The following is a 144,179-nucleotide window of genomic DNA, read 5'->3' on the forward strand; positions in this document are numbered from 1 at the left end:
ATCGAGTACTTCAGGTTCAACATATCTATAGGACCCGGCTACGAACAAATACACCCCAAAATCAATTGTAATTAGAGCCGCCAACAAGAAATAAAACCGATCTAGGTGACCCTTGTTTAGATCCTCAGGTATCCATCCAGGCATGCCATTTCTCGTAGAAATTTTAATAACTATCGTTGCAATTATAGTACTTAAATAATTTCCTAGTGCGACTGATGTGAGGCATAATGCGTTCCCAAAACATTTTAAGCCCTCCGGTGCTTGTCCATAAAAGAATTCTAGTCGAGCGACACCCATGAAAACCTCTGATCCCCCAATAAGCACGTATTGTGGTATTTGCCACGATATACTGAGGGAGCTGGGGTTTTCACACTTGTTACAATCCACTGTCGCGTATTTTAGTCTAAAAACTTCTACTAATCCTGCGGCCATCATGGCCAAAAATGCAATGATGAGTCCAATTCCCATTCTCTCTAGCTCAGTGAGACCCTTGTTTCTTAAGCGAGTCACTAGAGGATTCAAAACATGACGATAGATGAAGATGAAGGCGGCCACACTAAGGATGTTAAAAATGGATAAAGTTGATGGCGAGATGTGAAAATGTCTTATAGTTTTATTCATAGCTGCACCTTGCTCTATAAAAAGGGAGGACATTTGAGCAAAGACTACAGAGTAGAAGATAGTGCATAGCCAAATTGGAATGAGCCTCAAGATGCATTTTACTTCTTCCACTTGTGTGATAGTGCATAGCTTCTCTTGGTCTCGAACATTCTTGTCTTCCGGTGAGGTGATAACCGCGGCTCTATCCAAAAACCTGTAGCATGGCAATCATATAATAAACTTATCCATCTGTCCTTGTCAATAGTTGTCATTGTTTCAAATTAATTTCTTTCTAGGTAACGCTATCTCATTTTCATTTTTCCTATATCCATCATTCTTGGGATTCTGAAATGAAATGCAACTTATAGTCATGATCGATATGAAAACTTACGTGAATCCTTGTGTGTGAAAGATTTTACGCCAACCATTTTTTGAATACGTCTTGGTATCCAATTCATGTGAACACACTCCTTCTTGAGGAACAATACGAGCTCTTTGTTTGGACAATGCCGCAACAAACACATTAAAAAACCTTGAGAAGGGATTTCCTCTTGGTATGAAGTGCCTATAATAAGGAGTACCAAGAAGAAACAATAGAAAACCCGTACTAGCGGACCCAGTCGAGGCCCAAAACCCGAAAGTCCAGTTGCCCCCATCTTCAAAGTAGCCTAATATTGTTTTGGAGAAGAGTGATCCAAGATTAAGAGCCAACACAAAGTAACTAAAGTATGATTCTTTTGATTTCTTTTCTTGTATATCTTGTTCATCAAATTGGTCTGCCCCAAATATAGCAATATTAGGTTGGTATCCTCCCATGCCAAGGGCTACCATATATATTGACATGTAGAATAGTGCCTTGTGGAGGTTTGTGTGAGAATCACATGGAGTTTGTTCGTCGCCACACCCTTTAGGCTTCAATAAGAATAGGTGTGATAATATCGATAATAAACCCAAGCCCTGTTACAAAACACACAATAATCGGTAAGTCTCATGTAAGACAGTCTTATATACAAGCAATGTTGTTAGACATAATCAATGAATTTCTTAGACTTATACAAGCAATCTTGTTAGACATGATCCTATAGACATTAGGCAGACGAATTGTATTTCATAATAGCGCTAATTTACAATGTCATTAAATTATACGAGTACAAGCAGTCTTGTCAAGTACACTATATTGGTTATGCCAGCGATGATAGGTCGATAATTTGGTAATTGGTTTGTTCCTCTGACCTTTAGTTGTCATTACGGTCCTACAAACATTAACATTGTAAAAATGTACTGTAAGATTTTACGAACTTTATATTTCTACAACTAATTGATGAGTTTTATAATCGTCATAGCTTATTGAATAGTAAAATCGTAAGATTATAGGTGGAGAATACGAAGAAAAGTGAAGAAAATAAAGGAGAATCGGAGTTACAAGGACAAAAATGGCTTGAAAGAAGGCACAAGTTTTGTATCTTCCCCAATAAGAATCACTAAGAAATGCACCAACAAGGGAGAATAAATACATAGTTCCTGTCCATTTACTGACGTTGTTTGCTGCATCGGCGTTGGTTTGGCCTAATACTCTTGTAAGAAACAATACCAAATTCACCCCTATACCGAAGAATGCCAATGTAGCTAATCCTTGGTTCACTGTTAACACAAACAAATGTATTAGCACGATGAAGAAACGTCATGGAAAATAACACTTACGTATACTTCCTTTATTTCACCGAGTTTTGTTTACATTTTTCAAATTTTTCATTCTTCTGATAAGGGTAAAGAATTGATTAGAAAAATATATTAGGCCTATCTTATTATAAGTATGATTAGAAAAATATATTATATATTACGGGGTAATATATTTTCCTAATCATAGCTATAAGGCGATAATAAGATAGGCCTAATATATCTCTAATAAATATAATAGTGGTGACATGAATCAAGTGAATGGAAAAAATGAAGAAATTAGGAGTGAATATAGTATACCTAGTAATATAGTTCCTGGCCTCCATCTTCCAAATTGAGCACGTATTGCTTGTTTACCATGTCTATCCACACTTCCATCAAGGGTGCATTCTGTTTCTTTAACCTCGTCGCTATCGGTTGCCTCTTTCTGATTACAAATATTCTGGAAAAATATAATACAACATTTTAAAAACACATTACAAAAATATTGAAAACTATAAAGTCGTAAGTATTACCATCCAATGACTTTACTCGTCGACCTCACTAACCTACATAAAAATGTTAATTAATGTTAAGCAGATTTCTAAATTCACGGTTATTTACCTTGTTTTCGAAGTTAAAGCAAGACATTGTGGTAATATAAGTATATAACCTCGAACAATAACAAGACAACTCTGTTACGAAGAAGAAGAGATGAATAGTGGAATTGTTGGAAGTTAAAAGAGAGCAAGACATTGGTATTTATATGTAGCAATGTATGTACTACATACGTATGTAAAACAACCAAGTTGAGATAGTGTTGATGATACATAGATAATGAAATTGCCCAAGTATATATGGCTTCGATGCAAGTGCCATAAGGTAAGTGTTGATAATAAGCGAAAATGCCACAATGTTTAGCTGAAGAGTAAGTCTCTCTTGTGACGGGTCAAGTATCACCACATGGGCAGATGAGACAAAAAGCAGAATGTCTAGGAAACCACAAATTGCTTGTCTTTATTTACCCATGTGGATTTTATTTGACCCGTCATAATCTTGTGACGAATACTGACCGTCACAAATGAGAATTTGTGTTAGCCGAAACATGTAACTATATTGTGTCTCAAGTAATGTCAACAAAGTGGCACACCATACCATTTCGTCCTTTTTTGGATGAAATTACGCTATTCGAGTTTTCTGTTTATTTTATTTTCATACGTTTTGTTTAGTGTGTTTATAAGGAGTATTTTAATCAAACGTATGAAAACGATTGAATGAATAAAAGAATATCATTTTCAGATTAATTTTAGAGATGTCGCGACGTCGGTTATAGAGATAGCTCTTGTTTTTGGTCATTTAATGCAAAGTTTGTTGAGAGGATGAGGAGCTCATCACTTTGACGTTTCTACAAGCAATTCTTGACATTGACCACATGATCAACTAGCATTGTGTAGTTAAATGAGTTTATTGTATGAAATTAAATAAGGATAACCGGAACTTGATCAAATATTAAGATACACCAAGTTTGGACATGGAGGAACTATAATATACTTGCGGTTAAACATGACCAACTTATTTTATCCATGTCGATGTCGAATCTTTTCGAAACAATAATATATACACACGTAAATATAATGGAAAGCACAAGCTAAGGTCTTCGAAACAATAATAACACGTAAGTTATAATCTGTTAAATTAGGTATCACTCTCCAGTTATCTCTATGATTTTCAAAAATCGTGACAAATTCAAATTCATAAATTGGTTGCATGCAAATTTTCAGTAACACGCAGTTTGCAAGCTATGTATGTATTCAAATTGAGTGCTGTTGTGGAACGTGATTTGGCATTTGATAGGATATATTCATGTGGTAATATCAGTTTCTTCAGTACGAGTGATTGTCTACTACTCTATGGTGCAAAATTCAGATGAAAAGTAATTATATTTATTCCTAATACCCCTCACTCGAATGCCCAACCTTTCGTCAAACTTAAGCTGATGGTTGGAGGAGTTTCAAGATCGATTTTATATTCTAATACGCCCCCTACACGAATGTCCATTGGGCTTGAAGTGTGGATGCAACTACAGGCCCCACATACCATAATAGATAAAACATCTTAATTAAAACCTTAAGGTGATAGTTAGGCCTAACTATTATATTTATTCCTATTATAAATCATCTCATAAAAATAGTCAATTCCGTCATTGTTATAAATTACTCCAACGACACAAAAGCGGGTGAGAAAACATTGTTTTTAAAGTTAGTGTACTGTGTACTTACCATACTACATACGTATCAATAAGTATCATCAATTCATCTAACGTGATTTTTTTTAAATATATGTGTTCATACAACACTCATGCAACTCAAGTGAAGGTGCCAAAAAGACTTGTATAAGACGGTTTTACACAAATTTATCATAAAACGGAACTTTTTAGTAACCATTATTACCACTAATGGGGTTGTGCTTGCTTGAATAGGTTTTACAACTATATTAGAGTAAAACTGAGCTTTAGGCAAAATTATTTCGGGTAAGGCATTATCATATGATAGGTGTTCTGATACGTATAGATGTAGTCTCAAACGCTTCAACGAAATTTGGGCATGTTACTTGGGTTGGTTTGAATAATAAATGCAAATGAAATCATGTGGTATAACACGATCGAGTAATATATTACGTACCTCTCAATATGTTAATGCATGTTTTCTTACATTCTCCGTGTATGATACGAATGTAACAAAATTTGTAACATCGAAATTGATACGAATGATACGAGGTATTAACAAGAGAGAGATGTGAGCTAGAGAGATAAAGAGAGATAATGATCACAGAAAAACTCCCGACAACCCGTCCTGACCCACCACCACCTTTCCACCGGCCACCAAGAGTCCTTGTCAACATCCCAAGTTTTCCGACCACCACCATGAGACATTCTCTGAGCACCGCGCATATCAGCCATTGACCACCGATTTAGAACCCCCTACTGCCAACCGCCTTTACACCACCCTCATCCCAACCTCCGGCGACGGTCTCTTACCGATCCGCCCTTACCAACTCTATTCCCCACCCCCAATTCACAAAAACCCCCAAAAATTTCCTCCTCTTCTCCCAAATCACAAACCCCGACCTTTTCCCCAAATCAATTTGAACCCCGAATTGTTCTCCCTCCGGCAATTTTGAATTCCATAAAAACTACCTGGGAAAACACTCTAATCATTAAACTCACTGGGAAATCGATTGATTCTAATCATTTATCAACATCCCTTCGAGCCTTGTGGAAGTGCAAAAACCAGGTCAAATTGATTGGTCTTGGTAAGGGTTTCTACTCGTGCAAAATTTACAACCCCTCTGATCTTCAAATTATTAGAAGTAATGGTCCTTGGTTTGTCCTTGGTCATTACGTTCATATCCAGCCATGGTGCCCGAATTTCCAACCTTCCTTGGCGACCATTAATTCCGTTCTTACTTGGATTATTCTCCCTGAACTGCCCATCGAATACCACCGCACTGACATCCTCCAGGCTGTTGGGAATGCATTATGTGGATTTATTAAGTTCGATTCTAATGGGTTGAGCAACAACAATGCCCGGTTTGCTCGTCTGTCCGTCCAATTGGACCATTCAAAACCGCCGCCGTCTAAAGTTTGGATATGATCCTTCTGTCAAGAGGTAAGACTTGCTGAAAAACAAATGTTTTGCTTAACCTGTCAAAGCCGTTGTAATGGAGCTTGTGGGGTTTCAAGCGAATTTCCGGGAAAGAAGGGCCTCCCTCCTGCTGACTCCACTACTGCTCCCTCTGATGCCCCCTGCCCAATTGTCCTGAGTCCTCTAATAAAAGCTGGACTATGGTTCCATTTAGAGGAAAAAGCAAGTTCCCCTTTTTCTTTCCAAAAAATGTGCCAAAACCAAATTTAGCTCTTATTCCATCAAATCCTGACCCTATTAACTTTATAAAAAATGTCATCACCTCTCCTTCTGTTAAACTCAATTTACTTTTTGACTTTCAAAACCTCAACCCATTCTTGTACCAGCCTACCCCACCCCTTCCCTCTTCTTTTTTTATTACCCACATCACAATCAGTAAAGAAAGTTTTCAAAAAAATAACCCCACTTCCACCCAAAATGACAGACCACATCCTCCTTCGCTGCCTTTTTCCCTCCACATATCGCCCACCACAACTACTGTTTCACCAAGAAGACGACCAAATCTTTCCCTCACCTTTAACCGTTCTCCTTCTCCACCCCGAGGCTCCACTAAAGGCCTCCTTCCAACCCCCGCCTCTCACTCTGCCGGAGGTCCCAGTAAACCAAACTACATTCATATTCGAACCTCTCCTCGTCTCGCTTCAAGTAACCGCTCATGTCCTGCGAGCAATCCTAGCCAACCCGTATCTACCCCCTCCACAGTGCCTATCTTTAAGCCTCCTCACTACCCGGAGACCCAACCGTTTCATCGCCCCTGCTCACCTCCCAGACTTGAGCGACCTTCTGTCTCTTCCCCCTGCTCTCCTGTGCCTTCTGAAATGGCATGTAAACCACAAAAAACACCCCTTGCTTGCTCCCGTGTTGCCGGAAGCCTTGGAGTTTCTGTCGGATCCCATGCCCATTTTGCCTCGATTGAGGAAGGTCTTGTTGTTGAACTCACTGGAGAAAGACCTCCTAGTTGCAAGTTACTCCAATACGGTGAGGATTTTCAGAACATCGTCACCTCTGAAACATCTACGAATTTGGGTAAGCTGGGTTGCCCTCGATTGGGACCGTCGAGAACTGCTCCTGAGTCTGACCGGGTCAAACACCAAGGTCCACAGCGCCCCCTAGGCAGAGAACTAGACGTGGAGGAGGACGCGGAAGAATCGGAGGCTCTGACAGAGCCTGTTAACTCTGTCCCTCTCCCCCCAAACATGAACATTCTTTATTGGAATTGTCGTGGCATTGCCCGTCCATCCTTTACCACTCACCTCTCCTATCTTGTGAATTCCCACAAACCTCATATTGTCATTCTTTCTGAAACCCGGGTTAATTCACCCAACTCTTTGGCTATTGTGCGTGGTCTCAAATTTGACTCATGGGAAATCCTTGACCCTGCGAGTTTTACTGGTGGAATCATTATGCTGTGGAATGCTTTGGATGTTGACATCACTCTTGTTGACAAGGCCGAGCAGATGATTAATGTGGTGGCTCAGGTTCGATCTTCTAAACTTGTCTTTTTTTTGTCCGCTGTTAACGCCAGCCCTAAATTTAAACGTAGAGTGAACCTTGGAATGAGTTAAAAGCCCTGTCCGTCAACCTTAATCACCCTTGGGTGTGCATCGGTGATTTTAATGAAGTTACTGGACCCTTAGAAAAATTGGGAGGTCGTAACATTAAATGGAATAGAGTGAACCTGTTTAATTCAACCATGAATGATTGTAACCTTATTGACCTTGAGTTCTCTGGACCCAAATTTACGTGGACAAATAAGAGGCGTAATCACCCCATTTTTGACCGGCTTGACCGGGTTTGGATTAATCAATCGTGGCTTGACCACCACCCCAACTCCCATAATTTCCACTTCACCCGCCTTTCTTCCGATCACTGCCTGATTATCCTTAGGTCCTCTATCCCTGACTGCCACCAACCAAAAGCATTTAAATTTGAATCCTTTTGGGCCACTGACCCTAGCTTTCTCCCTATTGTCGAAAACGCCTGGTCCTCTTCCTCTGACTATGTTCCTATCAAGCTCTCTTCCCTTAGCGTGGTCCTTGGAGATTGGGCTGCTAGTGCTTTTGGTAATATCTTTAAAAGCAAGAAGTCCCTCAATACCCGCCTCCTTTGTGTCCAACGAGAACTTTGCCAGCATCCAAGCTCGGCTTTCCTTAATAACCTTAATGACTCCCTCCTCAAAGAGCTTAACCATGTTCTGGATTTGGAGCACTCCTTTTGGAGAGATCGCTCCCGCATTGATTGGCTGGTTGACGGGGATAGAAACACTTCTTTCTTCCAGAAATCTGTCACTTTGCGTCGCAGCTACAACCGGATTCTCTCCTTAGTTGATGATGTCGGCCTCATCATCTCTGGTCAGGACAACCTCTCCACCCACATCACCACTTTCTTTGCTAAAATTTACTCCTCTGATAAATCCTTTGTTTCTCGTGTGACTCTTAACCACTTTATCCCCATTACTTCCTTTTTTATTCCCTCTGAAGATGAGATCCACCTTGCCCTCATTTCTCTTGGCTCCAAGAAAGCCTCGGGCCCCAATGGGTTCCACGCTGGCTTCTTTAAGAAATGATGGCACATCATTAAGGGCGACTGATGCGTGTCATTTATATGATGTTTTACATCTCTTTTTACACGCATTTCAGAGCTCATTTGTTTAGTTTATGCTACATTTCTCCCTATTTCCGTCTACTTCCGTATTTTGTGCTTTGTTGCAGAAATGTGAAGAATCCGACGGGAAATCAAGCCAAATCCGTCCCCGAGTAAGCTGCATTGTAAATGACGTGAAGAAATTGCTTAAGGAACGAGCTTGGTGCGCGATCCAAGGCCCAAAAGACAAGTCCACGTAGAATAAAGAAGTCAAGTAGCAGCTAATCCGGTCGATCGACCATCCACATCAGTCGATCGACCACCTATCGGGTTCGAAGCTCTACATTGTTGTTGAGAGAGCGATCGATCGACCGGCTGAGTAGTCGATCGACGATTTCGATTCCAGACGGAATTAAAAGATTGAGAAACTCAAGGCCCGTGAAGTTTAGGTTTTAGGAAATAGTTGTTGCGCTTATTTGCTATATAACGTAACATAACTTTCAGTTTTTATCATCAAGTTTGATATCACATACAGTACTTTTAGTTCTAGCTTATTTCCGAGTTAGGGTTTTGGGTTATCGACTTTAACGTTGGATTTCTGCCTTTGCTCCTAATCTTTCCTCTGAAATTCTCGGTAATCATTCTGCTTTAATTCCATTTATTTGTTTCGCTTTTTCATTAGTATTAGAATTGCTAGATTTGTGCCCAAAGCCAATTATTGTTATTGTTATTTGCTATCTATTTCAAATCATGAATTCAGTACCCTATTGTCTTAGTTTATTTGTTGTTTTTACCTTCGTCATGAGTAGCTAAACCCATAGTGCTAGGATGTAGGCAATTTATGGCTAGGCGGCAATAGGTTAGACACGGATCGAACAGCGTGTCAGTCGATCGACTGACATTGTTGGTCGATCGACTGACCTTGTAAGGATATCTTCGTTTTAATTGTTTTTAATCTTGTATCTGACGAGTTGAATGCATGCGACCAGTTAGATACCTATTTTGTGACCGACCCATTAGACCGAAAGGTAAGGTAGGTTATTTGACCGTCAATTAATTCGACTAAACTGTGCTAAAGATCGAAAGATAGGTATAGTTTAGACCGTTAGTCACTTTTTAGGACGAAAGTTAGTATTAGTGACATTAGGGACCTATAGCGAGATCGAGAGATGCTATTTGTTAGGAGTGGACCGAGAGGACCTCTTATTTCCCGCCTTACCTGTGTTTGATTCGGACCGACCTAGTTTACTGCCGCCGAAAGTCAGTAATGACCCGACCATCCTAGTACCTTTCTTTTATCTGTTTAAATCATATCTTTAGTTCATTTTCTTCTTATTGTTATTAGTTATAGACCAATTCAATCAACCCCCATAATAGTTACCTCAGACTGATCATAGAACAACTAGAATTTACAACTGCCTCCTTGCGGATCGACCCTGTTACCACTAGCCTAGGTTAGTCTTAATAGGAGATTATAAATATTATCTTTGGTACTCACAGCGACGGGTATCAAATTTTGGCGCCGTTCTTCGGGAGGCAATAGTCCTAATTTTAGTTGTTTTTTATTTTTTAGTCTTTCTTAGTTTAAGGAACATCCGTTCCTTAAACTGTTCTTATATTTTGTTGTAGTTTCCTCTTATGCGCAGGTCTCAGGGTGGTCCATTACTGCCGTTTGACCCAGAGATTGAAAGATCTTTGCACGTTAAGAGGAGATTATTTCAAGAGCAACAGCTGGAAGGGCCAAGTTCTCATTCTAGCTTTTACGAGAACGAGTTGTTCGAGGAAAATCCACCTTCTTCACCCGTTTCTACATCTTCAGCCGAGACAGTTACTTCTCCAGAAATTTCAGTCATGGCCGAGGAAGCGAGTATAGCTAGTTTTTCTGAGCCGACAGCCGCCGACTTGTACAAAGGGTTCGAATTACCGGGAGAAGCCAGGAAATTCGAACCAAAGCCTGCCTACATTACTATGGTCGAGAGAAACCAGTTTGGGGGAGCTGCAAATGAAGATGCAGCTAAGCACATGGAGACTTTCATTGACTACTGCAGCGCCATTCCCCCACCAGCTGGCGTGACCCAGGATCAAATCAAGGAGACCATGTTCATCTTTTCCCTTCGTGATGCCGCAAGGGAATGGTATAGGGATTTGGACAAGACCGTTCTGGAGATCACTGATTGGAATACACTGGCATTGGCGTTCTACAAGAAGTACTTCGCTTCAAGGACGATCGCCATTAGAGCTCAAATTACGGGCTTTAAACAAGGGCCAGATGAGAATTTCCACGAGGCATGGGTCCGATTCAAGAAGTTGGTGCGGACCATACCGCATCATGGGATTGCAAAGTGGAGTTTGTGCAATCATTTCTACAATGGGTTGTACGACGATCAGAGGGCCATTTTGGATCTTTTTGCCAATGGGAGATTTGAAAATTTGGGAGCAACCAAAGGGTGGAAGATCATTGATGATCTCGCTACCCACAAGGCCGAGTATGGGAATTCGAGAGGAAACCGGAGGAGAGCTGCGAGTCTTCCTCTGTTGCCGCACTTGAGGCTCTTCTTGCAAGATTTGACAAATATGAGCTTGGAGGAGTCTCTAAGGGTGGGATATACCAAGTCAATCTTTGTGTCGACGGTCCCTTCGTGCTCGTGAAAGGTGTGGAGTTGAGGGCCATGTCTCGAAGAACCGCCCTAGTCCCTTTGAATCTGCGCCGCCTTTCAACACTATAGGCGAACAACACCTACTACGAGCCACCGCATCCGAACTTGAGTTGGAGGAGCCAGAATGTCCAAAACCCAACTCAACCTCCGCCACAAGAAGACCATATGTGCCTCCGCATCAAAAGCAACAAAGCAATACCAAAAGCCTCCTTATGTGCCGCAAAGAAGAACAAACACAAAATTCTCGAGTTTTCCGAGCTTAAGAATGTTCTTTGAAGGAGTCCCAAGCAAGAGAGGCGGGATGAAGTTACTTGAGAGCCAAATTGCTCAACTAGCTAGCCAAAGTAACACTCGAGCCCCCGGACACCTACCCACTCAACCCGAACAAAAGGAGACCCTAAATGCCATCACCTTGAGGAGCGGGTCCACCCTTGACGGTCCTGCCATGGTTGAGGATCTTTGTCGAGAAAGATGAGCGTAAACAAGCCAAGAGAAAGCTTCAACGAACAATTCAAAGAAAAAGACGTCAGGAAAATCGGTCGATCGATCGACATACCTAGTCGATCGATCGAAACACGGGTTCAGGAGCTTCGAATGTGCAACCCGCAAATCGATCGATCGAGGAGGGTGGTCGATCGACCATAATCACTGCCGATCTTTGAAGAATCTCGTCCTTTAATGCCAAATAATCTACGAGACTACTTGTTTCGGGGTACCACGATCCCGAAGATTTTGGGCGAGACCGAGTATCGATGGGTCGATCCGGCTCAGTTCGACCCAATGACGGTCAATGGGTCTCATTTGAGACGGTCTGAGGAGGGATCTAGCTTCAACAAAGAGAAGGTGACGGACTTTCAGCCTAAGTCCAAGGACGCCGGCACACGCGACTTAGAAGAGAGGGCTAAGGTGCTCCTTACGGACCCCATATCCGGAGAGACTCGTGCCGACCAAGGAACAGGTATCTTTCAGTAAGTTTGAGAAAGTTATCCGTAGTTTGAATGTGCAAGTCCCCTTCCTTGAGCTAGTTAACCAAGTACCCGCTTACACTAAATTTATGAAACAACTGTTGTCTAAAAAGCGGTCACTTGAAACGATTGCACTTTGTCGCACTCACCAAGGAGTCTTGTTCTTATCTGTCTCACACACCGCACCCCTTAAGTTAGAAGACCCGGGCAGCTTTTCCGTCCCTTGTAGCATAGGTACCTTTTCTATCGAAAAGGCTTTATGTGACTTAGGAGCTAGCATAAGTGTCATGCCCTTGAGTCTAGCTAGGAAGCTTAACCGACCAGATTTGCTATTACCGAGATGACAGTTCGGATGGTCGACCGATCTGCGGTCGAGCCCATAGGAGTCCTAGAGGACATACCCGTCCAGATAGGGAAGTTTTTCTTCCTGTCGACTTTGTTGTCCTTGACATGCCCGAGGATGACCATATTCCCATCATTTTGGGAAGGCCATTTTTGCACACTGCTGGTGCGGTCATCGATGTCGGTCTAGGTACCTTGACCTTCAAGGTGGGAAAACACTCTATTGTTTTTGCTCGGTAGGCTAAGAAAAAGGATCCCATGTGGCTGTCACTTGTAACACGGTCTCGAAAAGAGATCGTACTTTTGTACTTCCCGACATGCCTATTACTCTTTGTATTAACCCCTCCGCCCGGATTGGGAGCAAGATGGAGGAAGAATCGTTGTTTTAAATAATGCGGGAGCTGGTTTGGGAAGGGAGTACTACAAGTGCGCCCGGTGTAAAGCGGCCGATCATTCAAAGAGGAGGCCTAGGACGCTTAAGCTATGGGACTGATGAAGAAGTAGAGGATGAGCCGGCCAAGGTGAGATGGGCTGATTTGGACTCCGATGATTCTGAGGGAGTCCTTGATTGGGGAGATGACGACGCTGATCAGCTGAATCCTCCGACTGTCAATGCTGAGAAGGGTGCAACTGATAAGATGGGCACCATTGAGGCTACCTCTAGTAGCCAGAAGCCAACGAAGTGGGCCATACCATGGTCCATTTTGATCAACTACTAGTTGATCAAATTCGTTATAAACTTAAATTTTATTGCTTTCGAACTATTTTTTTTTTTAATGCTTTTGTGTGCGCGATAACTTCGCTTTTATTTTGTTTCGCTTAGGATTTTAAGTACTTTAGACTTCGTTCTGGGTTTTGCGCAATTTTGGGCGCGTACTATTGTGCATTTGCAGGTATTTAGAGCTTATTAGCTCAAATCATTGAGCAATTACGAAGAAATAAAACATCTGCAAGAAGTGTTCTCGATCGATCGTGGCATCCTTGGTCGATCGGCGAGTTGCGGGTTACAGGAACTACATGTTCACGACCAATTGGTCGATCGATCGCCTCTTTAGGTCGATCGACCATGCTTCGCCGCTATATTCGCTCACGACCTCTCCCCTGGTGTTTGGTCGATATGCGGACTTCAGGGAGTTTTTCTACTCCACTTCATTTCCGTCGCATTATCTATTTCTTCTTTTGTCTCATTTATGCACAATTTTTAAGTTCAAAATTGTTTTCTTCGGTCTTACGCGTGGTAATTTTTGTCTTTCAGGTACTCTTATCGGTAGCACATCTTGCACTCGAAACCTCCTAGCTCACATTTGGTTTGGGGAGGTTTCCTTTCTGCGCTTAAAGTCTTGTGAGTTCCCAAGTCTTTCCTTTATGTCATTATGTTTTTATTTCCCTTTTCTCACAAATTCCCATTTCTCTTTGCTTTCATTACATGATTTTGCACAATGGGGACATTGTGCGATTTGGTTTGGGGAAGGGTTTTGCGTCGCATATCATATGTTTGCATTCACGTTTACTTTTTGTTTTGCATTGTTTATTTCATTTCACATATATATACAGAAAAATCAAAAAACAAAAAAAAAAAAAAAAAAAAAAAAATTGAAAAATTTCAAAAATTTCCATAAAATGCATGTCTATTTTAGCATATAGGTCGAGTCGGAACGGTAGTATTTCAAGGATGATTTAGCTTTTGCACCTGTTTTGCCTAAGCCTTGCTTGACTTACATGTTATTGGTAGAATCGTATATGCATATCTACGAGTTTTCGTTGAATTACTTTTGAACTTGAGACTTGACTTTAATAATTGGCAAGCTACATCATATTTATGAGGTTTAGAGCCTATAACTGGTGTCATCTATGACCAGTTTATTTAGGAATGTGAGTAGTTACTCCTTATGAGACATGTTTCCTTAATTTGCATGAATATGAATTTGATCTGCTTAATACCTGTATGCATTCGGTTTGTGGTTAGTCGACACATGTGGTAGAGGTTCCCTTTTCTCATTTTACCCATAAGCTCCACATCTGCCAAAAATATCCTTTTTGTCCTATTTACTACATACTACACATAGCCTGCCTTTGTCAAGCTAGTAGCCTAGTTTTTGGGATTGTTACGCGTTTTTGGTAGCATTTGCTCATGTTTGAGATATTGTTGGGAAGATGAAAAGAAGGAAAGAAAAGAAACAAAAGAAAAAAAAAAAAAAGAAAATGGAAAAATGATTCGAAAAAAAGAGAAAAAGAAAGAAAAGTTCCTGTACTGTTCAAAGTAGTCGATCGACTGATCCTTTAGGTCGATCGACTGACGTTCGAGAAAAAGAAAAAAAAAAAGAGAAAATCAATTCGCATGATTTAATCCTTATCCTTTGGCGATATTTGCTCCCATGATCCATTTATATCTTGTGGGGAGTTTTATTGATTTGATAGTTGGAGATTGTGAGTTTTGTGCTCGTTATAGCACCGTTTCGTTCGTTATTGAGCAAGAAGTTGGATATTGTCACTTGGTTCCGTTTTGGTACTAGCTTGATCACCTGTACCCCCACTTCACCATAAAATGTTTTGCCTCTTCTTACCCATACCTCACAATTCCATATATATACCTCGGCATGTGTCAATGGTCATTTGTTGGTTGGAATGCATATGTACGGTCGTAGAGGTCATCTTCATATTTTATTTTGGCATGTTTTCATAGGTCGTAGTTAGGTGAGAGTCTTTACAAAATTAATTCTTTCTATCTTACGAATATATCACCTATGCTTATTTGAGTGATTTGAGCGACCCGTGAGAGTCCGGTTTGATAAGTCTTTACAAATCAATCGGTTCGGTTGACCTTTTAACGACTTTATAATTCGTTTGCATGATTCACATTACTGATTGATTGTTGGTTGTGCATTAAATTGGTTTAGGCCCTACGGTTTGCATTTCGCTCTGAGATTGAACTCGTTCCATTAGGTCATTAGATCGAGTCTAGTTCTTGCTTGGGGACAAGCAAGGTTTGGTTTGGGGAGATTTGATGCGTGTCATTTATATGATGTTTTACATCTCTTTTTACACGCATTTCGGAGCTCATTTGTGTAGTTTATGCTACATTTCTCCCTATTTCCGTCTACTTCCGTATTTTGTGCTTTGTTGCAGAAATGTGAAGAATCCGACGGGAAATCAAGCCAAATCCGTCCCCGAGTAAGCTGCATTGTAAATGACGTGAAGAAATTGCTTAAGGAACGAGCTTGGTGCGCGATCCAAGGCCCAAAAGACAAGTCCACGTAGAATAAAGAAGTCAAGTAGCAGCTAATCCGGTCGATCGACCATCCACATCGGTCGATCGACCACCTATCGGGTTCGAAGCTCTGTTGTTTGAGAGAGCGATCGATCGACCAGCTGAGTAGTCGATCGACGATTTCGATTCCGACGGAATTAAAAGATTGAGAAACTCAAGGCCCGTGAAGTTTAGGTTTTAGGAAATAGTTGTTGCGCTTATTTGCTATATAACGTAACATAACTTTCAGTTTTTATCATCAAGTTTGATATCACATACAAAAGACTTTTAGTTCTAGCTTATTTCCGAGTTAGGGTTTTGGGTTATCGACTTTAACGTTGGATTTTCGCCTTTGCTCCTAATCTTTCCTCACGAAATTCTCGGTAATCATTCTGCTTTAATTCCATTTATTTGTTTCGCTTTTTCATTAGTATTAGAATTGCTAGATTTGTGCCCAAAGCCAATTATTGTTATTGTTATTTGCTATCTATTTCAAATCATGAATTCAAGACCCTATTGTCTTAGTTTATTTGTTGTTTTTACCTTCGTCATGAGTAGCTAAACCCATAGTGCTAGGATGTAGGCAATTTATGGCTAGGCGGCAATAGGTTAGACACGGATCGAACCAGCGTGTCGATCGATCGATCGACATTGTTGGTCGATCGACCGACCTTGTAAGGATATCTTCGTTTTAATTGTTTTTAATCTTGTATCTTTGAGTTGAATGCATGCGACCAGTTAGATACCTATTTTGTGACCGACCCATTAGACCGAAAGGTAAGGTAGGTTATTTGACCGTCAATTAATTCGACTAAACTGTGCTAAAGATCGAAAGATAGGTATAGTTTAGACCGTTAGTCACTTTTTAGGACGAAAGTTAGTATTAGTGACATTAGGGACCTATAGCGAGATCGAGAGATGCTATTTGTTAGGAGTGGACCGAGAGGACCTCTTATTTCCCGCCTTACTCGTGTTTGATTTGACCGACCTAGTTTTCGCCGCCGAAGTCGTAATGACCCGACCATCCTAGTACCTTTCTTTTATCTGTTTAAATCATATCTTTAGTTCATTTTCTTCTTATTGTTATTAGTTATAGACCAATTCAATCAACCCCCATAATAGTTACCTCAGACTGATCATAGAACAACTAGAATTTACAACTGCCTCCTTGCGGATCGACCCTGTTACCACTAGCCTAGGTTAGTCTTAATAGGAGATTATAAATATTATCTTTGGTACTCACAGCGACGGGTATCAGCGACCTTGTCCAATTCATTCAAACCATTTTTCACACTAAGTGTATACCCGAAGCCATAAACAAGATTGCCATTACTCTCATCCCCAAAATCCCTTCCCCCCAAACCATTACCAACTTCCGACCCATCAGCTTTTGCAATACCACCTACAAAACCGTTACAAAAATCATTGTCAATCGACTGAAACCCTTGATGCACAAGATTATCTCCCCCAATCAAGGTAGCTCTATCCCTGGAAGGGGAACGGATACCAACTATATCATTGCTACTGAGATTCTTCACTCCATGCACAATTCTAAGAGCAAACAGGGTTGGTTCGCTCTCAAACTTGACCTTGAAAAGGCCTTCGACCGTCTTGAATGGGACTTCATCCGCTCTTGTGTTTATCAGGCTCAAATGGATAGAGACACGATTTCCCTTATTATGAGCTGCATCTCCTCCCCCTCCACCTAGGTCTCCTTCAATGGGACCCTTCTGCCTAGCTTTTCCCCTTCTAGAGGCATTAGACAAGGTGACCCTCTCTCTTCCTACCTCTTCATCATATGTATGGAGGCTCTTTCCACCCTCATCCACCAGTCATGCGCTGATCTGGATTGGACCCCTTTTCCCCTTGGCAAAGGGGGTGCCTCCTTCTCCCACCTTCTTTTCGCGGATGATATTATTCTCTTTGGGCGTGCCTCTGAGAACAACTTATGCGCCCTCCAAGACACTCTCCTGAGTTTCTGTTCCTCCTCGGGACAGAAAATTAAGTGTTCAAAGAGCAAACTCATTTTTTCTAAACACACCTCCGTGGATGATATTTATATGTTTGAGACTTCCCTCGGAATCAAAACCACCTCCAACCTCGGTAATTACCTTGGTTTTCCTCTTAAAGGAACCAAGCCCAAGAAATCTGACCTTAGGTTTATCCTTGATACCATTCATTCCAAGTTAGCCAACTGGAAAACCCGCTTCCTGTCCAAAGCAGGTAGACTCTGCCTTATAAAATCCACCCTTAATGCCATTCCCTCCCACATCATGCAATGCATTCGCCTTCCTGCCCTCACTCTTAAGGACATCGACAAGTGTGTTCGTACCTTCCTTTGGTCGGGCACATCCTCTCGAAAACTTTACCTTTCTAATTGGGATCTTGTGACCAAACCATTGATTCTTGGTGGCCTTGGGATCAAAGCTTCCCGCCCCCTTAATGACGCCTACTCTGCCAAACTTACCTGGAAAATTCTTGTGGATAAGTCTTCCCTTGCCTCCTTACCTTTGCGTAGGAAGTACGCTTTCCCCCGCCAAACTTCTTTCAGAACCGGCTCCCACATTTGGAAAAATGTGGGCATTGGTGCTCCTATTCTCCAAGATCATCCAATGTGCTCCATTGGAGATGGTACTTCTATATCTCTCTAGAATGATAGGTGGTCCACTCTTGGACCCTTAAGGAGTGCCATTCATGGTCCTCTCAATGTGAACTCTTATGATGCTAGACTTAGCTCAATCATTTCTAACGGGTCATGGAACTTTGATAACCTTGATTTTGCCCTTCCCTGTGACATCATAAATTGCATTTTAGAAATTCCCCTCCCCTCTCCGGGTCGCCTTGACATCCTTACTACCTCTCTTGCCCCCAAGAATAAATTCTCCATTGGCTCCACCTACTCCTCCCTTTGTAGCCTTTCTCCGTGCCCTCCCTCTTTCACGCCCGACCTGGGGTGGCTTTGGGATCTCCCCACCCTCCCAAAAATAAAGTTCTTACTTTGGCTAGCTTGGTGGGATAAACTCCCACAAAACCTCAATCTCTTTAAACGCTCCATTGCCTCATCTCCTTCTTGCTCCCTTTGCGCTAGCCCATCTCTTGAAGAATCTACCCTGCTTCTTCTCCGTGACTGTAGTTTTGCTTCGTCTGTGTGGGCTCAGTTTGTTGTTCCCCCTCCTTTTTTTCATTAGACCTTCAGACTTGGATTCATTCAAATTGTTTGTCCTCTAACCGTTCTTGGCCCACCACCTTCTCCTTCCTCTTATGGCGTCTTTGGACCAGGAGGTGTGACTCTATCTTCTCGCATCCCGCTCCCACCCCCAGCCAGGCCTTCTGTAGAATTGCTTCTGATTTGTCCGCTGCCTGGGTTGCGGCACAGTGTGCCCTTCCGACCTCGGTTTGCGCCCCCCCTTCTGCCTGTTGCTACCTATGTAGCTGGGCTCTCCCTCCGCATAGTTGGCTCAAAGTCAACATGGATGCGGCTTTCTCCCCTTCCTCCTCCTGTGCTGGCATTGGGTGTATTGTCAGGAACGATATTGGGTCTTGGGTGAAGGGTTGGTCGTCTAGATTGTTTGCTCCTAACCCCTTTGTTTGTGAGATCCTCGCCATTCGGGAGGGACTCCGGTACTATGCTCAATCTTTGGATAAGTGTATTATTGCCTCGGATTGTCTTGTTGCGGTCAATAGCATTTTGAGTAGTGCCCCACCTTGTGGTCTGTATACTAACATTATCCTTGAGTGTAGGGATCTCTTGGAAAACTCTCACCATTTGAAGCTCATGTTTGAGAAGAGGTCGGCTAATGAAGTCGCGGATGCTCTAGCCAAGTTCTCTTTAAAAGATACCACTTCTTGTAATGGATGTTTTATTTGGGACTTTGCCCCTTCTTTTGTTAGTAGTTTGTGTACTACGGACTTTGTATCGGCCATTGAGCCGCTTCCCCCCGACCAGCCCCCTTGATGTATTTCTCTTGAACTTGACTTTTATTTAATCTAAGTTCGTTCGTTCCAAAAAAAAAAAAAATTGATTACTTGCTAAATACGGAGTATTTATGAAAGAAATGTATTTGTCTAATAGTCACTCTACCCTTGCTTTATTAGCGAGTTTGATAATAATGGACTTAGACCTTGATGTTTTTTCGGCTAAAAGAAGTTGATCTGGACTGAATTAAATAAGTTGAAATAATAGTTAATTTGAGTAGAATTCAAGTAAATTGTGTTATGCTAGACTGAATAGAGTTGAGCCGAATTAAAATAAGTTACAATTAAGCTAGAAAGAACATGACTTTATTATTACTCGTATATTAATGTTGTCTGGTTAATGGTTATGGGCTTCATGATAAAATACTAGTGATTTGTGTTGATAACAAGTTTCATGCATGTCATGCTTAGCTTAAACTAGGTATGCGATGTGTCACGGTCCGAAACTTTGAGTCGGGGCGTGACGCGCACCCTTGTCTAAACACTCGACAAGAATGCAAGCGAGAGCGTCAAGTACTAGTGCATTCGTAATCGGTCTCGGGTTATGGGTGTCGGAATCCTAGTCTCGATCGACACACATGGGCTTGTTAGTGAAGTGAAGGCAAGAGTCATTCACAAGAAAGCAACAACAAGTAATAGGAAGGCAACTTGGTAGGAAGTAGATTTTTGATTGACTAGTACTCCCTAAAGAGGGAAATTTGATATTTACATCCTGGTAGCAGGAGACATTGAAATTACAAAACTAGTGTAGAATAGCGATATACCTATTTATAGAAAGAAAAACTTAACTAAGACTATCCTAAACTAGAAAGCATTTACTAAAAATATACAAGAGGAAATGAATCTACATAGCATAAATAAATCTAAGGGTTCGAAGTGTGCGGATCGTTACACGATACGAGTATGTGACGATGTAGAATACACGACTTAAATAGAGAAGAGAAGAGGAATGCATGGATGTGAGAATGGGGTCAAATGCATGCCGGACCAACGACTTTTTTGACAACAAGCAGAGAATAGCTTACATTATTCCAAATGTTACATAGTAGGCTATTCGACTAAGTAGCACCAGAAACCTGACAACCATCTCTAGTACTACCAAGCCATTCCTAAAGATTACATGAAAATTAACAACAATAAAAACAACCACAAGACAATCTAAAACTAGAGCATCGAGGGCATGTTGGTGAAGGAAGGAGGAATAGCCACAGGCCATAGAACAAGCTTCATACACATGGAAGACCTCCAAATACCGTCGATACATACGAGCCGCAGAGTGACAATAGCAAGGTGTACTTACACTCTTACGAAAAGAGTGTAGAAAGACAAAGTGGTAAGCAAGACAACAAGGTCCGCCATCGGCGGAGATAAAACTCCTACACCTTAGAGATCGAACCCTCCGATCGTAGGACCAACAGATCAAGAACTCCGACATGCAATATCCAACACGAACACGAACCCACGAGGACAGGACACCCATTCTCATAGTCGGTTGCGAAGAAACCATAACCCTAAAAAGGATAAGATACACGACACTACGAGCTACCCCACAGATTAGAGGACAGGACACCCATAATCTAAAGGAGGTTTTTATTAAAAATAACAGAGAAAAGAACAACAACATAAAAGATGAGACATAGGCCACCGAAGCCATCCAACCCAACGCCTCATCCAACCCAACTAAGACCAACCCGACCACACCTCAAACAGACACCAACTCCAACACTAACCCACTCCACTCCAGATCAAGGCGTAAGCAACACAGCAACCAGGGCAATTAAAAGAGCAACCCGCCCACACCAAAAAGACACAAACACCAACGATGGTCACCGGCTCACCCAGACGAAACCCCCACAACAACACCAAAAACACATTCAGGCAACCACACAAAGGACCATAGACCCAGGCAGAGAACTAAAACACGCAAAAGGATCAAGGACACTCCAACGAAACCCGTTTCACCAAACAACACCTCCCAGGACCACCGCCAAACAAACAACCAGACAAAGAAAAGGAGCTACACAGCCCGACACAAAAAAGAAAAGGGGACGATAGGTGGGGGGAATGGGGGGATCATCAAATCAGTCCCAAGACAAGCCCACAAAGAGCAACAGAGAAGCAGACGGACGACACATACGAATAAACAAAATAAGAGAGCCAACCCAGAGGTGGGGGGAATGGGGAGAACACCCCTGGTTTGGACATCAAAGACGACGGTGAAAGGACAAGGGGACAGAAGGGCGGGAACGACAGTGAACCAAAATCCTAACTCGATGGGTAAAACCCATCTCCAAGACTGAAAAGACCAAAGAAAAACAACTTGGGAAACAACCAAACCGGGGGTGGGGGAAGAAGCCAAGGGTCGGGGATCACACCCCGGAGATGCGAGCCGGAACGAAAGAGACGAGGAATAGGAGAACGTTGGGGAAAAGGAGAACCATCGAGAAACCACCACAAAGAACACCCACAAACACCCAAAAACAACCCCGGAGCAGGGAAACACCGAAGATCAGCCACGGAACGGAATCAGTGAGGAGAGGAGATCAAAAGAACGAAGAGATGGTCATTCGCCGGAGATGGGCCAAGGAACGACCCGATCTCAGGCGAAATGTTGGCCGTAGATGGGAGGATCGAGTGTGGACGAAGGCGGCGGCGACTCAATTAATTAGGGTTTTGATTTGGGTTTTTTTTTTTGGGAAAAGGAGAGAGAGTTTTTAGAGGATGAGCCTTAAGAATTAAGTACTTTCGGACCAACGGTTAAGACACTGATTTGTAGGTGCCATATAATCCACTATGCGTTAATCATGTACTTAGTACACTTTTCCATACAAAAGAGGGAATGAAAACAAGTTGTTTTACTACCTTTACATTGCAAAATGTAATCCTTAATGAGAGATCTAGTATTTTAGTATCACTGACGGAGTCAAGATTTACGATCATAGTGGTGAAAAATTTTAGCGGGAGCGAACAAGTAAAATGACATAAGGAAAATTTAAAATAGATTGAAAATTTTAACTAAATTTTTCGAAATTTTCCTTAACGAGCGGGGGCGAGCGTCCCTGCTAACCTTCCAAAATCCGTCAATACTCGTGTCCTTATCTAAACACCAAAGTTTAGTTTTTTTTAGCATATTTTCCTTATAAGTATGGTGAGCTATAATACACATAATCTTTTAGATTTATATATTTATGTCATTTGGTATTTCACATTCTTCGCAAATTTATCTCCAGTTTTTGTTTAAAGAATCATACGATAAAATTTCATTGATTTTTTTAAGATAAAAAGTTGCGGCTAAAAATATATTATTAGAAATTTTATAAAATTACACCATTAATCTCTTGATAAAAGAAAAACTTTCATTAAAATACTAATCTTATCTTTATTAATTCAGAAGACAATACTGAATGCAGGATGCGCCACGTCATTTGTACAACTTTGCTTTTTTTTTTGTTTTGTTTTTTTTTTTTTTTTTTGAAAATCAAGTTATGGTGGGACCCGTTGGTGTTCAAAAAAATTAGTTCTTTAAATCGTCCAACAATACAAACATGCGACAATTTCCATTTTAGAAAAAATTCTATGAAAAAATTTTATACAACTAGAATAAATGAAATTAATTGCATATAAGCGGAATGAATTAAAAATCGAAATAAATGAAATTAACTACAAATAATCGGAAAGAATTACATAATTAATAAAAAAATTACATAATTACGAGAAGAAATTACATTTAATTACGAGAAAGAATTACATATAATGAGAATAAATTACATAACTTGCATAATTTTTAAAACTAGATAGTACGAAATATTTTTTAAAAAAAATAATCATGACGGAGTATTTACTTAAAGTAAAAAAACTCGGCAACTTTTCTATCAGCCGCGCACACCGAAAATAGTAGGTGACAATGATAGGCTACCGAGTAAATTTACACTTCAACAAGCATTTAAAGCTAAATTAAATTTTTTATTTCGTTAAAAAAACCAAATAAATTTATAAATTTATTGAAATATTTAAATTTACAAATTTTAAAAAATTATAACACAAATGATTCACAATTATTTTGAAAATTATTTTTTTAAAATATAACACGATAATGACACAATTTTAAAACTTTAACATATGTTTTTTTTTTTAAATATTACTCTCAGATCTGTATAGAAAGCTGATAAGTCCAATTTATATATATTCTATCCCCATATTTTAGCTTTAATTTACATGTCATTATGCACTAATCTTAGTGATATTGAGCTAATATTTGCTTTCTAGTTCTATTTGTATGTTTTGTCATGTTTTATAGGTATAAGAGATTTTAGGAGCTTAATCCTACACATTTGCAAGTAAACTAGAAGCTTGGCTAACAAAGGAGCAAGATTGGACTAGGTGTTGGAAGTGTGTGGACTTGCATGAGCAAATGTGGTGGATTAATTTGAGAAATGCACAACACAAGTCAAGAAATGAGCCCAAGTATAAAATCAAGTGTTAAAGCCCAAGTAGAAGAAGATGGGAGAATGCCTTGGATGCTCATCTTAAGATGCTCTTTGGATGCTAATTGTGCAATTATGAAGGTGTTGATGGCCAACTTGGGATTCTCTAGGAAATTACTCTAGTAATTAAGAGAGAATATTTGGGGTTGACCCCTTGTATTTGCTCTACAAAGTTCACCCTTTATTTCCTATATAAAGAGTGTAGACTTCAACACTACACACCATCTATTCTTACACACTTTTACATATAATTCTCTCTAAATTTAGTAGTTAGTTTAGATTAGCTCTTAGTTTAGTTTAGTTTAGATTTACTTTATGTTATTTACATTTCCTATTTATATTACAAGTTATAAAACAATTTACATTTACAAGTTAATTATATTACAAGTATTGTTCTTCCATTTCTAGTCCATTTCCATTCAAGGTAATTCTATCTTTATTTTAATTATGTTATTTATCATTTCATTTAGCATTAGTTTAGTTTATATTTTCACAATGTTAGAGTAGTTGCATTTGTCTAAGGAGTAAAGGAAACCATGCATGATTAAGTAATATATAAATGTCAAAATGAGGTTAAGTTAATATTGATAAATTGTTTCTATCACATGTTTGCAACATCACGTTTAATCTTTGTTTAAAGGTCTTATTCATTGATTAAGTTTGTTCATTCATTCTAAAAGTCGAGAGGCACGGAATTGAATTAGACAAAGCATATGTAGTAGGACGACCTAGTCATGAACGAGAGTTTCTCTAGGACCCGGTCTATGGTTGACATTAATATCGTAAGGTGGGTGTTTTTAAGCCTAAACATTTATCGTAAAATCAACTTCCTAACTTGACATGAGCATTTACATAATTAGCATGTGTGACCCGACTTCCCTAGACATTTTCTTTATTATTGTTTTATCATCACATCAAACCAAACCAATCAATCAACCATTAATCTACCGAGATAAAAGTTCAATCCATATCAACTAATTAACAACTCCCGTCTCTCTGTGGTTCGACCCCTACGTACTACATTCAGTTGTTTTGCTAGGGTATAAATATTATCTTTGTATAGGTGTGCGATAGCCTATCAAATTTTGGCGTCGTTGCCGGGGAGACGGTTTTGTTTGTTTTTAATTGTTGAATTTTATCTTTTTATTTTGTCTTGAGGAACACTTGTTCCTTGAGATTCATCTCACTATTTTCTTGTAGTTTTAGTGCCTATTTTTGTAGGTGATAAAGTTATTGGCCATTCATAATGAATTACGAATTCATCGCACAACTCAAAGATGAGCCTTTTCATGACTATCTTGCCCGATTCAACCATTTTTGCGATAGTCTCCTCTCTTTTGGACATGTCCTTGATGGGGATTACATGGTTCAATTCGCGCTTAATGGCATGAATTTTAAGACCCGGGAAATAGCTCTAAACTTGAGTAATGGGAGTGTCTACTACATGGTGGGGCTAGAACTTTGGGATTTCTTTGATTTCATGGCTAGCCAAAGTCAATTGCGGGAGGTAACTCGTCAAGAAGAATTGAGGCGTGCAATGCTTCTTCAAGATCATTTGGAGCAACAAGCGTCCGAGGCTCGTATCATAAAAATGCTCGAAGACATGCTCACAGAAATGCGAGAAGGAAATGAGCGATTTATCAAAGCTTCTAATCTTCCACCTTCCCAATGTGAGTCTTTTGCAACTAATAATTTAGAACTATTGGAAGATGATGATGATGGTCCTAATTTTTCTTTTAAAATTCCCCATAACATCACTCCGATTGACCATGTAGAGACTCGTGACATTGACCTTGTAGTAGATGACACCTATGTCGTGGACGATGTTAGGCCCGTTTTTAATGAAAAGGACGAGGTTTTACCCAAAACCTTAGAACCCTTTACAAATCCTTCCATGGAGGATATAGTGGACCCATTAGAAGTAGATGGTGGACTATGTGACATAGAGGTTAATAAGATTGAAACCCCCAATTCCCCAAAGTCCTACCATTTAGAATTTTCATACCACCTAATTGAGACCGTTTATGATGATAATTTGTGCACTAACGATTATTTTTATGGTCTTAAGCATGATGCTCCTTTTCTTGCTGACGAGTGGAGTACGGTGGTTCTATTTGAAATCTCTCATGGGCAATTTGATAAGATTAATCCTTTCTTGCCTTTGATCTTTCATACTTATATCTTATCAATTGCTTACATATGCTTGTGTATTGCTCATGCACAGGTATATGATTTACTTCTAAGGGCATTGACGTGCTTTTTAGAGGACGATGGAGGATCCAGTAGAGAAAAAAATAGTTTGTTTTTATTTCACTTTTTACGCAATTTCATGTTTGATTAGAATTAGGAATAAATTTTAGACTAATTAGCTATTTTGAGTTGTGATTTGTAGGTGTTTGAAGAGGAGAAGAGGCGTTTTAAAGGATAGCATACTACCCCTGGTTGTAACCCCGTTCGGGGTCGTAACATTTCCGTATAAAAGCAAAAAAAAAAAAAAAAAAAAAAAAAAAAAAAAAAAAAAAAAATTCAAAAAGTCAACGGTCAACCCCGATCGGGGTTGACCACTCCGATCGGGGTCGTGACTTTCTTCCTTTTTGCGCGTTTTAATAAAATACGGGATATGCTAAATCTTTTCTATATGCTTCAAAAGCAGAGGTCGGTACTCCTTCTCTCTATTTTTCTTCATTTCTCAATCAAATCACCTCCGAAAACCTCTATTAGCATCATGGACAAAGTACTCACCGGAATTTTGACCCATTTTTCGATGCGATGCTAAGTGGAGGAATCCCCCAATGTTTATGCTAGCTTGGGGGAGGCTCGTTAGTCTAGTAAGTTTCTTTGTTTTGCATTCTAGTTTATTTCTCGCAACCCATTAAATATGACCTCTTGTCGTTCTTGTTTATGTGCTTTGAGCCATTTTTGTGGTTTAGTTGAGTAATTTAATTGTTGGCACATTGAGGGCAATGTTATGTTTAGCTTGGGGGGAGATTGTATTTGCACATTAGTTAGTTTGCATTTAGTTAGTATAGATTTAGTGAGAATTTTTGAAAAATTTGTGTGAATTTTTCCTTCTAATTCTTTACTTGTCTTACTTATGCCCTCTTGTTTGTCCCATTTTTGGGTTGATAACTCTTGATTCGCTACTTTTGACGGGATATAGCATGCATGGGGATGTCTTGACATAGTAGGTGGAAGATGGATTTTAGACCAAGTAAGCTTGATCTTGACTTTTGGCAAGCCACAAAATGGTAAGGTAGAGCCTTCTTTAGACCAATGCATCCATATCCGGTCTCACTTAAGTGAGTGGTAGGTCTCCTTATGGTGTGTGCTACATCAAAACGCACTAATATGGTCTTCTTTTCATCTCTTTTAAGCATTAGTTTCATTTTGCTATGCATTTTTGAAGCCCAATTCACATTGATAAATTTGCCCATTTTCTAGCCCCTTCACATGTTCTTATTCCCTAACTACATTAAAAATAGCCTACCCTTGTTAAAGCTAGTAGCTAAGTTCTTTCGGTGATGGGATGCTCAAAATTGGGATGTTCTTCAAAATTTATGTCATTGTGAATTTGTTTGCCGGATGTCATTGTTTTCCGGTTATGCTATGAAAAAAGGAAAATAGAAAAAAAGGAAAAAAAGAAAAAAAAAGAAAAAAAAAAGAAAAGAGAAAAAAAAAAAGATTTGTTTGATGAAGTTGATGTTAATAATAAGTGGTAGAAGAAGAAGAAGTTAAGATTTCTCATATGGTTAATTATATATTTTGGAGAAATTCTTAAGGTTTGTAATGTAAGAAGTCATTTGTCTTCTAATTGGGCTATTTTGGGTTGGAACGAGCATTTTCACATGGTTTTGTTGCTAGCTTAACATTAGCTCTACATATCCATAATCATTTGTCCCCCTTATGTCCCATATTACAATAAAGCCTTTTTCTTACCCTTTGGCTTCACATTTTGCTTGCATTTGATTGTTTTGGCTTATGATTTGATTGTTTACCATATTAGATTGCGGGCACATTCTCATGAGTCGAGGATAGCTTGAGTGATTATTCACAAAAATGTCCTTTACACAAAATTGAGTTATGAGTGGATCGTGAGAGTCCGAAAGTCAAAAGATCATGCAAGAGCCGAAAAGTTTACTTGAAGTCGACCACACTACGCCGTCGTGTAAATCTCAACCATGATGTTGCTTATCCTTATGCCCATGTTGTTTAGGGATTTGAATCATTTTGCTTGTTAGCTATTTTGGGATTTGCAATGTTGGGATGATTTCTTGCTTGAGGACAAGCAAGGGTTTAGCTTGGGGGAGTTTGATAAGTCCAATTTATATATATTCTATCCCCATATTTTAGCTTTAATTTACATGTCATTATGCACTAATCTTAGTGATATTGAGCTAATATTTGCTTTCTAGTTCTATTTGTATGTTTTGTCATGTTTTATAGGTATAAGAGCTTTTAGGAGCTTAATCCTACACATTTGCAAGTAAACTAGAAGCTTGGCTAACAAAGGAGCAAGATTGGACTAGGTGTTGGAAGTGTGTGGACTTGCATGAGCAAATGTGGTGGATTAATTTGAGAAATGCACAATACAAGTCAAGAAATGAGCCCAAGTATAAAATCAAGTGTTAAAGCCCAAGTAGAAGAAGATGGGAGAATGCCTTGGATGCTCATCTTAAGATGCTCTTTGGATGCTAATTGTGCAATTATGAAGGTGTTGATGGCCAACTTGGGATTCTCTAGGAAATTACTCTAGTAATTAAGAGAGAATATTTGGGGTTGACCCCTTGTATTTGCTCTACAAAGTTCACCCTTTATTTCCTATATAAAGGGTGTAGACTTCAACACTACACACCATCTATTCTTACACACTTTTACATATAATTCTCTCTAAATTTAGTAGTTAGTTTAGATTAGCTCTTAGTTTAGTTTAGTTTAGATTTACTTTATGTTATTTACATTTCCTATTTATATTACAAGTTATAAAACAATTTACATTTACAAGTTAATTATATTACAAGTATTGTTCTTCCATTTCTAGTCCATTTCCATTCAAGGTAATTCTATCTTTATTTTAATTATGTTATTTATCATTTCATTTAGCATTAGTTTAGTTTATATTTTCACAATGTTAAAGTAGTTGCATTTGTCTAAGGAGTAAAGGAAACCATGCATGATTAAGTAATATATAAATGTCAAAATGAGGTTAAGTTAATATTGATAAATTGTTTCTATCACATGTTTGCAACATCACGTTTAATCTTTGTTTAAAGGCCTTATTCATTGATTAAGTTTGTTCATTCATTCTAAAAGTCGAGAGGCACGGAATTGAATTAGACAAAGCATGTGTAGTAGGACGACCTAGTCATGAACGAGAGTTTCTCTAGGACCCGGTCTATGGTTGACACTAATATCGTAAGGTGGGTGTTTTTAAGCCTAAACATTTATCGTAAAATCAACTTCCTAACTTGACATGAGCATTTACATAATTAGCATGTGTGACCCGACTTCCCTAGACATTTTCTTTATTATTGTTTTATCATCACATCAAACCAAACCAATCAATCAACCATTAACCTACCGAGATAAAAGTTCAATCCATATCAACTAATTAACAACTCCCGTCTCTCTGTGGTTCGACCCCTACGTACTACATTCAGTTGTTTTGCTAGGGTATAAATATTATCTTTGTATAGGTGTGCGATAGCGTATCAAAAGCCGTTCATTACCGATGATTTATTTACCTGGAGCAAAAATTATGGCAACTTTACCAACCCAAATACAATAGAAATGCAAAAAAAAAAAAAAAAAATACATTCAAAAACATTAATACCCGCCCAAATACATACCCGTGCAATTTTGCACGGGTTTAAAACTAGTTTCATGATTAATACGATTTTGATTTTTCAAATCAAAATATAACGATGAGAAACATAAAAGAAAAATTTGTTAATTTAAATTTCATAAATTATCCACTAAAAAAGTAAAACTCTATATATACCGTGCATACATTGTATGGAATCTAAACTAGTTATTAACTAAATTTTTGATAATTTACTGAATTTATCCTATGACATTACTTATTCATTTGCCCTCTAAATAATCTCTAATTATAAATCTTGGCCGCGCCCCATCATTACTTTACTAGTTTACTTAGAACTAGTGTAGATCCCGTGCAAATACACGATTTTTTAGATAATAATCTACAAAGACGTTAAACATTATAACTTGGTAACATAGTTAAGGGTTATAAGAGAGAATATTTGATAGCCGTTTTAACCGAACCTAATTATATAAGTTAGACGTTTTAACTGAACCTAATTATATAAGTTAGGTCATTATTAAAATAATAATAATATTATTATTATTATATGATTATATTTATTATTAAATAAAAAAACTCAAGTAATGACTTAATTATATAATAAAATTAGAGAATTTGCAAAAGAAGATAATCAACTTGTAGTAGTGTAATACCTTTGTATCATCACAAGACAGAAAATAGAATTATGAAAAAATTTGTGTAGAATGTTTTGTCTTATATTAACATATTTTTATTAATGCAATCTCACATGTATAAAAAAATCAAAATCAAAATATCCCATTAATGTATATTAAAATTTGTAGTAGTTTCTCCTATTTATGATATAGAGAATTAATATGGTATAATATAAGGAGTGAGGACCAATCATAGAACATTTCACTTAGGCGGGAAAAAATTTAGAAAACTTTTATTCTTTTAGTAGAAGGAGGATTGCATAAGGCAATTTTTTTTCTTAAGAAGAGTATGTAAGTTAACTAAATGAAATACGAAGTTTAGTACAATTTCATTTTGTTAATTGACCTTGTTCTTTTGGATTTAATTTCAACTCATTTTAGTTTAGTTCAACTCTATTTAGTTCGGTATAGCTTTATTCAGTTAAGTTCATCTCTTCACAAATTATCTCTTTATAAACCATCAAACCTCCATTGATGAAGGTAAGGATGAAGATGGTTGTTATGGAAGATTAGTTATTGAGAGAATTCGAGAGAAGATTATAGAGAGATAAAATGCTTTGTATATTATTGATACAATATTGTGAGAAAAGTAATCTGATTACAACGAGAAGTATTGCTTATATACTAAGACCTCTAACTGATTAACAAACTAAGTTAGTGGTTAGTTATAGGTTAGTTACAAGCTTATTGACTAGTCAACTAACATTTATAGACTTATATTGTCTACATTTCTCCCTCAAGATGGACTACAAGAAGATAGTTGTAGACCAAGCTTGGCGGCAACCAGAAAATTATGTTCTCTGGTACCTAGAGGTTTAGTCATTATGTCAGCTAACTGCATCTTAGTACCAACATGCCGAGTCTTGAGAAACCCTTCCATTTGTTTGTCTCGAATGAAGTGGCAATCAACATTGATGTGCTTCGTCCTCTCGTGAAACACAGGATGTTCAGCTATGCATTGAGCAGCTCTATTATCACAGTACAAGCACTAGTAGAAAAACTCCACACGGTAGCGGTTATAAATGACCTTTTGTGGCGGTTTTTAAAGATTTAGGGTCCGTCGTTTATCGCGGCGTCGTATAAACTTTACGGCGGTTGTAGACGGTTGTTAAACCGCCGCTATAGCTCTTCTATAGTTAAAAGGAACCTACAGCTCTTGTAAAATACTTGCATTCCAAACCAACTCACTAGCTGTATAACTCATACTCCTATATTCTGCTTCAGTAGAGCTCTTACTCACGGTCTTTTGCTTCTTAGTTTTCCAGGATATGAGAGAACTGCCTAAGAAAATACAGTACCCACTCAGTGACCTGCTACTAAAAGCACAAGTTGCTCAATCTGCATCTCTGTAGGCTTGCAACTCCAATGAAGCTGATGCAGAATAGAACAGTCCTGCATTTATAGTACCTTTCAAGTACTTCACCAAGTTCTGAGCTGCAACATAGTGCTCATCTCTAGGAGCACTCGATCAAGAACTGACTCAAATGTTGTACTGCATATGAGATATCTGGTCTAGTCAAGCTAAGATATAGCATCCTCCCAATTAGCCTTTTGTACTTCTCTGGTTCAGAAAGTAATTGCCCTTTATCAGTAGACAGCTTTAGGCCCTTTTGCATATGAAAGGATACTGTCTTGGATTCCTCAAATGCCATGTTCATTTCTGGCAACTTCTAAACCCAGAAAATATCTCATTAAGCCCAAGTCCTTGATGGTAAACTTGGAATGCAACTGATCCTTCAACTGTTGTATGCATGTAATGTCTTCACCAGTCACCAACACATCATCTACATAAACTAATACAACCAGAAACTTCTTTGTAACAGTATCTGTTCTGGTAAAGAGAGAATAATCTAACTTTGATTGAATGAATCCCAAGTCCATGAGATATTTAGTCAACTCAAGGTTCCATTGCCTTGAAGCTTGCTTAAGGCCATATAATGACCTTTTTAGCCTACAGACATGCCCTTTCTTTTCAAGTGTATAACCCAAAGGGGGTTTCATATAGACTTCTTCATCCAAAAATCCATGAAGAAAAGCATTATTAATATCGAGCTGATGCAATGGCCAACCCTTAATAGCTGCTAGGGCCAATAATATCCTAACTGTTGAAAATTTTGCAACAGGAGAGAAGGTCAACTTGTAGTCCATATCTTTGACCTGATTATAACCCTTAGAAACTAGCCTAGCTTTATACCTTTCAATGGAACCATCTGGCTTATGCGTTATCTTATAAACCCATTTACTCCCTATGGCCCTTTTATTTGAAGGCAGGGTAGTTAACTCCCATGTTTGATTAGCCTCAAGTGCTTGCTACTCTTGATTCATAGCAAGAACCCACTTATCATACTTACATGCTTGATGATAATAACTTGGTTCATGTGACTCAACCACGTTGCACAAGGACATGATATAATCCTTATCAAAAGAGGTCAATTCACTTATTACATGTGCCTGAAAGGTAGTGGACCTTCTTGTCTTCTATTGAGGACAATGATAATCTGAGAGTAAAACAGAAGGAATTCTGAGTCTAGCAGACTTCCTTACAAGCTGACTTGGCTGATCAGCAACAGGGCCAGTAGCAACATCATCATCAGATGTCTGGACTGTTACAGTAGGGGTAGTAATAGTTGGCTCAGCTTCTGTGCCTATATCAGTAAGAACTTGAGCAGTTGCTGTAGGACCGCCAGGATTCTCTAAAACCTCTGATGAAGAAGAAGGAACCTCTGTATTTATAGACTGCAGAAAATCAGCGGATATAACACAATCTGCAGGTGAGGCATGCGGTGCTTTGGTCTGAACTGGAACTTGGAAAAGATAAACCCCCTTCCTTGAATATGACATCTCTGCTTGAAAAAATAGTATGTGTATCCAAGTCATACAGCTTATAACCCTTTTGATTATAAGGGTACCCAATAAACAAGCACCTTCTTGCTCTCTTTTGAAACGTATCCATTGTTGTGGGAGGCATAGAAGCAAAACACAAACTGCCAAATATCCTAAGCTCATCAAACTTAGGTTGTTCTTTGAACAAGACCTCAAATGGAGTTTTTTATTTTAAGACAGCAGAGGACATCTTATTAATTAAATAAGTAGCAGTAAGCAAACATTCACCCCAAAACTTAATAGGAACCTTAGACTGCAGTTGAAGTGCTCTGGCAGTGTCTAATAAGTGTCTATGTTTCTTTTCCACCCTTCCATTCTGTTGTGGTCTGCCAACAATGGATCTTTGATGCACAATACCCTTAACAGTAAAGTAATCTTTGCAATATGTTTGAAATAATTCTGTTCCATTGTCTGATCTAATCACTTTAATGGTTTTATCAAATTGTGTTTCAACATAAGACACAAAACCCTTGACTAAACCAGGCACCTGAGTCTTATTATGCATAAAAAAGGTCCAGGTCATGTGGACATGGGCCACCTACACGCCAAGCCAATCTGTGGTCATATAGTGGTCTTTTGAAAGCCACGCTCGGGGGCGTAAAAATGTTTTCGACCGGATCGTTTTAGACGGGCCGGTTTCGTCTCGGCAAGGGTCTCAAAACGATGCAAGAGATGTTCGGAGTCGCCATCAAGCATTTGTGGGATGCATGGAACCCGTTCGAATCCACTTTATACCTAGGTCAACCAAGGCAAAAAGCGGTGTTTGACATAGGCACTAAAGATACGGAATCGTCCCTCTTTAGCATCATATCTCTAGAATGACTCCCGTACGCCCTGGATAAGGTCGTCCACTATCCAAAGTTTCTGAGTAAGAGGTGAAGGTATGTATTGGGAATCCCTTTAATCGGACACCCAATCCCGCCCACGGTAGAGGCCTCTACTGATCGATCTTGGTTGGTTAAATGCAAAAGTTGATAAAACGGGTAAATGCATGAATGCGCATCCACGAGTTTAAACCTAACATGTGAGCTTTCTATGTCGGTTGTTTTAATCCAAGTATCAAGTATTTGATGTCGAGTTGGATTTAATGTTGATTTGCATGCAAGATGGAAATTAAACATCCATTTACCGAGTCAGGTTTATGGTGCATAACGTGATCCATTTGTGTTAGTAAGGCGTTTTGAAAATATGATATAAAATGGGCAGATTTGTCATCTGATCCGTCATGTATTCGGGTTAACCGAAGTCGGGATCGTCCTAGACAAGTGCTGGAAGGAAACAGGCCCTGCATCAGGCAGCCAGAACAGGCGCGAGCCAGTAGGCGATGCAAGTGAGTCTGCCCTGGTTTGAAAATGGGAAAATGAGTGGTCTGTTTAGGCGCGGATCAACAGACGATGGAAGACGTCTTCTGACCATTGAAAAAGTTTGTAAAATGTATTGAAAAATGGGTGTTTAAACCCGTCTTGATTTGAAATGGCCGTTTAGGCCGCTTTTGTGTTGATGTGAAGAACGAGGCTTGAATAATCGTCATTGTTTTGACAATATTCGATGTCGGGTTCGGTTTTGCAAGCTTGACATGAATAGTTTTGAAAATGATTATGAACTAATTTTTTTAAGTTCATTTGTTTGTAATTAGTCAATGTTCATCATCGTACTTGGGTTAAAATCCGACATGGTATGTAGAACCAAGGATGACTTTGTGTTGATGACTAATATATTTATTTTGAAAATGTAAAGAAATGAGAAAAGACTTTAAAATACCTTTCAAAATGTAAAGAAATGAAATAAAAAGTTTTAAAATACCTTTTATAATGTAATTAACCAAATATTATCACCGAAACACAGATTAAGTCGTCATGGTATTAGGAACCAAGGGTGAAAATGTTTTGTGGTAAAAAATTGTCATAAAAATGGTTTGAAATATTTGAAATGGTAAAAACCGATTACAAATATGAAATGAAAATAAAGGGGAAGAAGAGACCAAACACGGTTGGATTTAAGGTTGAGAGGGGCTTTAGGCGCGAGCCTGGCTGCTATACAAGCAGCCCCTGCCTCAACCGAAAATCCGGTTTTGGCTCATTTATCCCATATTTGGACCATGTTATGCATGTTTTAGCATGTTATAGTCATGAAACAAATGAAAAACATGATAGGAGAAGATGTTTACACCCTCATACTTACATGCTAGGCTTGAGACGAGAAATCGACGAAAGTGTATCAACTTGTTTGGTCGAAAAACTCGGTTTGAAAACCGTTTTAGCAAAGTAAAAGAGTGTTTTAAGTTTAGTGATGGTGTAGTGGTCGAGATAGTCGGTCAAGTGGTTTAATGCATGATGACGGTACCGAAAAATATGTAAGGCTTGTGTTTACGATCGGTAGGTCGTAAACACGTGTCGGTTTGTGACTTGAGAAGTCGAGTCTAGAACTTTAAGAGAGAGGTGAGGGGGCGGATGCTCGCGTAACCCTCAAATGGTGGCATTTGAGGGTTATTTATAGGAAAATGGGTGGTTGTGTGCGTTTTGAGCGATGTGGCCGCATGGGCTGCTCGAAGAGACGCGAGCCATTTCGCGCGTCTTCGAGGTGTCTTTGTCACTATCACGCAAGTGTAATCATGATTTGTTCTATCGTAGGATTTAGATGAACTTGATTTGTACTTGACCATTAAGGATTCCGAGAAACCTTAACATGGAAGTATTTAAAAGTTTGTTTTTTTGTGTTTGACTCGTTGTTGGAGTCGGGATTTGAATTTTCGAGTCGGTTTTTGGTCCGGTTTCGGTTTTGATTCTAATTAGTGTCATTGCGACCTCTTCGTCATGCATTAAACACTCCAGGTACTTTTGAAAAGTTTTAAAATATATTATCTTCGAAATCGTTTTAAGTTTTCCGACGTATAGTTGTACAAAACTGTCGATTAAACGCTGCGATTCCTAAGCATGTTGTAGTCCGATAATCATCAGGTGTTTGTTGGAGACTCAACAGATACTGGGTATCTACAGATCAACCTAGAGTGGTCATCCAAAATAGTTAAAAATGATCTAGCACCAGTAAGTGTTCGGATTTTGTAAAGACCCCAAACATCCATGTGTACCAATTTAAAACATTCATTAGCATATGATGTACTCTTTGGAAAAGGCAAAATATGATGTTTGGCAAGTACACAGGTATCACAAGTAAACTTTTTTATTCCTTTCAATTGTTCACTGTTTACATGTCTCATCTTATCCAAGGAAGAATGGCCTAATCTGGCATGTAGTAAACTGACATCCTGAGACTGACTCAAAGTTTTATTGCTGTTTACAGAGATTTCCTTATTGACAAAGCTACAAGTGACTACTGAACTACAAGCATTATTACTCCTGAGCTTGTACAGGTCCCCAGTTCTCCTAGCCAAAACAACGATGTCCTTACTTGTAGGGTCCTGAAATACACAATTAACATCCAAAAACAACACAAGTAAGCCAGTTGATGCTATTAACTTACCCACAGATAACAGATTTTGCTTAAAATCGGGAATGAAGAGGACATTATGTAGAACTATCTTATCAGTAATCCTGGCAGTCCTAGTTTTATGGACTATCTTGACACTACCATCAGGCAAGCCCACATAAACAAGCCTAGATAAACAGATTATATCATGAAGCAAAGACATATTAGATGTCATGTGGTCTGAGGCACCAGTATCCACAATCCAATCCATTTTAGAACTTGAATTATTAACTGCACAAGCATGTGAGGATAGATACATACCAGCAAAATTGACTGAGTACTGTAAAGTGGAATTAGAAGGCTTATTCTTCTCATTCATTTCTTGTGATACCTTAGCCATAACAGAATTGACTATCCCCTGAACAAAATCTGGTGAGACATGAGCATTAGTAGACACCTGATTATGCCCAGAGTACCCCACAGAACTCCCAGCAGCATACTCATGCATCAATGGTTGTGCAACAGAAAAAGGAGCTACATCCTGGTAATGACAATCTTGTTCAGAATAAACAGGCTCAGCATTATTGGCAGCCTTAGAAGAGCCTGTCTCCATATTAGAATTACCCTTCTTGGCATTATAGGCTTTAAACTTATAACACCTTTCCTTAATATGCCCTTTAGTATTACAAAAAGTGCAGGTCTTGTGTCTCCAACATTCATTAATAGTATGACCAGACCGCCCACATAACTCACAGTATTTCCCATCTTCAGGACCAGTAGAAGCATCATCTTTAAGACGTTTCTTGCTAACCTCATCCTTAGAAGAATAAGACTGAGTCCTTTTCTTAGCTGCATAAGCAACTGACTCCACATCAATATCAGAAGTTATATCATAAATTAACTTCTGATGTTCAATCTTTTGAAGCGTCCCCAATGCCTTGTTAATGGGTGGTAAAGGATCTAAGGTGAGAATATGAGTCTGCAACTGTTCAAACTCGGAATTCAACCCCATTAACAACTGTATTAACTTGGTCTGGGTCTCCCTACCTAACAGTCTTTTAAGCAATTGACATGTACAGTTTTTCATGGCACCACATGTACACTGAGGAATAGGATCCATAGTGTCAATGTTCTCCCACAAATTCTTGATTTTACCATAATAATCAAGAAGAGAAGAAGTATCCTGAGAGGTATTACTCAAATCCTTTTTAATAGCATATAAATCCAAGACATTCAACTGACCATAACGCTCAAGAATATTAGACCATAAAGACTAAGCAGACAAAGCATACTGTAAGTTGTTAACTAATGGCTTCGCAATAGAATTCTTAATCCAACGAGAGACGAGAATATCACATCTTACCCAAGAATTGTGCTTCTTATCAGCGGCAGGAGGACAAGAACATTATCCAGTAATAAACCCAACTTTGTTCTTTGAAAGAAGAGCATAGATGATCTCGCGCTGCCATTGAATGAAATTGGAGCCATCAAAGAGAAAAGACGACAGAATCAAGTTTGGTTGATCAGTTAGAGAAAGAAACAAAGGATCGTCCAATGGCGAATACAGTGTATCCTTAGGCATGATTAAAGAAAGTTTGATTAAAAATGGAAAAAGAAGAACATTTAGAGGATTTATTGTGTGGAAGCGTAAAATAATATGATCTTAATAAGTTGATACCATATATAAACCATCAAACCTCCATTGACGAAGGTAAGGATGAAGATGGTTGTTATTGAAGATTAGTTATTGAGAGAATTAGAGAGAAGATTATAGAGAGATAAAATACTTTGTATATTATTGATACAATATTGTGAGAAAAGTAATCTGATTACAACGAGAAGTATTGCTTATATACTAAGACCTCTAACTGACTAACAAACTAAGTTAGTGGTTAGTTATAGGTTAGTTACAAGCTTATTGACTAGTCAACTAACATTTATAGACTTATATTGTCTACACTCTTACTTTAGTTCAGTTCAACTTTATTCATTTTAATTTATTTCAACTCCATTAAATTCAGTTTAGATCTTTTCAACTGAAAGGTACATGACTTAGTGCGGGATGCAGATTAGACCTAGCAAAATCAACCCGACTCGATTGACCAAACCTGAAATTGACCCGAACGTGACCCGAAACCCGAAATGACCCGACCCAACCCGAAAATAACCCGACCCAACCTGAAAATGACCCGACCCATTCCAACCCGAAAATGACCCGTAACAAACCCGACCCAAAATGACCCGATTCGAAACCACCTAACCAAAAATGACCCGATAAACACATAACTCTAATTAACCCAATAAGACTTGAAATGGCTTTTTGTCTCTTAATCATTGACTCGAAAATGATCCGACCCGAAATAACCCGACCCGCTTGACACAAATAATCACTACAAAGAAAAGCTTCCATAGCGATTCCATAGCGACGGATTACCAAAATCCCGTCGCAATGAAACCTTTTTTTTGTAGTGAATCCAGACCAACAAATCCGAAATAGGCCTGTAACATGAAATGACCTAATCCGACCCGAACTAACCCAGAAATGGGATAAACCCGAAATGACCGACCTGATCCAAATTAATCCGAAAATGTGATAAACTCAAAATGACCTGACCCGAATTAACCAACCCAAACCCAATCAACCTGTTTACCCGGTTTAATGTGCTAACACCACCAACGACTTCTTCGGGCCATATAAGGCCACTGTCGTAACATTCATTTGGGCTTATTTTAACTACTGTTCATCAATTTATTGGGTTTACTAGTTTCTACCGTCGTTAGCATAATAGCTTGCTAGTTGGGCTTTGCGCTGAATTTCCCTACTTTATGGACCTTCTTAGTACAAAAATAGTTTATATCCCGTGCACTACAACCGGAGCGGTTGTTCGCCGTCGACACTTTATTAATCATCAGTCGACACTTTTACTAAGTCGACACTTTTACTAATTTGAACAGCTTTACTCTTGACATTAGAACCCAGTTTTATTTCTTTAGTGATTCTTATAATCAAAACGCAACCAATTAATCAACTTACAAATCTAGACAAAACTAAAAGGAAAAACAATAAATCCGAAAACGGAATTTCTAAGGGCACATGATATAAACTAATTAGAGAAATTTTGTTGAGAATATATTATGATACATTAGAGTTGAAACTCATATTTACCATAATGTGAAAATCTTTCCCTACTTAGTTTATTATCATGTGCCCTAAAAGCACATATTAGACATGGGATACAAATCTATACAAACTAAGGTGTTTGGTAAATAGTAAATTGATGAAATTTCAGCATATTCAAGAATTTTAGCATATTTGACTCAACAATCTACTAAATTACGTGTTTGGTAAATGGCATATTGAAACAGTAGATTGAGCTCCAATCTACTGTTTTACAATATGCTGCTCCCCCCCAGCATATTCACTTTAGTAGATTGTAGAAAATGAATATGTCTATAATTTATACATGTATACAACAATCTATTAACTTAAATCTGCTAATTGCCAAACACTTTTACTAAATTTGTTAATTGTAATATACTAGTCAAACATATCAATCAAATCTGTCATTTGTATTCTGCTTCTGCTAATTATAATTTGCTGAGTACCAAACAGGACCTAATTAAAAAAACAACAAATTTGACATATTCAAATCCAATTTAACAGAATTATCACAACAAACATTCAAAAATTTTCTATATCAACAACAATAGTTCATATTATAAAAACAAGCTTTTTAGAAAGAAAAGATTAGGTTTATGCATGGAACACTATATCTCAACCTAGGTCTGGACACAGGAGTTCTGCATCCAAACCTAAGCTTGAGCACGGAACTCCCATGTCCCAACCTAGATCGAGACATGAGATTTCCATGTCCAAACTTATGTTTAATTATAAATATCTTTGCTATTACAAATTTTTAATTACTTCAATTATTGCTATTAGTATACGAATTTAATTTGGTAAAATTATTGGTTAATTATATTTATCACAAATTTTTCAATTGTGAAGAACAAAATCCGTCACTTTGAAGAGACTTGAGACAAAGGGATAAATAGGAGGGCAAGTGAGAAGGATAAGTTGAAAAGAGCTGTGAAAGGTTTCTTTGAAGAGACTGTCACAAATAAAACTAAAGTTTATTTATAAAGTTTTATCGTTGTCAAAAAAAAAAAAAAAAAAAAAACTCTTTATATATTTATACTTTACGTGTACTGATTGTCGTGCCCGCGCTCTTAGGAGACTTACTTATTAGAGCATGTACAATAGGGAGGAAATAACCTCCTGTTAGCACTCTCTTTCATCTAAGAGAAAGTCCTCTCTATTATAGACAATGCATAGAACATCCTCTTAGAAGGAGGATGTTCTCCACTTCCTCTAAAATTAGAGGAAATGGAACATTGGCCCTTGGGCCAACTAGCCAATCATATTTTTTCATTTTTAATATATACATTTTATTTTTTCCTTTTAATAGACGTTAAATTATAATTAAAATGATAGAGGATAGATAAGAGGATCCTCTTTATCGTGAACAAAAATATATAAGAAGAGGATGAAGATAGTGGAAATGATTGTGAGTCATAGAGTAAATGATGTGTTAAAAAATGAGAGGACAAAAGAAAAAATAAGAGGATAATGATGTACTCTGTATAGTCCATGCAATGCTCTTTCTCTTCAAGAAAGATCTTTCTAGACAAAAGCATGAAAGTCACAAAATGGTCCAAGAAAATGAAATGTTTGCACAATATTGACCCTTGACTTACCCATAATAGTGAGGTCAAGCCACCGATGTTTCTTGATGCTTACGTTACCAATCCAATAAAAGTCCATTGCCATCCATATCAATTATCATGTATAGAAATTCAACTTACACTTTTGCACTTCCTCCTTATATATATATCCACAAGCACAAATTAAATTAATCAACTCCTTAAAATTAAACATTATTAATTAAATAATTAAATTCCAATGGATTTCATTACAATATTATACTACGTTATAATCCTTATAATTTCATACACATTAACAAAAACCCTATTACTACACAAATTACGTAACCTTCCACCAACACCGTTTCCAACCCTACCCATAATAGGCCACCTCCACCTTCTAAAATCATCCGACTCAAACCCGATCCATCGTGCCCTATCTCAAATCTCATCCCGTTACGGCCCAATAGTCTTTCTCCAACTAGGGTCCCGGCCCACCCTCTTGGTCTCCTCTGCCTCGGCGGCAGAAGACTGTCTCCACCACAATGATGTCATATTCGCCAACCGCCCTCGCTTAATCGGAAACAAAATCCTAGCGTATGAGTCCACCACCATGCTGTGGGCCCCATACGGCCCACTATGGCGGACCCACCGTAGGATCGCGTCAACCGAAATCCTCTCACCACACCGTATCAACCTCCTGGCCCATATACGGGCCGACGAGGTGGTTCAACTAGTCAAGGGCATTTTCGTCAAAGGACGTGACCAGGCCGTGGACATGAAGACGGTGCTGGTGGAATTAACCAACAACGTGATGATGCGGACAATAGCAGGGAAGAGGATACACGGGGAAGAAGAGGGGTCCGAGTTTTCGACACGGTTTAAGATGATATTGAATGAATTAGTGACGAGTGGAGGTGCTTTTACCATGGTGGATTTTTTACCGTGGTTAAAGTGGGTTGGGGTAGAAAAGATGGCGGAAAGAAAGTGGATGAAAATATTTGTGAAGCTTGATAAGTTTTTACAAGATTTGGTAGAGGAAACAAGGAAGGGATTGGAGAAGGAAGGAGGAAGTGAAGGGCAAAATCGGAATTTAATACAAGTGTTGCTTGAGTTGAAGAAGACGAATCCTGATTATGCAACTGATACTATTATCAAAGGACTTGTTGAGGTATGATTATTACCCAAATCTCCTTGATTGTATTCCTTACTTCCCTAGTCATCCCATTATTATCTTTCTAGTTTAACTTGGGTTAAATTTTGAAAACTACTTTAACGGTAAATTAGTGTTAAATTAAAATAATAAAAACTACTCCCTCATATACTATATGATCTTCTACATTGGTTTTGGACCAATATTTAGTGGAGTGGTAATATGTGGAGGAAAATAAAAGTAAGAGAGAATGTGGGGTTACATATATTAACCACATATAATAGACAAATAAGGAAAGTGGAAGATCTTTGTGAATTTTTCGTTTTAGAAAATGTGGAAGAGGTTAATAAATAGGAGGGAGTAAAACATTAGAATAAAATATTTAGATTAATAGTCAAAAGGTCTTTTGTAAATATATTTTTTGAATGAAAACAAATTAATATAACTGTAGAAAACTCGAGTCAAAGAAGTGGTGTCTTGTTCAAGTCAAACTAGGAAGATTACTATGGGATGAAGCGAGTATTGTATATTTAGAGGAGCGAGTTGAGTTCTAACCAGTCCCGACGAAAACCGGCCAGAACCAACCTATGTAGTGACGAAGCCAAAAATTGACCTCAGCGGGGGCAATTCAGGTAATAGTTTAAGGAAAATTCGAAAATATGGAAAATTTTAACTAAGAATTTTTGAAATTTCCAATAGCTAGTGAAGGCGAGCGCCCCTGCTAGCCCCCTAGATTCACCACTGAACCGACGACAAAGGGCGAGTTGCAAGCCGGGCCGGGGGTCATGGCTGGATCTGGGCATGAGGGGACCGAGGTTGCAGGTCGGCCTGACCCGTTCGAGTGGCCACAAATCACGTCCTAACAGGCCCTTGACCGACCTATGTCAAGAAGAGAGAGAAAGAGAGGAGAGGGGGGGGGGGGGGTCTTTTGCTTTTGGTGGCCTTGGGCTTGGAGATTAGGACCCTAAAACAGCCGAGGATCATGGCCGAGTCTGGGCATGACGGGACCCGAGTTGCAGGCTAGGTCAACCAGTTTAAGTGAACTCTGGTACTTGTAATATGGATGACAAATTAACAATGATAGGGTGTCATCGGGTGATATCCAATTTCGATACTATGTTCTCACACATTCTTTTGTAGAATGTGGTAGGTTAGTACCGAGATTGAATGGGTACCATCTAGTAGCGTCATCTCATAATCCATATGGATATAAGGATATGTTATCTAGCTTAGCTAATAAAGTTCCCCTTACTAAGTTGTGCTACTTAAAATTAGGGTAAAACTTGTCACAATTCTTCCTAAATAACCGATAATTGGGAGGGGGAATTTCATCTTTTGAAAATTGTCATAACAATCTCAGTTTGTTGAGTCTTAACACAATTTTGTCTTGGTGAACCTTAGATCTTATTATTGGCGGGAACGGAAACATCAGCTAGCACAATGGAATGGGCACTAGCGCTATTGATAAAGAATCCTCACGTTCATCAAAAGGCCAAAGAGGAAATCGACGCTTACGTAGGCTATGATCGATTGATCGAGGAGTCCGACTTGGCACATATTCCCTACATACACTACATAATAAACGAGACACTTCGTATGTACCCAGTTACTCCCATACTGCTACCCCACGAATCCACGGACGATTGTGTCGTGGGTGGCTACAAAATTCCAAAGGGGACAATGCTACAAGTGAACATTTGGGCCATTCATAACGACCCTAAGGTTTGGGACGAACCTTTGGTATTTAAGCCCGAAAGATTTGAGGGTGTTACAGGTGATCGAATTGGGTATAAATTCATGCCTTTTGGGTCGGGAAGACGAGCTTGTCCCGGTGAACACCTCGCCACAAGGTTAATTGGGCTGACATTGGCTTCGGTAATTCAATGTTTTGAGTTTGAAGCCCAAGAAGTTGATATGAAAGAAGGCGTTGGACTTAGCATGAGGAAGAAGAATTCTTTGAAAGCCACGTTTAGGCCTCGCAAAGAATTGGCCCATCTGCTTACTCAAATGTGAAGGCATGAGTGAATATGGATGCATTACTTTGTATTTTCGTTGTCGTTGTCGAATTTATTTTTTTACCTTTTTATTGTTTGTAAACATCAAAACTAAATAAATAATTGGATGAAGGGAGTACTTGTTAGTTGTTACTACAATAATTTACTAGTGAGTAGAATATAACTAGACGTCAGAGATGGAAGTGGGTCATACCTCGTGCCGACTCATCGGCCTCGAGGAGAAAATGGCACGGCCCAGGGAAGCCACGAATGTGGGCTTCGTGACTTCGTGTCGTGTCGTGCCGGTGAAATGAAATGGCGGCACAGGCACGACCCACAACGTGTCGTGTCGTGCCGTGCTTAAGTGTGCCTAAACAATTCTTTCACTTAAGCCTTATTTCTTTGTATTTTGGTTAGTGTGCCGTGTTTGGATTAGGCACTGTTTTTTTTTTTCTCAAACTTCGGCCCAGGCACGGCCCATAGCCTGCCTTGTCGGGCCGTGTCAATCTTGCACAATACTAAAATGGTTATGGGCCGTGCCGGAGCATGTCAGTCCAACGTCCTGTGTGCCCACTTCCATCTCTAGTTCTCTACTAGACTTTTATTAGTGTTTGTATTTTAATGAATCAATGATGGAATATGAATTTTGATGATAAAACAAAATGAAAATCTTCAAATATAGGATACCTTTTCATAAACCATTCAAATATTTTGTTAAATGAGATAAACATAAAGGAAATAAAGAGTAACAAATCGACAAGTCGAAAATCGAAGTGAGCCAACAAGCTTGAAATTTATTTTCACAATGGAACATCATTGTTACAAAGGTGGGAGGAAGGCCACTCTCTGAATACATAACTTGAATTCATTGTTTTAACCATGTCAATTGGTATAATACTTAGTTATTTACATAATTAAGGTAAGGGTAGATTGGTTGGCTTACATTCAAACTAAATAACACATTACTATTACAAAGACCTCACTTTGAGCACCAAATTGGTCTCACATTGTTAACATTATAGTTTTTGAAAAATTAATGAAAATAATCAGATTCACCCTTGTGGGGCTTTGAAGGGTTGGTACTTTTTGACGTCGACAATGAGTCCCTGAACTGAGCCAGCTGCAGCGATCAATGACACGACAAGACAAACATAGCTTAGTAGTTTGAGTGCAATCCACTTTGAGGAGTACTTGGGCACTTTGGCTTGAGCAATGTGTAGCTCGACTGGGAAAAAGACGGTTAGTGGCCAAAATGACAGGGCACCGAGTAGTCCTAGGAAATCATTGAAGAAAGGAAATATCATTGCGAATAATGCTGTTAGTATAACATATAGTGTCCTCCATACTAGTCGAAACCAATTGAAATAGTAGACTCCGCTTCCAAATGGAATCACAACTGGGTGCTCCCTGTTGATGAACTTGTTTTCTGGCCATCTTTTCTTCGACCAGGTCTCAACGAAGCTAAATACGGGCTGTGTGAAAACCTGAAATGTACAAGTATGTATATTAGCGACCTTGAAAACCTTAATATTCCTACAGAAACGACAAGATATCGAAATGCAATTGATGATATGTATGTATACCTGGTAAGCACCAACAAGATGGATAGCAATAAAGATGTTGGCCGAATCGACAAGCCAGAAAGGATCATAAAATCCAAAACCAGTGAGGAAGTTGCCGGGGGCGTCATTGCCGAAGGCAGCATAACCAAAGCAGCCACAGAGAATGTAAAAGAGGCTGGTGGTGGAGACACCAATCAGAGATGCTTTCTTCATTTGCTTGTTTGCAGCTGGTGGCGATTTGAGCGTATCCTGCAAAACCCAAGTATAGTTGTGTTAAATTATCAACTTAAGGCACAAGATCATCTCCCATGGATAATATACATTGCATAGTAGCAAGGTGGAGACTAGACATTAATCATTATTACTAAGTAACTCGATCTGGTAACATGAGATTCGTCGTTTGGATTTTTCATTGTTGTAAACTCATATCAAATCTGAATCGTCGCATCAAATTATCAATTAAAAGGTGTTTTTTTGGTGTAAATCGAGCAACATGTGTATTTTTATTGTTGACGGAATTTAACAAGGTTATAAATAAAAAATTACCAATGTAATTGTATATTAACTAGGCGACATTATTACTATAAACGCTCATCGAGTAATAGTCTCATTTCGTATGAGATAGTGTCGTATAGTTCTCAAATCAAGTTTCTATATACTCCGGAATCCGGATTACTCATTTCATGATATAAAACCGTCATATACAAAAATGAAATTGATTTGTGGTCCGACTATCACATGTTGGACAATAAACGTTTTCCAGTATTCTTACCGAGTGCTATATTTCTAGTAAGGAGAACTACTATACGGAGAGAAAAGAGAGAAAAATTAGAAAAGGACAAGCTAGAGTGTTTTTGTTCCTTGCGTGTCTATATTGAGTAGCTGGGGGCTATCAATCGAATTTGTCTTAGGCATACCACACACTTGTGTGATTCCCTAGTAAATTGATATGTGTTGGATCACAGAGTCCTACACTAGACCAATCAATTGCGAATTGAATAGCTGAATTATAAATCGTTATTTTCTGCTCTGTATCACTTCAACATATAAACTTCTACTTCCTAGAACACCGTTAGGACTAAAAACCAACGCTATTTTATCTGAGAGCCTGAAATAATTAAAATTTTAAACCCGAAAATATAATAAAACGAGATTATAACTACATAAATTCTTAATAGAGACAAACTAAGTGACTAGATTCAACATCAAAGTATTCAAAGTCAAATTGTAATTAGTCGTATTTTAACGTATGTTGGGAGATAAGACATCAAACATTAAGTAATGTTGTGTTTTGTAATGATTTGATAATTTGATTGGAAAAAAGTGCGTCATTTACGTTACACTAGCGTTGAAAACAATGGTCAAATTTTGCAATTACCTAATTGGTAATGGATGACGATAAGTCCAGTGGCGGATCTTGACCGGTTTCTCGAGGGGGGCCGAATAATTTTGAGCCAATTAGTCGCTTTCATGCATACAGAAAAATGACTCCTTGTCTTCACTTATATGGTTTTAAAGATGATGTTTTGACTATATTTTTTCCATTAATATATTATCGTTAGTTTTATTTAAAATATAGTTTTTTGGAAAAAAAAATTATAAGAAATGTAAATAGTTGTCCCCTCCATCCCAAAATAACCTTCTTGGTTTGAATTTTAGGGTCAAACTTTAAAAAAAGTAAGCTAAAATTATAAAATTAATGTAACACGACAGTAAATTATACACACGTTAAAAAAAATTCATAATATATTATTTAAACCAAAAACGTATTTCCTCCGTTTCAGTGATATGTTTACACTTCCTTTATTTTTCTCTCACAAAATAAAGGAAGTGTAAACATATCACTGGAACAGAGGGAGTAGAATATAAATAAATAAAAATCTAATAAAAGTAACATCTCGAACACAAAAAAAAAGTCAAATGAAAAGTTTATTTTGAGACAAACAGAGTAGGATTCAACTTATAATTTTCTCCCTCTCATTTTTCCATTAAACTCCATTTTCATAATATGACCTTTTTGTACAATTAGCCGTATCTCTTGTTACGGTAAAAATCAAAAGACGGACCAAAGAGTAGTAATTATATGGATTATTTTTCAATTTATGAAAGTATTTTTATAGTAATTATTGTGTAAGACGATCTCACGGTTCCTTGTATAAAAACAACTTATGTATTAACACCAATAAATGAATTGTCTTCTTGTATAAATGAACGTCTTAAATGTGAGACCGTCTAAAATTTACGGTATTTTTAATATTTATTGTGCCAAGTAATTCTAATTTGGCATGGACATTGTTTTTCGGTTGAAAACTTATGGCACAGCCCACAATCATAAGTCTTCATTCTTGGCTCAGCAATTTGCACAAAAGCTTAGGGGGGGCTAATAGTATTAATTTATTCACTTATGTTTGTTTAACTAACAAAATATGTGTGTTAAGCGCATGTGACAGGGGGGGCCTGGCCCCTGTGCACTACAATGAAGATCCGCCTCTGGATAAGTCGCATGCCACATTTGTTTTAGCACCGACTATGAACTATCCCTGTTTCGCGGCGGGAGGAACTTGTGTTTGATTGACATCTTTCCAATTTCTTTTTTCAATTATTTAAGTTTTCTTTTTTTTCAAAATAGTTACTTTTATTTTTAATATTTTCAAAAATACATGATAAAAAAGATTTAGTTTAAAGATGAAACAAAAAATATAAAGTTTATAAATAATGGCCGTGGAAATAATTACAATTAAATAAAGACTTGGGCGTAACTCAAAAGAGATTAGATAACACGGTTTTATATGTGTATTTGTGATGAAATAGAGAGGTGATAAGAATAAAAAATGGCCCACATTTATGATTACATTGTTGTGAATCTTTAATTGAGAGGTTGAGAAGAAGCATGTCAGAGCTGGTCCTATCTTAAACACAAGGGTTCATTGCAATGGAAGGGGCACATCGTTTTCATGTTCACTAATAGAATTCCACATTTTGTCCAAAACATTACTCTTATCATTTTTTCATTTCTATATTTGAAATAGTTTTTAACCGATTAAAAAATGCACATATCAAGTACCACAACTAGTTAAGTTATAAATGTGATACTTGATAATATGTGTTCAAATCATATTAACGTAAGTTTACAAATGTAGACGACGCCTAAGTTATTATAGTCATATATAACCATTTTATTACTACTCCTTAGTAAGTTTATACAGTTGGTCTCATATAGTCGACTAGTCGTATATGTAACGAAATAACTATCGTCAATTGTTATTAGTTAACGTAAATTTACCTAAGACCATGAATGTATTGTAACGTTTTTGTTTGTTGGGAGTCATAGCGTAGGTAAAAGTGAGCGGCTAACTAAGAGACCGAAAGAGAGATCGGAGATCAGAGTAAAGGCGTAACGGTCATAAAGAGCAGTTAATTAGAGCACAAATTTTAAGATCCCATGCATCCATCACATGCTTCATACGACTACACCATTTGGCACAACAAATTTAATAATTCCATATCGTATTTAATAATTAAATGTTATGGCCCCTAATTTAAGCATAACAATCCAAATTTTGTAACCAAAATATCAACTTATCATACATTTGTGGTTCTAGTATTCACATTTTCCACGCAACTTCACTAACATGGTCAACCTACCAATCTTGGAATATTACTTACCTAATTAATTAATTTATGGTCTAAATTCGACGAGTATGTATTCACTTGCGAGTACCGATCAATAACTAAGGATAAACCGTGTCTAATATCCCCTCGTTAAAATTATTGTTTGACGTGTGAAACCGACACAAATACTTATGTAAATGAGTCGTTTATATAAATTTTATGTAATTAGTTGCCATATACATTGAACATAAAACAGTCACTCGTTAGGATAAAAGATAAGTTAGGAAACTTGCCTGAATTTCGACAAGGACATTAGAATAAGCATATGCAAAGGCAATGTTGCCAATAGCCTGAAAACACCTCCACACTTTCTCCATTGATGACATATTCGCTCCTACCGGTATTCCTGTCATTGATGTCTTTGCCATACCTTCACCTATTTCAATTATTAATTCGAACCACGGTTATATAATTATAGGTACAATCTTTATCAAAATTAATCATTCAAATCGACCTAGTTATTTTGACTAACTTTTTCAAACTGGTCAACTAGACTAAACTGAACTAAATAAAGTTTACCTCTTTTTTTTTTTTGGCTTTGGACATTATTAAAATAAATAAAAACACTACATTAAGCGAAACATATAGCATGGGAAGAGGTTCGTTATGAGGTTAAGACGGGTTTTAATTTATAAAAGTAGAAAAGGATAGAACGTAAAGGAATAGTAGAATGGTCCAAAGTAAAAGAAGGTGGTAGTGAGTGGTACCAGCAACTTTGGCAACGGAGAGAGCAAAGCCAATGGAAGAGTAAGCGAAGGACATAATAGCAGCGACAATGGATAGCCAAGATAACTCGTGAAAGTCAGGGATTTGACTTAACAATATTTGTACGCATGCAAATATTATCATGAATGGTGTGTTTGATGTGTAGCACTTTGCATGGTGCCCATTCTTGTGGAAACAGTTTGATCTCTTTATTGCCCTGTTCATTTTTTGGATTGTCCAACAAAACATACATACAATCATTTTAGGCTAGACTAGAATTACGGTATAAAATCGTTTTACACAAATCTCAAATAAAAATTGAAAACAAACACCAAAAAATGTAGGTGATATTGAGTTTCAGTTCTGTGAATAGTCTGATACTAACTAAACTCAACGACTCTCTGGTGCACATTTTGTCTGTTTATCTGTACGTTACTTCGTATTAATTAGTAGTCGTTTTATTAACGTCATATGATTATGATAACGAATATTATTTTATCGTTAGTAATCATTTTAACGATACGAGTGATCGGTTATTTCCAAGTGAGAAGTATAATTTTAATACATTAAATAGTCAACTTAACTTTTAACGTTAGTAATACTCCTAGTAGAGGTGAAAATGTAGCATAAAAGAAAGGGGGGACGTACACCATGCTAATAGAGGCAGTGATGGTGTAACCAACAGAAACGCCCACCAAATTAACGTATTGCGCAAGTCCACATAGCTGCACTTTCATGCCACCTGATCAACAGTTCATCAATCGACTATTAATTCACCCTTCTTGTCATTAATGCTTACTCACGCAATTAATCCAATTAAATGAACGTTTCCGTCTCCACATTGGGCCTACTCTTTTGGAGACATATACAATTGACATGTGCTCTCATACACATCGTTGAATACCACCATCACATCATACCCGAAAAAAGAAAAAGACAGCTGCTGATTTTGTATAAGACCGTTGTATTAACACAGTTTATATAAAAATTAATTACTCGTAGTTCTTCGACCTATAATTTCTCATTTTTTCTAACGTGTATGGTGGTGCATTATTCTAATTTGATTTCAATTCTTTTACAATTTTATTGCTTATGGATTTTAAAAACAATAATGCGATTTGAATGAAGAATGAAACTAATAGAGAAAGAAAACCCTATAATTTCTCCTCTTTTTTAACCCAATTTTGTTGCTGACGGGTTTTAAAAAGCATCGATTTTACATCACACCGTTAAAAAAATAGAACACAAACTTTTGTCTAAGATAGACAAATACGGAATAAGTAAATAATTGACGACTGTCAAAAACAATAATACAAACTCTGGTCTAAGATAGACAAATAAGAAATGCATAAATAATTGACAAGAATAGATGAAATATAAAAGGGTTTTCTATCCTATGCCTATGCCCACTAGGCATAGGATAAGAAATCCAAAAGGAAAATAATTAATGATGTTTTTATGGAAAATTGCAATATCCTATCAATTTACAAGAAAAAAATCATTAATTATTTTCTATTTGAGTTTCTTATCCAATGCCTAGTGGGCATGGGATAGGACAACCGAATATAAAAACAATTTGGTTAAATAAAACACAAAAAGTATGAAAATAAATGAAGTGAAGTAATTAATTAAGATACCTAAATGAGCTCTGACGACTTCCATGTAAGTATAGTTTCTCTTGCCAGTAACAGGGTCAGGAGCCCTATAACCATCGGCAAGAAAGGTGGATGTCATATACGTTATCAATGAAAACGACACCAACACCGCCGGTCCGATTGCCCATCCTAGTTGGGCTATTGCCCATGCCAACGATAGTACTCCTGACCCTATAACCGCCGTTACTATGTGTGCACTCGCTGTCAACACCGTCCCTGTTATCAAATACCATTATTCAATACGCTCAGTCAGTGGCAGACCCAGAAAATTTTCTCGCAAAATTACTGTTTTTCCGAATGACCTATGTTGAAAATTGTCAACTTGACGTTGACAAACATTTATGAAACGTGATTCATTTTTAGTTAATCAGTTAGTCTTCTTTAAGAATATTTGACGATATTTATTTCCTTTTAGTTGATTTCGCGACATGTTAAAACATTCTAATAGCATAGGAAAAATAAGTAACGGTACAAAATTGTTTTTTTTTTTTTTGCTAGCGAGATTTGAAATCAGTTTTATAAGTGTCATCTATCATAACTTTATCCTTTAAACTAGTTGACAGCAACGATAAATTGTCGTGACTTACCAGTACGTTTGGGACGACCATCATCGTCGAGATTTTTATGAAAATCATGAGGAACATCAGTTGGAAGAGTGCCACCGTGTTCCACATACATGATGTTATTATTATGGTTGGTGGTGTTGTTTTGTGATGGTGCCATATTTTTCTCTAGTATTTTTGGGGGAGTGAAGTTGAAATGTTTTTTGAGTGAGTATGGACGGAAGTAGGGGAGGTTATATATAGTTGTGGAGAACTAAAAATTGTAAGGGAAAAATTGTGATATAGGAAAGCTTGTAAATGTTTTTTAGGGGTTGGTGGGTCCAACGGGAGACTGGTCTTATTTGTTGGTTTTAAAGTTAGGTTAGGTCAGGTCAGTTACGGATTTGCTGTAAGATCGTATCTGCAAAAATAATTAAGCGATACATTTTATGAGGTTAAAATCTTTGCATAACGTGTTTTTCGTGTCCTGAAAAATTGAAAGAAATAGGGCAAATCCTAGAATCATAAGAAATCAATATAATTATCCATAACAAAATGATAAAATAAAAGCTAAAAGAGATAAGAGTATGAGCCGCCAAGTCATGCGCGCGGAGACAAATCAAGACTATAAGTCTGTAACGGGAACATCTTAATTAGCAAAAAAGGATAAATATTTATTAAACGGATTAATGTATTTAAATAGGGGTTTTTTTAACATGTGTCCAATGAACACATGTTAAAATGCCCATTAAGGAAGGATTTATATCATGAAAAATTGAAATCCCAACTCAAGATTATCATACTTAGAGAATTAGTGATGTTTAGAAAAACAGCTAGTCTTCCTATAAACGGATATATCCGTCTGCAGTTAAAGACGGGTCAAATAACTTGAAAGTGGTGACATTTTTTGCCCCACCACCCCACTTGTTGCTTGTCCTATTAGAAATGTGGTATTGTATTTGGCCCGTCTTTAGTTATAGACGGATATGTACCGTCTATAATGAGACTTTGGGTTAAAAAAAAAATTCAAAACTTTTTTTTTTTTTTTTTTTTGACAACAATAAAGCGGTATATTCAAAACCTTTTGATTAAATGATGTTTGGAAATTGGCATTATACACAAACGTGTGAGTCAACAAACGATAAAGTTATAGTGTCATATATAGAGTATCTACTAGATTATAGAGATTGATTGCCAAAAAATGATACAGAGTAATTAATTGTAAGAAAAATAAAATAAAATAAAATAAAATTAATGTATGGATTTTGTACCTGAAACTTTTTGCAAGTTATGAAGAAAAAAAGGGACTAGAAGGCTATCTATCGCGTGTAACGAATTTTTTTTGAAGAAAAATAAATATAGAAATTGTAATAGTGTGCAAAGAAATGTTACAATGAAAAATATGTATATTGCAAGATTCCTTTTAATGTGTGTTTCTTACCACTAACACAGCTCCTTTTCTTAAGCCAACAACCCAGAATCCTTGTTAACAATAATCACAGATGATTTAGTTAATTCTGTTCTTTTATTATCTAGTTAATTGACATGAATATTTGACACACCTTTTTTTTTTAAAGCAAAATACATTATGCTCTGTCATTTTTTTGACTTACAACTTCCAAATCATACATATATTTGGCATGTTAGCTATGTTAGACATAGCACATTATGTCCCAACTCCCAACACATATAATGTAACATAAGCGTATCTACGGGGATGTAGGACGTGCGTCTTTATTTCCCATTATTTTCGGAAAATATATATACTTATTACCTTCAAAATATATTAAAAAGAATGTTATTGTGTCTTGGTGGTTAGTAACTTGGGTGGTTGCGAAATTATGATTTATATGTTATAATCGGTAATTTTTATCAACGATTTTCATATACTCTAGTATTTATAACGGAGTTGATAAAATATAATTCCCTCAACAGAAATGTTGGTTTGGATGGTTTTACACTCTCGTTGTAAATTAGTAATTAACGGAATCTAAAAGCCGCTACTAACACAAAGTTTTGTGTTGGTTGAATTTTTGCATCCCCATCTAATGTTTCTAGATACGCAACTGTAATGTAAGATTAACTTTTTCAATTTAACTTTGAGTAATTCTCCTATTTAATTAAAATTTAACCATTTTGCAGGTTTTGAACGAATGAGAGGAGGGTATGTTATTTTGAAATTTAAATAATACACATAAAAGTGAGTGTCATCTCGAAGTAATTGCCAAGGTTGTTCTATCATGAATTCATGATACTCATTGATCAAAACTTTATATCGATTATATTAAAAATTATTTAGGGTCGTTTTATCACATAAGTTGATCGATCATTTTACACATTTATTGATAATGAACGTCTGAAACCAAATTTTAGTCGTTTATGTAATTCTCCAATCCACGCCAAATGTTATATTGACTTTATCACACTTTTCAAGGCGCATATTGCAATGTGAATATCCTTAGTTACACATTATTAAAATTATAAATATTTGATTATTTTTTTAGCATCCATGATAATTAATCAAACAAAATCTGACATAAATATATTTTCTCTTATATATTACAAATAATACTAAAAATTCTCTACAATAATAAATAGTGCCAAAAAATCAATATAATCTTTGGTCTGAAAGGGAGTAGTATGTCTCTGGCCAAAGAAGATTCCAGAAATGCCAAGTATTGCAATTTATGGACTATATACATGAATCATGATCTTCAATATTTCACCTTGAAGAATCACCTTTTGAACATTTTTGCATAAGCATAACTTGATCGTTTTTGCTTGTATTTCCATTTATACCAATTGACACATACAACTCATCATAGAAAGTTCCACTATTATTTAGCTACAATCTAAGTAGTCGCCAACGATACAAACTTTTAAGCCACTTTTAAGTTAACTAAAATTCAATTGTACATCGTCCAATTTGAGTAACCAATGTGTGAGCATAGACGTTTCACGTTTGTATATTCCGGTCTAAGTTTAACGTTATGTTACACCACACATGTTTGCATAAATTTAACATGATATGAGAACGCATGGTTAAAGACTTGGGTATGATGATTAATTGAGCAGTTATATGCATTTGAGTGAAGCTTTGTTTACCTCTTATTTAGCCTAGATTGAGCTTGTTTGAATCCGGTCTGGTTTAAAGTGGGCTCACACGTAAAGAGAAGTGTGAAGAAATTCATATATAACCACATGTGAGTGTTTCATATGGATAGAAGAGAAACTTCTTAAATTTAAAAGCAAACCATCTCTCCCTCATTTAATTGTGACCTAAACACACATATACATGACTTAACAATTAAACCCAAAATCACCTCTACCAACTTGTATTTTGGGTCTTTTTCAAGAGCAATACTAATTCAACAAGTACTTCTTCTCTTTACCTTAAAATGAAATGTTCTCGTCAATCGATATTTTGCAAATGTAGGCACTTGCTATAAAATGGAATCTTGTTGTAACTATCAACTGTTCACTTTGAGTCTAAAAGGAAATGCTTACTTTTTTTTAATAGAAATAGAAATAAATAATTATTGAACTAACCCCGAAAACATGATATGCCATAAAATTATCAATTTAGGTTAAGATGGTGTAACTCTTTCAAGTACACCTGGGTTGACACGCATACGCCATAAAATTTAATTCGATCAGATTAGACCAGGTTGAAGTCTTGCAACAAAAATAATAATTCTATTATTGTATAAACGAGTCATAACTGAGTGGGCTGAGTCGATGATCTACCTAACCTTTTTAAAAATAATACATCATTTTGGGTCAATGGGTTATACTCCGTATAAATTAGTTAGTTAATGGGTAAAATACGACTTCAACTCGTTGAAAATGATCTGCTTAGATAGAGATAAATGAGTTAATTAAATAAGTCGGGTTGACTTATATGTAGAAAAATAAAATGAGTCGGGTTAGAGGTGAGAATAATTGACATGTTTAAGTAATTATGTTGGGTTTGCATTGAGATTTGAGAGGTTAATGACCCATCTACGTTAATTTAGACACAAATCCGATAAGACATGATCTGTAATACTCCACCGAACCGAATACGTTATTTGGGTGGGGTACCTCCTTGAAGAGATCCATTGATATAGGCTTAAATGACTAGTGCTTAAAGGGATTTGAAGTACTACTCATATCAACAAAGTGCACTTTCTTTTCTGGTTATCCATGCGAAAGAACTACAAAGTTAAGTGTATTTGGCTAGGAGTAGTCTTAGGATCAATGACTTCCTAGGAAGGTTCTCGGGATACGCATGAGTGAGGACAAAATGCATTGGAAAGGACCTGTATTGATATGTGGGGTCATGTACACAGCCTGACGAGGTACGGTGAGTAACCGCTCACGACCCTAGGTTTGGGCCGGGATGTTACATGATCCGTTAAGTCTAATCGCATATATGATTGTTAAGCCTAACTATTGATTATATTGTAAAGCGTGGATGCTAATACAAATACAATTATATTAATCTTGGTGTAGATGCCTCGTCGACAATATATGATGATGTCTCTCAATAACTTGAGACAAATCTCACCATCATATTATTTAGCTCACTAATTAGACTAATGGATTAGTGACACGTGTTAATTTTGTGGTGTGGAAATTAGTATACGAAATGCCACTGCTATCATACATTCATACCGATCCCCTGAGGATTTCCCAGGTGTGGATACTGGATAGAGGAGCATCATCATCTCACTTTAATTGGTAGATCAGATTTAAAGTTTAGTTATATGGTACACTCCTTTACAAATTATTGGACTAAATAAATCTCTTTAAAATTGTGGTTAGTTTGTCCTAACTCCTAACTAGTTTATATGAGTGAGTATAAAGGAATTACTTCGTATAACAAATTAAAATACATGGTATATTGGCTTATGTATCTATTAAGAATTAAGATGTTTAAAACGAAACTATACCAACTATGATAAATTTGTTCTCTTATACAGACGGGTTTATAATTATATCCATGCAACAACCATACATAATTTAATAATAATGACTTCTTTTTTTGAGTTTGGATCCTCTCCAAATGGAGGGTGGATTTCCTCTCACAAGATAAATACAATATTCATTTTACTCTCCATTGTCTTTTTTCTTTATTTTTTGGTACAAAATCCGGATCATTAGATTATCGTAGGATGAAATCTTAGACATTAAGAGAAAATGGACTTTCCATTTCTTTTAGAAAATGGAGATGATCTTTATTGCTTTATACAAATATACAATACATTAATGTACCTTATTACATTATTCCTTTCATTAACATGCGAGACTCATATATTTACAAATAATAAATAAATAAATTGTAGTAGTTCACAAGTCACACGACATCCATCCTTGACCTATGCCTATGTACATCATGGTCATCACAAACTTGTTTAACACCAACAGATTTGTTTTAAACATAAAAATATGTCAAATAAATAGATGAGACCAAAATTAAAATGCCTATGATTCCAAATATCCAAATGAGCCATATAATACCTACTCAAGAGTCAAGAGTATTTTATAGTCGATTGAGTGTTGAATATTGACAATGTATGCACAGACATATACTATATGATTGGTATAGGAAGCCACAATCATTATATGATCAAAAGACAAATGATCCCTTTGGAGATTACAGTTAGGACAAAAATTAATTACATTAAGCTAACTTTTCCAAGCATCTTCATATAATAAGCTAGTTTTTCACCTAATCCTAATGCTTCGTGACATCTTCTTGTTAGGCTTTTATGTCCTTAGGTTTTTCTATCCATGAATAGCCAAAGACATAACTCAATTGTCCTTTAGTGTGTAGTTTCTCAAGGATGCATGATTTTCCATAAAGGACAATCATTGATTTTCATAAATTGAACCTCTTTTTTAGAATCGGAAAATTAACTTAACTAAGTATTGGTGTCCGGCTTCGCCCGGACTACCTCTACTTACCATTAATTTTTTTTTTCATTAAATAAAATTATTTAAAAGTTGCATAACCCATAAATTTATCATTAATATATTTTTTATAACATATCCTAAAATTACGATAAAATAAATTTTAAGACAAATTCACTAGTCCCGCTATTAATATTTTACTCTTATTAATGAAATAATAGTAATAACATTTCACTACTTGCCCGTAATCATTGTTACTTTCATTACTCCGCCGTAATTATTGTTACTGTCACTATTGCCACATTAATATTGATAATTTCACTACTCCCGCCGTAATTATTGTTACTTTCACTATTGCCGCATTAATATTTTATTTCACTACTCCCGTTGTTGTTTCTACCCCTCTCACTAATCTTGTTGATAATATTGTTTCTTTTACTATTCAAATGAGTGATTACTATCATATAACTATATCCAATGTTACTACAATTATTTTCTTTACTGACGAAATTTATATAAATATATTACTGACGCAATTTTAAGAGGATTATATATTTATATAAATATATTACATATATGCATTAAATCAAATCGAAAAAATTATGCAATATTATATATTATGAAATCTAACTTGAACTATTTATAACCTACTTATTATGTTTTTGTATGTTAAATAATTAACATCTCTATACATCTAATAAACTATAAAATTTAATAAAATTGCATAGATTTTAAATTTAATATATAATTTTATGGTGATAATAATTAATACCATAAGTGTGCATGTTTATACTAATTAACTAGTTGGAAAGCTCGTGCGATGCACGGGGCTTCCATTAGAATTATCTGTAAAAATATATTCTTAAGTTGATAAAAAAAGTCCTACTATGTTGTCATTGATGAAAAAAAAATCGTGATTGGTATAGATGATAACCAATAAATTATTAATGCTTTTAGCATAAAAGTTTTGTCATCGATTAGTATAACATCAAGTGACATAGTTAATTAGTTATAGTATGTCGCTCGCTTTTTCATTTTTACAGACACAACCGGTTTTTAATTAAATACAAAACGCTTTTCTCTATAAACATGGTGGAGCTCACCAATATGAACCCTTAATAACGGAGACATATCTTTATGAGTTTTGCAAATTATTTTACAACTACATAAAATTGAATGATGTTACAAAAAACAGCAGTTATCATAATTATATATATTTAGTGCGTTGAGAGAGAATAATATTAAATCTCTTACAACATAATTTTACCTTGACTATTTACAATTAAGAGTATTTGCTCCTTATACACATCTCGCAATATCTCTGATTCTATTACATAGAATGCACGGGCACTTAGTAGTATTATCTGTGACAATATCAGTTAGTAGTTTATGTCATTTTTTAAAATAGTTGGGTTACCAAGTTAGTATAATAATGTCAGTTAGTAGTATATATTTTATGGCACCGCTAAAAACGTTATTTGACGTTACCATGGTTTGGTAAAGAAAACTATTAAATTTAACAAAAAGTCAAATTATGCTACAAATGGAAGCAAACAAAATCTCGGGGATTGATTTAGATGAGGACAAACTAATCATCAGTTCCTATAACAAAAAAAACAACGAAAGCATTGTGGCATTTGGTATTTAACTATATCAGTTGTATACTAACATTCAGAGATATAGTTGGATTATAGAGTTACTATTCTTATTGTCTTATCACCATCTATTTTTTTAACGAAATAGTCTTTGACTACTTATCCTTAAAAACTCCATGCAAAATATATAATACGACATCTTAATTTGGTAAATTATGAAAACTTCTTTGTAAACAATGTCCTTCTTGTGGACTTGATACATTATGTCTCTATCATCGATGTAAAATCTTAATCTCTCGGATGACGTTGCAAAAAACAGCAGGTATCATAATTATATATATTTAGTGCGTTTTCTATCAAAAAATATTTTTGGCTTAATCAATTAAATTATCACCTTTTAATTTTCAGTTACCTTTTAAGCTACATTTTTAGGTTTCAGTTAACTTTTCAGTTAGTATGACAAATGAAATTTAAGATATAATAGAATTAATTATATTTTACTCCTTTTTGAAATCCACATTTTAAAAATTAATCCCTTTTGAAATTTTATGCTAAAATTACTCCACTAAGTTGCATTTTTTCCTAAAATTGCTTCAAAATTTCAATTTATGATTTATTTTATCTGTTTTTGAACTCTCCCTCCATTTGTCAACATAGTTATACCTTTCAAAGTATAAATTGGCTATGGCACAATTGGAATAAGTTCAAAAACAGACGAAATAGGTCACTTAAATTGGAATTTTGAAGTAATTTTAGGAAAAAAAATGCAATTTGAGAGTAATTTTAGCAAAAAAAATCAAAAGGGAGTACGGTAATTTTAAAAATGTGAATTTCAAAAGGGAATAAAATCTAATTAACTCGATATAGTATATGAATAATGTTTATTATAATTAATATATCATATAATTGATAGAAAAGACTTCCGCATTAACAATTGTGTAAAAGCAATACGGAAGATCATTGCGAAAAAGATAAAATACATTTAATGTGAAATTCCTAAAAGATAATGAATCTTACTCCCAAAGTCTACACGAACTAAAATACCCGACAAAATCTCGCATAATGAAAACAAAAGCGATGCCTAAAAGTAAGGATGCCAAATGGGGGATAAGACATGACAGATGTAAGCCTTCTCATACCCTTATTTAATAGAAAAATTACATGCCCCTACTTGTCGCAAGTAAAAATTTTCAAAAACGTAACCGCTTCAACTTTGTCTATTCTATAACTTTCTCATTAATTATGATATTATTTTACCCTTATATAACACCCATGGTTAGCACGATTTAAAATTCAGTTTGAGTCCAACACTTTCTACATCCAAGACAAATGTGATATAGTTGGACACTTGTGATAGATTTTCCTTTTTGATCAAATTAATTTACTTTTTTCTTATTGTAGAGCTAACAATAATTTTTATTCTTATGTAGAAAGCTAACATTTATTTTGAGCCAATTACTTATTTATTCCGTTCCTCATGATTTTGGAGTATATATGTACCTTATGTTACAATGCCTAATTGCTAATATTTATTTTGAACCAATAGCTATAATGGAGATTATAAAATTAAAAATGGAATTAACTTAAGATCAACTAATAACAACAAGGTTAAAAATAAGTAAATATTGGCAAGAAAAAAAACATCAACAAGTAATTAATTAGATATGAGAAAGGTCGGGTGATCATGAAAAATCTAATATTTAGGTTTTATTTCAAAGAAATTAGTTACCTGGTTTTTTTTATTCATTCAATTTATAATCTATCTATATATATATATATAAAAGAGAGTTTTTTCGAGCGATTCTAGAGCGTCCACATCATCAAAAATTAATTTAGGAAAGTTTCATAAATAATGTTTTCCACATAAAAAATAAAGTGGAGAATCTTTTAATTATTATAATATCTATATTTCCTATTTTATATTCATGAGAAGTTTCTAATTTTTATATAAAAACTTTGACATTTCATTTGGCAAAAAAATGTTGTTATAAAAATTATAAAGATAATATAATTAGATTCGTGGTAAAAAATGTTTTCATTAGAGTATAGATTTCATATGATTTGCACATACGAGAATTAAAGATGGTGTACTTCTTTTAATATGTTATAGTCCCACATCGAAAAACAATGTTAGTGTGGTGATTATAATAAGTATAAATTATAAAATTGTCCCACATCGAAAGATTAACATAAGGTGGGTGATCATATAATTATAAATAGGAGTCATCATTGGAACCTATATACCAACCAAAAACCTTTTGAGTCTCTTAAGTATTGTTTTGGAGAGCTCTTAAGAGTTTATATCATTATCTTCACAGTATGATATATACATATTTTTTCTATATTATGTATTATATTCAAGTGATGTTTATAATCTTTATATAAAAACTTATACATCTCATTTGCCAAAAAAGTATTATAAAAAAAATGTACGAATATTAATAAATAGTACTCCCCCCATTCAAGACCAAATACAACATTTTCATTTACACACTTGCCAAGACACAAATTACAACGTAAATATCTTTAAGTTTACATTATAAAAAATTTAAAAATTTGATATTCTCATTGTACTTTATAAGTGAATCAAATAAGATCTCACATGACCATATTTTGTCTTACATATTACAAGGAATTGTAAAGATTTTATTTATTCATGAATAGTGTAAAAAAGGAATGTTGTATTTGATCTTGAATCGAGGGAGTATAGTTTTTGCTCATTATTATTAACCCGGGTTAGATGTCGAATTATGTGTGAAATAGATGGTGTATTTCTAAGTATGTTATTTGTCCCACATTGAAAAATATGTTGGTTTGGTGAATATATTATATATAAATCATAGAATTGTCCCACATCGAAAGTTTAGCATAAGGTGGGTAATCATATGATTATAAATCGAAGGCATCCTTAAAACCTAAATACCAACCCAAAACCTTCTGAGTCTCTTAAGCATTGTCTTGGAGAGCTCTTAAGAGTTTATATAATTATCTCCACGATATGATATATATGTTTTATATTATGTCAAAGTGATGTTTATAATTTTTGTATAAAAACTTATACATCTCATTTAGCAAAAAAGTAACATAATTTTTTTTTTTTTGAAAAATTATATAATTAGATTCGTGGTAAATAAATGCTAGCATTAGAATATAGTATCATATTATTTGCACATATTTGTTTGTCCCACATTGAAAAATAATGTAGATGTGGTAAATATACTACATATAAATAGTTGAATTGTCTCACATTAGAAGATTATCATGAGGTGAGATATCACATGATTATAAATATGAGTCATATTTGAAACTTAGGGGTATCAACCCAAAATATTTTGAATCGCTTAAAAATTATCTTAGAGAGTTCTTATAGGAGTTTGTATTAATGACAAACCTTAGTTACACCAATACCATACAAATATTAATCACGTAAATATTTATAAAAGCGATTATATGTTACTATATTAGTGACATTATAATGTTTATTTTAAGACAATCGATAGTATAATAATTTTATTTAAGATAAAATCATAATAAAAAAATAAAATGGGTGCTAAATATACATAAATTGGTTATTAATGTGTCATATAATGATAATCTCTGTACTAAAATAGAAAATTTAAGAATTATAATACAATCAAGTGATGCATAAACAGATCTTGAATCCACAAACAAATCAGTAATGGGCTTTTTTACTTTGATAAATAGTAGAATTAAATCTTTTTAACTTTCAAATATAGGTAATATTATGCCTCATTACATTTGAGTAACTATAACACATCATAATTTTTAACCATTAATAAAAATCGCACCAGAAAAGAAAATATTTTGCATTTGTTTATACATTTTATTGCTCCCTCAATTACATCTTAAAAGCCGTGTTAGGAAAAAAAATGTAATTTAAATCATATCATTTGTATATATTTTAATTGTGGCAAAAAATGGAAAAGAACGCACGAATATAAATAGATAGTATAGTATTTTCTCATTATTATTAAATCGGGTTGGATATTGAAATAAGTGCAAAAAAGATGGTGTACTTTTTCGTGTGTTATTAGCCCCACATTGAAAAATAATGCAGGTGTGGTAAATATACTACATATAAATATTTGAATTGTCTCACATCAGAAAATTATCATAAGGTGGGGTGATCTTAAAAATTAATTTAGGAAAGTATTATAAATAATATTTTTTGATGTAAAAAATAAAGTAGAGAATCTTTTAATTATTATAAAATTTATTTCCTATATTATATTCAAGTGATGTTTCTAATTTTTATATAAAAAATTTTACATTTCATTTGGCAAAAAAATATCATTAAGAAAATTATGAAAATAACATAATTTGATTCATGGTAAAATAATATCATTAGCGTATAGATTTCATATAATTTGTACATATATAAAATTGTGTACTTTTTAGTATGTTATATGTCCCACATTGAAAAACAATGGAGGATTATATAAAAATAATATAATTGTCCCACATCGAAAGATTAACATAAGATGTAGTGGTCTTATGATTATAAATATGAGGCATCCTTGGAACTTAGGTATCAACCTAACATTCTTTTGCGTCTCTTAAATAAGATGTTTTGACTTTTGATCATATCTAAATAAATGATTAGAGATAAGATATAAATATTAAGACCTTATAACCAATTTTTTTTAACTAAGTTAATTACCCCGTTGCAACGCACGGGCATCCAAACTAGTATGAAATATAGAGAACTTATTAGGTCCTTTTATATCATTTTACCAAAAAAAACAGCTACATTTCGGTTAGTTTGCCAAATATTTTTGGATTAACCAATTAAATTATCACCTCTTAATTTTCAGTTACCTTTTAATCTACATTTTTAGGTTTCAGTTAACTTTTCAGTTAGTATGACAAATGAAATTTAAGATATAGTAGAGTTAATTATATTTTACTCCCTTTTGAAATCCACATTCTAAAAATTACCCCCTTTTGATTTTTTTGCTAAAATTACTCCCTTATGTTGCATTTTTCATAAAATTGCTTCAAAACTTCAATTGAAGTGACTTATTTTGTCTGTTTTTGAACTCTCTCTCCATTTGTTTATATAGTTATATCTTTCAAAGTATAAATTGGCTAAGGAATAAAAGGGAATAAGTTCAAAAACAGACGAAATAGGTCACTTAAATTGGAGTTTTGAAATAATTTTAAGAAAAAATGCAACTTGGAAGTAATTTTAGCAAAAAAATTTAAAACGGATTAATTTTAAAAATGTAAATTTCAAAAGAGAGTAAAATCTAATTAACTCGATATAGTATATGAATAATGTTTATATTATAATTTAATCTACTTATATTAGGATGCTGACTTTATTAAAATATTAGGAAATCTACTTTTATTAGGATAATTTTATTAAATTTGTTTTGAAATCTACTCTTGTTAGGAATTCTGAAAAAGTTGGACTCTCTAATATCGCTTGAAAAGTTTCTGCTTTATATATATGTATTGATTATTTTATTTTAAGAAAATTGACCATCTTCTAGTCTTCTATAAATATTTAGGAAAATTACCATGCATCTTCTTTCTTTTAGTCTCCTTGAAATTGACCATGTTTAGGAAAATTACCAAAACTTCTATATAATTTAATTTTAACCCAAACTATATAATATTTGCATTGAGCTCCCTTAATCTGGTCCATCACACGGTATTAATGAATGATAATGGTAACCTATTTAGCAGGTTGCCAGTCCCTGAGTCTAATAAAAGAAAAATGAGTGAAAAGAAGAGATTAATATGGAATAAAACATAGGTTGGGGTAATATGAGAAGGATAGACACAGGATGGATTAATACCATGTAATAACCCTTAATTAATTTGTATAACTTTCTTTAATTACATTGAAGTCCCTTGGTTTCTGGATTTAATATATAGTATTGATTATATATTAATGTCTCGTTTTGCTAAATTATGAATCAGGTTGTGGCTTTTCTCCACTTCTGTGATCTGAAACAAAATTTGTTGGCAATCTGCAAAAGCAAAGGAGTTGAGGACCAACTACTCTGTTTCGTTTTCCGCTCTCATTCTCCTTCGATCTATTTAGGACACATCATCAATTATCGTGTTATATAAACGGTGAGTTGTCACAAACATAGGTGGGTAAATTATACAATGGGACAGAGAATTCATTATTGTTCTTAAAACCCGTATAATAACATAAAATGGCTTAATAAACTGTTTACGCTTTTATCATAACTAAGCATGATAAAACTAAGCATAATAACGGATCGAAAAATGAAAAAAAAAATACACTGATTGCAAAGGGTAATCAGCATCCACTAGTACAATATGCATTTTGCATTCATTCACCTGTCTTTCTCCACATATCAGAAAAGTCATTAGCTCATCACAAAATACCCTTTTTCTTTAAACTGCTTCTATTCTCGACTTCGCGATAATTAAAACGACATTTTTGTCTAAGATACTCAGAGAATATTAATTTTTAATTTTAGCCTCTTTTTTTTTTTTTTTTTTGAACCTAAAGTTGGCACTTATATAAGAAGGGCACGTGGCATATTTGGAACACATATTCGAATTTTACTATTGAATGAAAATATCATCTTGAAAAAGAATCACGTCAAACAAAATGTTCGGTTTCATCTGCAGAATAGCTGGTACCATTCTGTACCTCCAAATTCACACCACTTTCCGACTTCTAAAAAGTTAAAGATCATATCACTTAGAAGCTTCTAAAACAAGGTTTTCAGATACTCTGTATTTCTTTTCGACTCGTATAATCTCGTATTTCCGTTTTCAGACGATCCCAAAATTTGCTACCTTTTCGCTTAGCTACGAAATTTGATGGGATTAGGTTTGCCTATGCTTCTTGAATAGTGAATATAATTTGATTGATGCAGTTCACGACACAATAGGCAGCAAATGAAAAGGAATGGTTGGGAAGTGTGTTAGAAGTCGGAAAGGAAGAAAAAAGTTCAACACGAGACTGTAGTCGGCTTGATAGGTGGTGGTCTCACCATTAAGGTTTATTCAAAACAGACATTTTTGTATTACAACACATAACTAAGGCATGCATACATCCAACCCCCTCGCCATAGAATAGGGTATGTTGTATTTACAATATCCGCGTATATCTATTAATATTCTTTATAATTATTATTTACATCATTAGCCGATATTCTTGAATCCATTTAGGGAAAAAATAGAGAGATTGAAAATGAAAGGAAGGAAAATAGTAGCTTACTATGTACTGTCATTTGATGGAAGAAGCTTCAACCAAGCCATGTCTATTAGTCACACACTCTTCTAGACTTCTACCAGCGTCCTAGCTTTTCGACGAGGCGCTTTTCTATCTCCATTCTTTTCTTCATCATTAACGCATACTTGGTAACCACAGTTGGGTCTCCAGCTTTAGCAGAAAGCTTGGAGGTAAAGGACGTCTTTTCCAACCTGTCCTTGTATATGCACTCAAAAGGGATGAAACTCCCCTTTGCATTGCAAACCCAGCCATGAGCAGCTCTCAATGCAGCACCCGAAGACGCTGAATCTGCTCATTACAAGCAGTAAACCAATATTAAGATTACATGGTAGCAATGAATGTGAATATCGAGATTAAATCAAACACAAAATAAAAAAGGAAAAAAACGAGGACAAATAAAGAATGAAGAAAGCTATCAAAAGATCAAAATTTTCTTTGTTGATGACTGGTGTAATACTGTAACTAGTGTATAGGGAGTCATAAGAACGGTTTTTATGATGACCGGATTCAAATCAGATAACTAGTACCATTACTCAATAATTTTGTCATTGCTGACATCTGCTGATCTGCACATTGGGGGTTCTCATAACCCTTTGAAATTAGCTAATAAGGAGTATTTTTTAAACTTAATTACTTAATAATGATATCTTCCGTCCAAAAACTACAGACGTGTTTAGTTACATTTATAGAAAATTAGGATTAAGATACTCGGACGAACATGTAATCACACGACCCAAAAAGCTTGACCAAGTAATGTCCCTACCCCAACACCGGCCCAAAAATCATTTACCATGTCTATCTATGATCGCCCGAGCTCCTTGCTAAGACCAAAATGAATACTGATAACCTATGCTAGCTGCTGAATTTGTGGCTCACCTGGTCTTTCTACAGTATAGACATCACAGCCAAATATAGACGCTATGGATTCAAGAATACACTCATTGGAAGATGCTCCACCAGTTACTATCAATCGCCTGGGAGGGAATGGCATACCAAATCTTTCAACATGAGCTCGCATCGAGAGAATTTGGCCCTCAATTATAGCTCGAACCTGTAAATAAAAGAGAAACAATGAGCTCCCACATCAAAATGATTCTAGAGCTTGTTATAAGATATCATGCATACCTCAGAAGCGGCATCAAATTCATTCACTTCTTGATCAACCACACCATCAAGACTATCACCCATGAAATTTTGTAGGATATAGCGGTGGAAACCAGCTGAAGCACAAAGAAATCATGATCCAGTCACCTCGGCCAAAGAAAAATATCCTTGAACCTCCTCACTTCCAAAATGCAGATAATATGGAAATAGAAAAAGCAGACACAGAAAGAAAAAAAAAAATTAAGAGGGGTCCCAATGTCCACAGAGTGACTTAGAACAGTGATACAATTTGTCCAAGGCCTCCACGCGCTACGCAGATACCGTTAAACAAGTGTCTGTATATCGACATTGATCCAACTCTCTCAGTAAAATAGTAAATTTATCTCAAACCGGCATCTTGGTAATGAATTCTTCCAGCCAACCAGCCGGTTGGCTTGACAGGAATTAAAATGCTACTCTATCTATTTTTTCCTTACTCTCTTATTTCATTTCTCCCATTGTCAAACAAAACTATCATCTTTATCTATTTACCCCTTGGTCTTAGTCTCATATATTCTCAGATTTCTCACTTACCCAACACAAGATAGCATCACGTGTAAACTCAATATGAAGATTTAAAGTATCGAAGTGATGTCTGGCTTTGGCGTGCCACATACACGTATTCACGTCGGACACGCAACACAGCAGCTAAGTGGCGAGTCAAAGTAACATGAGCTCATTCCCTCGCTCATAATCAAATTATAGAATATCAGAAACTCACCGGGTAATGGAGGAAGACTTTCATGCTCCTTGTAGTAGAAACCTAGCTTACCATCTGCAGAAAATGAAATTAGACAATGCAGATGATAGGAATCCTACAATTTTATTAATTAAAATGACTAGTGAGTAGTGACTACTAACCATTTAGAGGAGGTGTTTGCTGCAGATACTTGTTGAATACGTCCCAAGATTTCTCAGCATATTGATTGCGTATATCTAGCACCAGATTTCTAATGCATCAATAGACTATTAGACGTATAGAAGAGATGTTCCTGGATAACCAACACAAAGTTACCTTCACGGGTCAATGATCCATTCTTGTAGCAAAGCATCACCATGTGGCCTTTTGTATCCACAGGGCTAGGGAATGCATGACCTTCCAAACTAGGTTGTGGCTTGTCGGTTATTCCAAATACCTGAACCGAGCATGTATCATTTCTGTTTAAAGGAAGATAAACGCTTTTCTATATGTTAGGGTGCAAACTCATGTCCCACATCGGTAGAATAAAGATGAAAGCTCATCTTTATAAGTGTCTACAAAATATAATAGTCCGAGGCCTTTTGGGAAGGAGCCCAATTGTAAATCCGTGAGGGCTTGGCCCAAAGCGGACAGACACATGGTGTGTCGTTTAAGGGGAGGAGGATTCTTAGAGTACAAACTCATGTCCCACATCGGTAGAATAAAGATGAAAGCATATAATAGTCCAAGGCCTTTTGGGAAGGAGCCCAATAGTAAATCCGTGAGGGCTTGGCCCAAAGCGGTATTGTACTATTATGGATTGTGGACACGAGATGCGAGAGGCCCAACACGGGATATTCACGCTTCCGCATAACACTATAATTAATCCTTTTTCATTTATTTTATTTTTCTTTTTGCTTAGCATGGTAATAACACAAAAAGCTTAAATGTTGCTGACTCACAGTATCACTAGTGCCTAGACTAATAGCAAGATCACCAGGACTGTTCAGGGTCAATCCTGCAAATTGGAAAGTATGCAAACTAGTAAGTTCTGAAACATTACAGGAGCCAGCAACATTAACCTATATTTAAGTAAAAACAACATAGAAAAATCACAACGGTAAACCTGGACATATGAGAAGTGAAATAGAAAAACCCAGTAAATTAAGAATTCGTCTCGTAAACTTAAGGCTGCTGTAATTAAATCAAATGTCACCTTACATGAAGTGGAAGCACCATGTGAACAAGGCATATCCCCTGTTCAGCCTTTTCAAAGTATGGCACTATGGCAGGCTTCCAAAGTTAATCCGAGTACGAGTTTCGGGAATGACGTACAAATGCAAAAAACGAGTGTTATCTTCAAATAAAACAGCTGTTACCACTAAAAAAGACTATTCAACCTTCTCACTAATTCAGCCAGGCAGATCAGTAAGTATGACTATGAACTCAAAACAATCTTTTGAAAAGGGAAACGACTTTTGCATGGAATATTTTGCAGGTGATCGTGGCCACATTTTGAGGCAGTATCATGGCTATGAAAGAACTCAGTATACGAATAAGCAAACCCTTGAGTATTATCTCAATCTCCTCCAATAGTCAAATATCAGTATGCTTCATTTTGATTAGCAAAGACTGGCAATCCAATTTAGCAAACCCTTGTGTGTGTGTGGATGGTGTTTTTGTACCTCTCATCCAACTAAGTACTTTCCCAGTTTGGTAACTTGAGTGGTGGTGGTGTATTGCTTTCTCCTTTTTCGTCTACACGCCTTATTTCAGTCAAATTACTGACTCGTGTTTGTACAAAATTACCATGTTAGACCGACACTTCACTTTGATCGCGTCTTGCCTATCCAACCAGACACGACATTTTGACACTTTATTTTAGAACCAAAAAATTGAAAAGTTCGCAGAAAATAACCGTATACGACGCTCCTACGCTGTGTCGTGTCTGATATGTGCAATCGGGTCAGAGTAACAGAGCTAAACAATGCTGTAATGAAAGGGTTATCAATAAGTACAGATTTTCAGATGAAAGCTTCTTATAATGGTGACTATCAAAAATTATTCACTACTTATAGAGCCATAAGGAGGTTATATGATTGATAACATCATATTTTACCCTTTTTTTAACCCATAGTTTATCTCTTATTTGAACAAAATAATAACCCGAGTTGCTATTATTTACTCATCTATAAATATTATTAAAAGGGTAAACCTTAAAAGCCACGTAGACAATGTCACCTCGCATTACTAAATGCCACATCGCATTACTAAATGGCACATTGCATTACCAAAATTCCACGGCACCAATCCTCCATGTAGTATGACGTGCTTAATTAAGAGGGTAATTCATGTTCGTATAATGAACCATTTAAAACGATACACAAATTAAAAAATACTCCCTCCCATCCAAAATAAACCTCCCTATTTCCTTTTCCGTCTATTCACAATAACCTCCCTATTTCCTTTTTTGGTAAGTGTTTGTGTGGTCCAAATTTAATTGTATGGTAGGGTAGTGTATCTGTGTGGTTCAAATTTAATTATATAGTGGGGTAGTGTGTTTCCTTAATATTTGTGCCAAAATGAAATGGGAGGTTTATTGTGAATGGGAGGGAGTATTTTCATAAAAAATAAATTAGCATAACAAACATTAAATTTTGGCCTTTTTAATTTCTAGATAAATTAAAAAATAATTAAAAATCAAAATTCATACTAAATTTTAAATTTCTACGTTTATTCTTAGAATATTTTAAGTAACAAATAAATATCACATAATTCTAATTTTACGCCGTTTATGAAATAATAAAGAATTTGTAAATATTAAGGGCAAATAATAACATACTTAACATTAAACATTGACCTTTTAATTTTTAAAACTAGAATTGGTTAAACGAAAAAAAAAATTTACATCACTCTAATTTTAAACTATTTATATGTGCAACTCCTTCTTAAATATTATTGCAATAAACTTGCTCAATTTTATTAAATTGAATACGTATGTAAATCTATAAATATGATTTATAAATAAAAGGGAAGACAAAATATCTATCATTTTTTAGTTGGTAAGATAACTCCCTAAACAATTCTCATGCAATGTGGATTTTGTAACAACAACATCAGAGCCTTAATCCCAAAATAATTTGGGGTCGGCTGACATGAATCATCCTTTAGAACCGTCAATACGTGAACGCACACCTCAAAAAGCGAATAGAAAAGGGAAAATGAAAAACAAAAGGGGGACAAAAATGTAATGGGGAGTCAAGGTAAACTTACAGGTTTAAAATTGAATTCCAGATTTTTTTTATAAAAAACTTAAAATTTAAATCGAGAGAAAAGATTAAAACGATTTTGAAAACCGAAATAGAGTTAATGATCCGCAATGTGGATTTTGTAAAAAAAGAAAAAAAAGTACACTTTATATTTCATTTCTCATTACTCTATATTTATGTCTATATTAACTTTGCTAATAATGAAAATGAATGCTCAAAAGTCATAAAACATTTATACATATTTATGTATATATTAAATTTGGTAATAATAAAAAAAACAAAAGTCATAAAACGCATATCCTCATTTGGCTATAAATGTTTGATGGAAGGCAACATTTGTGAGTCGAAATTCAAGCGAATATTTTTTTACCCCCATCGCCAAAAGAATTATATATATGTGTGTCAATAAGCTTTATATTATCATTGTATCAACATCAAAGTAAGTGTACCGAAGATGTCTAAGTCTAGTGGTTAAGACGGAGGTATCCTAGACAATAGGTCTAAGGTTCGATTCCCCCTCCCCCTATTGTAATGCGACTAAGTGCGCGCTTCGTTGACCAAAAAAAAAAAAAAAAACATCAAAGTAAGTGTACTAAGGTTTTACATTAATAATTTATTTATTTATTTCTAAGTTCCATTGGTTATGAAGTAATCTTCACATTTTTAACCTTCACATATATGTTGTTTTATTCTCATTTAGGGGCTATGAAGATTTGTAGAGTTGTGCTATTCATAGGTATATACTTATATCTTTATGATTCAATACCCTATTTCTTACATTATTTAAGAGAAAACCTAAATTAATAACGATAAGGTTAATATTACATAAATCAAATTCCATCATTTTGTTTTTTATTAATCACTCAGTGGATTTTTTAGGGATAATTCATTGGAGAAAGAAGACTATTTGAAGAAGATAAATACTAGAATTGCTTAAATAAATATTCCCTCCATTCCACTTAATACTATGTTATAAACTAACTACAAAATTGACTACATGAATGTGAATAACTAATTGTTTGGGCCAGGTGTTTCCGTTCTCAAACAATATTTATACTACCCTTACATTGTTTGTAGTTATTAATTACCTTAATTTACGGTCAATTTTAATTATTGAATCAAAAACACAAATTATCAAATTTACTAAAATTAATGGAAAAAGAATAAGAGAGAACTAACTCTGTAGAAGTATCGAAACCGAGGAAGAGAGAGCACTGAGGAAGGGGACAGTCCGCCATTAAAGAAGAACAACCGTCTTCAGCCGTCAGTCTTGTTTGTGACGGGCCATATCGTCACAATGGGTCAAATATCATCCACATAGATAAATATTTGATCTGTTAGAAGCTTGTAACTAGAGCTGGTAATCGTCACAGTCAGGTCGAGTTTGGGTCAAGTCATATTATGTTCGGCTCATCCTACCCTTTCGGGTCGAGCAGGGTTCGGGTCGGGTTTGGTCGAATCATTATCGGGTACGATTACCTTGTCGCATTACTTCAATTTTTGCCCAATTACATTTACGGACCGCCCTTCATCCTCCCCGCCGTCGACCTCCCCTTAGACCACCCACTTCCGTCGAGTTCAACACCCTCACCTCATAAAACGCACGACCAGCCGTATAAAAACCACCACCACCCTTCGGAACCCCCTCCCCCGCCCATCTGGTGTTTTAAGGGGCGAGGGAGGGGATTTCGAAGGGTGGTGGTGGTTTTTTTAGAGTGAATGCGGTGTTTGGGAGTCGGGATTGTGGTATTGGTTGAGGGCGTGAGGCGCGGTAAGGAGGATCGCCGTGAGGAAGGTCGTCGGTGCCGCTACTTATGGTGGTGTCGATGTAGGTAACGGTGGTGGGTGGTGGGTAATGGTGGTGGAGGTGGTGGATGTTGGATTTTAGGTTAATAATTACCTTTCCCTTTAATTTTCAACCAAACACCCAAGTATAATAGGGGTAATCCTATTCATTTCCCCTTCTTTCTCTTTCTTGATTCCATTCCTTTTCCCTTTCCCTTTCCTGAACCAAACACCCCCTTAGTTTTTAACTATTATTTGGTTTAGTTAGTTCATTATTAAGCCAAACGTATCAATTTAAACATTAAATCACTTTCATGTTGATCAATATTAAGCTTAATAATTATCGGGTCAATATATGATCCGGTCTGGTTCGGTAATTGATTATAAGTCGTGTCGTCGCCATCGAGTCAGGTCGGGTCGCAAAATTCTCGGGTTCTATCGGACCGGGCTTATCAGTTGTGACGTTTATATATCCGTCACAACTTACAAGGGACTGGCTAGTGAGGGAGGCCCATTGATCTTAGATTTTTTGAAAAATAAAATTTGGTTTAGTTGATCAAAGAAATTAGAAGTGCCTAGAATAATTTAACTATGTGAATTATGTATTAACCCGGATTATAAAACAAAAGGGGAAACGTATATTAAAAGAATAATCAGAGTATAAAACTCATAAAAGGGTCCAAATAGTCTCCACAAACTACCCTTAGTAGAGCGGTAAGTAAAGGTCGGATCCCAAGGGACGGGTATTGGATTAGGCTATCAAATGCAAGTAGTTATGCCTTAAAGTCACAATTTAGTTTGGGTTGAGATGGTTATCTAAACTACTTCACAAATAAATGTATACAAGTGGAAAACAAAGCAAGATATGTAAATGAGAGTGTAAACAATTGATAAAAGGCACTAGGGCGTCATGGGTTTTTAAGGGAATCATGGTGAGATCACATAAACAAGTTTCATAGATGCAAACAATTTATTGTTGTAGTGGAATCGAGTTAGTTTATATTTTACAATTCCTAGGAAGTTTTGGGTCTCAAAGCCGAGTCAGTCAAAACTTTACGACACCTATTAGTCGACTTAATTCTCCCTATTCAACTATATGCATGGTCTAAGAAGGCTCGAGTTAGTTTATGTCTTAGAAGTCTTGTTGAAAGGATAAGAGATTCATGCTAAGTCGTCACTCAAACATTTCATCAAACATAACATGTGCATAAGTTCAAACTACAACAAGCAAACAATCATATGAACTTATTAAGTAAAGATCTATCCCATGATTAACTCCCTTAATCCCCCATTAACCCTACTAAAGGAACTACTCACTCATGATCATGGAAAACATGTTAATAATGATGTCAATCATCTTAACAAATGTAAACATGACGGAAGAGTAAAACAATAAACAATGATTAAGCAAAGAGTAAAGAAATTGTACCAAACTTATGATGAACAAATGGAAAGGAAAGAATAATAGAAGAGAACTTGAACGATGATGAAAAGTTGTCAATTCTTCAATAAAACCCAAATAATCTTCAAATTACCCAAAGTTTGAAATGTTGGAAGTTGGTAAGAAGAAGGAGAGTTCCACGGCTCCTCCTCCGGTTCCCCTTCCTTGAGATATGAATTTCTTGGTGATAATTCTACATTTCCCGTCATCATCAATAGTGAACTTGACAACACTCAAACTTCAAAATTACTTGATTTGTTGAGAAAGTTTAAGTGTTTTTGGGTACACAATTGGTGACCTCAAAGGGATTAGTCTCTCTTTGTCATAAAATCTTGCTTGAAAATGAGGATGCTTCCTCATTGAGGCACAAAGAAGGCTTTTAATAGGTTGAAACAAGCTTTGACAAATGCTCCAATTATACAACCACTGGATTGGAACCTACCTTTTGAGCTTATGTGTGATGCAAGTGATCAAGTCTTGGGCGCGGTTTTAGGCCAAAGGAAAGATGGCAAGCTACATGCCATTCACTATGCAAGCAAGACACTTGATGAAACTCAAATCAACTATTCAACAACGGAAAAAGAGCCCTTAGCGGTGGTATTTGCAATGGAAAAGTTTCGGACCTATTTGGTTGGATCCAAGGTGATAGTACACACCGATCATTCGGCTTTAAAACACTTGCTTATTAAGAAGGAATCAAAACCACGATTGATCCGGTGGATACTCTTGCTTCAAGAATTTGATATGGAAATTAGAGACAAGAAAGGGGTTGAAAACGTTGTAGCCGACCACCTCTGTAGATTGTTGAATGAGAACGTCAAGGATGGGCTCCAAATAAATGAATATTTATCCGATGACCATTTATTAGCCTTGGGTTTAGGGGAAGCACCATGGTATGCAGATTATGTGAACTATTTGGCGTCCGGTGTGATTCCTTATGGATATGACTCACACAAGAAGAAGAAATTCTTCCATGACAAAAGGTAATATTATTGGGAGGATCTTTGTTTGTACAAGACTTGTGCCGATGGCATGATTAGGAGATGTGTACCGAAGAATGAGTTCCAACCAATCATTTCTCATTGTCATGATCTTCCTTGTGGAGGACATGCAAGTACTTCTTTGATTGTTAAGATTGACTTTCAATTTTCGCACTTGATGAATGCTCCCCTTAATTAAGCCATCGCATGACTTGGTCGAGCCTGTGACGTTAAACAAGAGCGCTTTTTAGGAGGCAACCCAAATGAATAACGATTTTTGGGAATAAAGGGACGGTTGGATGCGGATTTTCGGGGATTGAAAGTGCATTTAGTGAAATGTGAAGGCAAATTCAAATAAAATTTGGAGTAATATTTGGTTTTGGGAATGAATTTCACCATTTTATGAAGCTTTGAGGAAGAATAAGGTCGTCCCGTGTAAAAACTTCAGTCAAGGCGTAACTCGGGATCGTCCCGTGTCGAAATACACCCACGAAAATCGAGAATGGAACCCCTCCCCCATGCGTCTATCCGGTGTAAAGACTTCAGTTACGTAACTTGGCCTCGTACACTGTTCCCCATTACTCTTGTGGGCGTTCATAGGATGATCCGGCGTAGTGAACGTAACTTCCCGTTCGCTACGCCGGATAAGGGGTTGTTTCGTAAAAAGGAAAAAAAGAAAAATGTCATTTACACGTGAAAGCCTACCTTATTTCCACAATTTTTCATTTCTATACATTTCAAAACACAAACATTCACCATAAACTCCATATTTTCAACACTCCCTTCAATATAATCACATATTCTTGTTCCTTGTGCCCGGATCTATTCTTTGTTAGTGTTAAATTGAAGAAATTGGTGGATAATTGTCATCTTCCATTTTTGCGTCACCATTTCAAGTTTTCTCCTCTATTGTTGATTTTTCAAGCTTGGGAAACCATTTTTCAGCAACAAGGAGGAGCACTTGGGAAGGCTTATTTGGGGAAAATTGGTATTTATTTTCTTTAATAATGTTAAAAAGAGCGAGACCTAACCCGGATGCACTAGCTTTGGTATGTTCTTCCTCCTCATCTTCTATTTCCACCATCCCCTTTAATTCGTTTAGGCATGTCGATAAAACATGGAAAATGGGTTTTGCCACAAAAGAAGACCTTAAGGATTTCCAACTTTGGGTTAAAAAGAGGTGGGAATCGACCCGATGGGCCGATAAGCCGCCATTGCAAATATTAGGAGTAGAAGATGATGTTAGAATGCTTTGTGACCGAATAGGAATTAGAACTTTTTATGATGCCGAGGACAAGACCTATGTTGCCTTAACTAGCGAGTTCCTCGCTATTTGGCGAACCGATTATCAAGGCACCCCTCCCACTTGCGAGTTCGAACTCCGGGGAACTCGCCTTAGCTTGTGGTGGGATAGTTTCCATTCTTGCTAGGGTTTTACAACCTGACGTTTTGGACCTTCTGGCATATGATGACGCACTAAGCTTAATGGCCCTTATCTTAAAATGATTATAACAGAACCTCACTTTTTCCTTTTCACCATAACTCACAAAAGGGCACTCTTGGTACCCAACACACCAAGGACCACCCTCTCAAACCGGAAGAATTGGAGTATACCCTTAGGTCCCGAGGAATATAAAAGGCTTATGAGGAATGATGATGATCTTGAAGCGTATTCGGATGTTGCACACTACGACCTTGTTGAGGGAAAATTATAATATGAGTCCGGCTCGGACGAGGAACCTCAACTTCAACCCCATTCACGTCCCCAACCCGAGGCCGGGAGCTCCTCCCATGCCCATCACTCCTTCTTTGATGACCCAAACTTCTAAACCCAATGAAATGAAATGTACCAACGATCCATCACAACCGAAAACCTTACCCGCCAAGCTTATGGGGCCGCTCTAGAAGGCAAAAACATCGCCTTGACCAACCAAGATTTGATATGTAATAACCAGGATATCTAAGGACTCTGTTGACTGACCTTGTTGACCAAACAGACCTTAGGGATGAATGGGTGAGGGATCAGGCTCTTAACATGAACTTTATAGGATTGTATACTCAACCTAGCGGAGACTACTCGGTCGAGTATCACCTATACTCGACCGAGTAGAGCCCGAGTACCCCAGTACTCGACCGAGTATGGCTACTGTCGAGACGTTAATATAAAATGCAAGTTCGCGAGATTCATTTCATTTCCCATTTCCTCGACAGTTCCTCTTTCTCTAACCCTAGCCTATCTCCCTCTCTTATCACCCCATCTCTTCACACCTTAATGTTATAGCCTAAACCTCCACCATGAGAAGGACGGGATTCGCTAGGGAAGGATGGCGTGTGTGGTGGTCGTCTATGTCTCCGTCAAGGCGTATTGTTAGGTAAGTCCCTGCCCTGTGTTCTTTTGGGTGATTCTTTGAGTATAGTTGTGCAATAGGAGGTGGTTATCATTGTTAGGATACTTTTTGGAGTCGTGCTTGGCTGTGTATGGACGTCTTTCATGCTTTACGACGAGGTAGGGTTTCCTACTCCGTTTTACTGTTAATTGTTATGGCATGATTATTTCGTGATTATTGATAACTGCTGATCATCGGAGTATGGGCGTTGTTGTGACGGTGTTGGTGTGGAGAGGTTGTGGTTTGTGATCTTTGTGTGTTGTGATTGTGGTGGAGTCACTTGCGGGAGTGGCTTCACACCCTAGTTCGCCCTCCGTGGAACCCGCCACGGAAGGGATGTGCACATTAAGGGACAGGATTTGTTTTAGTCGCTCGATGATGAGTGGACTTGGTGGGATCGGTGCGGTCACCCACCTGGCGGCGTGGACTACTGTTGCGATGGGTAATCTGGCAGGGCTACACACCTCGGTGTGTAGTCGGTTACTATGTGAGATCGGGAGACCAGGGAGTGTAGATGATCAGCTAGTTACCTTATTGCTTGCCTTGTAATGTTTGAGTAATACTGACCCCATTGTTGTTTTGTAAAACCTGCGGTGATCCATTCGGGGATGGTGAGCAGTTGGCTTAGCAGGTTCTGTTAATTGTGGCTGCTAGGATTGGAGGGATCGAGTCATCACGCTACCGGTCAGATCCGTGTCGTGAGTGTTGTAGTTGTATCTTTGGTGTAAAGAGTTTGTATTGAGTCACATTGTATGTGGTACATTAATATTTTATAATTGTTCTTTTATTGTCTAATTTGATCTACTTCCTCGGGAGACCGAGATGGTGACACCGTCATACACTGGGATGGTCCTTGGTAAGGCGTCTGGTGTGCGGGGTGTGTTCTGAAAGTGGTATCGAGCCGACGATTTTGGAACTGAACAATGAATCTAATGAATGTAGGGTGTCAACTAAAATGAACTGGTGTATGTCTTGTTGGGAGCCCTAGCCGATGCTAGATTTTGGGTGAGAAGGCGCCCTCATTTCAAAATCATGGCCCCATCGAACTTAAGCCAGACACGGGAAAAGGGTAGCTAATGAGAGTCGTTGATTGCTTAATGATGATTGTTGTGTGCATCTATGTTTATGATAATATGTGTCAAGGTGTGTGGAAAAGTTTAGAGTGGGTGATGAATGGTTGCGATGTGCGACCAGAGGTAAGTTAATCAATTTGTTAAACGATGATTGCGTTGTGTAGTGATTGCTACCTGGTAAATGTGGTTAAGATGTATATCTTGTGAGTAGCGGAATCTGTGATGATGTGTTATAGGAGCTAAACCATGCAGGTACAGTAATTAATTGCTAAGTATGCTAAAAGGTAGGGTGTAGTCGTTAACATAGCAAAGTGAGGAATGAAGGTAGAAATGATGATCGAATTAGTAGTGGATGTACAAAATACGTGTTGATATGTGTTTATGTGGTAGGACTAAGCTCTAATAGTGACGAGCCGGTTGCACGGAACTCCGAACGATGTTATTTATTTTGCAGGAACAAGGAAAATTTATGATTTCCTCTTCACTTTTGGAAACTCGACCGAGTTGAGTACTCTACTCGACCGAGTAGACCATACTCGGCCGAGTATAAAGCTACTCGACCGAGTGTCCGTTTGGTGAAAATTATAATCGCTACTGTCCTTGAAAACTCGACCGAGCAAGAAGGATACTCGACCGAGTAGTCGACACTCGGCCGAGTATGCCCAACACTCGACCGAGTATTGCTTTATCGGGACTTACACGGGTTATAAGAAAACCCTATTTTCGTCCCATTCTTTCTTATTTCCGCCTCCCATCTTCACATCTCCTTCTTTCTAAAACTCCATACCCTTCCTTTCTCAAGCTTTTGGGGTCAATCCTTGGTGATTAATTCATTCTCCCTTTCTATAAACCAATCTAAGGTAAGGTTTCAAGTCGATTTCTCTTTTTATTTTCTAAGTTATGGTATAATTTCAGCTATACTTCGAATTCTCTTTGTGAGCATCTGAAATCGAGTATTCATCTCACTAATTCTTGGATTTAATCGTTGTACACTATTAAGGGTCGATCCCACAAGGAGTTGAAAAGATTACTAATTGTTCTAATCCTATCGTTTAGCTAAGTCGGTAATAAGGGATGAAATGGTTATACTAGAACTACCAAAGACAAGAGAAAATAAACTAAATAAGGAATAGGTGAATGAGCAAGAGAAAATGAAAAGTTGTAAATCAAATAGATTAAAAACCTAAGACTCGGTTCTTCCCAAACAATTCGTAACTCCACACAATTAAATCTCTAGGCTAATCATAAGGGTAGCTAGGTGATGAGGTGACGGCTCTAATTCGCCTAAGACCCCCCTCTGGGTTCGAAATAGGACACTAGCACTACCCATCAACCCCCCCCCCCCCCCCTCTCGGGTTCGAAGGTCGGAATCCCTAACTCAACACCCGACTACCCCAAAAACATGCATTTTCCCAAGGTAGTCCAATATTTGCTAAGGTCATTAAGCCCCATCAATTTCCGGGTCATCCCACTCCCTCTCTCGAGATCGATTTCAAACGCTAATTTAGAGGTGTCCTACCCCGGTTCTCCCTTTCGGTCTCAACCAAGGTTAACAATAGGGTCGAATCCCGGATATCCAAATCACAACCTAACCAACTCTCGTTGGTGGACAAGGGTCATAAATCGACACTACCCAAAATCAACCCATAAACCAAATCAATCCTCCAAACTACCCTCACCAATTTCCCCAAATAATTAGCCTTTATGAGATTCAATTAGTGAAGTTACTCATGTTGGGTCAAACCGAGCCCTAGTGGAAGACTACTCACTAATCATGGTCCTAATTGCAAGATAAACAATAAAGATGGAAACTTTGGTCATAAACATGATGGGAAGATGAATTTTACTACTAAACATGCAACAATCCAACAATAGTTGTAAAGGAAGACGATTTAATCTAATAACAAGGTTGGTTAAACTAAAAGACACAATCTTTAACCCAATCAACTCAAAGATTAAGTATTTGAGGACAACTAGCAAAAGATGAACAAAGGAAAGAGAATCAAAGAAAAGATGAACAAAGAAAAGATGAACAATGATGAAAACAACAACAACAAACCAACAACAACAACAATTTTTAACATAAACAATCAAACAAACTTGAATGAAGAACAAAATGTAAACAAATAAAAATAGGGAGAGAATTAATACCGACTCAATAGCAAAAGAGGAATTTGGATAGAAATAATAAAGAAGGAGAACCTTCAATCTTCTTACAAACCCAAATTCAATTACTAATTAATTGAAGAACTTCTCTAATTAAGGAAAGATTAACAATAAGATTAGCAAAGTTTGAAACTTGAAAGGGGAAATAAATTGGATCTAGGGTTCTGTGTACAAAAGGGTTTAAGGAGGGGGTATTTATAGTTTCCACAAGGATTAGGATAGAATTTGGAATGGGCTTTTGAAACACGTCTTTGCACTCCGGCCGGAATCCCGCCGCCGGTCTTGGCCGGCTTGAGATCTCTGGAAGTTTAAATGAACTTTGGAAATCATCGGGTATGCTTGGCGGTCGGCCGGCTGGGTCCCCGACCATTTGGGACGCATGCTGACTTTGGACTTGACTTTTAGCCTTTGGGGAACTCCAACCGGTGGCCGTCGGATCATCCGACCGTTTGGGAGATTCTGTAACTTCCTTCATACTTGTGTCTTCTCGACTTATCGTTTTCCCAAAGCTAGCCTAGTCACGGACACCATTTGGGATACTCCTTCCTTGCTTTTCCTTCATTTCCATACATATGTACTCTTACCCGGCTGACCGGCTGCCGGCTGGGGATACATCTCAGCATGTTTTCCTTCATCTTCCATGCGTAGCTTAGTAAACCCGTCTTCCTAGCTTCATTTCGCCCGTTCCCGCCTCAATTTCTGCAAGGGGGCCACAGTGTCATAGTGGTAAAGGGAATCGGGACAAGAAATTAAAGAAAGGAAGTACAAAACCGACTCAAATGGAGTCGAAATGCATGAAAATAGAGGGAAAAAGGGTGCAAAAGGGTCCTATATCAACCTCCCCACACTTGAGCCTTACTCGTCCCCGAGTAAGTCCCAAAACCAATGTACAAAGCATTATTATGATAGATATGGAGAGTGGATGCACAATATAAGCATCACTCAACTAAACTACTACCTAAGCCGATCGAGTATTAGCGCACTCAACGCCCCTTCAACACGCAATTTGACACTCATGAGGGAAGGCAAGTTGGGTCTTGCTACAAAACTTTCGACACATTCATCATGAAAGCACGTAATCAATAAATAGAATGCATCTAACAAAATGATCCACTTTCCTCATCTAAGTGGCCGAATTTTTCAAACAACAAAACACGGTCTTGGTCGGGAGTACGAGTCTCGAAGTGCCGATTGAGGTGCCAACCCCTAAGCGTGACTAAAGCAACCCTTTGCGTGACCAATGCTCAAGAAACAAATTCAAGAGCGGGGAAAGGGGAGAAAGGGCAAGACCGCCGAGAATTACAAAACCGCCACAAGATTCAACCAAAGGACCCAAGACTAAGGAGACCAAGGCAACGACATCCTCACGGTTTTCACTCGTCACTCAATGAAAGAACAAGGTGATTTTCGTGACAAATAGTAACCAAAATCACTCAACTAACTCAACTAGCGAAAACGTGCCCGCAATCTAACGTGTAAGATCGTCCTATGTCCTATGAAATGCAACAAACGTAGAATGCACACAAAATGAAACAAGGGTTAAAACGGGGCTAAGGAGAAGGTCGAAACGGGATTGGTGCAAGCACCGTTTGGACATGTGGGGCTCAAATCAAGAATTCTCGACACATCACACCCCATCTCTTATTGCAACACATGAGACACGTCTATTCCCTAACATAGCATTGACGACCAAAACTATGCAAAAATTGCATAAACCCAACTCAAGTAGGAAAAATTTGATAAAACTCCTTTTATTTCAACAAATGGTAACGTCTACACCGTAACAACGGCTCGATTTCCCAAGCCATGCAAAAAATGTGTAAACCCGACTCATCATTGGAAAAACATCAATTTGCCCTTTTTATTTAGCAACGGCTTTTTCTACCCCATTTAATGATGAGGAGGGGTGTTGCTTGTCTTTTTCTTTTCTTTATAACATATATACAACATGACTCACTATTTTTTTTTTGATTTTTCACGACATTTTCACTTTTCTATTTTGCTTTTCATTACAATTTTACAACCTCTTATTTATATACAAAGCCAAATTCACAACGAAATCCGACCCTAGTGGACGTGCAAGCCATCCACCGTCACGGCCCAAATCACCTCCTACAACACAACTACAAAGACCGACCAATTCTTGATTAAGGAAGGGCGGTTATGGGAATGTAGCTATTTTAGGTGGGTTTGCCAAATGAAAAGGCTAAGCTCAAAGGGGGTGAATAAAAAAGGAGAATGATGTAGGGGAGAAAACAAGGCTATTTGGCTATGTGAGGTTCATAAAAACTGATTTTTGCTTCATATCATGTGCACAAAAATGTAATGCAATTTCACGGTCTAAGGACGATGCGACACACTTATGCGTAGTGATGTGACACGCCTCGCGAGGAGACCTACTCTCGAACCTAGATGAGGGCGGGGTATGAATGTACCCACCCTAGGAGGCTCTACCCTTACCTTTGAGTAGCTAAGTCGAGCCAAATGTCTAGTCTACGGCCCTAGGTCTCACAAGATTGGTCTAAACTCATTGGTCAAGCCCTCCTTCCTCGGCTAACTAAGAGGCCACGGGTGCGAGTCACGAGGAGGGGAAAGGCACAATTGGGCATATTAGCTCATCATGGGGGTACTTGGTTCCCTTCCTTGACCATGTTCTTCCTTAAAAATTTATATACAAACTCAATGCAAAATGAAGGAAATGCAACACATATTTACATGTGAACAAATGCAAGTAAGAAAAGGGGATAAACATAAGGTAACCATGCAACAATTTGAACTAATCCTAGCAGCACATGAACACCAACAATCCAAACGGTCTCCCAAGGAGACACCCAAGGCAACAAAATTCCCATTCTCCTTCAAAATATCCGAGATACCAAAAAGAAAGAATAGTAAAAGGAGTAAGAGATAGGAAGGATTATACCAAGCGGTCTTCTAGCTCCTTTTTGCCTCAAGTGGTCAATGCGCCATGCCAAAGGTTAGACAAAACATATATATACAATGCAAATTTTTTGAATTTTTCAGAATTTTTACATTTTTTAGGCATTTTATCTAATTTATAAGCCTTTACAAATATAAACAAATATTCACAAGAGTGGATATTTCCCTCCCCACACTTGAAATGTACATTGTCCTCAATGGACAAAAGCATAGGGAGTGAATAACAAAAAGAAATGAACATATTTTTGATTTTTTTTTTTTGAATTTTCAAAAGAAAAATAACATATTTTTGAGATTTTTTGTTTTTTGAAAATTTAAAAAGACATATTTTTGTTGGTTTTTAAAATATGAATTTCCTCCCCACACTTATTTATTTACATTACTTCCAAATGGAAATAAATGTGTGGAGGAAATTAAAATGAAAAGACATGTTTTTTGGTTTTTCTTATTTTTTTTTAGGCCCTCCCCACACTTATTTATAGACATGGGAGGGCAAATTAGGGAAAGAAATTAACATGTTTTTGGTGGTTTTTGTCATTTTTTTCATTTTTTTGTGATTTTTAGAATAAGAATGCAATGCATGCTCTATTCTATATGCAATATTTAAATTACAATGCAATTTATGCTAAGTGAATGCAATTACTAAATGTAACAATATATTACAAATTGAAATCTAATGCAATCCTATATGAATGCAACTAAATGAGCTAGCAACTAAATGCATGCGAAAAATTAAACATGAAGGAGAGAATTTGGATAAAAGGAGAGATCGTACTTGTCATTTGGATTGAATATGGGGAGCATACCGAAGGCTTTGGATTGAAAAGGGAGGGAGTGGAGCCCTCATTACTAGGCTCTACTCATACTCGTCATCACCATCACCGTTTCCATCACCATCTCCATCATCATCATCACCTTCACCATCACCTTGAGTCGCCCCGAACTCGGACTCACGGATAAAATCGTCCGTGTTCAAATGGGCATCCGAACTAAAATCCTCCATCCCCGAGCTCATGCCGACAAACATCTCCGGGTACCCTCCGGCACCACTAGACCCGCCCTCAGTGAAGATAGAAGGGGCACTCCCGAACCACCTCGTGTCATGTCCCTCCCCTTGAGTGGTAGGCGGGGTGGGAAAGACCGGGGCGCTATAGTAGTCGGGCCGCAAATTAATATCTCCGTAAAGGATCCTCCCATCTTCCGGATGTCGCCATCCGGGAATAAATAGTAAGAGGGGTGAAGGTTGGAGGGATGTTTGTATTGGTGCCTCATCATATCATCATAAACCGGGAATTGACCAAGGGAATGGTCATAGTAAATCCGGTCAAGCCGCTGTTGAAGCCCATGCCGCTCACTTGCGGTGTTTGCCATATTAAGTTTCATATCCTCCATGAAGGAAATGAGGTCGGCGTGGAGAGGGGGCGGTTGTTGTGGTTGGTGACTAGAGGACCCCTCCCCTTGTTGGAAGGGCCCGGGAACGAAGGGAGTAGATGGTGTAGCATACCGCAAAGTAGACCTCGCGGGAATGATAGGTCGGCCACGAGTATACCGAAGATTTGGGTTTATTTGTTGGGGAATAGAGGGGTCTTGAAGGTTTTCAATTTCAAGCAAATAATACTCCGAGTTAGGCACTACTTTAATCTTGTCGGGGTTAGGAAGAGGGATAGAATTTCTGTCAACACCATCCACCCGAATTTGCCAATAGTCAAGGTCATCGTCCGGGTTGGTCTTCAACCAATTGAGGTTGTGGTGGATATAATTCTTGAATAACATCGTATCACCAATCATATATCGCATACCACTCAAATTGACTCTCCTATTGAGCCTCTTAATCAAATGGGTGATGAGTCCACCCACGACAACCGCCGTCGAAGAAGCCGGAGAGTTGCTAAGTCTTTGCAATGTAAGGGCCAAGTGGTGGGCAATGTCAATTTTGAAGGTAGTGGGGTTGGAACGAAGATAAGAGCCGAGAATTTCCAACTCCTCCGTTCGAAAATTGTGATTTTCCTCACGGCCAAAAACAGTCCACCCCATAAACCGATGCCAAACCCGAATAGCCGCGTTATGGACAGTGTTAGCGGCTCTCTTGACCTCCGGAACATCATCTAAACCCGTAATGGCCTTCCATAAGGCCCCATGGTCAAAGGTGTCGGGTGCCTTATGAGGAGGGCTTGTGTCAAACCCGAAATGGGAAGCAAAGGTCGGGAGGGTCAAGGAGTAGTCCTTGTTCATCAATCGGAAATGCAAAAAGGCTACCTTTTGGGATTGTCGATGCTTGTCAAGACGAAGGGAACTCAAGAACTCCCATGTGAGACGGGCATAGGTTTTCTCATGTATCCCGTACATCAATTTCATTCTCACCCCCTCAAACAATTCAAGAGTAACTTGGTGCAGCCCCAAACTCCGTGGATTGTCTATCAATAAATCGGGTGGGGGCAATGGGGCGTCTCTTGAATAAAACAAATTTACCTTTCATGGTGATGGAAGTGAATTGGAGATCCGGGAAGTCGGGATCGGTGCTCATGTCGGTCGCCACCGCCTCCGCTTGTTGAAGTGCCAAATCCCCCTTTCTCACTCTTTTCTTTGGGGCCATTTTTTGTGCTTTGATGGAGGGTTAAGGGTAGGAAAGAGGTTGTTGTGGGTTTGATGGTGGTAGGGTGGTGGTAGGGGGTGGTGGGAGTGGTTGTTGGTGGGAATGAAGGAGGGGGGGTTAGGGTTAGATTGAGAGAAGAGGGAAGGAAGTGTCGAAATTATGAGAGGAAATGGGTGATTCTCGTGTAAATTTAGGTATCAGAACACTCCCAGCCGGTTGGGGAGACGGCCACGGTCAGGAGAGACCGACGGCCACCCTGACTTGAAAACGTGTTGATTTGAAAATTTTCGGAAATTTCTGAGAAGACTCAGTGCCGGATCCCGGCTCGACCGGCCGCCGTCTGACGGCCACGGTCACCCTACCTGGGAGGACACCCAATCACCAATTCCATCATATATGCATTCCAGGTGGTGGACCTACCATTACCGACATCGCTTCCAAGTCAATTTGTCACATTTCACCAAAATACGCGTTCCCAGCCGGTCCACCGGCTGGACCGGCTGCCGGCCGGCCGGGACTACTCATGCTTCAAAATGACAACTTTTTATTTAAAGTTACAGAACTTCAAATGGTCGAGAGACCGCCCGGTCACCCCCGGGAATACGTTCCATCACATTTTCTCCAATATGCCCCTATTCCATAACCCATCATCTATTGGCCTCGACTTCCGTGTTTTCGACTCTCAAACCCGACTAATGATGTCGGATAAAGGCCAATAGATGGTACAACGCTTGTTCATCATACAAAAAACCAAATTCTTCAACAATGGTACCCGACATCAATCAAAACGACAAGTATCGTTGGTCCAAAATTCCTCAATTTCTACCTAAATGCATGATATTTACACAATTACATGGGTTGCCTCCCATGTAGCGCCCTTGTTTTATGTCGTAGGCTCGACGGAGTCATGAATCACAATCAATAATTTGGAAGATAGGTGGCGATGGAGCTCACATTCTTTGTGATAGGGGTTCCGGCAACGTAGTGCTTGAGTCTTTGCCCGTTTACCTTGAAGGATTGATCTCCATCGGATATTTCAATCGCGCCATGGGGAAAGACTCGGACCACGGTGAAGGGTCCCGACCACTTAGACTTGAGCTTCCCCGCAAACAACTTGAACCTTGAGTTAAAGAGGAGAACCAACTCTCCCTCCTTGAACTCTCTCCGAATTATGGCCTTGTCATGGAATCTTTTGGTCCTCTCCTTATACAATCTAGAGCTCTCATAAGCCTCTAGCCTAAACTCTTCTAGCTCGTTGATGTCTAGTAGCCGCTTCTCTCCGGCACTCTTCAAGTCAAAGTTAAGGAGTCGGATTGCCCAATGCGCTTTGTGCTCAACTCTACCAAGAAGTGACAAGGCTTCCCGTACACCAACCGGAACAGTGAAGTTCCTATCGGTGTTTTGAAAGCGGTCCGGTAAGCCCATAATGCATCATTGAGCTTGGTTGACCAATCTTTCCTCGACCGGCTCACGGTCTTCTCAAGTATCATCTTGATCTCGCGGTTTGAGATTTCGGCTTGGCCGTTAGCTTGTGGGTGGTAGGCAAGACTTCGCCTATGTTGCACCCCATGTTTCTTAAGTAGAGCATCAAGAGTCCTTTCCCGAAAATGAGTTCCACGATCACTAATCACAATTCGTGGAACCCCAAACCTTGGGAATATGATCGTCTCCATGAGTTTGGTCACCGACTTTGCATCACAAGTTTTTGTCGGGATAGCTTCAACCCATTTGCTCACGTAGTCCACCGCAACAAGGATATACTCATTCCCATGTGATGAGGGGAAAGGGCCTTGATAGTCAATGCCCTATACATCGAATACCTCCACTTCAAGTATGTAGTTCATTGGCATTTCATGCCTCTTTGAAATGTTACCACTTCTTTGGCATTTGTCACACCCCTTGACGTAGGTTGCCACATCATGAAATAGGGAAGGCCAAAAGAAACCACATTGGAGTACCCTTGCGGCGGTTTTTCTTGAACTACCATGCCCTCCACTTGGCATGTCATGGCAATGAGAGATTATGGGCTTTACTTCTTCATTCAGGATGCATCTTCTAATTATCCCATCCGCACAAGACTTGTAAAGGCATGGTTCTTCCCAAAAATATTGCTTAAGATCGTGAAAGAATTTCTTCCTCTTATGGGAGTCATAACCATGTGGGATGACCCCGGATACCAAGTAATTGACATAATCCGCGTATCAAGGACATCCATTAAAGCAAGTGCGAATAATTGATCATCCCGTGAGTCATCAATTGGCAATCCATCCTTACCCTTCTCATGGAATAGCCGAGAGAGATGATCGGCTACCACGTTTTCCACACCCTTCTTGTCTCTAATTTCAATATCAAACTCTTGTAGCAAAAGTATCCACCGAATCAAGCGTGGTTTTGATTCCTTCTTGATTAGCAAGTGCCTCAATGCCGTGTGATCGGTGTGCACAATTACTTTAGAGCCCACCAAGTAAGAACGGAACTTGTTCATGGCATATATGACCGCCAAAAGCTCCTTTTCGGTGGTGGTGTAGTGTGATTGAGCTTCATCCAAAGTTTTGCTTGCATAATATATGGCATGAAGTTTACCATTCTTCTTTTGTCCAAACACCGCTCCCACCGCTACATCACTAAAGATCGCACATCAACTCAAAAGGTTCTCCCAGTGGGAGGTTGCATAAGTGGAGCGGTGATGAGAGCTTCTTTCAACCTATTAAAAGAATCCAAACACTCATTAGTAAATTCAAATGGCACATCTTTTCCAAGCAACAATGTTAAAGGTCGGGCAATCAAAGAAAAATCCTTGATAAATCTCAGAAAAACCCGTACGCCCAAGAAAACTTCTAACTCCTTTGACATTAGTGGGAGGGGGTAAAGTTTTAATCACTTCTATCTTGGCTTGATCAACTTCCAAGCCTTTACTTGACACAACGTGACCCAAAACAACCGGATGTCACCCGTGAAGTGACATTTCTCCCAATTCAAGACTAGACCGCTCTCTTGACATCTTTTCAAGACCTTACCCAAATTAGCTAGACATCCATCAAATGAGGTGCCTACGACGGAGAAATCGTCCATAAACACCTCCATGATATTCTCAACATATTCGGAAAATATAGCTAGCATGCATCTTTGAAATGTGGCTGGCGCATTGCAAAGCCCAAAGCGGCACGCGCTATAAGCAAAGGTGTCAAACGGACACGTAAAGGTGGTCTTTTCTTGGTCATTAGGGTGAATCGGGATTTGGAAAAATCCCGAAAACCCATCAAGGTAGCAAAAATGAGAGTGTTGGGCAAGTCTTTCCAACATTTGGTCAAGGAAAGGGAGGGGGAAATGGTCTTTCCTAGTTGCCTTGTTGAGGCGTCTATAGTCTATACACATTCTCCACCCGGTTGTGACTCTTGTTGGAATTAGCTCATTCTTGTCATTGGTGACTACCGTGACCCCGCCCTTCTTTGGCACAACATGCACCGGGCTCACCCATGCACTATCGGAGATAGGGTAAATTATACTTGCATCATAGAGCTTCAACACCTCCTTCCTAACCACTTCTTTCATAGCGGGGTTAAGGCGGCGTTGAGGCTCAATGGAAGATGCACTCTCATCCTCCAAATGAATGCGATGGGTGCAAAAAGAAGGGCTAATCCCCTTGATATCATCAATTGAGTACCCAATGACATCCTTGTATTTTCTCACAACATCAAGTAACTTTTGAAGTTCGGTGTCATTGAGTGCACTATCGATGATAATAGGGTAAGTGTCATTAGGGCCAAGGAAAGCATGTTTAGGAGTAGAGGGAAGAGGTTTCAACTCCACTTGAGGAGGCGTGGATCTCTCCTCCTTTTTACCATCTCCTCTCAAGCTTTCAAATTCTTTATCAGGGTCTTCTTGATTGTTGCTTCCATAGCTAAAGCATACTCCGGTGCTCCTACGCAATCTTTTACCTTGCCCTCGAGGAACCCTGCAAACCCTTGTCTTCATCAAATTTCTTCATATCAACCCATTCCTCTACCACATCAATCATATAACAAGACTTTTCTTTCGAAGGCTCTTTCATAGCCTTGTTCAAGGAGAATTCAACCTTATCTTCACCCACTTGTAAAGAAAGCTTCCCATTCTTCACATCAATCATGGCACCCCCCGTAGCAAGGCAAGGGCGCCCCAATATGATGGGAATATTTGAGTCCTCGGGGATGTCCATTACATAGAAATCACATGGGAATGCAAGTTTCCCCACCTTGAGCGGGACATCCTCCACAAGACCAATTGGGTATCTTACCGACCTATCCGCAAGTTGGAGAGAAACCCTTGTTGGTTAAAGCTCATAACCTTTCAATTTCTTGAAAATTTTGAGGGGCATAAGACTAATGCTTGCCCCCAAATCACACAAGGCTCTCTCAATATGCACGGTCCCAATCTTACAAGGTATGGAAAAACTCCCCGGGTCTTCAAGCTTTTGAGGAGCCTCATTCATAAGAATTGCGCCAAAAACTTGATGGTATCAAGCTATACCTCGCAAGTGCACGATTTTATCGTTGTACACTATTAAGGGTCGATCCCACAAGGAGTTGAAAAGATTACTAATTGTTCTAATCCTATCGTTTAGCTAAGTCGGTAATAAGGGATGAAATGGTTATACTAGAACTACCAAAGACAAGAGAAAATAAACTAAATAAGGAATAGGTGAATGAGCAAGAGAAAATGAAAAGTTGTAAATCAAATAGATTAAAAACCTAAGACTCGGTTCTTCCCAAACAATTCGTAACTCCACACAATTAAATCTCTAGGCTAATCATAAGGGTAGATAGGTGAGGACTTGACGGCTCTAATTCGCCTAAGACCCCCCTCTCGGGTTCGAAGGTCGGAATCCCTAACTCAACACCCGACTACCCCAAAAACATGCATTTTCCCAAGGTAGTCCAATATTTGCTAAGGTCATTAAGCCCCATCAATTTCCGGGTCATCCCACTCCCTCTCTCGAGGGTCGATTTCAAACGCTAATTTAGAGGTGTCCTACACCGGTTCTCCCTTTCGGTCTCAACCAAGGTTAACAATAGGGTCGAATCCCGGATATCCAAATCACAACCTAACCAACTCTCGTTGGTGGGCAACGGTCATAAATCGACACTACCCAAAATCAACCCATAAACCAAATCAATCCTCCAAACTACCCTCACCAATTTCCCCAAATAATTAGCCTTTATGAGATTCAATTAGTGAAGTTACTCATGTTGGGTCAAACCGAGCCCTAGTGGAAGACTACTCAAAAACTTGTGATGCAAAGTCGGTGACCAAACTCATGGAGACGATCATATTCCCAAGGTTTGGGGTTCCACGAATTGTGATTAGTGATCGTGGAACTCATTTTCGGGAAAGGACTCTTGATGCTCTACTTAAGAAACATGGGGTGCAACATAGGCGAAGTCTTGCCTACCACCCACAAGCTAACGGCCAAGCCGAAATTTCAAACCGCGAGATCAAGATGATACTTGAGAAGACCGTGAGCCGGTCGAGGAAAGATTGGTCAACCAAGCTCAATGATGCATTATGGGCTTACCGGACCGCTTTCAAAACACCGATAGGAACTTCACCGTTCCGGTTGGTGTACGGGAAGCCTTGTCACTTGCCGGTAGAGTTGGAGCACAAAGCGCATTGGGCAATCCGACTCCTTAACTTTGACTTGAAGAGTGCCGGAGAGAAGCGGCTACTAGACATCAACGAACTAGAAGAGTTTAGGCTAGAGGCTTATGAGAGCTCTAGATTGTATAAGGAGAGGACCAAAAGATTCCATGACAAGGCCATAATTCGGAGAGAGTTCAAGGAGGGAGAGTTGGTTCTCCTCTTTAACTCAAGGTTCAAGTTGTTTGCGGGGAAGCTCAAGTCTAAGTGGTCGGGATTCTTCACCGTGGTCCGAGTCTTTCCCCATGGCGCGATTGAAATATCCGATGGAGGTCAATCCTTCAAGTTAAACGGGCAAAGACTCAAGCACTACGTTGCCGGAACCCCTATCACAAAGAATGTGAGCTCCATCGCCACCTATCTTCCAAATTATTGATTGTGATTCATGACTCCGTCGAGCCTACGACATAAAACAAGGGCGCTACATGGGAGGCAACCCATGCAATTGTGTAAATATCATGCATTTAGGTAGAAATTGAGGAATTTTGGACCAACGATACTTGTCGTTTTGATTGATGTCGGGTACCATTGTTGAAGAATTTGGTTTTTTGTATGATGAACAAGCGTTGTACCATCTATTGGCCTTTATCCGACATCATTAGTCGGGTTTGAGAGTCGAAAACACGGAAGTCGAGGCCAATAGATGATGGGTTATGGAATAGGGGCATATTGGAGAAAATGTGATGGAACGTATTCCCAGCCGGGTGACCGGCGGACGGTCTCCTGACCGGCTGGGAAGTTCCTGTAACTTTAAATAAAAAGTTGTCATTTTGAAGCATGAGTAGTCCCGGCCGGCCGGCAACCGGTCCACCGGCTTGGGAACGCGTATTTTGGTGAAATGTGACAAATTGACTTGGAAGCGATGTCCCAGCCGACAGCCGGTGGACCGGCTGGGAATGCATATATGATGGAATTGGTGATTGGGTGTCCTCCCAGCCGGGTGACCGGCAGCCGGTCTTCTGACCGGCTGGGAGTCTTCTGTAAATTTCCTGAAAATTTTCAAATCAACACGTTTTCCCAGCCGGGTGACCAGCGGCCGGTCTCCTGACCGGCTGGGAGTGTTCTGATACCTAAATTTACACGAGAATCACCCATTTCCTCTCATAATTTCGACACTTCCTTCCCTCTTCTCTCACTCTAACCCTAACCCCCCCTCCTTCATTCCCACCAACAACCACTCCCACCACCCCCTACCACCACCCTACCACCATCAAACCCACAACAACCTCTTTCCTACCCTTAACCCTCCATCAAAGCACAAAAAATGGCCCCAAAGAAAAGAGTGAGAAAGGGGGATTTGGCACTTCAACAAGCGGAGGCGGTGGCGACCGACATGAGCACCGATCCCGACTTCCCGGATCTCCAATTCACTTCCATCACCATGAAAGGTAAATTTGTTTTATTCAAGAGACGCCCCATTGCCCCCACCCGATTTATTGATAGACAATCCATGCGGGAGTTAGGGCTAGATCAAGTTACTCTTGAATTGTTTGAGGGGGTGAGAATGAAATTGATGTACGGGATACATGAGAAAACCTATGCCCGTCTCACATGGGAGTTCTTGAGTTCCCTTCGTCTTGACAAGCATCGACAATCCCAAAAGGTAGCCTTTTTGCATTTCCGATTGATGAACAAGGACTACTCCTTGACCCTCCCGACCTTTGCTTCCCATTTCGGGCTTGACACAAGCCCTCCTCATAAGGCACCCGACACCTTTGACCATGGGGCCTTATGGAAGGCCATTACGGGTTTAGATGATGTTCCGGAGGTCAAGAGAGCCGCTAACACTGTCCATAACGCGGCTATTCGGGTTTGGCATCGGTTTATGGGGTGGACTGTTTTTGGCCGTGAGGAAAATCACAATTTCCGAACGGAGGAGTTGGAAATTCTCGGCTCTTATCTTCGTTCTAACCCCACTACCTTCAAAATTGACATTGCCCACCACTGGCCCTTACATTGCAAAGACTTAGCAACTCTCCGGCTTCTTCGACGGCGGTTGTCGTGGGTGGACTCATCACCCATTTGATTAAGAGGCTCAATAGGAGAGTCAATTTGAGTGGTATGCGATATATGATTGGTGATACGATGTTATTCAAGAATTATATCCACCACAACCTCAATTGGTTGAAGACCAACCCGGACGATGGCCTTGATTATTGGCAAATTCGGGTGGATGGTGTTGACAGAAATTCTATCCCTCTTCCTAACCCCGACAAGATGAAAGTAGTGCCTAACTCGGAGTATTATTTGCTTGAAATTAAAAACCTTCAAGACCCCTCTATTCCCTAACAAATAAACCCAAATCTTCGGTATACTCGTGGACGACCTATCATGCCCGCGAGGTCTACTTTGCGGTATGCTACACCATCTACTCCCTTCGTTCCCGGGCCCTTCCAACAAGGGGAGGGGTCCTCTAGTCACCAACCACAACAACCGCCCCCTCTCCACGCCGACCTCATTTCCTTCATGGAGGATATGAAACTTAATATGGCAAACGCCGCAAGTGAGCGGCATGGGCTTCAACAGCGGCTTGACCGGATTTACTATGACCATTCCCTTGGTCAATTCCCGGTTTATGATGATATGATGAGGCACCAATACAAACATTCCTCCAACCTTCACCCCTCTTACTATTTATTCCCGGATGGCGGACATCCGGAAGATGGGAGGATCCTTTACGGAGATATTAATTTGCGGCCCGACTACTATAGCGCCCCGGTCTTTCCCACCCCACCTACCACTCAAGGGGAGGGACATGACACGAGGTGGTTCGGGAGTGCCCCTTCTATCTTCACTGAGGGCGGGTCTAGTGGTGCCGGAGGGTACCCGGAGATGTTTGTCGGCATGAGCTCGGGGATGGAGGATTTTAGTTCGGATGCCCATTTGAACACGGACGATTTTATCCGTGTGTCCGAGTTCGGGGCGACTCAAGGTGATGGTGAAGGTGATGATGATGGAGATGGTGATGGAAACGGTGATGGTGATGACGAGTATGAGTAGAGCCTAGTAATGAGGGGCTCCACTCCCTCCCTTTTCAATCCAAAGCCTTCGGTATGCTCCCCATATTCAATCCAAATGACAAGTACGATCTCTCCTTTTATCCAAATTCTCTCCTTCATGTTTAATTTTTCGCATGCATTTAGTTGCTAGCTCATTTAGTTGCATTCATATAGGATTGCATTAGATTTCAATTTGTAATATATTGTTACATTTAGTAATTGCATTCACTTAGCATAAATTGCATTGTAATTTAAATATTGCATATAGAATAGAGCATGCATTGCATTCTTATTCTAAAAATCACAAAAAAATGAAAAAAATGACAAAACCACCAAAAACATGTTAATTTCTTTCCCTAATTTGCCCTCCCATGTCTATAAATAAGTGTTGGGAGGAGGAGCCGTGGAACTCTCCTCCTTCTTACCAACTTCCAACATTTCAAACTTTGGGTAATTTGAAGATTATTTGAGATTTATTGAAGAATTGATAACTCTTCATCATCGATGAAGTTCTCTTATATTATTCTTTCCTTTCCATTTGTTCATCATAAGTTTGGTACAATTTCTTTACTCTTTGCTTAATCATTGTTTATTGTTTTACTCTTCCATCATGTTTACATTTGTTAAGATGATTGACATCATTATTAACATGTTTTCCATGATCATGAGTGAGTAGTTCCTTTACTAGGGTTAATGGGGGATTAGGGGAGTTAATCATGGGGTAGATCTTTACTTAATAAGTTCATATGATTGTTTGCTTGTTGTAGTTTGAACTTATGCACATGTTATGCTTGATGAAATGTTTGATTAACGACCTAGCATGAATCTTTTATCCTCTCAACAAGACTTGTAAGACATAAACTAACTCGAGGCTTCATAGACCATGCATATAGTTGAATAGGGAGAATTAAGTCGACTTGTAGGTGTCGTAAAGTCTTGACTGCCTCGGCTCCGAGACCCAAAATTTCCTAGGAATTGTAAAATATAAACTAACTCGATTCCACTACAACAATAAATTGCTTGCATCTATAAAACTTGTTTATGTGATCTCACCATGATTACCTTAAAAATCCATGACACCCTAATGCTTTTTATCAATTGTTTACACTCCCATTTACATATACATATCTTGCTTTGTTTTCCACTTGTTTACATTTACTTGTCAAGTAGTTTAGATAACCATCTCAACCCAAACTAAATTAAATTGTGACTTTAAGGCATAACTACTTGCATTTGATAGCTTAATACAATACTCGTCCATTGGAATCCGACCTTTACTTACCGCTCTACTAAGGGTAGTTTGTGGAGACTATAAATATTGTTTGAGAGCGTACAACGAAAACGCTACATCAAAATGATTGGAGGAAGATTGGAGGATTGGACTTACCGCTCTACTAAGGGAAGATTGGAGGATTTGACTTCTTATAGTCTTATTTGTCGTTGGTGATTGACTTTTGACCCTTGACCATTGGTGAGAACTAATTAGGTTGGAGTGAGACCACCTCATTTGGACTAGTTGTCGACCTAGGTTGAACTCGAGAGGGAGAACCGAGGGAGGGTGCCTTCAATTTTGAGTTTGAAATCGACCCTCGAGAGAGGGAGTGGAATGACTTGAAAACCAACGTGGGTTTAATAACCTTGACCACTACTCGGGTATTTGGGTATTGAATTAGGGAGTCCGAGTCACGAACCCGGAAGGGAGGTGAGTCGGGGATACTAGTGTCCTATTATGAGCCCGGGAGGGAGTTAGTACTTAGTAGGCGAATTAGAGGCGTTTTCCCCCTTACACTTTACCTTAACGACCAACTAACCGGAATTATCATAGTAAATGAGTATGTTGGTGGGCAAAATCGAATTCTAGGCCTTTATTTATTGTTTAGACCATTACTATTTCTATTACTTGCTTTCTTACTTTAATAGTCTTAGTTCATTTAATTTACTTAATTAGTTTAATATCAACCGATTTCATGATTCACGTAGCCAACTTATAATCTAAGACAAAACTAGTATTCAAACTTGATCTCCTTGTGGGTCGACCTCGACTACCCTACTACATTAGTTGAGAATTTGTTTGATTGGGTACGACAACCTCTACCCACTAGCAATGATTTTACTTCAACTCCCCCTCAAGGCTCCTTTACAGCATTCTCATAGATGCTCAGTACTGCATTTTAGTGTCTACGAAAACTAAAATAGTTAAAACTAGCCAAATTGTGAAGCATCAGATTTGATGCATTCAAGAAAGGCGCTAAAAAGGCAAATTTAAGATTGTCTTTTGGGGTAAGCAGAGGAGTAGAACTACAGCAAGTATTTCCAATCACAAAGAAACATAAACGGTGGGATTCACATGAGAGCTATTACTATTCTTGTTATGACAATGCCAATAAATAAAAGATAATTAACTTCAAAGACAATTTTTGTTTGCATTTACTACTTTGGGTGAATCGACTGAAAGAATGAAATGTAGAACTGTATGGGGTTGGCTAACTTGAACTGGCATAGTTAACCATTGCTTGGAAAGGCAAACCAAATGAAAAGGTAGAGCATTGTTTTTAGTAGCAAAATATGATCCATAAAGTTGCTAATGCCTATGTTGCATCAGGATATTTTGGAAACCTTTAGTGAATCTCATGGGCTGTTTTGCGGCCTTACGTCTGGCTTTATTCTTAATGATTCTTACCTGAACAAATAGTCAATCCAGACCTTACACTCAAACAACTATCTGCAAACCTACCAATATAAAACACTAAAGCCTTACTTCTAGACAAAAACCCGCCACAGCGCCACTTTTAAGGTCTTTAATAATCATTAGCTTCGTAAAACCCAGATATTAGCATGTCAACACAATAAATTCCCTGACACAGTACCATGACATAGACAGGAGCTTCAAAGCATTGACATAAATTAGTGTCACCATGCAAGTAATTTTAAGAACACTACCAATAAGTGATGGTGGTGACGCATTAACCAAGAGCGGCTAAAGGTCTATGTCCATCATAAGAAACATCTTGACTTATGTAACTCCAAAGCAATAAAGAAATAACACATAAAGATAAGTCTTGGTCTTATTTGTTGAAAATTTGAGAGACCAAAATCTGGAATGTAAACGAGAACAGTAGACAAATGGTAAATGAAGGAAAGGAAGGAAAGCGACTACCTGCAAGGCTGTTAGGGTTGTCTCCTGACCACTGAATAACCAAGCAATTGCTGCTGAAGTGAAACCTGAAATAAGCATGAAGCATTATCATGCAAGTTAAGTAAAGGCTACATCCACAAGACCTGGAAAACACTGGAGTAAGGCAGCGGGTATCAGTGGAAAGCTTTTATTACTTAAAACCATGGTTACCAGATTCGCTATGAATACGCCCTTACTGATTCGTGATTCGCTCTTATAGAATGTGTGCTACACGTATTTTCAGTAAGCGACAAGATAGAATTCGCTCTTAACAATTCGCTATTTGTAGGGTACCCGAGCGAATCCGGTAACCTTGCTTAAAACACTCATTTCAGCAGAACTAGAAACCGTATACATTACCAGAAGAGCTCATTACAAAAAACAAGATGCAATATGCTATGCACCTTTCAACAAAATATGGGGCAATTAACCCAGCAACAGCATATGCAGGAGCTGGTTTTCCAAGCTTTTCTTCCAAGTCAGGTGCAGTAGCCTATTCACAAATTAGAAGAAATGAACATGGAGATTATATCAGACAGACCCATTTAGAAACATCTTCATATACTTCTTCTGTTCCATTGGATTGTATACGCTTTTCAAATCCCCCTCACATATTTTGAAAAAAGTATGCAATCAAATGGAACAGAGGAAGTAGAAAATAAAACTTATTTACTGAACTCGTCACAAAGTGAAGACCATATCAACTTCTACCTTTCCCATTTCAAAGTGTCTCTTGGTATATAAATAATACCACATCCATCCCAAATTTAATCTCATGTCAACTTTGACCATTAATTTCTCCAAACCCAAGTAGAAGTATTATGTAAATCTGTGATGTTCATTTACATAAACATCTATGTCCATATCATCATTTTAAACTACTAAATCCTTGAATAGGGGGTATGGACCACACTCATTAGGAGAAGAAGAGTCCACTTTACGAACCAAAATTAGGTTTCAGCCTAAAGACAATCAGCAAAAGTAGTTTCTTGGTGTATATCACAGAAGGAGCTCTTCAAACATGTAGGCAAACACATAACAGAAGGAGCTCTTCAACACCGTCACATGTGAGACCATTAGAAATTTGGGTGACAATTAGAAACCCTAACAGCTGCAATCCAGTAGCATCGATGATCTAGTTTAAATCTTCCACACACCCTCACATGTGATATCCATAACAAACGCCCTCCTGCAGTAGCATAAGTGGCCTAGTATACCTTCACCAAACCCCTGTTGAAGTCATGGGGTCTCGCACAACATGTTGAGCGAGCCACAGAGTCCATGTCCACAAGCCCAATTGGGTTACTCCTCCTTGATGGATCCTTTATGGTATAAAGGGAGAATGAAACTCTGTAACTTGCTTAAAAGGGGAACAAATAAAATGGGAGCTAGAAGAATACTATTGAACAAAAATATTGACGTATACTATGATAAAGAGTGAGACTAAAGAGGAAGATTTCGTACATCCAAAGCTTTCTTAGACCATGATTTTTGCTTGATATCCAACAGGTTCATCCCAGCACCATCTGTTTCATCAATGCAAGAATAACCTCCTACAAGTAGAGACGCCATGAATGAGCTCACAAGGGATATCCTCTCAGTATTTTTATACACTTCAGGTTGTGTCTCAAATATCCTCCTTATTTGAGGGCCTGTATATCGTTCATGGGCACGAGAACCAGTAAGACGAGACAATTCCAGTGCCCCTCCAACAGCCTCTTCAATCTTCATGCATTGTTCAGTAGTACTACTATCCATCCAAATAGGTGATTCTTTTATCGAAAACGCTTCCCTCAATTGCTCAACTAATTGCTTCTTAGGATCCAATGATGATAGTATTACCGAGCTGCCATTTTTCCAATACACACTACCGTGCTGCTGGGCACTTCCTGAGACCGCTGCAACCTTCCCAAAATCAATCTTCCTCGACAACTTTAGAAGCATCATATCAAAAGCTTCAACCCACATTAGAGTAGGTGAAACAATCCGCCCATTAACAGTAGTATCTCTATACACTCCATCTTTAGTCTTGTAATGAGGCAAATTAGAATCAAAATTAATCAACTCCGTCTCAACAATGCTCAGGTTAGAGTCCAAAATTGTAGCCTTCAACGATCTAAAACCACAAACACATTACAGAATATTTAGTCTGTAATCTAACACACTTTCCTGAAAATTATTCATCGTCAGTCATCAACCATTAGCCCATTTGGTTTAAATAAACTGGTGAGAATCATTCCAAACACAATAACTTATAGAAAATCGTCTTACACTTGAGACAAACCCCTTCCTTATAATTAAACAATACACACATAACATACACAGACAGTCTCGCCCATAGGGATGTCATTGGGGCGGGTTTTTACAATCTGAGCAAAGCGGATATGGGTTCCAATAGACTCACCCGGCTAAGAGGAATATATATACATGTGAGACCGTCTCGTACAAGATATATAATAAGAGTAGTAATCATTCACATATCACATTCCTGGAAGCAACAAAGCATGATGAGAGTAAAAAAGCCAAATTTATCAAGTGGGTAGTAGTTAATTACCTTAATTTTAAGGTCAATTTTAATTATTGAATAAAAAACACAAATTATCAAATTCGCTATCCTTAATTTCTTTCATCTTGTGTTGCTGAAATTAGGTTTATTAATAATTCGCTAAAACTAATCAAATAATAAAAAGGATAAGAGGAAACTGACTGTGTGGAAGTATCAAAACCGAGGAAGAGAGAGTCGTGAGGAAGAGAACAGTCTGCCATTATAGAAGAACCACCGTTTGAGTTCAGTCTTTACTCTTTAGTCTTCACTCACCAGTCATCACTCTCGTTTTAGATTGTGGTTCAAAATCTCATTTAAAACGGTTATATCCGTCCTAATCTTAAAACGAGTCAGATATAATAGATAAGACGAGAAAAGTTCCTAGAAACCAGCCAAATAATTGTCCTATTTAAACAAGTGGTATATTATTTCATCAGTTTTACTCTTAAGACGGATATACCCCAATCTTAAAAGAGACTTCTTGATTATTTTTAGATCTATATTATACATTTATTGGAGCAGGAGCTAAAGGCTATGTAACTCTCTCTCTCACTTTATTAAGAAGCAAACATGGCTAAGGAGGGTCCAAGCATTCCTCTTATTCATGTGCAAATTCAAAGGGAAAATGAACTAAGTTCCAAAAATTGATGCAGCAGTTCAACAATTTCAGGTCCAAATTTCAAAGGATCATATTTAGAATTTTACTTGGTTAAAAATTGAGTTCTTTATATGTATAAAATTTTAAAAGTGTCTGCTTTCCTATGGAGTCGGATTCAACAAGAATTAATGCGTAGGTTTTTCAGAATCAGGCTCCAAAGACTGTCATACAAGAATGCTATCCTGTTTTCTGAAATGACCTATTGTCACTCAAACCTACATAACTCAATATTTACCCGTTATTTTTGGTTGATTCTTTTTGGAGGTGGGAGCTAACTTCCTTAGCTTTCATTTGAGCCATCATGGGTATTTTTAACCAAACTAAGTAAGGAGATATGATTTTTACAAGTTCCTGTTGCTGCATAGGAAGACTGATGAACTTGCACTCTAACCTGCACTTACTCAAACGTCTATATCTCTAGTTCCAGGCCATTGCTTTGTGTGATTCTAATTGGAGAGGCAAGCTAACTCATTTAAATTCGTTTTGGCTACTCACGGGTCTCCTAGTTCCCCATGAGCAGGAAGTTAAGGCTCCTAAAATAAGCCCCTAGATGCTGAACTATTACAGCAGCTGATAACACTCAAAAATTCATATATGATGTTCTAGACCACCTATGGGGTTAATTCTTTTTGGAGGAGGAAGCCAACATCCATATCTTCAAAAGGAGCTATAATGGGCCTTAAAATTCATCCTGAGCAAGGTGTTATGGCATCTGCAAGACATAACTGATTCCTAAAATACAACAGCATGTTATGTTTTAATGCTAGCATCTGCCATGGGCATTTTGGCCCTTTTGCTTGCTAATACTAGCTCGTCCAAAATATGTATTGGTCCTGTGAGAGTCCTTATGCCATGAGATGAAGAATAACATGCTTGGCTCCCATCTAAGAAGGCTTTTAGCTTGAGAAAAGTAAACAATAATTTCTGAACATTGAAAGCGACCTCTTGTGCTCTTCCTTTTGGGTTGTTGTTTCTTTGCTTTGCTTTAGAGTGGCACCTACCCCAAGCCACGACCATGCCTCCTTTCTAAGCTCTTTTTAAAGACCTTGTCTGCATGGACTTCATCTACTCCTCTCACAAAGCAACAAGAACAATAAGCCGCCTTTATTACTTTATGCTTTATTGTTTTCTAGTTAGTTTGCTTGTCTTGTATCCAGCTTTGTGTAAGATACTTTAGCTGTTTGTTGTAATCTTTTGTAGGACTTGTGTGGCCCTTAGATTGTTATTTGAACGGTCAAGATGAACTCCTATGGTCTATATAAACCAAGGAGCTGAAATCTAACAATCAGATTTGAGTTTAATATTAAGAGTGAAACCTTTGTTTCTCCATTTCTTCTTTTGGCTGTGTGCTTGAGAAAACCTTCCTTGCTTAGTGCTGGAAGTTGTGTGTGTCCTTTGTTGTGTGCTTGGGCAGCTCACAAGGCTTTTATCATTGGCTTTGTGCTTTGATAAGGTCACCCCAATCTTAACCATTGGCTATGTGCTTTGGTGAAGATATATATATTTTCTTGTTTCTTATTAAACCAGAAAATTGCACACAAAAACAAGTTTATTTCAGGCTCTTTGCTTAATTTATCCACTACAAATATTCACACCTATTTGTCACCCCCTTAAACTAATCAAAAACACAGCATTCCCCTAGGATTACAGTCCATTTATACTACGACTATTTTTAACATAACGTCGTCTTATAGGAGTAAAACTGTAAAAGGTTGATGAAATGGAGATTCTCAGGTATACCGGTTGTATCACGTCATCGTACCCCGAAATAAAAGTTAAGGTTTCTTGTTGACTAGGAGGTATGATAATCTTGTACACCCGGTATCCCTTAGGATATTTTGATGAAATGTTAGCACAAAAAAATGAAATTGTTATTGTCATAAATTTTTCTCGTAAGGTTTTATAATTTTGAAGTTTTCTTTCGAGATTTCTAAATAGTGCTTTTTTAATCTTTCAAATTTTCATGCAATCCCCGTTTTTTCTCTCGCCAAGGGCCTCGTGGGTTTCCAAACGATATGTTCGAATCTCCGAGAAACATCTTTGTGTCTCGTTGCAGGTATTTCTCCAAAACTCAGTCGATTAAGATAAGTAAAGATATGTTCGATCTTTTGGTCAGCTACGATCATCCCTCCAAGAATGTAGTGGAAGTTGAAAGTGATCTTTGTGTTCAACCATCCGTACGCCATCAACACGCTTTGGTGACCCGATGTAGCTACTTTGTTGTTTTAGTTTACGATTTTGCTAAAATAAGTGCATTTGACCAAATGAGTCAAATGCCATATGTACAAAACTTTCTTTTCACGGTTGCCAAAAAAAAATGCAATCCCCAGTTCCATGTTTCGAATAGAAACCCCAAATTACTATTCAGTATAATCGCAAATTATAAAGGGACACCGGACACAGATAATGTCAAACACGGTCGTCTGACTGAATTCTGTTGCTCACTAATCAGCGTTACACAGATTTGTGTTACTTGAAAGTAAGACATGCATAAATTCGAGTGCAAATACTAGGCAATTTGGTTTTACAAGACCAGATCAAGGTAACAACTTCATACATCAACCACAAACATTGATGATACTACCAAAACCAAATTACCACAGACAGTAGTACGAATAGAACAGAATTCTTAGTACCCGAGAAAACAAATCTAGTACTACCAAACTACTTTGCGTGGTCACACAGAACCCACATCACTCTTCGTAATCATCATCTTCGTCCTCGACACCCTCAGCACCGACCTCCTCATAATCCTTCTCTAGAGCAGCAAGATCTTCACGGGCTTCTGAAAACTCTCCTTCCTCCATACCCTCACCCACATACCAATGTACGAATGCACGCTTGGAATACATGAGATCAAACTTACCATCAATCCTAGCAAAGACTTCAGCCACACTTGTCGAGTTAGAAATCATGCTTACTGCCCTTTGCACCTTTGCAAGATCCCCACCGGGGACCATAGTGGGTGGCTGGTAGTTGATACCACACTTGAAACCTGTGGGGCACCAATCAACAAACTGGATGGTTCTCTTGGTCTTGATGGATGACACGGCAGCGTTCACGTCCTTGGGTACGACATCACCACGGTACATGAGGCAGCAGGCCATGTACTTTCCGTGCCTTGGGTCACACTTGGCCATCATGGAAGATGGCTCAAAGGCTGTGTTGGTGATCTCGGCCACTGAGAGCTGTTCATGGTATGCCTTCTCTGCTGATATGACAGGGGCAAAAGAGGAAAGCATAAAGTGGATCCTTGGGTATGGGACAAGATTGGTTTGAAATTCAGTCACATCAACATTCAACGCCCCGTCAAACCTCAAAGAAGTGGTGAGGGAAGAGATAACCTGCAACATATAGAGACGGGGATTATAATATCAGTGTCCAGAAGTCAAGACAAAAATCCAACCCGTGTTACTCGGACGCTGGTACACATCAGATATATGAGTCCATTTGTGAATTACGACTTACGAGAATTGTTCTTTAATGTGGATTCGAGTCACACATCTCCAAAACAAAATATATCATTAAATTCAAATATTCGAGTCACACATCTCCAAAACTAAATAAATAGATAGATAGATATTTGACCATTTGAGAGATAAATGTAAAATGAGGATACGACTGTGTAATACAGACATGTATGAAGAACCAAGTAGGACAAATCCTCCTTTTTGTCATCATGCAAACCTCCCTATCTGGCTCTTCTAGGAGAAATCTCGCACCAGTAAGGTTGTGTAGGTATTCCATACCCGTACGTAAATTTAATATTCTTATCATGACACCGCAGTAAAACAGAATCCAACTAGAAATAGATTTATTCTTATCACTAGCAATAGCTGAACCAGAGAAAAAATGAATTAATAAGTTTGTGATGGCATACCTGCGAAATAAGACGATTGAGATTGGTGTAAGAGGGGCGTTCAATGTCAAGGGAACGGCGACATATGTCATATATGGCCTCATTGTCAAGCAGCACAGAAACATCAGTGTGCTCAAGCAGAGAATGTGTTGAGAGGACACTGTTGTACGGTTCAACCACAGAGGTAGAAACTTGAGGTGATGGGTAGATGGTGAAACCCAGCTTAGATTTTTTACCATAGTCCACAGAGAGACGCTCCAGCAGGAGTGAACCTAGACCAGACCCAGTCCCACCACCTACAGCGTTGAAAACAAGGAATCCTTGCAGACCCGTGCAGTTGTCGGCAAGTTTCCTAATACGGTCTAGGCAAAGATCAACAATCTCTTTCCCAACTGCCACATCAAAGATACATACATTAGAATAAAAGCATACAGAAATAATTGCAAATCTACAGATCTAAAAAAAACATTCAACTAACTTTTTTTCCTAAATTACCAGACTCAATTTGTTCTGTAGACACTATCAACAGACGCTTTCAACTTTCACCTTTACCAAAAAGGCAAATAAAGACATTTTTACATACATCTATTAAAGGATATAAATTGGATGTCAACAGAAAACAAACTAGTAACAAACTTCATTTTAGCTGTCAACCCAACAAGTAAGGCGGAAAAAGTTACTCTCCACTTCTAAAAATTATCACGCTATTCTAATATATTTATAAGCCTCAGGATTATCATAATCTAATATCAGTAAATGTTATGGAGCTACTATAAATAGCTACAAAAGTTAGAGCATCAAAGATAGGGAGGTCTACTTGTGTAATGGCCACGAGCAAAATTATTAGCAGCATCTTCTTTTCCACTGATCAACTGCTCAGGGTGAAAGAGCTGGCGATATGTGCCAGTCCGGACTTCATCAATAACAGTAGGCTCCAGATCAACAAAAATAGCACGAGGGACGTGTTTCCCTGATCCAGTCTCACTGAAGAAAGTGTTGAAAGCATCATCACCACCATTCACTGTTGTATCACTTGGCATCCGTCCATCAGGCTGCAAAAAGAATCTAATAAAATTAGTAAACTGCAGACTACAATTTTGTTATTCATTTCAAACAGGTATTCTGATAGGCCAAAAGCACCCAATTACACACCGACCAACATTCAATCAAGGGATTCATATTTAGTAACTCTAGCTTAGCTTTAAAATTAACTAAAAAACAATAAAAAATCGACAACAGGTATTAACATCAACTACTTTATCATCCATCGTCGTGAATTACACAGCACAAACATGACATTATCGTTTTACATTAACCAATATTCATCATTTAACTTATCAATCATAATCGACAGCAGAAAGTCAGAAACAGTCAATCTTGGTCAAAACCTCACCGACATTTCAACACATTTCATATTTTCGGAGAAGAAACACTAAATTAACTCAAGATCGCATACATCGACAAAGACTTACCTAGCAATAAATCTTATAAATACAACAGCAACAAAATATAACCTAGCATCGAACAACGCTGTAGGAGGCTAATCACCGGCACCAGGACAACCACGACAAATCGGTAAATCGAAGTATCTACATTTCCAATACATTAATATCGTTTTATCAACCAAAAGCGCTTCGAAAACACTACGCCGTAGCGTAAAACACAGATCTCATGGATCAAATCAGCTACAATTCGGAGTAGACAAAATACATCACATTTTTCACCAAATCATAACATAAAATCAACAAATCCAACAACGAACTTGAAAACAGATCAAATACGTCCACAATACAAAATTAAACAATCAATCATCGTTAAACAGGAACTCAAAACCATAGATCTGATTGTAAATCAAACTAAATACAAGCACAAACTTGAACTAATTCATCAAAAAAAACAGAGAAATTATATTAAATAAAAAAATAAGAATCATAGATAGACCTGAATGCCATGTTCGAGACAGTAAAGCTCCCAGCAAGAGTTTCCGACTTGAATACCAGCTTGACCGATGTGAATCGAAATGCACTCCCTCATTGTTCCTTGATTTTTGATACGAATTCAAAAAATTGAGAAAAATGTGGAAACCCTAAAATAGAGAAATGGGGGAAATTATAAGAATGGCGAGCGTTTATGAAGACGCTCTCCAAAATTTGCAGTGAAGTGTTAGTGAGTGAAGTGAGTTTTTATTTTCTTTTTCCTTTTTTTTTTAGGTTAGAGGGCGGTTTTGTTTATATATAGTGGGTGGTTTTTTCATTTTTTGAATTTTGAATTTAGCCTTGTGGGCTGTGGCTTCGAGTTTGTCGGCGGATTCTATTTCGGGTTTGTTAAAGATCACCCCTAATTTTACGCATATTGCCCTAAGGGTTCGCTTGGAATGAGAGTAATTATTAAGGGAGTAATAGAGCTAAAATGAACTAAAAAATGGAGGGAAAGGATGAGGATGAGAGATAGAAATGAATAAAAATGAGGAAATATAGTGTAATAGTTCCTCCGTTTAGGGGAGTAATAATTAATTGAGGGGGAGGTAGGTAACAATCATATATTATATTAAAGCAACAACCGACCACCCATCATACGCCACATGTCACAACTCCTTCAAACGCCACGTATCATTCTCTATTTAAAAAAAATAAAAAAATAAAATATAAGATGTGCAATCACGTAAACATAAAAAAAAAAGGAAGTTGCTAATTTTGAAGTTTATTTGTGTGCAATTTTAGGAGTTATTTTTGGTAGAATATTTCAACGAATCAACTTAAAAAAATTTTAGCAGATATTTTCAGTATCATCTTTTAACATATTTTCGGTATAATTTTTTTAGGAGATATTTGTGCAATTTTTTAGGAGATATTTTCGGTAGAAGTTGCTAATTTTAATTTGATTTGGGGTGAAATTTGGGAAAGAATTTCAGTACAATATTAACCTAACAAGAACAATATTCGGAGTATAATTTAGCATAACAAATATAGCCTATCAATATGATCTTTCCTTAAGCTGTGATGGAATATACCGCAAAATGGCAAATAAGAAAATTAGTTTTATAATTTAGCATTTATTCGGAGTATTTTCTATGTTCATAATGTATATATACCGAAAAATAAAGTCTAAAAATATCATACCAATAAAATTCGAATAATATCGTAATGTATATAATTAACATTAACATACCAAAAGTATCATAAAATTTGTTTTTTTTTTGTGACCTTTTTATTGTTGATGGTAAGAAGAAATGACACTTTTATACATACCTATCTGGCTATTTGCATAATAAGCGTACCTATTTTACCTTTATTCACGATTCGTATTTGGTTTTTTAACTCTTATATTACCATTTTTACTACAATTGATGGTTTCGTAATAAACTTATTATGAGATCGTCTCCTACGAGACTTGGTCAAGTGAGGCTGGGATGATATCTACTCATGTTAATTGTATTTTTCATTGTTGATGAATTGTTTGAGTGGCTCTATTCATGTAAATTTTGGGTTGCTATTTTAAGGGTTTTATGGATTAGGTCATTTGGAATCTTTTTAGGACAAGACCATTAAGGCTGTCTATATCTACAAATATACGAGAAGCAAAATTTTGAATAGGGCTTTTAAAATCTTATATGGTATTGAGTACAAAAAGGTATTTCAAAAATGGTGGGAATACTTGTGTATATTATGTAGTTAGACTTCGTTTGGCATGAAAATGAAAGGATCAAGTAAATGGTGGGAAAAAAAAATCAAAAAAAAAAAGTAAATGGTGGAAAACATGATAGTGGGAAAGGTTATACATCCTCCGTTTTATTGAATTATTTACGTTTATTTTTGCACAAATATCACAAATATTAAAAAAGTGGGTGTCTCTACTTTTCATATGCATACCTACAATCACAAATTCTCCCTTATGACGGAGATACTCGTCGCAAACTTGCGACGGGTACCATTTTGTCTCACACAAAACCCATGGGGGTGAGAGAGAGAGCACATGGGGTGAGTGCCCACCTTGTCCCCTCTACCCATTTCCACTCACATAATACCCGTCGCAATATCCGACCCGTCGCAAGGAGACCTCACGACCTACAATAGTAAGTCTCCCTTAAGACGACACTATTCGGGAAAAGCAACAAGTGGTATGAAACTTGACCCATCTTAAGCTTAAGACGAATAATGTCGTCTTAAATGAGAATTGGTGTACTTACAAAACTACCCTCATAGGAGCCTCTCACCTTTTGTCACCCACACCAAAAGGTACAAAAGTAGACAAGGGTATGTTGGTCGTTTAATTGATCAAAGAAATCCATATAAGGAAACGTAAACAATCAAATGGAACATGTGCAGCTTAAAATGGAAAACGTAAACTATTCAATGGAATGGAGTAAGTAGATTTTTTTGGTTGCATGACAAAATGATGAACAATGTTGTGAAACAAGTGTCAAAATAATAAACAAAAGAAAAGAAATAAAACTATTGGTATTTGACAACTTGAATAAAGATATGAAGGGGCTCTGTCGATGGTGGGATTAGAGGTCGTGATAGGGGAGGGGTTGCGATAAGTGGGTAAAATGGGGTGGGTTTCATACAGGTATGACCAGGGTTAGGGGTCACGCATAAGTAAGGGCCAAGGGATAGTAGTTATGTCAGAGGGACGGTGTGAGGGGGCGTACGAGATGGTGGAGACAAAAGGGGGTAGGGGATGTTCAATCGAGGAGGTGACTAATGAGATATGAATTGGTTGGTTGGTTGGTTGGTTGGTTGGTTGGTAGGGGGTGTTGAGATATAAGTTGAGTGGGAGGTTGTGGTCCAGTAGAAAGGAGGGGTTGGGTGCGGTGGTGCGTCTGGTAGTAGGTCTCGAGCACTACTATAAATATATTGCGAGATTTAACTATACTAATATGAGTATGCATTAACAAAATAACTTTTTAAAAGTTTATCTAAAATCTACTAATGAATTAATCTTACGCCTCCACTCAAAAAGATGTATACATAACATCTACTTCGATTAACACCCTACATTGCCACCCGTGCAGTGCACGGGTACAAAAACTAGTTACTTCCCTAATGGAGGAACTATTACACTATATTTCCCCATTTTTATCCATTTCTATCTCTCATCCTCATCCCTTCCCTCCATTTTTTAGTTCATTTTAGCTCTATTACTCCCTTAACTAGTTTTGTGACCCGTGAAATTCACGGGTTGTTCTGTTTCTAGTGTAATACTTTAGTGATTTAATACAATAACATACTACGATTTTCATGTTTTAAGGGTTGTATAAATTCAATTAGTCTTTTATACAACAATTTATCAGAAATTAAAATTCCATACATTAGATATGCTAAGATACCTCTACCAAAACTAAAGTAAACCAATGCAAGCTAAAATGAATTAATAATATAAGTATTCATATAATCAAATTAAACAAAACTATATTATCAAACAAAGATCACCAAAGATAGAGCACCCTAACAAATTCAACAATTCTGAAAATAACATAAAACACATAATTATAAATGTTATGACAAAACTAACATTTCATACCCCCCCATAAAATTGAAACTAATACAATAATAAATTGCGGAACTAAAAATTTTAAAGCAGCAACAACTTGAACAATAATTGGATCATTATTACTGAATACTTCACCTATTAAACAATATTATACAAAAAATGTTATGTCCCTCAAATTTTCCACCTTTTAGCCATATATTTCAACAGTAGGTCTCATGAAAGACCGTCTCCCATTAATTTAGTGGGAGATATAATAGGGAAAAAAAGAAATTGGTGGGTCCTCGCCCAATCATGTGAGAGGTCTCTCAATAACATTGAGAGACCGTCCCTCCTGAGTTTTTGTGATATTTCAAAATATATATAATAAATACTCAAAAAATTATTAATCATCCACGATTCCACGTTGATGTCACTAATCTTTAGTTAGTATGTAAAATATACTTGTTTAAGCAATCTTAGTATTTAACTTCTCCTTATAATCTTCTTTCTGCAATAAATCATACCTATTAAAAAAAAAGTAACACAAAAATAGTGGAATTTGTTTTATGCAATATTATCGTTATTAACTTAGTTTCACCTTAAGTAATGAAAAAAATAGGGAATGATAATCAAATCGTAGAGATGTAAGTATATTTACCTTGAAAGAGCTTAACACAATAAATAATCTTGATATCACCTAAATGAGAACAAAACAAACACATACGCGAAATTAAAAATGTGATGAACACTTCATAACCCATAAAACTTCCAATAAAAAATTAAAAAAAGTTAGTTAATAATATCGGTGACACATACCATTCTACTAACGATAGAGATAAGAAATTTTTTGCTTACAAATTTTGCCTTCCATAAAAAATATATAAACAATTGAGGATGCGTTTTATGGCTATTAAATATTATTTTTTCATTATTATCAAATTTAATATAGGTATAAATAAATATCAAGTTCATGACTTTTGAGCATCCATTTTTCATTATTATGAAGTTTAATATAAACATAAATATGGGAAAATGAGAAATTGTATGTAAAAGGTTTGCATTATTATTATTATTATTATTATTATTATTATTATTATTTTATTATTTTTTTTATTATAAGATGCGCGCAGCTTTCATTAAAATAAAAATAAAAGGTTTACATGAAATTGGTGGGGAGCCGAGAGACAATCTGGGCTCCCACACCCTTAGCAATAGTAAAGCTAAGACGAGTAAAAATGTAAGCGGCTACCCGAGCCCCAGCATCCTGAGATACCGAGAATTATTATTATTATTATTATTATTATTATTATTATTATTATTATTATTATTATTATTATTATTATTATTATTATTATTATTATTATTATTATTATTATTATTATTATTTCTCACAAACTCCACTTTGCATGAAAGTCATTTAAAAAGTTATCTTGTATATGTAATTAAAATATGACATATTGATGATGATAGATATTTTGGTTTTCCTTTTAATTATATTTATAAATTTGTAGATATTAATAGCTTTATAATCCAAATTATTAGATTTTTTATTTACTACATATCAGACCTTTTAGCTACTATCTTTATGGTTAAGGAGGAGTTAGATGAACAAAATGAATGATTTAAATGATGAGAGTAAATTCTTAATTTATTTTTATAATTTAAATCATGATCTTATGGTTTCCACACAAAAATAATATTACTAAACCTTATAATGAGTTTTAATAAATTTATTAATGTAGCCTTAATATTAACAATATAATTAATAGAATTTAATTATGATAATCCAACATGGAAAAAATTAAATGTATTAAGTTGCCTTTTAACTATATAGTTACAATATGACATATTGATGATGATAGATATTTTGGTTTTCTTTTTAATTATATTTATAAATTTGTAGATATTAGTAGTTTTATAATCCAAATTATTAGATTTTTTATTTACCATATAAGACCTTTTAGCTACTATATTTATGGTTAAGGAGGAGTTAGATGAACAAATTGAATGATTTAAATGATGAGACTAAATTCTTAATTTATTTTTATAATTTAAATCATGATCTTATGGTTTCCACACAAAAAAAATATTACTAAACCTTATAATGAATTTTAATAAATTTATTAAAGTAGCCTTAATATTAACAATATAAACTAATAGAATTTAATTATGATAATCCTACATGGAAAAAAAATTAAATGTATTAAGTTGCCTTTTAACTATATAGTATAGATTATATAGATTTATAGATGTGGCATTCGTAATGCACGCGTGGCTTTTTCTTCGCCTATGTGGCTTTGTCTACGTGGCCTTTTAAGGTTACCCTTTTAATATAATTTTATAGATAATTACTCTCGTTCCAAGCGAGCCCTAAAGATTACCTTTTTGCCCTTGAATAATATAAACCCAACAAACTAGCTTCTATATTATTTCTATTGAGTTTCGTATTTTATTAAAACCGCTTCAAAAATTAAAAACCGCTTCACCTTTTCAAATTAAAATTTTGAAAACAGCAATTAATACATCTCATTTTGACAAGAACAACAACATCACAAGAACATCACTCTCCTTTACTCTTTATTTTTTTTTTCAAATTCAAATTTTAAAAACTGCTTCAATATCAATAACAACGAAGACAAAACCGCTTCAAACTTCAAACAGAATTCTCCTTCATTCCTCCCAAACTACAAGAAGGTATGTGTTTTAATTTGTTTTTGTAACCCAATTAAATTGGTTTGGTTAGTATAGATTATTTTTTAGGTTGATTTAGGTATAAATTTGTGATGAATAGAGCCAAATTAAGTTTCTCATTTGTGATGAATTGCGTCTGATATAGTGATTGAAAAAAAAATGAAATCAGGGAAAATGAAGATGGCCTATTCGTGTGAAATACACGAAATTTCCTGGGCAAATTCGTGTGAAATACACGAAACAGCCTGGGCCATATCGTATAAATCACACGAATGGACTGGGTAATTTCGTGTATTTTCACGAATGAGTTCAGGTATTTTCGTGTGATTTACACGAATGGACCTGGTTAGTTTCGTATATTTCACACGTTTAAGGCTCGGCTATTTCGTGTATTTCACACGAATGGACCAAATTTTTTTTATTTTTTTTTAGAAATAATGCGTTTTTTTTAAATTAGTTTTTTTTTTTTAAAATTTTGTATATTACGTTTTAGATTTATAATTTTACGTTTGAATTAGTTTTATATTTGTAATATTACATTTGAATTAGTTTTATATTTGTAATATTACGTTTAAATTAATTTTATATTTGTAATATTACGTAATTGTTTTCGTATTAATAAATTGTTTGTTAACGCAGATGGCCGACGGTGATGAACGTCGAAACAAACTCCATGCTTCGCTCACGGAAAACAATTACTTTCAAGATGGGAAATCTTGGTTTGGGTCGAAAGAAGTTTTCATTCCTTCGAGATGATTTTTATGAAGGTGGCGCGTACGAGCAATATCAGAGAGACCTTGAGGAAGAGGTAAGAAATTATCAGGGTTCAGACAATGAGGAGGAGGAAGATGAGGAGCAAGGAGATGAGGTGACGGAAAATGAGGCAGCGGGAAATCAGGAGACGGGAAATCAGGAGGCGGGAAATGTGGAGGCTACTTTTGCTTTACGTGTTAGGCGGGGGATCCATGGTAGATTTGAGGTCTATGGTGAGGGGTCTAACACTTCGATTCCTGAGCCGCGGAGGAAAGTAAGGGCTAGAGGGAAAGATACTAGTTGGATATTGACTGGGCCAGCACCGGGAGGACCATTAGTATCGGATGTGATTCGAGGTTTTGGTGGACACATATCTTACCTTTTGTGGAGTCAACCTCAGTCGGAGCGTTTGTTGACTAAATATACTAGAGAGCAATCTTTGGCCGAGCTTCGTGCATGGAATTTGTCGGAACCAGTTCAGAAGTTAGTTGAGGATTCGGGACTTAGTCATTTGCCCAACATCATGCATAAACACTTGAACATGCCATTGTTGTGTGCTTTTATAGAGAGGTGTAGACACCTCGTTTCTGCACCTCCCGCAAACCACCCGGTGATGATTGGGCCGCATGTTTGATTCGCGGAACGATTTGTGACAGTTCGTAAGATTATCGTCAAGTGTTTGCTCAAATATTAATGTCAACCTCTTAGTTGTCATCTACGTCTGGATACGGTCGTTTTGGCGTAATTAGAGTATATTCGAGTCCGGGTCAAAAACCGTCTCCATTTTTCGATATTTGTTAAATCCCGAGTCGAATGTTCGGAATGTTAGGATATTTCTATTCCATAGTTCATGAATTTTATCTTTTGGCAAATAATATCCCGTAATATTCATAAGATAATCGAATTATTTCCGTCCTACCATAACTCAAACGCGGAAATCTTTCTTGACGAGGAGGAAACCTCCGGGAAGATTATTGCAGTCTTTGCGCCTCTTCCAAGGGACGCAGTGGCTGCTGCGCCTCTTCCCAGGCCCTTCTTTGCATGATTTACGTATCTTTTTCATATCTTTCCGAGATTCACTTCCAAAGAGTCTCCGAAACCCCATTCCTTCGCGTGATTAGTATAAATAGGAGCCTTCGTTCCTCATATTTCTCACGCGAGTGTCCGCCCTTCTCTTCTCCCTTTGCATTCTAGACTTCGTTCTTACTAATTGGCGCCTACGTGCTTGGACTTCCGACCACGTAAGCTCGGATCTTTCCGGGTACCAGCCTCTCCGTTGCATGACCGACCAATTTGACCAACTACACTCAATCATCTTAATTAATCAATCGTTTTCCTCTTACGAGGGCACTCTTTCCTTGCATTCGCGTCGAGCATTCACTAGTCGATTCTTAGTTCATCTCGTTTCGTCAACATGTAAGTCTGAGGGTGTAAATCTCTCTTTTATTTATTGTATTTATTTTTCGTATCACTCATGTAAGATTTATGTCGGAAGCACCGTTAAAATCGATTTCTAAAACCCTTTGTTAAAACCTGTTTTTGCGGATTTCCAGTAGACAGACGTCGAGAAAAGACGCGGCAAGAATCGCCTCTTCGAAGGAGCGCAGTTCCTGCTGCGCCTCTTCGTGAGGCTGCCGCAGTTTCTGCTTCTTTTCTTCTTCTTCGTCTTCTGTAATTCGTGTGTTTTGTTATTTATTTCTTATATTTGTCTTTAATTCGTTCACATGATAGCATAATTAATTCATGTATATAATCTCATCATTCATTCACATGTTTTAATCATCCAATCCGACTTAAATCCCAAATAATTCATATTCACGGGTTTTCGTCATTAAATTCAAACCCGGATTTTAGAAATTCAATTTGTTCATATTGAGTTTCTGGAATTCGTCATTGATATAGTTTTCATCTGTTCATTCACGTTTTCGTCATTAATTTGTCATTAATTCATCACGTTTAGTTTGTTCTATTCACCGATGTCACTAATTAATCATTCATTAACATCGCCCCTTCATGTAATTAATCCGTTTGCATCCGCCTCATTCATGTTCTACTGTTTTTTATGACTAATTCATATGCCAAATAATCTGTTAAATCACTTTCATCCGAGTAATTATATCAATCAATCCATTAATTCACCAAATTGTCTTAACGATTTGCAGTTCCGGCTTCACAGCCAGAACGCACCCTTGGAACAGACGCAGCAACTGCTGCGCCTCTTCCAGAGGGCGCAGTCTCTGCTGCGCCTGTTCCAGGATGAGTTCTGTCTCTGAACTCCTTTTCTGCTTTGACCTAGTTTAATTAGTCTACGTATTAATTAACTATTATCCGTAATATCACGCTAATTCTTGTTCGTTAATTTATTCTTCTATTCTTTTATTCCTTTTTCTCAAATCATCCGTTTTAGCGGTATTTTCGACATAAATCGCCTAATCCAATGTAATTATTGTGATTTATATTTATTGTAATTCATAGTTATTGTATTTCTTTTATTCTTTGTATGCCTTCACATGTAAATGAGCACTAATTCCTATTTCGACCCAATTGTATGCTAATTACGTGTTCACCGACTTAGTCTAATCTCACATGCTAGGATTAATCTAATGGATGTTGCATTGCATGCATATAGCCGACGATATATCGAGTACGAATAACTTCCCTAATCATTAGTAGAGGCCGCTATCGAGGCGGGCGGGATTAGGTGTTCGATCAAAAGAGCTTCCTAATACGTACCCTCACCCCTTACTCCAGATCTCCGTGAGCACCCGTGTTCATTGGCATCCACGAGAGTCATTCTAGACATAGAATGCTAAGGGTAACGATTGCTTAGTGTTCATGTCACTACTTTGTGTCTTGACATGACACGAGGTATTCGAACGGTTCCAATTTCCCATAAAAATTGGTGGCGACTCCATACAAAATGCAAACGCTTGTTCCCCGTTTTTCACCAAGCGCCCCCGTGGGCGGCCCGCTGTCCACAGTTTGGCGACTCCGCTGGGGATATTACACTTACGTGTAGCAAGGGTGAAACTTGAACAAGGTTAGGGAATAAGTTTGTACAAGACAATTGTTGGTTTTCATAACTCGGTCTTCCTAGACCGTTTATTCGGCCTTCCTAGGCCCAACCCAACCCATTCGACCAATCGTCCCGTCTAAACGGTCCTAATTCTTATTTGGGCCTAAGGATGGATAGCGATTGACGTCACCCATACCATGATGCTTACTCTTGTTTGTATCAAGGGCCTTCACTACTTGAGGAAATGGACTAGGAATCGGCCTTACTCTTGTTTGGCACGAGCCTCTCCACAGACTTCGAGTTTGATGGTTCGGTATGGCAACCCACCCTTTAAACCAAAACCCTTTTAAATACACTCAGCATCCCGTTATAATGCTTGTATAAATGTGTAAACCTTGCTTGATCACCATTTCTAAACAAAACCATGACGAATTTTCAAAAAAATCAAAATCCTCACTTTCAAACAAGAATTTCGAAAAAAAATAGGCCTTTAATTAGCGCAAAATCCGGTCAAGACTCTGTCCGTTTGTCGCGTCAAAATTCGGGCCACAAGCCCATTTCAAAACCTCACTTCGAGTCCACTCCTACAACTACACTACAGTTGGCTAGGACACACATTTTCAAAGACCTTGTCTTTCTTCAAAACTCACTCAACACAAGTGGCACACACCCACTTCAAAGCTTTTCCTCTTTTAGCAAGTGCGATAGAATGGTCGATCGTGTTTTGATTTGTCGCCGATCTCTTATCCAGTTTCCAAGATGCCTGGGTCAAGTGATGAAACAAACCTTCAGCAAATTCAAGAAAGTAATGATCGAATCCTAGCCGCGATAACCCAAATGCAAATCACTCAAGAACAAACCTATGACCGCCTTGAACTTATCGAAGGCCGTATCTTTGATGTAGAGGGAAGCTTGCCTCCCCTTAAAGGTGAAGTACTACAATTTTCCGATGACGAGTCTAAAGATGAGAATCCCGCCCTAGGGGCAACCGCAGCTGAGAAGAGACTCCAATACCTAGAGGAGCAATTGATGTACCTTAAGGGGGATGACATTTAAACAATCGCAAGTATGAAGCCGTCAATTCCAAATTACCCACTAACTTTAGCATGACGGATATCCCTAAGTTTAAAGGACATGAGAACCCTTTGAACCACATCCGCGCCTTCAAGGACTACATGTCTATCAAAGGCATCAAACCCGAGATGTTCTTAAGGATCTTTCCTTCATCTCTCGACACCATCTCGAAGCAATGGTTCTACACTTTAGATCACAAAAAGGTCGCTACTTGGGAAGACGCCGCAATCGAGTTCTCAAAACAATACGCGGATAATGCCGAGATCCAAGTCAATATGCGTACTCTAGAGGTTCTTACCCAAAATGACAAAGAAGGATTCACCGACTTCCTAAGTAGGTGGAGGAAGACTAGCACTCAAGAGCGCCCGGATGAGGCTACTCTTGTGGAAAAATTCGTGGATAATCTCAAACCCATATATGCCGGTCACTTGAGATATCAAAACATCAAGACTTTCAAGGACTTAACCGTACTAGGGACACGAATTGAAGATGACATCCGTAAAGGACTCTTGTCCAAAACGGTAGGTCGAGGATATCAAGGGTCCACAAGTCGTTCATACGGCTCTACTAGCAAGACCGACGAAGTTAACCTTCTCGAGCCATCCAAGAAAACTAGCCCACCAAGGAAGTTCACAAACCTTGGGGACACGTACTCCAACGCTCTAAAAAGGATAATGAAGCAAGGTAAACTCCAACCCATTGGACCTACTCCCGAACCCGAAAAGAAGTCCAAGTTCGGGATGAAAACTCCCTCTTGTGAATACCATAGGGGCAAGGGGCACGACACAGAAAAATGCTACAAGTTGAAACACGTGCTTCAAGATATGATCGAAGATGGTCGACTTCCAATTCCACCAGGGGGTAAGCCCAACAACACTCAGAATCCTCTTGGAGTTCTAGTGATTACAAGTGACGAATCTACCTTAGATTGCTCACACCGCATTTCTCCCACCGAAAATGAAATTCATGCAATTGAGAAAGAAAAGCTCTACTCTACCATCTCCCCTACCATTTCCGACTTCGTCGCATGGGCAAGAAGTGTAGATAGACAAGTGTGGGAACTAGAAGACATGGTAACGGCCTTGAGCCATCCCAATGCAATGCCTAAAGAACGTGTACCATTGATCTTCTCTCAAAATGCCACTATGCAAGAAGTAGTCGCCGTGGTCGATAAGCTAGTCGATCAAATCATACAACTAGAAAGTGATATCATGAGAATGAAGGAACTAGCTGCAATCAATGGGGTTTGGGCCAATGACGATGAAGACGAATATCTCATTGAAAACTCCTTGGTCAAGGAAATAGTCCAAAATGGTGAAGACCAAGATGTGGATCACCTAACTCGTTCAGGTCGCCCATATCAAAGCACTACTCAAAACGGTCCAACCAATGTCATCACACCAAATGATAACGAAGATGACCCCCGACCATTTGCTCAAGCAATTACAAAAGACCAAGGTGACCTTTCGGTCGGGCAACTAGTGGCAAGCTCATTTCCGCATCGCCAAGCTTTTTTATGCAAGCTTTGGCCAAATTGAATGTAGCGCATAACTCCACTCCCGAAGATGTAGTCAACTTGGTCTTCCAAGAATCACCGAGGCTAAGTAATCCTATTACTTTCTCGGACGAAGATTTGCCACCTTTTGGCGCTAGTCACAACCTTGCTCTATACATCATTGTCATTTGTCTAAAGAAGAATGTGCCAATGACTTTGGTAGATGATGGCTCGCTGGTCAACGTCATACCCTCAAAACGGCATACAAACTAGGCATGAAGGAGTCGGATTGGGCTCCTACAAATCAAGGTGTACGTGCATATGACGGTACACGACGAAAAGTGGTTGGACTTGCTAGCCTAACCATAGCCACGGGACCAATCGAACGAAAAGTTAACTTCCAAATAGTGGACATCGAAGCTTCATTCAACATACTTCTGGGAAGGCCTTGGATTCACGCTTCTAAAGCGGTAACATCCACCCTTCATCAAAAGATCAAGATCCCACTAAATGGCAAAGTTGTGACGATCACCTCGTCACCCATCAAGGCAATAATTGAGAAGCAATCAAACAATCAAGTCCTTGCGGATCCCATATACGAACTTGGGGGCTTCCAAAGTGTGAATGTCATAGAAAGTGAGTTGGCACCCTTATACTATAATCCCTACTCTAACTTGGTGGTCAACCACATACTCAAATCTCAGGGATACTTCCCCGGAATGCCTTTGAACCCAATTCGGAAGAACACCTTCGCACCCTACAAGAAAGGCAACTCGACAAGGATACCACTTGGGCTAGGGTATAAACCCACGAAAGAAGAAGTTCTCGAGATGCTCGCTCAAGTCCAAAATCGCAAGTACGTGGGAGTCCAAATGAGACCATATCTCCCCACCTTAAATGGATACTTTGTCCAAGAAGGAAGTTCAGAACTCTTCCATGGATTTCCCGAACCTTGGCATTATCTTGAGAGGAAGTTAGCCGGAATCGAGATCTTTCACGATTGCTACTTCATTCCTCCCGAAACGGTTCCTACCGTCAAAACCCGTCAAGCACCTTGCTTCGACGAACAAGCTGTTAGCCTATTGTTTGGAGAGGACTGATTCATTAGGGCCGCGCAGGATGAGATCATTACCATGATACTTCAGGACGATCGCTTCAACCCCACCGCATTGATCACAGAAATCGACACAAAGCAGCAGAAAGGATGGAGAAAATCTATCAAGTGGACCAACAACCAAGGAAGGCTCTTCAAGCTCACTACTGGAGAAGGAGAGATGTTCAAAGGAGAACCAGAAGACGACGAGTTCGAATCGAGTCGGAGTCGGAGTCGAGTCGGAGTCTAGAGAAGTCATTAGAGAGTCTACTCCTGTTGTCATCCCCACTCCCTTCGTTTCTCCTAGCTTAGCCTCGAGTAGTCACGGTAATTCGGGGAATACCCCAATTACTGCCCCTTTGCCACCACTGACCATGGATCAGTTGGCCCATTTGTTTCAACTTTACTCAAATCTTAATATGAATAAATCAGGTTCTGCTTACTCTCTGTGTTCTTTCGAGTGCAATTCTGTTTATGATGATGCGAGGATGACCAAGACCCGGACTTGACCGAAATACCTCCCTACGTAGCCAAAGAAATATTACAGGAAGGGGAAGGGGAAGGGGGACCGGTAATAGAAGATACCGAACCCATCAACGTAGGAACCGAATTAGAACCCAAAGAACTTAGGATAGGGACTACCTTGAGCTCTACCGAAAGGGCCGATTTCATAGACCTCCTAAATGAATTCAAAGACGTTTTCGCTTGGTCCTACAAAGACATGCCAGGGATCGACGGGGATATCGCCGAACATAGGATTCCGATTAAGCCAGGTTTCAAGCACGTGAAACGAAGCTTGACGAATGAGAACGGAATGGGCTCTAAAGATTAAGGAAGAAGTTGATAAGCAATTCAAAGCCGGGTTCATCAAAGTTTCCGAGTACTGACGATTGGGTAGCCAACATAGTACCGTGCCCAAAAAGGACGGGAGAATCCGTGTTTGTGTTGACTTTAGGGACTTAAACAAAGCAAGTCCAAAAGATGACTTCCCTCTACCTCACATTGACATATTGGTGGACAATACTGCAGACCACGCATTACTATCCTTCATGGATGGATATGCGGGTTATAACCAAATCAAGATGGCCATGGAAGATATGCACAAAACCGCATTCGTCACCCAATGGGGAACGTATTGCTATACAGTAATGCCATTCGGATTTATCAACGCCGGAGCTACATACCAACGCACCGCAACCACGCTCCTACATGACATGATGCACAAAGAAGTGGAGGTATATGTAGATGACATGATCGTCAAATCCAAGGAAAGAGAGGGACACATTGCAAACCTTCGCAAGTTCTTCGCAAGGCTACGAAAGTACAACATGAGGCTCAACCCTCAGAAATGCACATTTGGGGTAACATCCGGAAAACTCCTGGGATATGTCGTTAGCCAACGCGGTATAGAAATAGATCCCTCAAAAATCAAAGCTCTGATCGAAATGCCACAACCTCAAACGAGAAAAAAAGTCGAGGAGGATTCTGGGAAAGGTACAATATATAAGCCGATTCATATCGAAACTTACCATGATTTGCGAGCCTATCTTCAAGAAACTCAAGAAAACAGACCACACCATGTGGGATGATGATTGTCAAAAGGCGTTTGACCGAATCAAGGAGATATTGGCTAAACCACCAGTGCTCATGCCACCACAACGAGATCAACCTCTTGGTTTATATCTCACAAGAATCAAAGCGCCATGGGTGCTATCTTTGGCTCAAACCGTAGGAAGTGAAGAAAGAGCTATTTACTATCTAAGTAAGAAGTTCTTGGAATATGAGTGCAAATACTCGCAACTCGAAAAGACATGCCTCGCTCTTGTGTGGGCAACGAAGAAGCTACGTCACTACATGCTTAGCTACTCCGTCAAGATATATTCAAAAATGGATCCAGTCAAATACCTCTTCGAGAAACCCGTCCTCAACGGACGTCTTGCAAGGTGGACTCGATGCTCTCGAATTCGACCTCAAATATGTACCACTAAAAGTCATAAAAGGTCGCGCCGTCGCCGAATTCTTCGCGAAAAATCCTATCAACGACGCACAAACCATAGACACTTGGTCATTTCCCGACGAGGATATACTCCAAACAGACATAGACTCTTGGGATCTATACTTTGATGGAGCATCAAATTTAAGAGGATTCGGAATAGGAGTGTTGCTCATTTCTCCTGAAGGTGAGCATACACCGATTCTTTGTCAAACTCGACTTCGAGGTGACAAACAACGCCTGAGTATATGAAGCTTGTCTCATTGGACTACAAGCGCAGTAGCTTAGGCATCAAAAACCTCCGAGTACATGGGGATTCATCACCGATCATCAACCAAGTTACAGGATCCTGGAAAATCCGAAGCGAAAGCCTCGCACCCTATCAAGCTAGGATAGACCAAGTGGCCCAATTCTTTGATCACGTAACCTACTTACACCTACCTCGAGAGGAAAATCAATTTGCAGACGCTCTTGCAAAACTTGCATCTCTAATAAATATGCCAGACCACATGGTAGAAATGCCTTTGTGTATCGAACGACGATCGAAGCAGGCGTATGTCCACCAAATAACCGATGAAGAAGAAATCGCACAAGAACCCTGGTTCCAAGCAATCCTGAATTTCAATCTTAATGGTACCTATCCACCGGATATGGACAAAAGGGGACAACGTGCTATACGCTTTTTAGCTTCCCAATACATCCTGATGCAAGGAGAGTTGTACAAAAGAACACCTCTTGGTGTAGTCCTACGTTGCCTTGATCATTCACAGGCACGAAAGGTGATGGAAGAAGTCCACGACGGAGAATGCGGTCCTCACATGAGCGGGCCCATGATGGCAAAGAAAATTACACGCTTAGGTTATTATTGGACCACAATGGAATCCGATTGCATCAAATACGTGAGACACTGCCACAATTGTCAAATCTTCGGGAATGTGCAACATGTCCCTCCTTCGTTCCTATACACGATGACATCTCCTTGGCCATTCTCCGCATGGGGAATTGACATAATCGGGAAGATAACCCCAGTAGGAACGGGGAGGTCACTGTTTCATTCTAGTAGCAATTGACTATTTCACCAAGTGGGTAGAAGCGGCTTCCTACATTGCTCTTACGGCTAAAAATGTGGCAAAATTCATACAAAACAACATCATCTGTCGATATGGTTGCCCACATGAGATCATCGGCGATAATGGGTCACACTTCCAAGCCGAAACCGAGCAATTACTAGCCAAATACAAGATTAAGCATCACCACTCTTCGCCCTACAGACCACAGACTAACGGCGCGGTAGAGGCGGCAAACAAGAACGTTGTCACAATTCTCAAGAAAATGACTGACAACTACAGAGATTGGCCAAGCAAGATACCCTTTGCTTTATGGGGATATCGTACATCAGTTAGGACGCCCACTGGGGCTACTCCTTTCTATTTGACCTACGGCATGGAAGCCGTACAACCAGTCGAGCTAGAAATACCATCCTTGCGTATTCTACTAGAAAGCCAAATCCCTGAGGCCGATTGGAAGAGGGATAGGTATGAAGAACTCATCCTCCTGGATGAACGTAGGCTACGCGCCTTACATAATGTCCAAACATATCAAGTCCGTATCAAACGAGCTTTCAACAAAAGAGTTAGGCCAAGAAATATCAAAGAAGGAGACTTAGTACTCAAATCGGTTAGAGCTCTTTTACCTGTCGACCCAAGGGGAAAATTCAAACCTAATTGGGCCGGACCATATCTAGTCAAATCCATACTCCTAGGGGGTGCGGTTAGAATCACAGACCTAGATGGGAATGAGTTTTCAAACCCTACAAACCTTGACCAACTGAAACGATACTATGCCTAGAATAGGACGAAAACGCGCCTCGCGTAAACCCATGTGTCGCTCTTGTGGCACTAAATAAACGGCCCCTGACCAAGCTGAAATAAGCTAAGTGTCACCATGCTCTTGCATTTTGACAAGATTGTCATCTTCATATCATCAAATGAACTAAATTCGCACCTTGAGAACAAGCAAAAGCTCATGCTTATTTTCTATGTTCATTACGAGCTCTTGCTTCGAACAATTATTCTTTTACATTTACTCGAACTACGCGCAAGGGTTTGATTTTGCTTTTTAAGTGAATACGTAGGCAATCCTTCACCGGATTCAACCCAATATACCTAAAATGTAAATAGAAGGACATTTGCATTGCATTTGAAATTCGACAAGAATAATAAAAGAAAATCACAGCGGTTTCTTAACCATTTAACCTTTTTTATTTTCATTCATCTTCTAATAATAATAGCACGATACATAATAAAAAAAAATAGAATAGGCTAGGATTCTTAAAATCCCTCCTTTTTATTACAACAATAATAATAATAATCAAATAATAAATAAAGACTCGGGCTACTCCTCCATCTTCCCCTTGCCCTTGTCATTCTTGTCATATTTCTTGTCACGACCTCGAGCCGGGCGCTCTTGCACCACTTCAGACCTAATCACCAACGGTCTTTCTCGAGGCCTGACTCTTCCATTCTTGCCAACCACCATTTCCGCAACAGGAGTAGTCTTTGATTTCTTCGAAGGACGAATGACCTGAAATCCAGCTTCTTCTTCTCCTTCTGTCAGATGCTTCTCCTTCTTTTTCTCTCCCTCGCGCACCTTGTAGTCAACAGGCTCGCGTTTCCTTAGTCTCTCGCGTTCTTCCGAAGTTGCAGCTTTTCTCCACCTCAGATAGGAATCCGACACCCACAAAGCATTGGCGGAGAAGCTCAAGAACCACATGTTCCTTTGGGCCCATTTGATAGACCACTCTCTTCGACTCTCGGTGGTAAGCGCTACTGAATCTGCTTGGAATGAGTATCAAGCCTCGGGATAGTCCGCTTCAAACCAACTTGCCTCATCAATCTTTCCAGGAAAGATGCATACCATGAACTCCAATCCGGAATGCGCACGGACCTAGTAGGATCCAAAGAAGACACTCCGATGCAGACTTGAGAGGCCACCACGGTACAACCCACCTAATCAACGGGCCATCATCATTCTTCAGCTTGTTCTTCCAATAGTCGCAGACCCGAGTGAAGTCCACCATGTACAACCGCGTCCTCATCGCAATCATACGGGAATGATAGGAAAGTGCATGAACCGGGGCTCGAGCGGTCGGAGCCGTTCCATAAGCCAAACCTACCAAAAGCGGTATTAGACATAAAAAAAACGAAAAAAAAAAACGAAAAAAAAAACGAAAAAAAAAGAAAAGGTGTCTTTTACCGTAAGATGGACGGACTCCCAAAAATGGAAGATCGCGGTTGGATTTCCTATTATCCAAACCCAAGATAATCTCCCTAAGCACAAGCAATAGGGCTCTCTGCAGAGTTCCATTTGCTCGATAAGACCCAAAAGACGGGGATCACCTCGCAAATCTTCATCAACGTGCCCATGAAAGACATACACATACGCAAAGCAAAAAAGCCGAATGCTCTCCTCCAAAGCAACATAAGAAACAGTGGGGTCACTACTGTTGATAAATCGGTCTACAAAGTCAAAGCATTCTCACGCCTTTCGGGGTAACCAAGCGATCCACCTCAAGTCTAGTCAATCCGAGCGAGGTCTCTCGAATTTTGTCTTATACCCCGTGAAGTGGAAGGAATGGCGGGTAAATGCTCGGGGTCCCACCCACCAATAGCGACAATTTCCTCAGGAAAAGGACAAATATCACCTCCGGGAACGCGAAAACATGATAATTTGGGTCCCAGTAGTCAAGACAAGCATCCAAGAACGGTTTTACAACCTTGATGAGTTTCAAACTCAATAGAGACCCAAGGTTATGCGCACCCATGTCGTGCTTCTCGATATTCGAGAACTCATTAGTCCATTCTTTCAAGCGGATCTCCAAAGTATTCATGATTACAATTTTCTCTTGAAAATTTATTTTGGGAGTTTTTATGTGGATTAACGGAGAAAAGACGGAAGAATTATATGGTTAAAAGCTTCGTCGACGCTTCTATTTATACTAATCATTTGTTTCCAAAAATCCGCGAGAAGAGACAAGCTTGGGAACAGGCGCGACTCTCTTGCGCCTATTCAAAGCGACGCAGCTCATGCTGCGCCTCTTCCCCAGACTAACTTTCTGCGATTTCCGCGTTTGGATCTTTCCTAATTCTATAACGAATAATTTCCTATTCCTACGGGATTTTATTTTGGTAAATACGAGCAATTTACCATGTTTTCTATTTCCTAAATTCGCGGGCACGCATTTCGAGGCGACGTCGACACATTCGCCATTTTTCATCGCACTTAATTCTTCCTTTTGTTATTATTTTAATTCATTTCTTTCTTTTTTATTTATTTCTTTTTTCTTTCTATTTTATTTTTAGGAAGCAAACTTTTTTTAGGAAATAATTTTCTTTTGTTTTCATTTCAACAGTTCCATTTCTACACTTACGGGTTTCTATCTTTTTCTTTTTTAGGGGGTAACCCTCCCTACTGTCCGGTCATTTCCGACAAATTTTTGCATTTTTTTGCATTTTTGTCCTTTTGAGTCTCATTTTTGGCGCTAATTAAGGCCATATGTGTATAAAATGTATGCTTTGGCGTGATTTCTATGTAAATTTCGGCAGCATGACGGCGTAAACCGTTGTCTACCAAACCTGTTCAAGAACTAACCTGCAGGTACAAGCAACACAACCCAAGACAAAGGCACTCAAGCCATCATATATACAAATGTACAAACAAGCTGGGGGCTTGCGCCGAACAAAGTTCAAAGTCCGAAGCAAAGGTGGTCTTGGCACCGAAACAAAGTCCAAAAATGTTCAAAACCAAATGTACGAGCCTACAGAACTACGCAAAACTCATCTGGGCACCCTCCAACTCAAAGAACCCTCGCCATAAGAGCAATCTCGGCGTCCGAAACTCGAGCTCCTCGACAAGCGAGCCGTCTCCTCCCGAGACTGGATCAACTCTCGCTCCAGCTCACGACCAGCCTGTGGACAACAAGAAATTGGCTCCTGTCAATCAACTCAAACAAAACTGAAAACCAAAAAAAAATCAAGAGAAGTCAAATGAGGTTCATACCTGACGATCTCGACCACCGACGAGTGCCTCGATGGCGGTAGCTCGTAGCCGGTTGGCCACCCTCCATAGTGCCACGAACCGAGATGGCGCGACCTACATGTCAAAAGAAATTCTCAAAGCCAAAGTGAACAAGTTCGAATCAAATGTGTTCTTACACGAAAGGTATATAAGCTGGAGGCTCACCCTCCGAATCGATCGCCGATCGTCTAGGCGGCATCCATCCGTCACGCTACGTCAAAGTCACGCAACTCGGAGATCGTCGTCCTCCCGGTCGCGTCGGTGTACTCAAGGGTCTCGGGGTACACTGGGGCTCGATGCCCGCCGCCTCGACCTCCTGCAAAGACAAATAGCTCTCATTAATCGATGATCTTTCATCGTAATTCCCGAAATCAAATCAAGAAAAATAAAAGATACTCACCACTGCGCCGCGACGCCAACCTCCCGTACAGAACGCGAGTAGTCCTCGCCGAGGCGGAAGAAGGTCGTCGCCCGCGGCACCGGCCGGCCCGCCTCCTCTCGGCCTCGTAGGCTCCCGAACATCGTTCTCGGAGGGTCGATGGGAACCGTCAACGCGCCCCGAGAGCACTGACGAGCCAAGCGCTCGCCCAGATACCACACAGGACCCATCGACGTCCACAACAGCAGCCGACTCGGGCTCCTAGGTCTAAGGACCTCAGCAACAAAAGGAGGCGCTCCAGCGTACTCCGCCCAAGGTCTGGGCACCCACTGCGACAAGATAAGGCAAAGATCATTCCTATGATCAATTAAAAGCAAAAGACAAGAAATATAAGTGAATACGAGTGGGATACTCACGCTGCTCAGCTGAAGGGCGTTCACTTCCCGCCGGTAGACATTGTGAGAAGAGCGCTTGCTCTTCGTCCGGCACATCACCCAATCCCTCACCACGGGATAGGCCTTCTCCAGCGGCTCTGTCCTCTTGGGCGCGAAACTCGGGAAGTAGGAGTACACCCATGCCTATGAAACAGAATAATCAATAACGATCTGTCGTGATTCGATAAAGAAAAGAATTTACTTTGGTCTAAAGGAAGGTTCATACCTCCAACAGTAGTCCAGGTCCAACAGCGCCAGGAGAAGTCCCCTTCTCCATCAACTCCGGACGAACCATGGCCCTCATGAAGCGGATGAGGATCGCAAACCAGAAAGTGACCCGGTCCCGGCGTCCTCAGGGAACTCGGTCGAAAGAAAGGGAAGAAGCTTCGTCGATAGCCTCTCGCCCTTGTCTCCGAGGTAAATCAAAGACAAGAACCACCAAAGCCACGGGCACGAGCTCTCGCTCAATTTTGTACAAGGAGGAGGAGCGATCTCCCTCCCATCGATCGTCACCGACTCAGGGTCTTCCCGCAAAGTAGTCTCGGACATAGGTGCGGGTACCAAGCCCTAAGATCGACCTTCGGCGATAAGTTCCACCGATCAACCTCCTCGCCTCGGCCGAATCCGCCCTCATAGCGAGTCTCCGGCCACACCATCTCCTCGGTCCCCACGGCGGACCGAGAAATCATGCCGTAATCCTCCAGAGTAACTCCCACCTCACCAAAAGGCAGGTGAAACGTGGAAGTCGTGTCCCAGAATCGATCCAAGAAAGCACGGACCAGGCTAAGGTTAGCCCGCAACTTCCTCTTCACGATATCCCTCCAAACCTGAACCAGAGGACCAAACGCTCCACGCTCGATCATGGCCCTCTTCTCCGCCGACAGCCGCTCATAGTGCTCCATCGCTGTCGTGTAACCCGAGAACGACCTGATGTTCCCGGCCTCCTATTATGATTTGAAGCAAAGCTATCTTTAGTTTTGAATGAAATTTGCAAGAAGTTTGGACAAAAAGAACGAGAGAGAATAGGTAATGAGTAGTGAATTCTTATTTACCAAGCTCTTCACCGTCCTGTAGGACAGGTGACCCTCTGCAGCCCACACGAGGTGCCTACTCTCCCAGGTCTCAGCCCACGCAGGAGCTCCCCTCAGCTGACGACCTCCTCGCCTCACGTTGGCCCGTCTCGGTGCCTCCTCCTCCTCCTCGACGGCCTCCTCCTCGTGAGCCTCGCCTCCCGTAGCCATCACCGCATCGGTGAAGGCCTGCTCTAAAGCCTGCTCAACCGTAACGACGTCTATCTCCATGGGAGTCCTCCCAGAAGTAGAAGCCTCATCACCTGCAACATTAAAGTAAATTTAGGCCGCGTCACATGACGACAAGCCTTTGTTAAGGAGTTTTCGAGCCTCCAGAGCCCTGAAGACGCCCTTTCCGGCCATCTTTGGCCATATTCCCGCCAACCCAATCACTCATGTGATAAATTGGGTCCAGTCAAGTCCAAGTCAAAGCCTAGTTCCGGGTTCAAGCCGAAAATTCGGCAGCATTTCGTTATAACGGCGATTATGCCCTAGAAAGGTGTCCCGAAAAAGTTGTCACAAATCAAAATTTCGAGATGATAGGAAGTTTACCCATCATCCAAGGATCCGAAATATCAAATTTCATCGCCAATGGGCAATCCTAAGACTATTTTCGAAGCAATTTACGGTTCAGCTGTGAAACCGTCTCAAAATTCGCTCAAGGGCTCAAAACTCGACAAAAATTCAAAGCAAACACATGGTTATGTTCCTAACATCACCTACTATCCATTTCTAGCATCAATTTGGCAAAACAAATCCATTTGGGGGAAAAGCCCCAAATTTTCGATCAAAAGGGTCGAAAACCCTAATTCTCGCGGCTCAAAATTCGACAAATGTAGATGATTAATGCAAGATTAAGACACATACCTCGATTAGTCATGTTTAATGCAAGATTTTGAATCCAACCTCGACAGAAATGGTGAAGATTTGAGAGAGAAATTGACGGAATTGAGTTTCGAAATAATGAAATGCAACTCCTTCTGATTTCGCGTATTTACGCGGAAATAGCCAAATTGGGGAACAGACGCAGCAGGCGCTGCGCCTCTTCCAAGGGACGCAGCTCTTGCTGCGCCTCTTCCTTGTGTTCCCTCCATACGAATTTTCAAAAATCCGTTATGAGTTCGTTACTAGTGGGCCCATCTTTGGGTGCGCCTCTTCTTCAATGCTATTATGTTCTTTTGGTCCATTTCGATGATTTTCTTTCGTTCCGGTCCGCATTTTATCCAGCGTAGCAGTATTTTGCAATATCGCTCAACTCATTTTATCCGGCAGCAGTATTTTGCAGTACTGCTCACTCAAGATTTCTTTCATGACGATCAAGATGTTCTAGTAAATGCGTCCCACGCTGTGATAGTATTTTGCGATCTTGCTCAAGATTCTTCCGCGACGATCAAGATGCTCCTAGTCGTCACAATATTCCCCAGCAAGAGTTTGTTTGAGACCGACGCAAGCAGATTCAACCTCAAATTTCGTCAGAGTTCGCTTGAGACCGACACAAGCGGATTCTCGGCAGATTTCTACCGACGTCCTGCCGCTTTCAATATTTCTCGTTTCCGCGAAGGTCGGCGAGTCTCGGTATGATCTCTCCTTATGGTGGCGAGCCTCCTTATGTAGTCTAATGGACTTTAAACAACCCTCCCGATAGTCGACGGACTCTAAAATGTTCCGACGACGGGTCCTTGGCTTAGACTCCTTGAGCGCCTCGCGTCGCCATAGTCGTCGAGGTTGTAATCTTCGATTGACTGATGGCTATACTTTGACTTTCGCCTTGTCCAAGCCTCGGTCAAAGTGGGGGCTCTGTAGACACCTCGTTTCTGCACCTCCCGCAAACCACCCGGTGATGATTGGGCCGCATGTTTGATTCGCGGAACGATTTGTGATGATTAAGTAAGATTATCGTCAAGTGTTTGCTCAAATATTAATGTCAACCTCTTAGTTGTCATCTACGTCCTGATACGGTCGTTTTGGCAGTAATTAGAGTATATTCGGAGTCCGGGTCAAAAACCGTCTCCATTTTCTGATAGCTGTTAAATCCCGAGTCAGAATGTTCTGGAATGTTCCGGATATTTCTATTCCATATTTCATGAATTTAATCTTTTGGCAAATAATATCCCGTAATATTCATAAGATAATCGAATTATTTCCGTCCTACCATAACTCAAACGCGGAAATCTTTCTTCACCAGAGGAAACCTCACGGGAACAGACGCAGCAGTCGCGCCTCTTCCAAGGGACGTGATGGGCTCGCGCGCCTCTTCCCAGGCCCTTCTTTGCATGATTTACGTATCTTTTTCATATCTTTCCGAGATTCACTTCCAAAGAGTCTCCGAAATCCTATTCCTTCGCGTGATTAGTATAAATAGGAGCCTTCGTTCCTCATATTTCTCACGCGAGTGTCCGCCCTTCTCTTCTCCCTTTGCATTCTAGACTTCGTTCTTACTAATTGGCGCCTACGTGCTTGGACTTCCGACCACGTAAGCTCGGATATTTCCGGGTACCAGCCTCTCCGTTGCATGACCGACCAATTTGACCAACTACACTCAATCATCTTAATTAATCAATCGTTTTCCTCTTACGAGGGCACTCTTTCCTTGCATTCGCGTCGAGCATTCACTAGTCGATTCTTAGTTCATCTCGTTTCGTCAACATGTAAGTCTGAGGGTGTAAATCTCTCTTTTATTTATTGTATTTATTTTTCGTATCACTCATGTAAGATTTATGTCGGAAGCACCGTTAAAATCGATTTCTAAAACCCTTTGTTAAAACCTGTTTTTGCGGATTTCCAGATGAGGACGTCGAGAAAAGACGCAAAGAATCTGCTGCGCCTCTTCGAAGGAGCGCGAGTTCTGCTGCGCCTCTTCGTGTGAGGGCCGCCGATTCTCGCTTCTTTTCTTCTTCTTCGTCTTACGTAATTCGTGTGTTTTGTTATTTATTTCTTATATTTGTCTTTAATTCGTTCACATGATAGCATAATTAATTCATGTATATAATCTCATCATTCATTCACATGTTTTAATCATCCAATCCGACTTAAATCCCAAATAATTCATATTCACGGGTTTTCGTCATTAAATTCAAACCCGGATTTTAGAAATTCAATTTGTTCATATTGAGTTTCTGGAATTCGTCATTGATATAGTTTTCATCTGTTCATTCACGTTTTCGTCATTAATTTGTCATTAATTCATCACGTTTAGTTTGTTCTATTCACCGATGTCACTAATTAATCATTCATTAACATCGCCCCTTCATGTAATTAATCCGTTTGCATCCGCCTCATTCATGTTCTACTGTTTTTTATGACTAATTCATATGCCAAATAATCTGTTAAATCACTTTTTTCCGAGTAATTATATCAATCAATCCATTAATTCACCAAATTGTCTTAACGATTTGCGGTTCGGCTTCACGGACCGAGAACGCACCCTTGGAAAATGCACGCAAAGAATGCTGCGCCTCTTCCGAGGGCGCGATCTCTTGCGCTGTTCGAGGATGAGTTCGTCTCGAACTCCTTTTCGCTTTGACCTAGTTTAATTAGTCTACGTATTAATTAACTATTATCCGTAATATCACGCTAATTCTTGTTCGTTAATTTATTCTTCTATTCTTTTATTCCTTTTTCTCAAATCATCCGTTTTAGCGGTATTTTCGACATAAATCGCCTAATCCAATGTAATTATTGTGATTTATATTTATTGTAATTCATAGTTATTGTATTTCTTTTATTCTTTGTATGCCTTCACATGTAAATGAGCACTAATTCCTACTTCGACCCAATTGTATGCTAATTACGTGTTCACCGACTTAGTCTAATCTCACATGCTAGGATTAATCTAATGGATGTTGCATTGCATGCATATAGCCGACGATATATCGAGTACGAATAACTTCCCTAATCATTAGTAGAGGCCGCTATCGAGGCGGGCGGGATTAGGTGTTCGATCAAAAGAGCTTCCTAATACGTACCCTCACCCCTTACTCCAGATCTCCGTGAGCACCCGTGTTCATTGGCATCCACGAGAGTCATTCTAGACATAGAATGCTAAGGGTAACGATTGCTTAGTGTTCATGTCACTACTTTGTGTCTTGACATGACACGAGGTATTCGAACGGTTCCAATTTCCCATAAAAATTGGTGGCGACTCCATACAAAATGCAAACGCTTGTTCCCCGTTTCTCACCAAGCGCCCCCGTGGGCGGCCCGCTGTCCACAAGAGGTGGCAGCCGTACACCAACACTTTCCACAGGCCATGGGGTGAGATGACGATATTACTACATGACGTGCAAGAGATTATTGGGATCGAGATTGATGGATTTCCTTATAGCATACCCGATGTTGATATGGCACATTCGATACTTGGCGTGTCGGAGTTGTTGGGTATGACTGAGGCGCAATTAGGAGGTCAGTAGGGACCTGATAAGGATGCGAAGATTTACAAGGGAAATTTGATTTTACAAAAAGCTTTGAAAGATTTGGTTCAGGGAGACAAGCGGGGAAAGGTATCGGAGGCTCAGGGCTACCTGATGATTTTATTGAGTTCGACGATATTTGTTGATAAATCGAGTGATAGAGTACGGGCTCACACATTCCCGATGCTTAGAGATGTTAGTAGTATCGCTAAGCGTGCTTGGGGTGACGGCACACTTGCTTATCTATATAGGCAAATGGGGATCGCGACGCGGTCTAATTGTAGAGGTTTGTGCGGTTGTTTGACCTTGTTGCAGTCTTGGATCTTTGAGTACTTCCCGGCATTTAGGCCAATGGCTACTTTGGCGGCCGCTACGGGTGCACCCAGGGCTATGTTGTGGTCCACTAGTACGGTTCCACAACGTGAGGTAGGGAGAGCTTGTATCTCCTATTGAGAGCAGCTTGATATGATGCCGATTGAGTCGACAGCTTGGAGACCGTACCCTGACCATCCGGAGACCAAGCAACCGCGTAGTGTTTACCATGGTTTGTTGAGATTTATTGATATTGTTGAGCCGTACCAGCCAGATCGATGTCTTCGACAGTTTGGGTACATGCAGATCATCCAGACCCCTATGGCATGACCTCACAAGGTTTACCGTCCTGTGAAGTCCATTGCCTATGATGTGCAGTATGACGATGCATATCTAGACTACACATGGAATAATTGGAAGATGCACATGGCACATTTGGATAGGGTGTCAATACCCGCTCACCCACCACATGCGTATGAGGTACGATATATGGAGTAGTTTGTCTCACATTCGCATCCTTATGTGATGAACGTTCCTCGGGAAGCTGATCAAATGCCCGTGGCGAGGTCCCACTCTCCGAGTACGGTAACTATATTTAATTTTATTTACTGATTTGTACATTTATTTATTTGTGTATACTTATAATATATTTGTTTCATTTTTTCAGGTTGGACAATCTCTTATTCAGAGGTTCTCGCAGTTCGAGAATGTCGAAGACCCTGCAGTGAGCGCAGAAATCACGGAGTTTATAAGGAATATTCATCCTCAGTGCGTGTATACACTGGTCGACCCCCTGTTGCTGAGGGTAGTAGGGGGAGAGGCAGACGATCTGGAGGTCGTGGTAGGAGCCGGGGAAATTAGGAGAGGGATCGTCATGATCAGGAGGTCGAGTCGGGACGAGGGAGAGGTCGAGGCGGCGATGATGTCCAAAGGTGGTCGAGATCAGAGCCTACAACTAGTAGGCGTACTTATTAGATGTTGTTAGACTATTAGATAACTTTTAGTTGTTATTTTGTTGGACTTGTAGTTGTTATTTTGTTGGACTTGTAGTTATTATTTTGTTGGACTTTTAGTTGTTATTTTGTTGGACTTGTAGTTGTTATTTTGTTAGACTTGTACTTGTTATTTTGTTGGACTTTTTGTTGTTATTTTGTTGGACTTGTACTTGTTATTTTGTTGGACTTTTAGTTGTTATTTTGTTGGACTTTTTGCTTAACTTAATTAAAAATTACAACTTAATTAAAACATAGTTTAACTTAATTAAGTCAATTATATAAAACATTACAATAACTAAGCAAACGGGTTCCACATTATACCCGAAAATACAAATTGCCACCACAAATCAAGTCTTTCAGTATGAATGTCTTCATAATGAGCGACGTCTTCATGCCTATTATACTAGTGAGTGTGGATAGGAGGCATGGCACAATTATCATCCATGCGTAAACGCACAAAATGACTACCTGTAAAAAGAATTCATAGAATATCATACGGGGCCCTGACACCTGGAATTGGTCGTAGAGATAGGTACGTAGAAGAACCGGACCATACACGATAACCTTCGTTTAGGTTACTTCCCAAAGTCACGAGATAGGTCCAGTTGAACAATGTTGCAAAACCATGCAAATCCAAGGCTTCCATCCAATTCGGCTTTCGACATGGTTTATGTTGAACCCATTTGATTCGTCTACAAGCCTTTGTTTTCGCTCACCGTAGTAGACAGTGACATAGAGATTGTCTTTTAGCTCCACCAACAACTGTTGTCGCATCTCGAGATAATTTCTTTGATTTCCTGTTTTTGCATGCGACATAACCCGAAAACTACTGATGACCATCACCCTCAAGGTCAAAACTCCTAAAAAACCATCAATGATCGCCTCAGACATACAATCCTCATAGGCGAAAACACCAATGTGTGTTATAATGTCATAATTAAGCTCAAGATAGGGGGGGGGGGGGGGTCCATCACCTACATTAAATATAAAGTGCAGATTTAACAGTAAATATTAACATTAAAAATTGAAATTAACTAAATATAAACAGAAATCATTAACATTAAAAATTGAAATTAACTAAATATTAACATTAAAAATTAGGGTTATTTAATATGAATATTCTGAACTATGTAGGCCCTTCTCAAAATACTCTGACCTATGAATTAACCATGAATATTATCAACTAATGTACCAATTCCCACATATTAGAACAAGTGGAAGGGCAACCTGCTATTCCGGTTGTCTTTGTTTAAAACACACCAATTAAACTATTTCTTTTATCTTTCTACCTACCCTATCTTTATTACCTTTCTCTCTCTTTCTTTTACCTTTCTTCTTCATCTCCTCCTCCTTCCTTCTACTGCACATTAAACTGATGTCATCCCTCTCCCTACAACTTTCCTCCTCCCTCAATTTTTAACTTACAATAAACCTAACTTTGGGTACCATAACCTTACCACCCTTTTTCACCATTTATATCACTTATCATAAAACTAACACCAATTATCGTCAAACGATATCAACACCACTCACCGTCTACAATCCGTTAGACTTGCGGCCATTCGTCAGAATCACAGCCATCCTCAACAATAAAAGTTGAGATTTTGGAAATTTGGTATTGACAAAAAAAAGGGTTTGAAGATCTGGGTTAGTGATACATTGATCAAATCGGGTGGTTGTAATAGTAGTGGTACTATTTGAGATGATGATAATAAAGGGGAAGGTGAATAAAATCTTAATTATTGGAGACAATATTTCAGAAGATCAAATTGTAAGAGCACATGTGAGCAAGGAGATAGAGTTCAGAGCGGACTATACTTCTTTGCAATGTTGTTTGTGTATGTGCTGGTGTATTGCACATGAGTCTTTTTTTTTTAGAAATTGAATAATGCTCTCCATAATTCCCTTTCAGTCACAATTAATCCTCCCAAGACAACTCACCAATATGAGTGACCAATATGAGTGGAAAAGGCATGTGGCTGTTGGTGTTACCTACATATTTGTGGTTTCTGTATTGTTGGTAGTTAGATGGCCAGGATGGGTTCATTATTGCAAATCTCTCATCTTTCATGACACACTCTAATGGAAAATGTGGAGTTGGCTTTGGGAAGATGATGAAGGGTGGTGTTTTAATGGAGGGTAGTATTTTAATTGTGAAAGGTGGGTTTGAATAGATGATTGGATGATATTAATTAATTTTTTAAAAAAAATGCATGTTCTTTCTTAGAATATTGAATGGAGAGTGGAGAGATTAGGATTTTCTATAAGATAAAAAAAGAGATAAGAGATTTGGAGGTATTCATTGGAATGTAAAGGAGAGGAGATCAAACTGTAAATAAACAAAAAAAATGGGCTCCACTAGCAAGGTTACCTGCTACATCAGGTAAAAAAAGGCGAATTATGTCATAAGATAAATGATACATTAGTTGATAGTATTCTTAATTAAATGAAAGGTTAGAGTATTTTGAGAAGGACCATCATAGTTCAGAGTATTCTTATTAAAACCTTAAAAATAAACATACCTCCACCGTTACTTGTTGTCGTACTCGGGTAACTACGTCTGGAATGTTCGAAGGCGGATTTATTATGGGTATTGGACTTCACTACAAGAAAAAACACTTTGGGCGACAAAAAGTTTCGTCGCACAAAGTGCCATTTTTTGTCGCACATACAGTTGTGCAACGAAAACAATTTTGTCGGGGCTTCGTCGCCCAATGCTCGACGCCCAAACTATTTTGCGCAACAAAACGTAGTTTCGTTGTCTGTTTCTTGCTTTGTGCAACAAGCTGTATTTAGTTGCCCTAAGTTGACTTTGGGCGTCAAGGTATGTCGTTGCCCATATTAAACTTTTAGTGCAACAACACACATTTCGTCGTTCAAAATAGAATTTTAGGCGTCAACATGTTCGTTGCCCTAAGTTAGCTTTCGTCGCCCGTATTGAACTTTTAGCGCAACGATATAGCATATTATCGTCCAAAATAGACTTTTAGGCATCAATTTGTTCGTTGCCTATGCCTTGTGTTTTACGATGATTTTTTTTCACAAACTAAGAAATCTAACATGCAATTCGAAGCCAGGACCATAATACTAATTTAATAGTTCTTCAAATTGTAGCCATTCATTTCGATAAAATATACTCCCTCCGTACCACACCAAAGGTAACACTTACTATAAACGGACGTACCACACCAAAGGTAACATTCCTTATTTGGCCCACAACATTACCAAGTTATCCTTACAAACATTTGATATTTACACAAAATGCCACTACATACCCCACCTACCAACCCACAATTAAACAATCAATTACATACCCTACCTATTTATTCCCTCTTTACTCTTACTCTTTTCACTTTTTCTTAAATACTCCATTTTTCCCTACGTTACCTTTGGTGTGGTACGGAGGGAGTATCATTTTCATACATTGTATTATTATTAGCCATACATAATTCTTATCAAAAGAGATATAATGTACCATAAGTGAAGCCTAAGGTAAGTACACAACTTTACATGAATGAATTAGCGACTTCAAAAAAAGAGGATTTATGTCACCAAAAAATTCTTCCATTCCATTTTGTCAATACTCGAGCTTCACCATACTATGTCCAAAAGTTAATGTGCACACGATTCACAAAGCATTTTTGTGCCACCATCGTCATCGCCTCTTTCTGTAATACATAATATATTTGTTAAGCAAAATTTAATAACACGTGATTTCGAGATAAAACAAGTATAGTAACCTAATTTAATTTTGCAGCATCACTACATTAGAAGCATGTTTATGATTGATAGGTCCATTTTATATACATTTTAACCCCCTATATTAGCTCTATTTTACATGTCATTTGCACTAATGTTAGTGTTTGTGAGCTAATTCCGTGTTCTAGTTGTGTTTGCTTGTTTTCATTGTATTTTGTAGGAATATAAGCTTTTAGTAGCTTTTTCCCATCAAATTAGCAATTACCCAAGTTCACGAGGCTAATGAGAGCAAGTCTTGACCATGCGAAGGTATTTCGGGAAGCATAGGGGCATTTTGGGAGGAAATTGGAAAACCCGAGCAAAAGGAAACCAATCTTAGTTGGTGGATATGTAAAGAAATGAAGACCAAATGAAAGCCCATGATAAGAGATTGCATTGGATACCAAATGATGCTTAAGATACCTTAGACGGACGCATAAAGAGATAAGAATCGGATTCCGCATCAACATTAAGTGCAAAGTTAAGACGGAATTAAGACAAATAAGTAAAAAGCCACAACCCCAATCGGGGTGGGGTGGCCCCGATCAGGGTTACCTTGTTTCATCTTATTTCCGTTACTCCATTGGTCCTATATAAAGGGTGTTGATCCGGGACCTAAAACACACTTCGTATACACTTCTTACACACCATTCTATATACATTTTTCACATAATATTCTCTCTAAGTCTTAGGTTAGTTTAATCTTTAGTTTCGTTTAGTTTAGATTAGAATTACTTTTAGTTTTATGTTACAAACATTTTACCTTAAGCATTTCAATATAATTTCCATTCAAGTTCATTTACAATTTACATTTCAAGTATTGTTCTTCCAAGTTCCATTTCCATTTCCATTGCAAGGTATTCCTATTCATATTTTCATTATGTTCATCATTTCATTTGTCATTAGTTTAGTTTGCATTTTCATCATGTTAGAGTAGTTTCATTTGTCTAAGGAGTAAAGAAGTCATGCATGATTAAGTAATATGTAAATGTCAAAATGAGGATAAGTTAATATTGTCTAATTGTTTCTATGACATGTTTGCGCCACAACGTTTAATCTTTGGTTATTGACCATAATCGTAGATTAAGTTTGTTAATTCATTCTATAAGTCGAGAGGCACGGAATCGGATTAGACTAAGCATGTGTAGTAGGATGACCTAGTCATAAACAAGAGTTTCTCTAGGACCCGGTCTATGGTTGACACTAATATCGTAAGGTGGGTGTCTTTAAGCCTAAACATTTAACGTAAAATCAACTTCCTAACTTGACATGAGCATTTACATATTTAGCATGTGTGACCCGACCTGCCTAGACATTTTCTTTATTATTGTTTTATCATTACATCAAACCAAACTAATCAATCGTTAACCTACCGAGATAAAAGTTCAATCCATAACAACTAATTAACAACTCCCGTCTCTCTGTGGTTGAACCCCCTATGTACTACATTCATTTGTTTTGCTAAGGTATAAATATTATCTTTGCATAGGTGTGCGACAGCCTATCAATGATCATTACAACACCATTACAATTGGCTCCTCCAGGAAAGTAGAACTAAAATACACTTCAGATAAGAATGTATAACATTCAGACTACTATGTTAGGTATGTTACCTTCCCAGAGCTTTCCCCAAGTCTGCACATAGAGATTGAATGTATGTCCCTTTTAAACAGATAACCCGGAATATCAAATTTTGCCTGAACCAAAAAAAAAATCAAGTTAGCATGAGGATAAAGCTACAGCCAGGTCCTCGTGGTTATTACTTCCCTGATTTTGGTCTTTCTGAATGTAACTGTGAACGTCTCTTTTAGGCAAAAATAAATAAATAAATTTTTACTGCAACTTGGCTTCAAATATCAGACGCGACACGGTGTCTATTGTGGTACATGGTGTTTTGTGGTAAGAAAGAATTACGTTTTTGAACTATACTGCCGTGTAAACTGTTGGGCGTGCGGCACGCAAAAAAAATGAAGTACTGAGGTAACATAAGAAAAGGAAATTGACTGTTATGTGGATTCCAAAACCGATGGAAGAGTAACAAACTGGCAACTAGAAGATCACATAAAAACTAATCCAGTTGAAATAACGCCTAATGAGAACAGTTAAAATTAGACTGACATTACATGCAACAAAACTACAGATCAGAGAGTAAGCGATCACATCAATTACACATTCCTAAGAAATGCATAATCTGCCTTTAAATAGCTAAACCCTTTCCTTTCGATGGTGATGCAGGCATTTATAAATTATCTATACATTTTAAAGACATGCCTAATCTGCCCTAAACCATTTAAAAATTGCAGGCATGTTAATGCTCATGTACAAATCATAAAGAAACATCAGTATCTAACATATAACTGATCCAAGCTGTGACAAAATTATGGCTTTTAAAAGTCAACTAACACATAAGATAGACATTTAAACAAAGTTGCTTTTAAATGTCCAAATCTGACATGAGAACAAGGATCCAAAATTAATGGTAGCATAACTCTCTACACAAACTACACTAATCAAGTACAGGGATCGACGAAATAGAGTACACTATGACCTTATCATCATCATGGCAAATTATGTCAAATTTGACCAGAAATCCCCAATTGAGGTTGTATGCTCAACAACATGGCAAATTATATCAAATTACATTATAGAGATTTCCACTGAAATCAAGTACTCAACATAATAAAATTGGATCTTTAATTCAAGTACAACCTAAAATTCATAGTTGAAATACTCTATACAACAAATCAAATCACTCAAATTAAGTTGTAAATATTTCAACGAAATATATTATGATTGAAACGGGAATGAAGAAAAAAAGAGATGGCATTTGAGTAAGTAACCTCAACAAGGTTTAATTTAACACCAGCAGCAGCACAAATTCTAGTAATGGTCTCGGAATTTCAAGGAATCTGAATATCATTCAAAAATTCAAACTCATTCATAAATTCCAACAATATAAAATTATAAACATTAAGCAAGATATTCCGAAACTCAAACTCATTTATAAATTCCAACAATATAAGCATTAAGCAAGAAGACATACATAGATATCTATCGGTTGCGGAGATCGAGTA

At 38.3% G+C, this 144,179-nt stretch overlaps 7 protein-coding genes across 7 annotated transcripts in view; 2 read left to right on the forward strand and 5 right to left on the reverse strand.

Moving 5' to 3' along the window:
• LOC141586603 (protein NRT1/ PTR FAMILY 7.2-like) overlaps positions 1-3,094 on the reverse strand; it is a 3,198-nt gene extending 104 nt beyond the window's left edge. Inside the window, exons 1-5 of the mRNA XM_074407894.1 lie at positions 2,881-3,094; positions 2,578-2,719; positions 2,024-2,241; positions 992-1,557; positions 1-814 (exon numbers count right to left, since the gene is read on the reverse strand). The exon at positions 1-814 is cut by the window's left edge and continues 104 nt beyond it. Coding sequence (XP_074263995.1) covers positions 1-814; positions 992-1,557; positions 2,024-2,241; positions 2,578-2,719; positions 2,881-3,012 — 1,872 coding nt within the window. The 5' untranslated portion in view covers positions 3,013-3,094. The remainder of the gene's footprint in view (positions 815-991; positions 1,558-2,023; positions 2,242-2,577; positions 2,720-2,880) is intronic.
• Positions 3,095-19,223: 16,129 nt separating this feature from the next.
• Positions 19,224-19,709, forward strand: LOC141587915 (uncharacterized). The gene has a single exon (XM_074409380.1). The coding sequence runs from the start codon at positions 19,224-19,226 to the stop codon at positions 19,707-19,709; it is 486 nt and encodes a 161-aa protein (XP_074265481.1).
• Positions 19,710-33,186: 13,477 nt separating this feature from the next.
• LOC141587916 (uncharacterized) lies at positions 33,187-38,599 on the reverse strand. The gene is made up of 4 exons (XM_074409381.1): positions 38,444-38,599; positions 36,575-38,290; positions 33,820-34,129; positions 33,187-33,551 (listed from the first exon to the last, which is right to left on the reverse strand). Exons 1-4 carry the CDS (start codon positions 38,597-38,599, stop codon positions 33,187-33,189), a joined length of 2,547 nt encoding a protein of 848 aa, XP_074265482.1.
• A 3,265-nt stretch (positions 38,600-41,864) lies between these two features.
• LOC141586605 (cytochrome P450 81Q32-like) lies at positions 41,865-45,007 on the forward strand. The gene is made up of 2 exons (XM_074407895.1): positions 41,865-42,892; positions 44,276-45,007. The coding sequence occupies exons 1-2, from the start codon at positions 41,981-41,983 to the stop codon at positions 44,885-44,887; spliced, it is 1,524 nt and encodes a 507-aa protein (XP_074263996.1). The 5' UTR covers positions 41,865-41,980; the 3' UTR covers positions 44,888-45,007.
• A 635-nt stretch (positions 45,008-45,642) lies between these two features.
• Positions 45,643-53,275, reverse strand: LOC141586606 (amino acid permease 6-like). The gene is made up of 7 exons (XM_074407896.1): positions 53,050-53,275; positions 52,445-52,678; positions 51,456-51,549; positions 50,810-51,024; positions 50,336-50,478; positions 46,452-46,679; positions 45,643-46,352 (listed from the first exon to the last, which is right to left on the reverse strand). Exons 1-7 carry the CDS (start codon positions 53,183-53,185, stop codon positions 45,921-45,923), a joined length of 1,482 nt encoding a protein of 493 aa, XP_074263997.1. The 5' UTR covers positions 53,186-53,275; the 3' UTR covers positions 45,643-45,920.
• A 14,209-nt stretch (positions 53,276-67,484) lies between these two features.
• Positions 67,485-102,917, reverse strand: LOC141586608 (xylulose kinase 2). The gene is made up of 11 exons (XM_074407899.1): positions 102,751-102,917; positions 101,508-102,159; positions 100,448-100,536; positions 100,026-100,090; positions 70,525-70,580; positions 69,899-70,019; positions 69,745-69,819; positions 69,605-69,658; positions 68,866-68,960; positions 68,617-68,791; positions 67,485-68,028 (listed from the first exon to the last, which is right to left on the reverse strand). Exons 1-11 carry the CDS (start codon positions 102,807-102,809, stop codon positions 67,796-67,798), a joined length of 1,674 nt encoding a protein of 557 aa, XP_074264000.1. The 5' UTR covers positions 102,810-102,917; the 3' UTR covers positions 67,485-67,795.
• Positions 102,918-105,732: 2,815 nt separating this feature from the next.
• On the reverse strand, positions 105,733-109,377 carry LOC141586607 (tubulin alpha-2 chain-like). Its single transcript, XM_074407897.1, has 4 exons — positions 109,047-109,377; positions 107,923-108,157; positions 107,127-107,497; positions 105,733-106,590 (listed from the first exon to the last, which is right to left on the reverse strand). Exons 1-4 carry the CDS (start codon positions 109,137-109,139, stop codon positions 105,940-105,942), a joined length of 1,350 nt encoding a protein of 449 aa, XP_074263998.1. The 5' UTR covers positions 109,140-109,377; the 3' UTR covers positions 105,733-105,939.
• Between the last annotated feature and the right edge of the window lie 34,802 nt (positions 109,378-144,179).

Source organism: Silene latifolia, chromosome 6 (assembly GCF_048544455.1).
Source record: "Silene latifolia isolate original U9 population chromosome 6, ASM4854445v1, whole genome shotgun sequence".
Taxonomy (NCBI): domain Eukaryota; kingdom Viridiplantae; phylum Streptophyta; class Magnoliopsida; order Caryophyllales; family Caryophyllaceae; genus Silene; species Silene latifolia.

What these genes read in the sequence shown, in the direction of transcription:
- LOC141587915 (XM_074409380.1), top strand. Translation starts at nt 19,224, where the DNA reads ATGGATGCGGCTTTCTCCCCTTCCTCCTCCTGTGCTGGCATTGGGTGT.
- LOC141587916 (XM_074409381.1), bottom strand. Translation starts at nt 38,599, where the DNA reads ATGCCTAAGGATACACTGTATTCGCCATTGGACGATCCTTTGTTTCTT. An exon ending in CTCTTCTTTCAAAGAACAAA is followed by an intron (nt 38,291 to 38,443) that starts GTTGGGTTTATT and finishes TTGTCTGCTTAG; the next exon opens with TCTTTATGGTCTAATATTCT. An exon ending in GGTTCCTATTAAGTTTTGGG is followed by an intron (nt 33,552 to 33,819) that starts GTGAATGTTTGC and finishes TTTTTCAAGCAG; the next exon opens with AGATGTCATATTCAAGGAAG.
- LOC141586605 (XM_074407895.1), top strand. Translation starts at nt 41,981, where the DNA reads ATGGATTTCATTACAATATTATACTACGTTATAATCCTTATAATTTCA. An exon ending in TTATCAAAGGACTTGTTGAG is followed by an intron (nt 42,893 to 44,275) that starts GTATGATTATTA and finishes GGTGAACCTTAG; the next exon opens with ATCTTATTATTGGCGGGAAC.
- LOC141586606 (XM_074407896.1), bottom strand. Translation starts at nt 53,185, where the DNA reads ATGGCACCATCACAAAACAACACCACCAACCATAATAATAACATCATG. An exon ending in ACTGCCTCTATTAGCATGGT is followed by an intron (nt 51,025 to 51,455) that starts GTACGTCCCCCC and finishes AAAAATGAACAG; the next exon opens with GGCAATAAAGAGATCAAACT. An exon ending in ATCTTGTTGGTGCTTACCAG is followed by an intron (nt 46,353 to 46,451) that starts GTATACATACAT and finishes TGTACATTTCAG; the next exon opens with GTTTTCACACAGCCCGTATT.
- LOC141586608 (XM_074407899.1), bottom strand. Translation starts at nt 102,809, where the DNA reads ATGGCAGACTGTTCTCTTCCTCACGACTCTCTCTTCCTCGGTTTTGAT. An exon ending in AAGTCTTCCTCCATTACCCG is followed by an intron (nt 68,961 to 69,604) that starts GTGAGTTTCTGA and finishes TTTGTGCTTCAG; the next exon opens with CTGGTTTCCACCGCTATATC. An exon ending in AATTTGATGCCGCTTCTGAG is followed by an intron (nt 68,792 to 68,865) that starts GTATGCATGATA and finishes TTTTATTTACAG; the next exon opens with GTTCGAGCTATAATTGAGGG.
- LOC141586607 (XM_074407897.1), bottom strand. Translation starts at nt 109,139, where the DNA reads ATGAGGGAGTGCATTTCGATTCACATCGGTCAAGCTGGTATTCAAGTC. An exon ending in GTCTCGAACATGGCATTCAG is followed by an intron (nt 108,158 to 109,046) that starts GTCTATCTATGA and finishes TTCTTTTTGCAG; the next exon opens with CCTGATGGACGGATGCCAAG. An exon ending in TGCTCGTGGCCATTACACAA is followed by an intron (nt 107,498 to 107,922) that starts GTAGACCTCCCT and finishes TTGATGTGGCAG; the next exon opens with TTGGGAAAGAGATTGTTGAT.